At 35.7% G+C, this 110001-nt stretch overlaps 8 protein-coding genes and 1 pseudogene across 13 annotated transcripts in view; 7 read left to right on the top strand and 2 right to left on the bottom strand.

Annotated features, from left to right (window-relative positions):
- The window catches only part of LOC109075765 (protein Wiz-like), a 10756-nt gene extending 10222 nt beyond the window's left edge, over nucleotides 1–534 (top strand). For all 3 annotated transcript variants that reach the window (XM_042725480.1, XM_042725481.1, XM_042725479.1), the window contains exon 10: nucleotides 1–534. This exon is cut by the window's left edge and continues 707 nt beyond it. The gene's annotated coding sequence lies outside the window, so the exon portion shown is untranslated.
- Nucleotides 535–21350: 20816 nt separating this feature from the next.
- ptger1a (prostaglandin E receptor 1a (subtype EP1)) lies at nucleotides 21351–25799 on the top strand. Of its 2 annotated transcripts, XM_042725478.1 has the most exons (3): nucleotides 21351–21475; nucleotides 22928–23829; nucleotides 24838–25799. In XM_042725478.1, the coding sequence occupies exons 2-3, from the start codon at nucleotides 22978–22980 to the stop codon at nucleotides 25105–25107; spliced, it is 1122 nt and encodes a 373-aa protein (XP_042581412.1). In that variant the 5' UTR covers nucleotides 21351–21475; nucleotides 22928–22977; the 3' UTR covers nucleotides 25108–25799. The 2 variants fall into 2 exon arrangements, with proteins under 2 accessions (XP_042581412.1, XP_042581411.1); XM_042725477.1 differs by lacking the exon at nucleotides 21351–21475 and having other exon boundaries at nucleotides 22774–23829.
- A 492-nt stretch (nucleotides 25800–26291) lies between these two features.
- Nucleotides 26292–38967, top strand: ilf3a (interleukin enhancer binding factor 3a). Of its 3 annotated transcripts, none has more exons than XM_042725474.1 (19): nucleotides 26292–26401; nucleotides 26766–26937; nucleotides 27833–27950; nucleotides 28195–28391; nucleotides 28549–28714; nucleotides 30503–30650; nucleotides 31463–31554; nucleotides 31901–31996; nucleotides 32468–32579; nucleotides 32653–32750; nucleotides 33221–33320; nucleotides 33679–33756; nucleotides 33939–34126; nucleotides 34281–34415; nucleotides 34520–34645; nucleotides 36546–36689; nucleotides 36823–36919; nucleotides 37811–38128; nucleotides 38212–38967. In XM_042725474.1, exons 2-19 carry the CDS (start codon nucleotides 26783–26785, stop codon nucleotides 38349–38351), a joined length of 2508 nt encoding a protein of 835 aa, XP_042581408.1. In that variant the 5' UTR covers nucleotides 26292–26401; nucleotides 26766–26782; the 3' UTR covers nucleotides 38352–38967. The 3 variants fall into 3 exon arrangements, with proteins under 3 accessions (XP_042581408.1, XP_042581406.1, XP_042581407.1); XM_042725472.1 differs by having other exon boundaries at nucleotides 33936–34126; XM_042725473.1 differs by lacking the exon at nucleotides 26292–26401 and adding an exon at nucleotides 26411–26690 and having other exon boundaries at nucleotides 33936–34126.
- A 1902-nt stretch (nucleotides 38968–40869) lies between these two features.
- Nucleotides 40870–44309, top strand: acp5a (acid phosphatase 5a, tartrate resistant). Its single transcript, XM_042725476.1, is given in 6 exon segments — nucleotides 40870–40908; nucleotides 40910–40976; nucleotides 41101–41300; nucleotides 42099–42223; nucleotides 42401–42746; nucleotides 42819–44309. Coding segments are annotated over 6 exon segments (1020 nt in total). The 5' UTR covers nucleotides 40870–40884; the 3' UTR covers nucleotides 43077–44309.
- A 3039-nt stretch (nucleotides 44310–47348) lies between these two features.
- On the bottom strand, nucleotides 47349–49555 carry LOC109092269. The gene is made up of 2 exons (XM_019106024.2): nucleotides 49231–49555; nucleotides 47349–47907 (listed from the first exon to the last, which is right to left on the bottom strand). Exons 1-2 carry the CDS (start codon nucleotides 49448–49450, stop codon nucleotides 47507–47509), a joined length of 621 nt encoding a protein of 206 aa, XP_018961569.1. The 5' UTR covers nucleotides 49451–49555; the 3' UTR covers nucleotides 47349–47506.
- An 858-nt stretch (nucleotides 49556–50413) lies between these two features.
- LOC109091992 (glutaryl-CoA dehydrogenase, mitochondrial-like) lies at nucleotides 50414–56764 on the bottom strand. The gene is made up of 12 exons (XM_042725470.1): nucleotides 56612–56764; nucleotides 56155–56268; nucleotides 55826–55861; nucleotides 55589–55729; nucleotides 55211–55273; nucleotides 54875–55045; nucleotides 54504–54633; nucleotides 52999–53215; nucleotides 52706–52809; nucleotides 51533–51658; nucleotides 51168–51328; nucleotides 50414–50941 (listed from the first exon to the last, which is right to left on the bottom strand). Exons 2-12 carry the CDS (start codon nucleotides 56255–56257, stop codon nucleotides 50868–50870), a joined length of 1326 nt encoding a protein of 441 aa, XP_042581404.1. The 5' UTR covers nucleotides 56258–56268; nucleotides 56612–56764; the 3' UTR covers nucleotides 50414–50867.
- A 2034-nt stretch (nucleotides 56765–58798) lies between these two features.
- LOC109092260 (choline transporter-like protein 2) lies at nucleotides 58799–75295 on the top strand. The gene is made up of 22 exons (XM_042725471.1): nucleotides 58799–59008; nucleotides 66056–66104; nucleotides 66768–66841; nucleotides 66972–67056; nucleotides 67200–67284; nucleotides 67385–67498; nucleotides 67723–67783; nucleotides 67872–67995; nucleotides 68301–68384; nucleotides 68511–68623; nucleotides 68967–69098; nucleotides 69528–69627; nucleotides 69865–69957; nucleotides 70122–70206; nucleotides 70398–70660; nucleotides 70754–70848; nucleotides 71557–71660; nucleotides 71772–71845; nucleotides 71932–72002; nucleotides 72124–72212; nucleotides 72320–72404; nucleotides 73917–75295. Exons 1-22 carry the CDS (start codon nucleotides 58972–58974, stop codon nucleotides 74438–74440), a joined length of 2541 nt encoding a protein of 846 aa, XP_042581405.1. The 5' UTR covers nucleotides 58799–58971; the 3' UTR covers nucleotides 74441–75295.
- A 706-nt stretch (nucleotides 75296–76001) lies between these two features.
- On the top strand, nucleotides 76002–83509 carry LOC109092264 (outer dynein arm-docking complex subunit 3-like). The gene is made up of 13 exons (XM_042725220.1): nucleotides 76002–76029; nucleotides 76818–76927; nucleotides 77022–77099; nucleotides 78150–78320; nucleotides 78404–78505; nucleotides 78769–78894; nucleotides 79020–79142; nucleotides 79466–79615; nucleotides 80318–80478; nucleotides 80637–80793; nucleotides 81762–81911; nucleotides 82095–82179; nucleotides 83373–83509. Exons 1-13 carry the CDS (start codon nucleotides 76002–76004, stop codon nucleotides 83507–83509), a joined length of 1578 nt encoding a protein of 525 aa, XP_042581154.1.
- Nucleotides 83510–85189: 1680 nt separating this feature from the next.
- LOC122137583 lies at nucleotides 85190–101261 on the top strand (annotated as a pseudogene).
- The last annotated feature ends 8740 nt before the right edge of the window (nucleotides 101262–110001 follow it).

Here is a 110001-nt window from a genome sequence, read left to right as displayed (position 1 = left end):
TGTATTTTAATGATGTAGTTTTTTTTTTCCAGTCTTTTATTTTCATTTTAAGCAGATACCAGCACTACTTCTCTGCAGGTTTGTCAAGTGATTCCAGTATTAAATGAGACTTTAATATGTCTTGTTTTTACTATCACATTTTTGAGGAGCAGTTTTTTCCTATATTTTAACAGCGCAAGTTTAACTAGTCAACAGTGTGATTATTACATGTACTTGTGTATTTGTCTTTGTAAAACACTGTGCCAGTGTCTGGTTGGAGTAAAGGTTGTGTTATACTCCCAACAGCAGATATTAATAAAAACTTTCCAGAACGTATATGAAAATCGTGTATATTTCCATATACATTATTTCACGTGACATATGTGAGGTGTTTTCACTTGCTTTCAGGCTTTGAAAGGTTTTAATTCAATTTCAATTGAATCAAACTGTCAACAACAAGCTGTAGTCCTTACTCCTTACAAAGTAATAAACTGAGTATTGAGACAACTTTTCATACCTGCATTTGATAACTAATCAATAAAGATTTGGAATCTATTTACTGCTTTGTTGGTCTTTTATAGTCTAGAATGCAGAACATTTTCATGTCCCTCATCCTAAAAAGCACTGTTGAATCCTCAACACAATCAATTCAGCATATGATTTGTGTCTCCTGTATCAGAGACATAAGAAAGTGATATTCCCAGAGCTGCTCTCCCTTTCCACTTTTTTGTGGCTGTTTTTCACTCTTGAGGTCTGCTAATGCTATATTCCTGTGTAAATGAATCCTTCCTGTTTCAAGAGTAAGGTCTGCTTCCCACAGTGAGAAGTCAGTGTAAACCAGCTGTGCTGAGAGATGTTAATTACAGGACCTACAGCTGCATTTTCTTGCATGAAAATTGCAGGCTGATTGGGAGATGCTTGCAGCGAAGGAACTGCATGTTTTTGAAGGAGGTTCGGATAAAAATTTGCATTCACATGCCATGTTGCTGCATAAGAGTCCCAACTCCTGCTGCAGAAAACATCCCCCAAAGCATGACACTTCCTCCTCCTTTCACTGACTTCTTTACACACTCAGGGTTTGGTCTTTCCCCAGTTTGATGCCAAACAAAATGTTTCCCATCAGACCCAAATAAATTAAACTTGCTCTCATCACTAAAGTGAACTATAACATGCTCTTCAGCAAAGGTGAGCTTAGCCTTTTGATTCTTTCTGCTGATGAGAGGCTTGGTCACTGAAAAGTGGGCTTTCAGTCCAAATTCTCTTAAACATGCCGAGACACATCCTTACCATGTTCAGCACTGAACTGGCGAGCAATTCCAGCTGCAGTGCTGAACCAATTCCCCATTGAGAGTCTCCGCATTGTGCTATCTTCTCATACGTTTGTCTTTCTGGGGAATTAATTGAGTTAGTGTCATTGTTAACCTGTAATATTCGAGAAGTCACAGATTTGGAAATGACTAACTTCTCTTGCGATGGCTAAAAATTGTCATCCCTTTAGCTTTCATCTGGACAACCTCCTATTGCAGGGCCTTAGAGTGGCCCACCACAGGCCACAAATCGCAGGTTGTTCTCTAATTTTAATCTACACTGTATATTTATGGCCAAAAATGTAAGATAAAATTCTGATAGCTTTTAATGTAAATCCAGATTTCATGTGTACCACAAACTGAAGGTGGGCATTTTTATTGATAAAAAAGTACAAATTATCAATAAGATGATAAAAGATTCTTTACAACAGGTTTTTACGCAAAATTTTGATCATGTTGATCATTTAGAAGCCTCAGAAATTGTCAATATGTATATTCACCGTTTTGACTGTGCTATTTTTTTGCTGTATATTCTAATGACTTATACTAATGTAATATATTAATAGGATACAGTCATATTACTAGATAGATTTTGCATAGTGTGTAATGCTAAATATTTAGCTATAATGTAGTATTGTTGTCATTTTAAAATGGAAGACCATTTACCAAAATGTTAAAGTATCATACGTTCACTATATATAGTCCATGAGATTTTTGTGTCACTGCACTTTCTGTTTAGTCCCATTATACTGTGATATTTTCCCCGTTAAAATGACAGTTTAATTTTCCTGACATCATTTTTAATGAAACTTTGGACCTGAAGTGGGAAAATATGATTTCTGGAAAGTTCAGCGGTAACCTTTTCAATTTAAACGATTAAAAGAAATCTTAAAATTATCCAGCACAACTGTATCAGAATGACCCAAGTGCTTTCTTACCAGTGCAACAATGCAGTGTTTCTCTGCAAGAGCCCCTTATGTATAGAAATCAATGTGGGCTATACATCAAGAGGTGGCTGAACTGGGGTGTACAGCTTGATAGAAGACTGAAGAAGTGAAGCATCAGACCCTTGAGAATAGTGTTAGCCCAGAACAGATACAGGTAGCCAGCGAAAAGACCTCAGCATTAAAGACATTCAAGCAACAGCATTTTGGATGCATTCAAAGATAAATATTGCAGATGCTTGTGAGAAAAGAACTAGAGTTGAGCTGTGTCTCTATACTACAAAGGATATGAATATAGTCATGACCTGACCTTAAGGGATAGTTCACCCAAAAATCAAAAATCTGTGATCATTTATTCACTCTCAAGTTGCTCCAAACCTCTATAAATTTTTTTGTACTTCTGAACACAAAAGATATCTTGAAGAATATGGGTAACCAAACAGTTGCTGGTCCCCATTGACTTCCAGAAATTCATTGAAGAAAAAATAAAATAAAATTGAAGATGAGTAAATGATGACAGAATTTCCATTTTGGGGTGAAATATCCTTTTAAGCTATGTTAGGTCTTCAGTAAAAATCTGCAATTTGAATGAAATGTTTACAGACTTCATATTTGGAATCTTTAGAATCTTCTGTTTATTTTATATTCAAAAGACATTTATTTTGATTTTTCAAAGAACAACAGACTGGCTTAAAAAAGTCTAAGAGGCCTGAGAAAAGGGAATCTGGTTAAAACAGTGAGATGACAATATTCACTTCCAGTAAAGAGTCCAAGCCTTCTGCTCTATTTAAACGAGGCCTGTAATCCTTGATAGATGATTTATAAAGTTTAAGGTTTGGCAACTGAGAGCAGTTTCTCACACGACTTGTGGCTTTGCAATCAGAGCTCTCCGAGGAGCCATTTTTCAGTGCAGATGAACTCATGTTTTAGTATTCCATCTTCAGCTGCCTCACAATGTTCGACAAAAATGATGTCCACTTAAGAATAATTCACACAATTTATGTTTTAATACCTCATTCAATGGCTGTTCTTTTTGTCGTATTAAAAAAATAAACTGTATGATAACTTACATCAGCTTTGGCAGTCAAACCCACAGTGAAGAAATTACATCAGTAAGAGAACTGCAAAAAAAAAAAAAAGAAAATCTTAGCATTATTTTCTGGATTTACAGCTGGATTTATAGCTTCACAGAGAGTTCGTTTTACAAAAACCATGTATCTGATGATGTATGAAGATAAAATGCTTTCTAGCTGTTCTAATGCTTGTTCTGCTATTGGGAACAAAATGTTTTTTGCTGGGCTACTCTCTGCATCTTTGGTTTCCTCTGCTGATGACAGTGATTCTACATTTGGAGTGGACTCTCATATGACACGACTGGATCTATCCGGAGCAGACACTGCCAAAGCTCAGGTAAGAAGCCAGTTACATAATAGTGTTAATGAAGGGGACATAGTGAAACTCTCAGCTGTGTTATGAATCCTTACTTATGGCTCAGTCCAAACCTACACTAAAGTGAGTAGCTTTATAATTAGTATTTATTTAGTTATTTATAAAATCACAGGCCTTCTGAACAACATACTAAACATCCCAACTTCTGTCTGAACACACTATGGTAAGGTAAAAAATATTATTGGGAAATAATCTGCACACATTCAGCCTTAAATGTCATCTGCACGAAATAAATGCAAATACTCGAAAACTGAAATATTCACTAGTCATTACTAGAGATGTGAATTGGTGGGTTTTGTTAAATGTGAGCCAAAATCATCACAATTGAAAGAACCAAAGACTTAAACTGCTTCAGTCTGTGTGCATTGAATGTATATAATGCACGAGTTTCACAATTTGAGTTGAATTATTGAAATAAATGAACTTTTCCACGACATTCTAATTTATTGAGATGCACCTGTATATACTGTAGTATAGGAGTTTTCTCCTATAATGCCTGATGAGGTTAGAGAACACCTGACAAGAGATCAGAGACCATTCCTTCATCCAGAATCTCTCCAGACCCTTCAGATTCCCAGCTCCATGACAGTGCTTCTTCTCTTCAGTTCACCACACTCATTTTCTATAGGGTTCAGGTCAGGGAACTGGAAAGGCCATAGCAGAAGCTTGTTTTTTTGCCCACTGCCCAGTGACCCATTTTTGTGTTGTTTTTAAGGTTTGTTTTTAGATTATCGTCCGGTTGGAAGATCCAGACATGGCCCATTATAAGATTTCTAACAGAGTCAGTCACTTTCTGGATTTTTCATCTGTGTACATACTTTTTTTTATCCCTGCGTTCACCAAACCCATCTTGAGGGTTTGCTGCTAAAAAGCTCATTTTTTAGTTACATCTGACCATAGAAGCTAGTCCCATTTGAAGTTCCAGTCGTGTCTGACAACTGAATATGCTGGGGATTGTTTTACGGTGAAAGCATTTTGCTGCACATCAGAAATATGTTCTTTGGTTTTTCTCATTGTGATGGGTGATTAATTTAAAATTTGACCTTTTTTCCCCTCCTGTTTATATTTCTGTGAAACAGGAAGCCATGGCTGGATAATTTCATGTTCATAATCACCCTGGTGTGCTCAAAAATGTGAATATGAATGGAAATATATTTCAGATATACAGTATTTTACTCATAAGAATTTCTAGGTGTACCAGTAATTGTCCATTGTGTATTTGAGAAACAACATACATTCATAATGATATTTAAATTCTTATTCTCTAATGAAAGGTTAGATTTTTGTGAATTTTTTAAATAAAACATCAAAAGGATTAACAATGCAGATTTATTTTCACAGCCTTCTTTGATCATATTTACCAAGGGTACTAACAATTCTGACCACGTGTATATATATATATATATAAAGAAAAAAAGTCCAATATTTTTCAGTTTTTCAGTTGTTCCTCAATACGACCTTCGGATGCGGGCGACTGATGAATCCACAATGTCGCATAAATTTAGTGTGACACATGATTTACTAACAGTAATCAATTTATTCAGGCCAGCCCCACAAAACTGACCCTGAAAAGAGGAAGAATTGACAAAATCTCAAGAGAACTGTCAGGAGCCAAAATATTCAGATTAGCTAAATATTGATGCAGGAGAAAATTATAACTAAACAAAGGCGAGAAGTAAACATCAGTGTGTGAAATAAAACATTCTTAGTGAGTAATATTTTACCAGTGAGTGCATATAATTTCAAACCCATTTGTTAAATGTACCATTAATATCCTTAGGTGTAAAACTTTTTAATAATAAATTGAACCCACTGAATTTAACAGAACTCAGTAAGTCAATTGTTTTGAAACACTGACAAAAAAGAAAGATTCTGTCACATGTTTGAATGAGAGGAATGTTCTCAGCACATAATTCATGTGAGCACACGTAACAATATGAGGCTGAATATTAATAATAATGTCCTGGACAGCGAGTACACTGTCTGAATAAATTTCCAGATGATTCCTTGTTTGATGTTTGGCCTCTCTGACAGTCCAGCCACCGCATTGACTTACAGATGTGCTATTTTTAAAGCAGACTGATTCAATGACAAATCCAGGCAAAGAGATAGAGAGAGTCTGATTACTGGTAGTAGCTTCAGTCCAGATTAAAGTTAAAGAAATGACTATCACAAGCATGGTAAAAGTTTTATTTGTTTGTTCAAAATGTTAAGAAAGTGCAATGAACTCATTGCAGTAGATTTTAACTTTGGAACTTTGATTTGACTTACATTAAAGGAATAGTTCACCCAAAAATGAAAATTTGCTCACTTTCATACAATCCAAAATGTAGATGAGTTTGTTTCTTCACTGGAAAAGATTTGGAGAAATTTAACATTACATCCCTTGCTCAGCAATAGATCCTCTGCAGTGAATGGGTGCCGTCAGAAGGAGAGTCTAAACAGATGATAAGTAATCCACATGACTCCATCAATTAACATTTTGTGGGGTGGGATCAACAGTTTGAAGGGATACTCCACCCCAAAATGAAAATTTTGTCATTAATCACTTAACCCCGTATTGTTCCAAACCCGTATAAGCTCTGTTCGTCTTCGGAACACAATGTAAGATATTTTGGATGAAAACCGGGAGGCTTGTGACTGTCCCATAGACTGCCAAGTAAATAACAGTGTCAAGGTCCATAAAAGGAATGAAAGACATCGTCAGAACAGTCTCCTCTGTGTCTCTCCATATCACCGTTTGCTGCATATGCTCTTCTGTATCAGCCGCACCACAAGGATGCGCTGTTTCTACATGTATTTAGCTTTGATTTGAAAGAAATCAGCGCATCCTTGGTTTTCATCCAAAATATCTTAAATTGTGTTCTGAAGACGAACGAAGCTTTTACGGGTTTGGAACGACATGGGGGTAAGTGATTAATGACAAAATTTTCATTTTGGGGTGGAGTATCCCTTTTCTTACAGATGTAACTAGAAATTAATTACAACTGTAATTACATGTTAGTATTTTAAAATATAAGTACAATGTAAATAAAATATGTATGTGCACAATAAGTACATTGTACCTATTGATTCATTTAAATGCTAGTACGTAGTAGTTAAAGGCACTTAATATAAAGTGGGTCCCAAAACAGTTATTATACTACTTCAGAACTCATATATACACACGAGGAAGATAAATCTAATACTCTTTGGCATTCACAGCAGTTTATGGTCAGGGACAAACAGCTAGTTGTCTTTATCGCTCCCCAGTGTCTGACTCATTCATTGGTTGTGATTCATTTTTTCTGTATTTACATTCCCTTGCACTTACATTTACAGCGATTTGGAGAAATATAAGTGAATTTTAAAAGGGAAATAATTATTAAATATGTTTGTAATTAGCAGGTGCCATCTTGGTTGGTCTTTTGAGTTTATTTACTAGCAATAAACAAAACATCAAATAGCTTTTCCTTCAAAGCTATTTTCTGTTGAGTACAAAATCGTCATTTTAAAAAAACTCAACAACAAAGTGTGCTTTCTGAGAAGAACATTGTGATGAACAAATGGAATCTATGAGTGTTCATGTTCTGAATGATGAACCTCTAGACACTGTTGAAAGTCAATAACAATTCAGAGACGAGGATCTGGAGGCTTGTTTTGTTATGTTTCTCAAACGTTGCCTAATCTTCTCTCTTTCTCCAGTTTTTCCCCCCTCTCACTGATTGATTCTCACATTATCTGACTCCTCTCTTTCTGCAGATTCCACTAGTAGTTCTACAAAACATTCAAAACTCCATAAATTATTTTAAATGGATGGTCAGTTAAATTAACTGCCTGAAAATGTTAATTGCCATCCTTAGGAGGTCCAACAAAATATACTATTAGGTTTTTAATGTATGCATGCATTTATTTATACATTGCATTTATTTGTAATTTTTATAAACATCCAAAATAGACATTTTTTTAAATAAACATGCATCATGAAAAAATGCATTAAATGCAATAAAAAAATAACTATTGATGTGTTTAAAACTAAATATTTTCATAACAAATTAGTTGTTTTGAATGATATCTAAAACATCTTAACATATCGTATCATATCTAAATAATTTGTGCCTCTAATGCTTAAATAAATGAGTTCTTAACTGCCGCAGTTCTTCATTAATCAGTCATCTGCACTTTCTTTTTTTTCACATTTATTGTAATTCCAATAGACTTCAATCTCAGAGGAGACTAAGACCTTTGTGTTTTAAGGAGCACAGTCTGATCGTAACTGCAAACCCTTATGCGAAGAACTCACAATCTCTGTTAAATTCAGATGAGTTATGAGAATCTCTCATCATCTCACTTTTATTCAATGTCCCACATTGGAGATGTATGTCCACTTGTGATTAATAGCTCTGGACATGCTTTTCATTTCTCAGGAGTCTTCAAAGAACACAGAACCTCCGGAAAGATCAAATCCTTTGAGAATTACATTGTGTGTGCCAGAGACTAGAACTAATAGTGTTTTGTTCACAACATGATCACAACCTTTTCCAGATGCAAAACAGTGTAAGATTATAGATTGTAATGCCACATGTGTTAATTTGATTGGTTCTCAACACATATATTATCAATTGAATCCTAAAGTGGAATGTGTCATTTTTTAATGTTAAAATGCTTTCTCTTAATCTACGCCACAGATTTCCCCACTAGTCATTTACAAAACTCTACAAATTCTCAAACTTATGTTTTTGATTATTAACATGTATACTTATTATGGTTTCAGTTATCAGTAAGTGACTAGTAGACCTATTATTATTTCTGTTAAATACATATTACCATATCTAAATACATTCCCTCGAATTCTGCATCCCAACCACAAAACACAGCAAAACTTGCTTGACCAATGGTGTAATTGTGGGCGGGGTCATTGGTTTGTCTGACCAATAGAAGATGGAGGGGAGTGTTTGTGAAATTGTCTGAAAACAATCCATATTTGTGCAATTGTGATGTTAGTGACACAGAAATTATATGTTTCACCTTTTGAGTTCACATGATTAATGTTTTTTTTTATTTTCTTATTTGATCAGTAACCTAAAATCAGTAATCATGATATGATTTTTTTCCCTTGCCATTTGTGTCATAACCATTCTTTCATTTAAATCTGTTATCCTGAAACTTTCATATACAGGTTTAAATTAGATTTTGAATCACAGATTTGTGAGCAGTTCACACTAAATATTTCAATCTTCTGGAATGAATCTTTGTGTCATTTTCAGATCCAGACTGTTGGGAATGCAGTTCAAAGGAAAACCTACGTGTTAAACTTGGCAGAATAAAATATAGAGGAATTAAGCAGCTGCTGACTTTATGGATATGTAATCCATGTGAATGTGAACTCTGCTTTTGGTAGAGAAGATTAAAGCAGGAATTCATCGAGGTCAAGCAGGAAGAAAAACAACCCAGGTCATGGCAGTCAGTGGACACTATACCTCACGCCTGGAATTCTCACATATAAAGTCAATTAAAGAGTCAGCAGAGAGGCTTATTATTGCCTGAGCAATAAAACACTAGAGCTTCACCAAATAAATTCAGTTCGCAAGGACATTAAAAACATTGGGAGAGAATCATTAAAGGACTATGCAAGTTTCAGTGCAAGTTAAGCTCATTTGGCAACATTTGTGGCATAAATTTGATAACCAAAAATCGCAGTTGAAAAAGCAGTTGTCTGGGTGACAGTGAGTCACAATGAAAGTGAATGGGGTTAGTCCATAAATGTTACATTTATGCATTTGGCGGATGCTTTTATCCAAAGCTTCTGACATTGCATTCAAGGTCAATTCTTGGCATTAATTAAGGTAATAATTTTTGTTTCTCTGGGGAATCGAACCCATAACCTGGTAATTGCTAGAGCTGTTGTGCTCTACTGTTTGAGCTACAGGAAGGCAAAATGTTAACATAAAATATAAATATGTAAACAACATCTGTGTTAACATGATTTTAATGTCGGGTATAACATCTTTTTTTTTGGTCAGGTTTCTTCGCCATGACAACATGGGTGAAAATTATAAAACCCTAAAATAATTGTAAAAACCATACATTTCCACTCTAAGAAAAGCCTGTAAAAATATGGCCACAGATGTTTTACCTGTGTTTTGAATTTCACATTACATTGTGTTTGAAGTAAATGTTTAAAACTTTAACTGGTCATTTTCTGCCAAGATAGTATCTTTTTTTCAGTGTGTTTTAAGAGAAGAATTAACTGAATTTTTTGTATATGATTATAAGCATAACATTTCTGCTATTAAATCCTGCTCCAAAATTTGGCCCCACGCACATTCACTGCCTCACCACAGTCTCTCTCTCTCTCTCTCTCTCTCTCTCTCTCTATTTGAGAAACAAGTTTCCAAAAAAAAAAAAAAAAATCCTCCTTACAGCAGTGTGTTTTTGATAATGGATTATATGCACTCAGATTTTTCATTTGTATTTACAGTTCATCAGGGGGTTTTGACTAATGAAATACAAAATATCCATATCCTGAAAGCTGACAATATTAAATGGTAACACTAGAGGTCCTGTAATGGCTATTTAGGGAGTACATTTCCCAAATTACTAAAATCAGTTTATTCACAGTTTGAATTCTCTACAGCTGCAATTTGATATACCAGCAACAACAGAACCATAAAAACAGGAACTAATGCATGCATTTCCTCATAAGTTTTTTAGATACATATGAGAGGGACTTTAGCTTTAGTTGTTAATGTATAGTATTTTGCAGTTAATAGAAGTTTGAGATCTAACAATAAATGGCCTACCCCCTACTGTAAAGACCACAGACCACCTAGGGCCGCGGGCCCCACTGAAAGACCCCTGCTATAGAGAGGAGGCAGAACAAATAAAGTTTCATTTATTTATATTATTATGTAATACCACAGGGGGCTGAAACTCCAAAAAGGTCTTTCCAAGATTACTGGTAGCCACCCTTTCACACACATAACCTTCCAGATGTTTTCGGCTGTCATGTAGGGAAAATGTTAAAGACAGCTGGAAAAGGTCTCATCCATTGCAACATAATATTTGTTCTGTGTTTGAGGTATTTCAAAAGACAAGCCTCTATTCACAGCAAAAGCATCTGAAGTAAAATTTTTATTGATTGATTCTATTACAAACTGTTAGTCTTTGCATTAATAGTGGGGATTTTTCAGTTACTCTTTCTGCAGTTTACTGTACATCGGTACGTCACACTGATAAAAACAAACCCTAACAACTCAAACTGTTCTGTTTATACATGAAGCTCGAACTCTCCCACCATCTAGCTTTAAAATTTATCACAAGGACCATAAACAATAAAATTACTTCCTTGACCACTCTCCTCTAACAGACCTGTGGGAGTGTCTTTCGTGAAGGGAATCAGTATCTCACTTTTGTTTGGAATTGCACTTCAACGGCACAAAAACGCTGTTTAGAATTAATAACTAAATCATTCATTTAACTAAATTGTACGAAACAGATTTTTTTTAACACCTAACACTTTACCTGACCTTATCTGAAAATTTAACTATTTATGAGGTGGCAATTTTGTATGAACTTCTACAATGTGATTTGTACAGAACGTTTTTAGAAAAAAAAAATAAGCATGAAGATCCACCCCTAAACATTCATTGTGGCATAAGCAGATTATATAAAAATATACAAAATCAGTTCAAGCATCAAACATTATGATGGACTGGAAATTATTTCACTGATGGAATGCGTACCTGCTCCTGCGTACCTAACTAGTCTTCTACCACGCTACAAACCATCACGCTCCCTAAGGTCACAAAATGCTGGAATTCTGGTAGTACCTAGGATAGCAAAGTCCATTAAAGGAGGTAGAGCTTTTTCACATTTGGCTCCCAAACTCTGGAATAGCCTTCCTGATAATGTTCGGGGTTCAGACACACTCTCTCTGTTTAAATCTAAATTAAAAAACACATCTCTTTGGCCAAGCATTCAAATAATGCATCTCATAATTTTGGACTGCAGTTATAGCTGATCAAATGCACATTATTATTCTTTAGCTTGGGTTAACAGCAGCTACTCTAATTATGTCGCTATTTGTTTCTCTGTTTTGCCATGGGATTTACATCCTGTGGTAGCTAGGATTTACACAAGCTCCAGTCTGGATCCAGAACACCTGAGAAGAGATGATGCCAGCCCCTCAGAGGACCTCAGATGATGCTAACCCAGAGACAACATACAGAACTACCACATTTTGCTATAAGTTTGATTGCATAATTGCAGTTAATAGTGTTAATCGTCTGTTTGTTTACACTTTTATTGATTTCTGCCGTATGCACATAGACTGACAGTCATCACTGATAAGCTACTATTAAATATAGTAGAAACTTAATTTTCTGTAAAGTTGCTGTGCAGTGATTTGTCAAATACACTTGAATTGAATTGAATGGAGCAAAACAGACAAAATAACTGTCAACATTTTTCCTAAAATCTAAGTTATAAAATTTTTAACTATTGATACATATCATACAAATGTGCTAATAAATGGCTATTAAAACTCATCTTACATGATATTGTAAAGCATATAAGAAGGTTATTTAGTATCAGATTTATTATATCTTGGTCCACTCACCTACAAATCAAATTGTCTGAAAAGCAGAGATTATAAGGCATTATCTGTCGCTTTATTTTTCTTGCCTTCAATATATATGCAGTGCCTTGTTTTTCCACCAAGGAAAATTCAATATTTAGCCATGTGATCATAATCTCAGGAAGTGGCTTTTATTAACTCTCTGAAATCAGACGTCACATGTTTGGCCATGTTTGGCTATAATAACAAGCTAGATTTGTGGCTAAGAAACCTTACAAGGTGCTGTCTTTAGATAGTACACAGTAGAACACAGAATTATGCTTCTTAGTGTTGATTTTTTGTTTTGTTTTTTGTGGTGCACGTTGACATTTTATGTGAGCTCAAATTTACATAAAAGCATTTACAAATCATCATCAATTTATTAGACGACTATTTGTGTTTAGCGTTACCATGTTAATTCTGTAATCAAAGCGGAAATGTGTCTGACTCATGCTGACTGTATGGATGTTCCCCAGTATATGAATCTTCTTACACATCATTCCCAATGCAATTATGGTCATCTCACCACCCACCAAACATATGTTCAATTTTCAGCCCGTGACATTCTTACAAATTACAGCAAAACTAATGGACCAAGAGCTGTTATTGCGAGTGTTTAATGGACTGAGAGTTGTTATTGCAAGTTATTTATCACAAAGTGTAGAAACATTATACCCTCACACAATCATCCTTGCTCAGCTAGTATTTTATTACTACAGTTAATCACTATTTCTACTGAGTTATTTAGAAAATGCTATTCAGTTATAAAGCAGTACAGGATGTTTTCCGCAATCCTGTTTACTTTCTTAGGCAAATAGATTTCTTGTACAAGCCATTTTGAAGAACTCACAGGCAGATAAAACAGATGCCAACATGAAGGGAGAAATAACAAGCTTCAGTATTGCGAACTAAGCTTTTTCGGAAACATTAAATCAGCTGAAGTGACTGAACATATTGTGAGAAAAGTCCATTAATTGATCTGTGTCTAACACCTATGTACCATTTGGCAATGGAGACAATACTGAATCAATATTCCCAAGCAAGTGTGCACAGCAAAATGTATGCCTTAGAACGACAAGCCATTTTCTGCATATCTTAACACTTGATTACTAGAGGAGATGCATGTCTGTTGTTTGAGCTTTACAGTCTACTTTGCACTGCATCACTCACTGTTAAAGATATAGTTCACCCAAAAACATCTTGTAAAGGAGAAAGCAACATTTTGGATAGAGGACTTGTATTTTAGCCAGAAACAATGATTTGCAGTTAAAAAATATTTTAATGATGGATTTGTTTTTTACAAGCATGCAGCTTTTTGCTTCAAAAGACATTATGATGGACTGCAATCATGTGGTTTACTTGTGGATTATTATAATGCTTTTATCAGCTGTTTGGACTCACATTCTGACGGCACCCATTCACTGCAGAATGTTCTTGAGGGTGAGTGGCCTGAGGGTGAGTAAATCTTCAGCAAATTTTCCTTTTTTGGTGAACTATCTCTTTAATGGATGTGTATTTTGAAAACAATTAAAGGTAAAAGGTATACTCCACCCCAAAATGAAAATTTTGTCATTAATCACTTACCCCCATGTCATTCCAAACCCGTAAAATGCTCTTCTATATCAACCGCACCACAAGTATGCACTTTTTTCTTTCAAATCAAAGCTAAATACACATAGAAACAGCGAATCCTTGTGGCGCGGATGACACAGAAGAGCATACACAGCATAGGTGATATGGAGGACACAGAGAAGACCGCTGACAAAGAAATTGTTGAATAAAATCTTTATTTTTGTTTTCTTCACTTACAAAAAGTATTCTTGTTGCTTCATAACATTACGGTTGAACCACTGATGGCAGATGGACTATTCTGACGATGTCTTTCATACTTTTCTGGACCTTGACAGTGTACCTTACTTGGCAGTCTATGGGACAGTCACAAGCCTCCTGGTTTTCATCCAAAATATCTTAAATTGTGTTCCGAAGACAAACAAAGCTTTTCGAATGAAGCTTTTACGGGTTTGGAACGACATGGGGGTAAGTGATTAATGACAAAATTTTCAAACATAATTAAGTTTCAATTGATTTGCCATTGATAAAATAAAGCCTTCAGTTGTCTCATGTGGCCTTAAGCAAGACCTTCATATACGCAGGTCTTTGTCCTATTGACCCCCAGAGCCCCGAGGCTGACGAATACGTGAGATTCAGAAAGAATGATGCAGACTAGAATTTACTAATGAGTTCATTTGTGAATAATGTATGAAATTCATTTACAGAGCCCGCTGTTCAGATGAGTGCTAAATACAACAGTATATGAATGGCCAGCTTTTGTCAATAAACTCGTGGTTACACTACTTTTATCTCAACATAGGTGTTACTGAATGGGATCAGTGTGTTATTTGTCCCATTTATGATATGAAACTCATTCTTTCTGTCTGTCTGTCTCTATTTATATCTCTTTCTGCAATATCTAACCAACAATTTTAAACAGCTGCAGTAAATGTTGGAAGAAAATGGTCTGTTCTGTTCTCTTCTGAACATGATGTTCTTTTAGTGGCTTCCGGTTAAGTTAAGAAAATTCTTTCCCTGCATATTTCGCCTTTAATTACATGAAAACATTAGACTGACACTTTTTAGATCTTAATAAGATACAAATGACACATTACTGTTCTTATCATGTCTACGTACAATAAGAAATATTCATGGCAACCATTGAGGCCACTGTCAGAGCAATAATCTCGATAAAAACATTTAAAGTGAAACAGATTTCACTTCTACAGATTATAGAATCACTTTTAAGAATGTTATTTTTGTTGCCTGGTCAGTTGTAGCATTCTGTATTTAAAGGAATAGTTCACCAAAAAAAATAAAAAATGCTAAGGATTTACTCACCCCCAGTCTAGCCCAGTTGTACATGAGTTTATTTCTTCATCAAAACCAGATTTGGAGAAATTTAGCATTTTATTATTTGCTCACCATTGAATCCTCTGCAGTGAATGGGTGCCGTCAGAATGAGAGTCCAAACAGCTGATAAAACACATCACAATAATCCACAAGTAATCCACATGACTTCATCATTAAGACAGTTTTAACTTAAATTGCTTCCGGCTGAAATACAAGCCCTCTATCCATAGTAATGCCTTTGCCAGTGAAAAAGTTTTCTCATCTGAATCAGGAGAGATGTATGCACAGAAGCACTGTTCGTGCAAGTGAAAACAGTCCAAAACACTTCTAAACAAATATGTCTGTGGATTTTGATGTGAGAGGACAACAGGGGATGGACTTTATAATCACTGAAGGAAGACTTATCATGAATTATGGACTCAAACATTATTCAGGGCCCACTAAGGTCCCAGGCCCTGTGAAGCAGCCCTGTTGATTTCAAGTGACCAAGATTAGCCTTGTTGTAGTCCATGGGAACCTGTGGTTTCTCTCATACTTCTTGACCCCTCCGCACCACACCACATTGGCATTCTGTTTGGTGGGCCAGGCAGTAGAAGAGGGGGAGCGTTTTCAAAGCCTTGACATTTTTATGTGAATGTGGTGAACCACATTTGATTTGTGAAAGATTCATGGCTGGGTGGAATTTTGGGCTGCAGAACAAATGGTGGGTTTTGCATGTCTCTTGCTTTCAAACCGAAGATTCAGCCTGTGGCCATACAGAGGATGAAGGTTAAGAGCAGGAATTATTTCTAGCAAACTTCCTGACCTATTTACACAGAATTGATAGTTATTTTGTGTGATTCAGGCTTTAGTTTTGTAACATTTGAAGGATTAATTTGAAAGAAGCGCTTAATTATTTCTACTACTTTTAGAGCAATTATGTATTCTTTTTGTTTTTTAATGTTACTAGGACATTACTGAAATGATGGCACAATCATGCATCTAGTGTGCCATCACTGAACAGCTAGATTTGTCAAACTTGCAATAAATGCAAGATTCCAAGAATCCATCTGGCACCTAATTTCTTCCACATCTGCCTCGTAGAGAAGACACTTACTATTTGCCCTCATCTGTAAACCCTTTGCTAATTGGTTAAGGAAATAGCTTTACTTGTTTTCCTTACTGTGAATGTCACAGAGACAAATCAGTGGAAGACTCTGCCCTTTTAGCAATCATATTACTGAGACGCTTGAGCACTTTATTGAAACGAGGGAACAAAAACAGAACCTGTAGAGTCTGTGTCTGCAGTACTTCCACCCACAGCTCATTCCTTGCGTCTTGTTTCAGCTCCAGTGGGATCCTGTCCAAAATTTCTTGATCTAGAGCAAACAAATGAGCAATCAGTGAAAACCCGAAAGCAGAATGTAGCAAAACAAAATGAGCCTATTACAATGCAGACTACTACATAAAGCTTATAACTGCTGCTTGAGAACGGTTATGAATAACTGCCCGCTGATCAACAGAGTTCACATTCCAATCCACAGAGATCCACTTCTGGATCAGCATGTCCACGTTCATGCCAGGATAAATACCTGTTTTTATTCCTTGTGCCAGAGGGAAAAAATATGCATCTGGGTTGATTTGTAATGTCTGGCATGTAGCGAATAATGTTCCACCTCTTTGGAAAATTGCGAGCCACTGTCTTTTCCTGACTTGTGCCCTTTGATTGCTCTGGGGATAAAAAAAAAACCCTCTCTCTCCCCTCTCAAAAATTTTCTAAAAATATTTTCATTTCAGGCTGCAATTTTATCATGTTTATTATTAAGAAATTATCTTACCATTTGGCCTACATCCTCATTCCACAGTTGAACTTTATTGGAGTCAAACTTTATCAAAGATTATTCATTCTCAGCCAACTGACCATGTTAAAGATAATAATGTTGTTATACCTTATTCAACACGATTAACACAACACTAGAAGAACTAAAACTTAATAATAATAAAAACGTATTAATTAATATTAAAAGAGTTGTTCACCCAAAAATGAAACTTCTGTCGACATTTACTTTAACTGTATGGAAAAGAGCAGCTTGGACATTCTATAAATATCTCCATTTGTGTTACAAAAAAAAAAAATATTTTGTACTATTTTTTAAATATAACTTTTTTATTCAAGTTTTGATAGTGCCGGACATTAAGCCTGCATGTTTAGTCTGTATAACAAATGTTAAAAATGCAGATTATTATTAAAGGCTATTATGTGTTGTAATGTGTGACCGCAGACAAATGTAAAATTTTAATTCACAATATTTGCTGTTTTCTAAACAATAAAATAACCATGATTCCAACTTTTCCTTGAAATAAAAAATAAAAAAAATCCAATAAAAATAAAATGAATATGTATTTGAAACTTGCACAATGCCATATTTCTAAAACACATCTTTAAGCACATCCTTGATTTCCAACATTAACGCATTGTGTCTTGTAGTGCTTGATTGACTGGTGCCCTTTTCAGACAATATTCTCCCTCAGTTTGCAGATTCAGTTTTTCACAGTTGGACATGGGAAGAGCGGAAACAGAATGTGGTCTTTGCAAAATAAATAAAGAGGTAAAACTTTGCTCACTGTTAGACTTAGTCTCGGAGACTGAAATCAAAATCCAAATGGAATCCAAATGGCTATATTCACAAGATTATTAAATGAATGGGTGAATGGTGCTCTATATGGAAAATCCCTGCTGTAGAAAAGCACTCGACTTCTGGTTGACTTTTCTGAACACCACATCTTTGAAATGACAAAGAAAAAAATTACACACTTCATCTGTCCATGTTAAGGATCCAGTGTCAATAGTCTAATAATGAGCTTCTCAAAAGCTAAAACCCTGGCTGATGACATAATGAGAGAGACCTGGGTGGTTCAAAACTTCTCTAACTTGAGCTTATTGATGTGGCAGATATGTGACACTATTTTCCATTTTGACATCAATCGCTGTAAATATTTTTTCCTATCCAGTGTCCTCTCACTTGAAAGAGAAGATTAAAATTTTTTTACATGAAACCGCTATTTTTGTTTTAATTTGTCATATTTTTTTTCTTATCTGGGGCAAATGTTTCCACCTCAATCACTTCATTATACACTTTTCCATAAATTCAATGGTATTCAAGGAGTATGGGGTTAGTTCTGGGGTTTCCAATATAATACAAGGTTGTGTGTGTGTGTGTGTGTGTGTGTGTGTGTGTGTGTGTGTGTGTGTTGTGTGTGTGTGTGTTTTGTTTTGTTGTTCCAAGAAAAAAAGATCATAGTCATGGAACAAACATTGGCATTTTTTTTTCTTTTGTGCCTCATTGTACTGTACAATGATTACGCAGCACAAAACAATTATTGACATTTTTACAATTAAAACGCATGTGACAACTTGCCCCAAATTTATGAACAAATATCCTTGTTCTGAGAACATAGTTAAACTGACCAGTACAAATCTTGTTTAAATGTAATGTGGTTTAACTGTGGTCACTTGTTTACACAACAACTATAGCGACAAAGAGAATAATACTCAAAATTGTAGTTTAGGACAGAATGCACTAAAAATATATTGTAATTAAACAATAACTGAACTACGTTGTTGAACTTAGTGTTAAAGAGGAAGCACCCCTTTTCAAAAGTTTCCTTTTACTTCACATTACAATTCCTGTGCATGTCATATAGAGAGTTTTGATTTAGGCCTAATTAAACCATATTGTTGCTATAGGCCTATATCTTAAAGGGGTCATATGATGTTGCTAAAAAGAACATTATTTTGTGTATTTGGTGTAATGAAATGTGTTTATGCAGTTTAAGGTTCAAAAAACACATTATTTTCCACATAATGTACATTATTGTTTCTCCTCTATGCCCCGCCTTCTGAAACGCATCATTATTTACAAAGCTCATCAGTGTGAAAAGCAAGGTGTACGCTGATTGGCCAGCTATCCAGTGCTTTGTGATTGGCCGAATGCCTCAAGCTTGTGATGGAAATGTTACACCCCTTGTCACACTGTGATGCTGTGTCCCGGTCAGAACACCGGAAAGACAAGACAAAAACAACAAAACCTATTACAAACAAGCCATTTGTTGCATCCAGTGGGGACATACTTATGGATTATAATGACTTATAAACATAAAACCATGTCTGCATTTGTGATCAGAGAAATGACAAACAACAAGCTCTATACCAACGGTTCTCAATTCCAATCATCGTGCCCCCCAGCTCTGCATATTTTGCAGTCTCTCGTTTGTTAACACACCTGTTTCAGATAATCAGCTCGTTAGAAGTGAGCTCCGTCCATGAACTGTTCTCATTGACATGGTCCCTACACAGTGTTGATTGCTCCCTACTCCCTGAGCAGGGGAAATCTGTTGAAGTTTACCTCACTTCGGAACATTCATTCACGGATTTGCGCGGATTTGTCTTCACACACGGACAAGTGTAACATCATATACCTCTGTAAATAAATACAATTTAAATTCACGTCTCGCACACTTCAATGCACTTTGAATGGAACATATACGTTCGCTTCGAACTGGAATCATGGCAGAATATCCTTCGCAGGACACTTACGTTCGAATAGAACAAACGTCTGAAGCCAAAAGAGAAACATACAAAATATGCAGAGCAGGGGGGTGCAAGGACTAGAATTGAAAACCGCTGCTCTACACTGCTCAGAACTCACGTTTGAATCATCAGTGGCAAATCCTTTAACTCCTAAACTCCTCAAATCCTAAACGTACTTACAGACTGTGAGTCAGAACAGCCGGCATTGTACAGTCTTCCATAAAATGTGTTGCACACATCTAAATATTTGGGTTGAACTGTTCTGGAACAGTGTTGTAAATACAACTTATACTTATATAACAATACCACTGATTTCTAGCTGTGTCCTCTTTGGGAAGGCCAAACAAAGTATTTTCGCTTTCACATCTTCACAACATAGCACCTGCGGCAACAGCGAGAATCAAAGTTACGCTTTCGTTGCGTGAACATTTGGACGGCTTTATGGAAATCTTCCCACATTGTGACGTAGACATGTGGGGGCGTGTTTAAACGAGGCGTTTCGGGGGGGCGTGGACAAGTCTAAACTTTTATAAAGAATATCTCTTTGGGTTTGAGACTTTAGTCTTTGCAACTTTACAGATCTTATTTATTCACGAACAGCTTGTAACACTCCAAAGAGAAAGGAAAACTTGAAATCGCATCATATGACCCCTTTAAAGCAATTCAGTGCATATTAAAAATCCAGTCAATAAATACATAAGCTGTTCAGTCTTTGAGAAGAAATCGTTGCTTTAAACAGCCATGTCACCGCTGTGGACAAAATCACGATTTTTCTCTTGCCTTTTTTTAATTTCACCATGTAAAAATATTGCCGTTAGTCTGAATCCAAACCACAAGTGTGGAGCTACTCTAGTTTGCCAGGTTGGAAAAAAATTTAAGCAAACACAGACACCTGGTCTTCAATCTACAAAAATCTGGTTTAGTGGAACATTCGATAGTATGTTCAAGGTCAGACCCTAAGAGAGAGACAGGGAAAAACGAAATCGCAAATGCTGAATCAGGTAGGCCTATCTGTCTTTATCATAAGAATTACTGAATTAGTATTTAATGCATGACTACCTGTCACTAGCCTAAACTTACTGTATGGCAGTTGCGTTTTCTTAAAAATAAGACTTTAAATAACAGCACCGTGTTTATATCAGAGAAATGCAGCTCTCAAGCCGGTGGTAAGAGTGATTCACACTCACCTAAGAGCAGAGAGCTTCATCAGGGAGGGGTTATATAGTCACCCGCATGTTTCCGTCAGAAACACACTGTACTGAAGCGGCTGCTCTGAGCGCGCGCGTTCAGCCGGTGGAATGTACAGCCACTAAAAACTACGAACATATTAATCTGCATTTCGACATTTAAAACTACTTATTATCCTCTTATGGGGAACCATTTTTTAAACCTAGACGAACCTGCATTACCTTTTTCTTTTGGTAAAGATGACCAGGCGCTCGTATGGAATATATGGATATGACGATGCACCATTTTCCTTGTACATTCACCAGTTATAATACATAATTTCATTTTTAACTAATTTAAATTTTTTCTTTAGTTAAAAGTAACATTTACTTTTTGTTTATGAAATGATTTATTTTCTTTTGTTTACAAAATATTACCTAAAAAGTTTTTTTTTTTTTTTTTTTTAATTTTACGCAAGCAGGCAATCTTGTTTTCTTTTCTTTTCTTTTTTTTTTTTTTGACATGATGCTTTAATCCCAGTGGATATTCGTTAATGACGGTAAGCAGTTGTGTTGGTCTTGTCTTTACTGAGTTGTAAGTAGATGCTGTGTCAAAGGAACCCAGCTTTGTTGTAGCATGCCATTTATATCTTTTCTGGATCAGTGTTTTTAAATGCATCAATGCAACCAACTAAATATGACTCTCTATAAAATGACTCACTAGCATTCTTCAGGGGAGATGTTGACTCCAGGACGAAAGCATAACACTGAGGGGTCAAATGCAGGCGAATGAACCTTGAGGAATGTTTTTAAACGATTTGTGGCTGTCAGTAGCCTCTGTCAGAACATGTTTCTCTCATCTGTAATGTTTGGCGTGGCCCTGAATAGATCTTTTTTTTTTATAGATGACAATATGATTGTATGGCAAACAAATATATAAATGCAATTTATCATTCTGAAACAATATATAAAATAGTTGCACATGTTTGTATGTTTTAAAAGACTACGTGAAATTACTTTAATTGTCATTATACATTTCCTGTTTGTACAGGAAGTTTGGGTGGGGGTGCTTTTTAAAATGGTCAGTGAAATAAAAATATCCCAATAAATTTATAGTAAAATTAGCCAGCCATGGTTTCAGGAATTCGCCATAAAAAAAAAAAAAAAAAAAAAAAAAAAACAATAAAAAAATAAACACTTGCATAATTGTGCCTATTTTTTTTCAACTTATAACAATGTATTTCATTAAGTGATATAATGTTAATATATTAATTTAAACTCAGTCAAAATCAGCTTTATTTTTGCCTTAAAATACTGAACACCACCATAATAATACAGTTGGTATAGAAAAGCCACATGATGATTACTGTACACAAAAATAGTATAGAAAAAATTTTCACTCAGAAATTGCTGGTAAATTTCAAAAATGTTTACAAAGAAGCGGCAAGTAACACATTAAATTAAAAGTGAATTTTTGAAGCAGAAAGACCTAGTATTTTCTTGGCAAATGTACTCCAATAATCTTCTAAACATATTTTTTTCCTGTCCATAAAACAGAAAATGTAACATTTTAGTGTTTTTCTGTAAAAACATACAACCATTTTTGCTGCATTATAGTACTGCACATATAGCTACTGTTCACTGTATGTGGATGATCTGTAAAAATAAAAGACATACTACATTTACTGAAAGTTATCTTTTTCTTGACACATTAATTGATTGGCATAACAAAACATATTACATAAGAAATTGGTTAAAAAATGTTTATTTAAAAAATTATTAAAAGATGGCACTCGCTACATTAAACATGCTATGTGATGCGACATTCACACCAATACATTTTTTATATATATATTTATGCTCTGTTTTTCTACAAATGATTAAAACAATTCAGTAAGCATAAAAGAGAAAGTTGTACCTTTAAAATGCACTTAATGGCTACACTTGTTTTTGATTTCTTGGTGTCTTTCAAATGATCTGTTCTAAGACATAATTCTCCATCCTGTCAGCAGCTCTACATGAAGATGGGAGCCCCACAGCTAAACACTCCTCTGAGTTAGCCATGCATCACTGCAATTCATCAGGCGCTGCGCCACTCAGCCCATTTTCCAATGACAGTCAATGGGAAGGACAGCCGACCTCTCCATCACTTGCCGACTCCGAGAATGTCACCTCGGAGAGACCGATCCTGAGCGGCCCTATAGCTGCGATGCTCTCGATGACCCTAGGGATCCTGTCTAATATTGTGGCTTTATTCATCCTGGCAAACGCATACGCCCGCCTACGTCGACGATCCAAAGCATTTCTCCTGTTCGCCAGCTCTTTGGTGGCCACGGACTTTGTGGGGCATGTCATACCTGGTTCAATAGTAATGAGGCTGTATCTTTCTGGAGGTGTACCCTCTGAAGAATACAACCAGGCGGACCCATTATGTCAGTTTCTAGGAGGCAGCATGGTGTTTTTCGGACTGTGTCCACTCTTTCTTGGTTGCGCCATGGCAGCTGAGAGGTGTTTAGGGGTGACAAAGCCACTGCTCCATGCTTCGCTGGTTACAACCACAAGGACTAAGCTCTCACTTTCTGTTATTTGGTTAGCAGCTCTTTGCATTGCTCTTCTGCCCTGCTTTCAGCTGGGTTCATATACATACCAGTATCCTGGAACCTGGTGTTTCATTAAAGTGCTGGAGGACACAGAGAAGGCAGACGTGGCCTTTGTTATGTTGTTCTCAGGACTGGGGTTGACATCCCTTGCTGTTGCTTTGGTGTGTAACACCATAAGTGGACTGACGCTGGTGTTAGCGAGGATACGAAAGAAACCCTGTAACCGTAGATCAGCTAGATCCCATGATATTGAGATGGTGGTGCAACTTGTAGGCATAATGGTCACATCTTGTATCTGCTGGAGCCCTCTTCTGGTAAGTGTGAGCAGTGGGTTTAGTAGTCCCATCATGAAATTGAGCTCTATATATGCTGGCATAATATTAAAACCATAAAACCACTACAAACATGAAAATTGTGTTGAAAGAAATAAGTAAAGAAAGCTCACTAAAATAACATACTGTAGTTAAAATCAGTGAAAACCAAGCACAAAAATATAAATTATAGGTACAGTTCATTGAAATATGGCACATATGCGTATAGGAACATGTATATAAACTAAAGACTATATAGGAAGTAGATTTTTTAGTAGACAAGTTTGGTTCATTTATAGAGTAATTGACCACATTTTCACTCAGATTGTTTGCATTTTTATGTTGACAGTCTTTGAAATTGTTGCCCAGATATTCTTTAAAAAACGGGACAAGACTTAGGCAACAAAGTGCTTTTTCTGCCATGCAAATGTTCTTAAAACAAGAAGAAAAGAAAGCATCTCAAATAGCCACAAATTAATCATTTCTGTGACTTATTTTGTGCATTTCCAACAACTTGAGCACTTTTGAGGAAGGTTTGAATCTGTGGACAATGCAGTACTCCATATAAATAAAAAGTTGAAACAAATGAATAGAAGCCCATTTATGCCACAGAGTAAACAAAATTACAAAGCAAATTTCATTTCTATATATAAGCTGCAACTTTATATGTCACATTGTGATTTTATATTTATTTTATATTTCTTATTTTTAAATTTATCTTATGATTACTGATTTTTTTTTTCTCTCTGAGACAGAAACAGCTTTCAGTGTCTAAATTTTATTGTTATTATCATTATTTTTGTTTTAAATGAAGCACATAACTTAAGGTATCAAACTCAAGGTATAAATCTCAGCTTTTTTGGGCACAGTTCATAACAAAATGGAATAGAAAAGTATAAGTATATGAACTAGAAAGCACCTAATATTTAAATAGACTGGACTATGGATTTCTTAGACCTGGATATTTTGTCATAATCCTTATGGTGTTTTGTCTTTGTCTCTTAACTTTAGATTATTGGCCTAATTACAGTGAAACAGTCATACGAGGGCTCTATTGGAGATGACCTTGCCACCTATAAGACCCTAATGATAATGGGGGTGCGGATAGCATCCTGGAACCAGATACTGGACCCATGGGTCTATATTCTTCTTCGTCGTTCCGTCCTCCAAAAGATTTACTTAATTACCAAACGTCCAACGGACTTTAAGGAAAGCACTTTTCGCTGCTGGGAGATCCATTCCTTCCCCAGCTCTGAGAAGAATCCTGTCAGTAGAATCTGAATCTGAGTGTGCATCAATAACAACCGGAGGCCTACACAGTCAGCTCTACCACAGAGGATCTCACCGGACCCCTTTATTACAGCATGGACTGCACTCTCTATGTTAAGAATGTATTTATTTTAGCAAATTTGCACAAAGGTAAATAAAGCATGAGATGAACATTCCTATTACTTCCTGTAAAACACTAATAATAAGATTCTGGCTGAATACTTTCACGCCAGTTGAAACAGAGCACAGCAATTAGCTATTTGCTCTCTTGAGCCCTCAATACAGAAAATACACTGGTGTTAGTAATTGAAGCATTAATTCAGCCAGTGTTGTAGCTTTAGATCTGAGACAGTGTTTTTATGTGTCCCCCATGATGACGGCCCTGAGCATGAAAACCCGACATGACAGTAACAAGAGGCACAAAAAATATTTTAATCTTTGTTTTACCGAAAAGAAATGTTCACCTAATCAGATTTTGTACAGCATGATCATCAACCATATATTAACTGTGGTGAACATTATTTCCCCTCACAGAAGGGGAAGACAGTTTTCCTTTATGTTTGTCTTGCATATATGTTACTGTGCAAAAATGTGAATAATAATGTTCATATTGTTGTATAATTTATTTCTTGTGTTATCCCTCCAATTTTCTGGAGGCTTTTAATGTTGTTTTTTTAAATCGAAAAGCATTATAATAAAACAAAACAAGCATATTGTATTTGAATTTCACTTCTGTTGCTACCTAATTTGATGCATGAAGCTCATTAAACCAAGCTCTAACTTATAAACAAACAGAATATTCCAAAAGCCAGAATAATGATACCCAGTACTGTTAATGATCACTGGTTAATCATTTTAATTTGTTATTCAAGACCTATTCAGCATGTTGTAATGTACGAGGTAAGCTGTCATTAAGTAGTTTAATACAAGCTTTTTTGCTAAATGTAAACAGTTTTTGACACAAAACAGTTCAAAACTGCCAAAAATGGAACATAATAGCCTACCAGACCATTGTGTAGTACTTTAAACAAATTTAAATAATAATGTGACAACCTACCCCAAACAAAACATTAAAAATAATAAACATGAAAATCGACTGGATAATAGAAATGACCAATGAATTGTTCCTAAAGGGTGTGAATGCATTCTTTTTACAAGGTGTAAAAAATATTGTCCCTAATAAATGGAGTTGCTCATGTCTCCGCTAGGGGAGGCGAAATTTGAGTGCGCGTGCGCTGCGGGGTCAGTGCATGGCCCGGAAGCGGAGCTTTTTACGCTTCCATCCATTGAGTAAACTGAGTGAATGGTGAGTGCAACCACAAACAAATTTGTGTAGCTATGTAAACAAATACATGGACTGCAATTTTTTGTTGTACTTGCAGCTCGGCCGGTAAATATGAATCGTTGTTTTTGCGTAACGTAAATCGGTTAACGTATTCAAATGACTGTCCGTGAGCTTGCTAGCGTGCTTCGCCGATATCAGATGTTTCGTAAAGACGCGATAGATGCTTTATTTTACAGCTTTATGTAGTTTCAGTTTTAATAAGAAGTCCGCCGGGAACCATTGATTGAATGGCTTGTTAACTTGATAACACGTGAGTGTTTTGATGGGGTTTTCTGTTTGAATCCTTTATTTAGTATGAACGTTGTGCGACTTTCGTACGTTACAGGTGATTGTTTGAAGAAAATGGCTCAGATGGGGAATTTTCCGAGGCGGAGGGAAGGACCTCTTCCTCCTCGACCACCACCTGCTTGGGACGAGCAGCAGGCCTACGAGGAGCTGCTGTACTGGGATAATCTCATGCAGGAGGGTCACCGCCTCCACCCGCAGGACTACGACCGGTAAAACACCTCACACTTAAAACATCTGATGTTGGGAATGCTCTAAACAGGTCTCCCATGGCCATAAAGAAAATGTTATAACTGTGATTTCAAGGCTTGGAAAAATAAATGTTAAAATTATTAATGTTTTTATGTACATTTATTTTTATTATTATAGTGAATTGGGGAGAACAAGGCTAGAAATGTCTTTTTATGCTGGTTATATGATACATTTAACCAAGTTTCATGGATAAATGTCTTGGAAATGTAATGATTAAAAGATGAGGACCCCTCTTTAAATACAGTATTTTTGAGTGACTTTCTGTCATATGTTGGATAAGCTGCGGAGCCTAGACAAAAAGTAAATGTTGCATTATATCCAACTATATTACTGTATATTACAATAAAGGTTTTTTTTTTTTAGTGCTGGGCTAGCACGATTAATTACATCCAAAATAAATGTGTTTGTGTACATAATGTGAACTGTATATATTTATGTATATATAAAAACACACATGCATGTATATATTTAAGAAAAATATGTTTATTTTATATATATATACACACACACACACATTATACACATAATAAATATACACCGTACACATGCATATATTATATAAACAAAAACTTTTGGATGCGATTAATCATTGCCCAGCTCTATTTTTTTCATTGTAAATTATTTTTTAATCAAATTCAGTGTTTTACATTTCAATGGAACTTAAAAGATGTTATCAAAATTCTAAAAGGAATATATGCTTTAATGGCATGCTTCCCCCTCCATTTTTCCCCTCCTATTGTAATATGTACATTGTGGGCCAAATCAAAAGTCATCAAAGGCCAACTTTGGCCCACGGGCCCTGGTTTGGGCATGTCTGAAATATAAAGATGCAATGAAACTAAATTCTTGTTGCAGGTATGAAGAGTTGCGTTATTGGTATGACTGCTTGTGTTATGAAGAAGATCTCAGGCAGTACAACCAATACATTGTTGAGTACAGGAAGTGGGAGGAGGAGAATCTGCACCCAGAGGACGTATGTTACTCTGTTGTATATTACATTTACAATGCAAATTCATTCTTGTTCTCACGTTCTCTCTCTGGTTGGGGGGGGTTTATTTATTAGTTTTTTTTTTTGATTAAACTGCTAATATGTTTGTACCCATCATTGTTTGCTTAAAATAACAGAAGACCATGATGAGAACACAGAGGAAGTGTAAACAGCAAAGGCAGTGTTTTGAATCAGGTGTCATAAATTCAACACTTCTTTTACTCTACAGCTTCCGCCAATGAGGCCACCGCCTCAGCGAACGTTTGTGAATGAGGATCGCTATGTAAAGGCCAAGCACACAACTGTGTACCCATCAGCAGAGCAGCTGGATGCAGTGCAGAGCATGGTGTCTAATGTGGAGCGTGCCCTGAAGTCTGTCTCTGAGTGGTTAAATGAGAAAGAGAGTAGTGCCGCTGATGCTGTAAGGTATGGGTGTTGGATAGAGAAGTCAACTGCACTAATCTATTTAGATTTTTAAAACTGAGCATTTTGTTTTATGTTTAAGCAGTCACTTAGTAATTTATATTACAGTTTCGGTGGAAGTATCGCCTCATGCTCAGAGTCTGTGCTGTTCTCTCTGCAGTGCTTCATCTCAAAGTAAACTGCGTGGTGTTTTGAGAGTGGGCCTGGTTGCTAAAGGACTCCTGCTGAAAGATGAGCTGGAGTTAGAGTTGGTGCTGCTCTCCAGGGATGTGCCTACCAGTTCTCTGCTCAGGCTGATCTCTGGAAAACTCTCAGAATTCATAAAGGTTTTTCTCACCCTTTTTTATCATTAATTTGTATGATTATGGAAAGTTTTGATTAGGGATGCACTGAATGTTGTGCAACCGAAATTAACCGAATAAGCGAAAAGACTGAATAAATTTTCATTAAAATCATCACAAGCACCGACATCGAGAGACTGTTTAGTACTGCATCTCATGTCTCTGATGAGAAGAGGAAGGAGTGGTTGCTGCTGGTTATTGTATGATGATTGAAATTGTGAAATGGCCTCAAACGATTAGTAAATAAACTGTTTTGTTTTCTAATATACTCACGGATTGCATGTATGCAAACAAGCAAGGCTGCATTTATTTGTACAGTAAAAATACATAACTGATTCAAGAAGGGGGTCTCAAAAATTTCCCAAAATATTATTTTGCTAATTTATTAATTTTAAGTTAAATTGTGCTTTGTTGGTAGTGTATGCTAAAATGTTCAAAAAGGTTCAGTGTTAAGTAAATATTTTTTAAATTGTTTTGACTTTGATCTTTGAAAAATGTATTTTTTTCTTTGAAAATCTAGACAAAACTGTAAAGTACATATTTAATTTATGCAACGGTGGAAAAAAAAGGGGGGAAATATAAGGGGAACAAATGTGGAAAACCGTGTTCGGCCTTCGGCCCAGTGTTTCATTTTGTTTGGCTTCAGCCAAGAATTTTCATTTGAGTGCATGCCTAGTTTTGATACTTGATTTTCTCATTGATTGTGCTTCATTCATGAAACATAAGCATAATGCAAATGTATGCAAATGAAAACACCTGGATTGTTTTGCTAAATGTATGAAGCAGGAGAATTGCCATCTTTATGCCGAATGTATTTTAATGTAGTAAAAAGTTCAAGAGAGATGAGAACACTATAGTTTATTGATATTTGAAAGCATTATAAAATTGGCTAATGTTTCCAGTAAACAAATAGACTGCTGAAAAGTTAGGGTCAGTAAGGTTTTTTTTTTTTTTTTTTTTTTTTTTTTTTTTTAAGCAAGGATGCATTTAAATTGAACCAGGGGCAATAAGACATTTATAATATTGCAAAATATTTCAGATGTTTTGAACTTTGTTCATCAACAAAGCTTCCACAAAAATGTTATGTAGCACAACTGGAATGACCAGTTTCAATACTGATAGCGATAAGAAACTTGAGTGCTAAATCAGCATATTAGAATAATTTGAGGTATTATTTGACACTGAAACCTGGGGTAATAGACCTTAGTCAGGGTAGTGCAATATTACATTTTTGACAGAAATTACAACGAGGCTGTGAGGGACAGAAGTGCAGTGTTTATCAACATACAGATTGTTCTGCTGACACAACATCTTTCAGAAATAAAGCTTTTGGTGGACAAAAGCTTCATAACTATACTATGAAATTTATACAGTGTGTACACTGTAAAGACTGTCAGTCTGTCCCTAACAGCATAGTTTTCATATAAATTCGATATGGCATCTAACCTGACCTAAGGTCTATGAAATTCAGCTTTGCCATCATCACAGAAATATATTGCATTTTGAAATGTATCAAAATTTAACACTTATTTTAAACTGTAAAACATGTTTCACAGTATTACTGTGTAATGTATCAAATAAATGCAGCCTTGGTGAGAGACTTCTTTCAAAAACATTAGTTTTACCAACCTAAACTTTTGAATGCTGCTATATGTATAGAACCGTTTGTGTCCTCTTTGGATTTCAGTGCAAGACAGGTCATTATTTACCAGCCAGTATTAATGAAAAACTAAACTGACATGCAGTTTCTCCTCTTGCTTCTCTTTATGAAAGGATGTTACTGAGGAGAAATATGTCATCACTCCATCTATCCAAGATGCTGCTATTATTGTTACTAGCCCGACGGAGCCCAGTCTGAAACTGAGCATCCATCTGACCTCACCCGTGGTCAGGGAGCAGGTTGAAAAAGAGGCATCTGGAGGTATGATCTCACTCTTTTTCTTTTTCGGACCTAAAAGACCTTCAGTACATCGGAGGAGTGAAAATAAAAGTCCTGCTGCATCAAATGAGTGGTGGTTCCTTCTGAGCCAAATACTTGGTGCTTTCAGCATTTTAAATGTTGCAAGTATTGTCTTCGCTATTGTTCAGCATTTTACTGTTGATCGTTGAAATTTCCGAACGTCACCTCTAAAGCGATACGAAGGGTTTGCATTGCAGCAAAAATTAACCACTAGACTTATATTTTACGATGTGCTTGTTATTATGATTATTTTTTGTACAATGATAAGTTTATTTTTTAGCTGTTTCAGACCATTGCACTTAGCTTAGTTTATGTAACATTTGTTTTTGTGCTTAAGGAGTAATCTGTTCATCTAGAACAGATTTCACTTGTATTTTGCTGCAGTATTTACCCTGTACACAACCTATTTAATTTCAATTAAGGTTTTTTGCTTTTGTTGCCTGTGGTTGCAAATTGACTTTCTCAACCAAGCCTTCTAGTTTGTCAATTTTAGGGGCGCTGGACTTTTGACCAACTGGAAACTCTCTGTCTCGGAAGGGGGGGCGCAGTTGGCCTACAGAAGAGGAGGGTGAAATGTCTATAGAAGTAGAGTAATTTTAAAGAAGATAAATCACTGTTCAGACAGACTAAGCTTTGTGTTAGATCACTTCCCAGACAGTTCCCCCTCTTCCTCTTGCTTGTGGGCATGGGAACACTGCGTCTGCCCCCTGGCCAGATGACAGAACCCCCCTTGGTCAAACTGTACCTTGTCTTCTTACTCCATTCGTCACTAGAACCGTGCGCGGAAAGCTCTCCGCAGGACGCTCTGGACAGGCAGAAATGCCTGACTTCTCTGGCGTCTCTCCGCCAGGCCAAGTGGTTCCAGGTTTGCATCCCGTCTTTATTTGTCTAAAAGTCGACTTGTAACTTAATCTGACCTTTGACCTGGGGAAAATACATATTTGGACATTGAGCTTCTCTGTGAAATGCTTTTTAAGGCTGTTTGAATTTTGAAACGTGTATAAATGCTTTAAACTGAATTGCGCATAACCTGTTTCCGTTTAAATGTCAGATGTATCTTCCCCAGGTTGCAATTTGTTCGTTATTGGTCAGAACCTATAATTTGGCCAGATTGATGTGCTTCATACAAAACGTCCTCTAAAAAGCATCTAGAAGTTCTTTGAAGATGCATGGTAAAGTCTTGACGGGTTTGCTGTTTGTTGGGTTAACAGGCTAAAGTGTCCGGGCTTGAGTCGTGTGTCATCGTGATTCGGATCTTGCGGGACTTGTGTACCCGTGTTTCAACGTGGGCCCCTCTCAAAGGATGGGTGAGTCCAGCTCAAAAACAAGAGAAAATACATATATCTTTACAATTATACATTTACAAGTCTTTTTAGAGAAATATTTGTGTAGAAAGTTCGTGGGTGGAAAGGAAGAGGACAAGGGGTCGGCTTGACTGCTGACGATGTTTTATTAAATTCAACACTCTTAAATCAAAGTGGTGCTTCCTCACACCGGCATAAACGCAACGTTCAAATCACTTCCGCGTTCGTATTTTCCAGGTCAGGACTCATCAGCAGTCCTTCTCTCTCTCACCTACTCCTGTTTCTCCTGGCGTTATATACTCTCTCCACGCCAATTACTGAAACAAGAGACAGGTGTTGATTATTTCCTTCCAAACCACTCACTCACCGTTCGTCTCCTGATTCTCTCTCCCGCTGCAGACTTCGCTAAACCATGCCCCCCCTGCCACAATTTGTAAGTCACTTTTTTGTGTATATCTCTTTAATTCTCTATAGATTCTTGAGCTGCTCTGTCATAAGGCTATTTCAACCAGCGAGAGGCTGCTGGGACCTGGAGAGGCGTTCCGGAGAGTTCTGGAGTGTCTTGCATCAGGGATACTAATGGAAGGTAAAGACTGAAACAAAGCATTGTCTGTGTTTGGTGTTTTGAGTCATCTACTGAGCATGATTCCTCTCAACAGATGGTCCAGGCGTTTCTGATCCCTGTGAGCGAGACAGCACTGATGCTAGCGCCCATCTTACACCGCAACAGAGGGAAGACATTACCCAGAGTGCACAGGTTACTTGCATTCTAATACTTTAGTCTGACTTTATTCATTGCAGCATCATTGTGGAGCACAATGAAAAATTCATGAAGCTGTTTTCCATAAAATAACTGTCCATTGTGAATATGTATTTTCAAAGCTGAAAAAAGAAAAGTGACAGAAGAGAAAAAAATATAAATTTATTATTTGCACTCATGTTTTTAAATATGCAGAAAAAATGAGATATCAGTAAATCTGTTGTAATCAGTGTACAGTGTTTTCTTTTTCTTTCTGTTCCTCACACAAAGCTCTTTTAAACACTGCGGTGAAAACTATGAACTCTCTTTGTGAACATTTCTCTTTTTTTAATGATGGATACTAAAAAATACTGTAACATGAGAGTAAATAACTAAGGCCAGATAAGATGGTTATTACAGTTGATGTAACTTGGAAAAAAACATTTAGTTATTTGACATTTAATTTGTTGCTTTCCTCTCACCTCTAGTTTGCCTTAAGACTGTCAGCTTTTGGGCAGCTGTACAAAGTTCTTGGAATGGACCGCCTCAATTCCAAAGCTGCTAGAATGCTCAGCGAACAAAACAGAGGTACCAAAGTGACTCTTTCTAGTGTTCAAAAACAGTTTAACCTGTTTTCCTCTCATAAAATAAGTAGACCATGTTTACTTTTGTAACCTTTAAGCTTCTATATGTAAATGACAGCTATTAGGATTGCTTAACCTGTATGAAAACTACTGCTGTAGTTGATATTGTCATTTTCTAAGCTTGATCCAGTTGCTAAACACTGAATAGGCATTGATGTTGGACTGGATAGAGACCTTTGCATTTTGAATGCTAATATGTCTACATAGTATTATGTTCGGTTTTATTTCATAAGAGCAAAGAAAACCATGTTAACATATTATCATGCCACATTTCTTCCTTTCACTTCATTAAATTGTGGTAGCTGATATTCCAGTAAAGAGGCCAAGGGAAGTTTATGATGCAGGGGATCTTGAAATGAGGCCAAAGTTTCCAAGAAAAGGTATGCATCACAATTTCATACAGTTTTTCATCATCCTCTTATGTTATCCTGCACCAATTTTATATTCATTGTGTATTAGAAAAATACAGCATACCTCATTTAGTGAAATATGTGTTATATACAAAGCCAGCCATATTTCTTTTTCTTTCTTTTTTTTCATAAAACCTGTTTTCTCCTAGCAGAAAGGCGTGAACCAGCAAATGCCCTGATGAAGCTGAACCAGCTGCGGCCTGGAACCCTCTACAAACTGGCATCACAGACTGGGCCTGAACATGAGCCTCAGTTCACAATGGCTGTAGAGGTGGATGGGGTAACTTATGAGGCTACAGGCCCCTCCAAACGCAGCGCCAAGCTTCATGTTGCTCAGAAAGTGAGTCAGCTGACAGTCTTAATTTTGAAAGAAACTTTGCATTCTAGATGCCACATATGCAGGGAACATTTTCCAGGGTTGTTGTCTTTAATAAGTGTGAAATAATCATTGTGTGAATTTCAGTTGTTGTCTATGCCATGTCCACAACATGCAGGTTCTGCAAGCATTAGGTGTTCCCTTGCCGTCAGAGACCAAGCCTGCGGATGAAATTAAGAGCCAGTCTGTTGCCGCGCCTGCGGTCACCAGGTCAGATGAAACCACTCCTACGGGGTCTGATGACGGCAATGAGGTTAGCATCCAAAGATTGCTCCTCCTTGAATAGCTTTGGGGTTTGATGCCTTTGTAGACTGTAGGAAATTGCTTTGGCGTGATTGGTTCCACTTCATCTTGCAGGGTGGCCCCATCCTCACCAAACATGGCAAGAATCCCGTCATGGAGCTCAACGAGAAGCGGAGAAGTCTGAAATATGAACTGACCTCTGTCAAGGGACGCTTCAACGACAAGACCTTCACCATTGAGGTTAGACATGTTGACTAAAGCTAGTGTCCTTGCACTTGAAATGTCACAATGAAAGTTCATGCAAATGTTCCCCGTCACAGGGATGCCAGTATCATTCTCAGCTGGAGTTCTTTAACACTGTTCTGAGTTGTACTGTGGCATGGGCATGAGTGACATCAAATCGATGATGACATTTTTCAGTTTCTGCTTTGAACATTTCATTTTTGGTTTTCTGATGTTTTATGAAGACGTATAGGGTGGCACCTGGTGAGGAAGCAGTGGTACACTGCATAGTGACTGAGTCCAAAGCCCCTTTCACACTGAGATTCCGGATAATACACGGGTAATGTGTCCCGGCAATCGCTCCCGGGTCGCTAGATTTTGCCCCTTTCACACTGCCAGTGATTTCCCGGAATCTGTGCGTGCGTTCACACACAACCTGTAAAGGTCTCGTAATGACACGTGACATCAGGGTGTGACGTGTAATGTATGAGTCGAAAACGCTGGGCACGTTAACTTTCACTTAAGCTGGTGAATTTTCTGGGAACAACGTGCAGTGTGAAAGGGGCTCAACAAAAATGTTTCACTGTTTTCACAAAAATATTAAGCAACTGTTTTCAACATGGTTAAGAAATGTTCCTTAAGCAGAAAATCAGCATATTGGAATGATTTCTAAGAATTGTGCCACTGAAGACTGAAAATCCAAGAACGGAAAATTTTGGATTAATCGGCCAATTATTGTAAAATCAAAATACAGAATTTTCTTAGTCTTTTTATATGTGATGTATGCCTGTGACAAGGGTCAATAGAGAGGCTACAGGAGTCCTAAAAATGTGAAGCCCCAGGTGCAAATTGTGTAACCCAAAATTGCGTAGAATAACCAGGAATAAAATTCAAACAGAAACATTTTTTCATTTTGTTTTTGTTTGCAGCTGCTTACAAACAGAAAAAGCTATCAACATATGTACACACACTTAATTATTTTCAAAAGAAATAATAACACAAGAAACTATCATCCAAAATATTAGCATTAATTCATCAACAGTTGATTATCACCATTTGCTCATTATAAACGTATAGTAATCCGTTATTGAAACGGACCTTCTTTCTTTTCTCTAGGAACCTGGTCAAAGTCAACATGAGCAACTCAACAGTAAATGATGGTTATATGAATAAATTGTTTCAATAATATCCATGTTTCATGCGTCTTTTTTGAGCATACTACATTATTAGAGGTACACTGTGATGTTCTTGGCTCTCTTTTGACACCTGTGGTTCAAACATAAAACTGAGTTTTTGTGTGGAGGAACATTTTAAAACTCTACTGAATATAATTGTTTGAGGTTCAGCTATGGTTTCAACAGATCTGACTAGCTATCACATCATCACTGATAGTAAGGAAAATATCCTACAAGGTGTATATCCTGAAAATATCGTCTGAGCAAGTAAGTAGCATATCTGCCAACACAATAGCCTGAACTTTGATGTAAATATACAAGGACAAATAATAAAAGCCTGAAGTTTCCAAGCAATCAATGAACCCGACAGCTCTGTATAAGATTTATTGAGGACATCAGTAATGCTACCCATTCTTACCAAACATATTCAACATATGAAAGTGTAGGTTATGTTCAATTTGCTCATATTCCTTAAATTCAATCAAAAAAATTTAAAAAAAATAATAAAAATATTGCACACACTTTTGCATTAAAAATTGGAAAAAGTGTACTGCAGCAACAACACCAATATTGTCTATCTTCATGTTCCTGTGAGTCATACAAATTTAACCTGCGTCATATGGAGCAACTGTTTTTTTTCTGTTGCCCTCAATCCTGTTACTGTTGTATTTGCTTCAAATATACTACTTTATTGTTCTCATGTGCATGTGCTTTTTTTTCTTTTTCTTTTTTTTTTCTTTCAGGTGGAAGTTGATGGGCAGAAATTCCAGGGCTCTGGATCAAATAAGAAATTAGCCAAAGCCAACGCAGCACTTGCAGCATTAGAACAGCTTTTTCCAGAAGGTTCTCCTGCAGACCCACTCAAGAAAAAGAAATTCCCTTCTATGGTAAAGGCAACTGTTATTCTGGATCTTCCCTTGGCATCTTTCTTTTCTAATTTTGTTTTCTCCTTTGGTCTGAAGTTTAATATCGTTTTGTTCTGTGGTCTAAAAAGTTTTGTTTTTCTTCTTTTTTCTTTAGGGCTATGGTATGGCTGGAGTATCTTACAATGCAGGCAATCGAGGTAGAGGAAGAGGCAGAGGTAGAGGGAGAGGATTCAACACTAGCAAGTTTGCAGGTAAACTAACATCATGAAAGGCATCTTTCTTATCAGTTTCCAAAAATAGCTCATTTAGCATCTTGTTTTGATTTCCTTTCTTTGATTATTACTTGAACGCTGAGGATGCAGAAAAAATGCTTCTACATGCACAAAGTGCGTGCTCATTGGGCAAGGGCAAAAATATTTTTTTGAATGCTAATGTTTAATACTTACTCCTATTTAAAATACTTGTTTATGATTTTCAGGCGGTAGAAAAATCTATTTGAGAAACCCTCTTTTAGTATATCATTTCCATATATCTGTACAGTTCAAAAGTTTGGGTCAATAAGTGTTTTTTAATTAATTTTTTGTTTTGTTTTTGTTTTGGGTTTTTTTTTAACCACTTGTCAGCAAAGATTTCCATTTTTAATCAAATGCTGTTCTTTTGAACTTTCTATTTAGCAGAGACTCCTGTAAAAAAAAAAAAGATATTAAGCAGAAAAACTGTTTTTAATACTGATAATAAATGTTTTTTGAATGAGCACCAAGTAATCATTTTAGAATAATCTCTATTTTCTAATAAGAAAAAAAACTTTTTCAATCAAATTAAAAACAAACACACACACACACACACACACACACACACACACTGAACATTTTAAATTATAATATTTAAAAATATTGTTTTACTGTATTTAATTAAAAAATGCATACTTGGTGAGCTTCCTTTTTTTTTTTTTACAAAAAAATAGATGTTTGAATTGTTGTTTGTACCTCTGCAGATAAGCTCCACTAGAGCTTATTTGCAGAGGTAAATCTAGGTTACAAAGACATTTGTTAACTATTATCCAAAAAGAAATGCATGTTACCTATTTTTCTAATGTGGATGTCACCTTAACTTTTAATCTCTATATATGTTTGTCTTTCCAGGCTCCAGCACTACTGCTGGATTGACCCCAGCCCAGAATGTTACCAACTCCAGCACACCTATGAATCCACAGGAAGCCCCCTCCACCGTCAGCGCAGCCACCTACCAGGCTGTCCCACCGCCAGTGACTGGCTATTATAATCAGTACACCCAATCCTATTCACAATTCAAAAAGCCCGTTGATCAGGGCCAGAATCAGACTCAAACTCCAACCCAGAGCAAAACAACAAATCAACAACCTCTTGTTGGACCAGACTATGGCTACGGATATCAAGGGCCTGGCATGGGAATGGGAGGACCACCTGATTTCAATTATGCAGGTGAGTTTGAATGCTTTGAATGCTGTGTACTAGTAATTTGTTTAAAGCCACAACTATCTGAAACTCTGGTATTTTTTTAATAGCATACAGTGGACCACCTGGCACAGCAACGTTCGGGCCACCTGGAACAACAAATCAGAGCTATAACTTCACCCAGAGCGCCTACCCCAACCTGGGCGGCTACAGCAGTGGAGCCAATAGCACAGACTACACATATAGATAAACATAACAAGTTTGGTCTCCATGCTTAGTAATGTACGGATGCTCATTCAAACAATTGAGAAGTCATTTCTGTAATTCTATAGCCTACAGTGTCCTCTGAGTTGAAACATTTGCTCTAGTCTAAAGCTTTTGAGATTTTATACTATTTTGTGTTAATTTTGCCATTTGAACTGCACCTCAGTAACAGAATTAGCATGGTTTTGATTCAGCACTAGTTTCAGGAAATAATGCATCAGGATGGAAGTTGCTTTCTGCGTGTGCCTAAATGGTTGGTGTGACTCAAATGGAAATTGTCTCACGTAACTGTTTTCTCCCAAAGGTATTTTTATGATCATCCTCTTGTTTTGCTTCTAAATTTTTAGCTGTTATGTTTTTGTTTCATTTTTTGACAAATAAACGCAGACTTTGGTGTTTACTTCTCTGAAACCACTTCAGTTGTTTCTTGTTTGGATTTTTAAGAGGTTTGATTTGCGTTACTCAGTTTAATCTTGGTATCGTCTTTTATGTAGCTATTTGCTGTTAAATAGGCCAGTGCAGAGGTTTTGTGTTTTCTGGGGTGGATGTTAAATGTCATATCTTTGACCTGTGCAGAAATAAACATTTTTTTCTATTTTTAATTGCTTTCCTGATTCATTTGATTGAAATAACTTACGACTATAAAACACACTTTATCATATTTAATGTGCAAAAGGCCTCTAAATTATTAACATTATCAAAGCTTTGCTGAAAAACCTGTTGTATACAATCTAAAACATGCCTTCTGTCATCTGATTGATTTATTTATATATTATTATTATTATTATTTTCAACAAGTAAAAGGCATTTCCGTATAATTGTAAAATATGTCCACCTTTAGGTTGTGGTACATTTGACTTTGCTGTTAAATCTTTGCTGTGTAGAATAACTTACAGAATAGCGTTTATATTGTTAGTAAAATTTCAAGATGAATGCTTACTGGACTGAAGCAACTTAGGTTTACTTGATTATCCATAAGTTTGCATATTAAAATGTGAATATCATAGGCTTTTGAGGAACATTTACTTGTACATCTCAGTCATCCTTGTACTGTAATGCATTGTTTTGCACCAAATTTGCACTTTTTTTTTTTTTTTTAAATAGAAGGTGTTTGTATGAGCTACATATTTTCAATGTAAAATGATACTGTATGACCCATAAAAGCCTGATGTATTGGATATTATATTAAGAAAAGCATAAATATATATGTTAGTTTTGAAAATACAAGTAATAGTGTAACAGTCACTTTTTTATTTTTAACTTGCACTGAACAATAAATTTGTACAGCCCTTTCTAATTAACAGATTCTGATATTCCAGTCATTCTGGACAGTTATTAATACTGTAGAACAAAATGACATTCTAGAGAATTCTGTGCTTTCAACTTTGTGGCAGCACTTGTGGAGGGCTCTGTTCTATTCCAGCACGACAATGCTTCTGTGCACAAAGCAGAATCCATACAAAAATTATTTACTGAGTCTGGCATGGAGTAACTTGACTGACCTCCACAAAACCTGAACCCCAATGATCACCTTTAGCATGAATTTGAAGGTCTGTGCCAGACCTCACTGATGCTCTCAGTTTTCTCAAATCTCAACACTGACATGAACTAAAAGTCACAAACCTGATTTCTTAATGACTGAAATGTTAATACATCTATCATTTGATATGATTTAACAGCATTTAGGGTCTGTAGTTGTTTTACAGACATCTAAACAGAGGCAGAACAGAAAAACAGAAGAGAAAGTAAAAAGGTGGAACGTTAGTCTTACCAGGAGTGTTTGAAACAAATGCACTTAATCACATGCTTCTGTGGTCATTGAGTAGGAAGATGCTTTGCCTGCATGCTTTGGTCACATGCTCACACCCATCCCTGTATGGGACCTAATATATAGTGGATGAGAGGAAACAGCATCCAGAAGAGGGATCACTCACACAAGGATACTTAAAAGACTAAGCCACTCATTCATCGTGAGTCTTTTTATCTGTTTTTTTTTTAAATAATTATAATGTCACAGTTTCAGTTATTTTAATCAGGGGATTTTTGAAACACTTCCTCATTTTCCATTGAATTATAGGCTACCATTGAAATGGCACTTTAAAACTATCACTATCATTGGGAAATTGTGAGTATGTATATATATATGTGTATGCCAGTGTATGCATACTAGCATAATACAGAAATAGTATGAGTACTATGCTAGTATACTTTTCAGAATTCAGCTGCAGTGTTTCTACCATCCCATTGGTTAAGTTGATTAATTGGGTAAAAGAAATCAGCTGTTACTGAAATCATGGCATGGCTTATTGATGATCAGAATGATATAAAGATAGAGCCAATGTTGTAGATGGGTATGAGGTGTAGAGAGAGGGTCTTCAAAGAGCAAAAGCTGCTGGTGTAGGTGTTTTCAGTGTCATGAGATCACTTGAATTTGATGCTTCAATGTAGTTTCAGTTCTTTTTGGTTTTATGCTTGTGAGAGAAGTGGGTTGTTAATGTTGTTTCTGTCTTTTTGCGCAGATGCGGTCACCACTAATGCTGGTGTTTTTTAACTGCTCTTCCTGGGGTCCTCTGCTGCCAATCCTCATTCATTGACCTGGAATCTAAAGGAAGTGAGTTAGCATTGATGCGTGTTAGATGCTGGAGAAACTTATTGGTTGTATTCCATGCCTCAGTATTTATGGATATGTTATCTTTTGAATGCTTGTATCTCTGCTCTTTGCTTGCTTTCATCAGGTAACAAGTCATCTATCAGATTCCTGGTTTTGGGGGACTGGGGTGGTCTGCCATATCCTCCTTATATTACCCCCATAGAGAAGGCTACTGCCCGCATGATGGCCAAAACTGCTTCACAGATGGGCGCGGACTTCATTTTAGCACTTGGTGACAACTTCTACTATAAGGGCGTCACTGATGTCAATGACCCTAGATTCCAGGTTTGGTTTCTGGAAATTAGATCCCTTGAGTCTTTTAAATGCAGGGTTTTAGCTACATCTTCGTTGATTAGCCTGAATCCTGTTATGATTTAGGTCTACTGCTGAAATGTCAAATGTGACTCTGCAGAAAGGGTATGGCCTGTTCTATTTGTGCTTGACATAGAAAGTGCAAATTGGTGTTAAATGTTTTATACAAGCTGTCTTGTGTATTATTGGTTAGTCTAGGGGTCCTGGTCCTGGTCCTGGAGGGCCAATATCCTGCAGAGTTTAGTTTCAACCAGCTCCAACACACTTGCTTGAATTTCGTTGCATTACAAATGGGATATCGCCCTATGAAGGGCACTTCGGAGTGAAAACCATCATGGCTGCCATACTGAAGGGTCGTTTCAAACTTAAGTGTTCAAAACTGGCCACTTCAAAGGGCCCTTGGAATGAAGGATTTCAAAGGGTACAACTGAGACACTTTGGGCTCCCATGATCCTTTGCGCAGATTCTTTGCATGACGACAGCACCTCTGTGTGGGCACATGATGATGCAGAAGGGCACTTCAAGAAGTGTTTTGTCCCTTCCAGCTCTCATTCCGAAGGGTAAACCCTTTGAAGGGATTAGGACATAGGGATGAGCCCTTCTGAATGGAATGCAGGCCTTGTCTTGTAAAACCTTGATTACTTTGGTTCCGGTGTTTTAATTAGGGTTTGAGCTGAACTCTGCAGGACACTGTGGCACTCCAGGAACAGGTTTGGACTCCCCTAGTCTCCTTCACCTAATGTAGACCGTGGTCCTTTCATTCTTTTGTAGGTCACATTTGAAGACGTCTACACTCAGGATTCTCTTAATATCCCGTGGTACGTCATTGCTGGCAATCATGACCATGTAGGAAACGTCCTTGCTCAAATTGAGTACAGCCAAAAGTCAAAGAGATGGTACGTTAGCCAATGTGTCTAGGCCTCCATGTCTAATTGAGATTGGTTTCCTGGTTCTTAAGCTCATTTGCAACTTGATTCGTCTGTCAGTGCAGCTGTGCCCAGTGTGTAGACTTGGCTGATACCCCTGTTCTTTTCTAAAAAGGATTGGTTTTTAACGTTATTTCCATCTTTAAGGAACTTCCCCTACTATTATTATGAGATGAACTTCCGCATTCCTCAAACGGACAGTACTCTGACCATCATCATGCTGGACACGGTGTTGCTGTGTGGAAACTCCGATGACTTCCTTGACCAGCAGCCCAAAGCGCCCCGCAGTGGTGTTCAGGCCAACAGACAGCTGTTGTGGCTTCAGGAACGCTTGGCAATGTCTAAGGCTGATTATCTCCTGGTGGCTGGCCATTATCCGGTATGGTCCATATCTGCGCATGGGCCAACCGACTGTCTACTAAAGAAATTGAGACCACTGCTTAAGAAGTACAAGGCTACTGCTTACCTGTGTGGTCATGATCACAATCTACAAGTAGGTCTTCAAGTCTTTTGATAAGGTTCAGTTTGGTCAGATTTGTATTTCACTTCTCTTTGCTGTTTTCAGTACATCAAGGAGTCTGGTATCGGTTATGTGGTCAGTGGAGCTGGTAACTTCATGGATCCTGACATGCGGCACCGCAACAAGGTTCCTCAAGGCTCTTCACTGTTCTTCAGTGGTGATGCTGGCACCTTGGGTGGCTTTGCCCATGTGGAGGTTAACAAGAAAGAGATGGCCGTTACTTTTATCCAGGCTAGAGGAACCTCTCTTTACAGGGCTGTTCTTAAAAAACGTGATCTCTTCAGAGTGTATGACCATGTTTGAGACTTATCCAGTTTTAATGTTACTTTGGGTCACATTAAATGTGACCATGTTGACCCAGGTCTTTTAGAAAAGGAGGGGGGGGGGTAAATGCACTCTTCAAATCCTTAACTATTTAGATGAGTTTTAAATGGTTTAACCAATAAATGTTTAAGCTATATTTTGAGAACCTGTAAGTGATTATTAAATGACTCCTTTTTAAACTACTTTTGTCTAAGTCTGCTTCTCAGTGGTTCACAACTGGACTTGATGCTTGTTGCAATGACTGACCCTTTGCAGGGAGTTTGACTAATCCTAACACTGAATCTGGCATTTGTCTGACAAACCAAACGGGGAGTACATTAATGTCAGTGCACCTGAACTGGAAAAATAGTTTTTTGCTCTTTACACTGAGACCAGATACCTTCTGATGCGTCCATGCTGTAACTCGGGGCTCCCCAGACTTGATCCTGGAGGGCTGATGTCCTGCAGAGTTTAGCTCCAACTTGCCTCAACACACCTGCCTGTAAGTTTCAAGTATACCTAGCAAGACCTTGATTAGCTAGTTCAGGTGTGTTTAGAGTTGGAGTAAGACATCGGCCCTCCAAGACCAACTTCTGTGACTCCTGCTGTAACTAAGGGATGATCAGTTCATGTCCTGCTTTAACAGATGCTCTACAGTAATCTCACAACACCCTGATGAGCTACAAAACTGTTGTTAAAACTTCTGATACAGTTTGAAAGCTGAGATGGTTTCATACCAGAAGTAGTCTTCTCTCTTGTCATCCAATTTGGTGTCTGACCTCGCTCTAATTCTGTTAAAACCATGGCTAGTGCTTATGACTCATTTGTTTAACTATGGCTTTTTGTCAGCCATAATGCCTTTTAATGTATTAATTGTCTTCTGATATTAGTGTTTCAGAAATTGGTGTGTGAAAGGAAACAAGGTGCTTTAAACGTGGGACACCTAATACTGCAGTGGCCTGTAATGGGGGCATTTTGTTTGTTATAGGCTCTTCAATGCACAAACAGCTCGTTACAACACCCGATTCTCGTTTCTCCGGCAGTTCCCAGTACTAACTGACTTGACTGTATCTGGAACCACTCTGAAACCAATGCTGACCCAATGTTCCTGTAGCATGAGCCCGACAAAACCAGAGCTGGACACATGTTGACCACATTAATGGTAGTCTGTGACCAAGTCCTTTTCCCTTGATTAAATATTAACAAATGTAATACTCTACTTCCCCCTTTTGAGCCTGACTAATTTAAAATAAACCTACAGGTCATGTCAACTTTTATTATGGCAATACTTGAACAGGATGTTTGTTTTATATGCTGTTTTTCACATATCTGCTATTATTTTTAAATGTGCATAGATGTTTGAAATTCAAAACCACTCAAACTACTATTAAGCCCTAACAGATGTTGAAATATATATATTACAGTAACGGTGCTTAAAGAATGGTGTGAACGTAAGCTTCATGATCTAATCTGAGGAATCCCAGCCATCACATGATATCATTGGCGGTCAGGATGCAGGCCCTAATCCTTTCTGCACATGCTGTGTCTTGGTCCTCAGTTCAATCTGGTCTAATCTAAATGATTTCCTAATCCCTGATTTAAATTAGCAAACCCACGGAGTTCCTTACTGTGTGTGGGGCCTTTTAATTTTGCTTTCATGTAAAGCCTCGCAAGAGGTATGAAAGGAAAACACAGTTTGGTGCATGTAAGGTATGTTTCCACTCCTACAAAAAAAAAAAAAACATTTTTACATTATTTATTTTCTAAATTTCTTTCCAAACTATGTCAGCTCTTCCCATGTGACTCTTAAAGCATTCATGATGTCTACATTGGCCTACTTTTCAGTTCTTCAAAAAATGTGTATAGCTTTTTGTTCTGTTATACCAAACTGCCATTGCTATCTTGTAGAAGGATTTGAACTGTAGAGGACGACCAGGTAAGTTTGCAGTTTTATGTGGATCTTTAGTATTAGTGTAATGCTAAGCCTTCTCTACCCACCTGCAGCGTGATTTTTTTGCCTGTGGCATTAAAGTGTGAACTACTACCGGTATCTAACAGGTTTATTTGTTCTATTTACAGTTCTCAAATCATTATATTGCTTTAATTATAATCACCAACCCCCACTTATGTTACATTAAATTCCTCTATTCTTTGACTACAAAGAAAACATTTTGCACAGATTGTTTGTTTCATAAAGTTTGATTGATTAACAATGGGAAAATAAAATTTTAATTATTAGAGCATAATTAATATGATTGCAAGTTTCATAAATGTGGTTTAGTAATAAGTCAGCACAAGTTATCTAAACAGGTGTACAGATGAGGTCACCAGCACTCAGATGTCATTTAAGTCCAAAGATTAACAAGTACAGCATGTTTATACAGAAATCTGTCATAAATGTGTAAAATAACTTGAAAGCTACAAGAGGAAACCATATCATAGACAACCTTTTTTTTTATCCAATACTGTAGATATATATATATAATATAAGAGGGGGAGATTTGCCATATCTGTCACTGGTTTCCACTCAGGTTTAACTCACAGCGCAAAAAGAGGAGTCTAATCTGATAATAACATCCTTACTAAACTCTTTAACTCTTGCTCTTGATCAGCTAGTCAGTTAAGCTGATCCTCTAATGGTGCAATACATAGCAACACATTCAGCACACCTTAAACACAACTGAAACACACACACACGGTCCAAAATGAACTTTTTGCCACACCTTGAATTGTGAAAATTGTTAAAATATTAATTTAATAATAACAACACATTTTGGTTTCCAGAAAGAACCATTTAGTGATCAGTTTCTTAAAGAACTATTTCAATTATCTAAATAACCTTTTGAGCAATGGAAAGGTTCAAAGAATGTTCTTGGTGGAACCATAGATGCCAAAAAAGAACCTTTATTTTTAAAACTGAGATTAATAAAATATTTTACTGGCCATGAAGCCATATGTTTCATTATTTTATTAAAAAATTTTTTTTTTAATATTAATATATTAAAATCTCTTATCCATTTTTACCTATTTGATGTTTGCAAGTGTTCAATTTGGAACCTGAACACCTACACAGTATATACATATGAGAAAAAAATAACAATTGATTTTATAAAACAGCCACTGGTTAATAAACTTTGACAATAACACTTTGGATTTTAAATCCAATCCAGTTTAACTGGCCTACAAAAATAGCCACAGGTTTAGTTTTACTTCTGCGCAAATCCATAAACAGCAAAAAAAAAATATGCTGGTTATCCTGTGTTGAACTGAATCTGCTCTGAGGATGTATTTTGGCTTCAGGAGAAGGCTGCTCCTGAATTGGCACAATCCTACAGACATGATCATGTAGTCTCTTGCTTTGTCCCTATATTACCGGGCAAACACCTCCAGGTAATGCGGCTTGGACTTACATGGCTCTCTTCTTATTGAGGTCATTTAGGGTCAACAGCACTTATTTTGAGGACAGGCCACTCATTCTCATGGTCCACAAGTTGAGGCCCAGCTTTTGCAGTCAAATAGAAAAGTTTAGGGTACTGTGGTAAATACAGACAACACCTTCATTGGCCATTGATCAAAGAAGCCAAAAGATTCTTAATTCGATTTTTTTTTCTATATAAAGAAAGGAACTTAAAACTTAAAGGAATAGTTCACTAAAAAACGAAATGCTTAAAATTTACTCACCCTTAGGCCAAACAAGATGTAGATGAGTTTGACTTGCTCACCAATGCAAGTGAATGGTTACCGTCAGAATGAACGTCCAAACAGCTGACAAAAAAAATCAAAGCAATTCACAAGTAGTCCACACGACTTCAGTCCATCCATTAACATCCTTAAAGTCTTGTGTGTTTGTAAGAAACAAATCCATCATAAAGGCATTACATTTAATCGTCACTTCTGAAGTCCATAATCCATAATAATGCTCCCTCCAGTGAAAAAGTCCATCCTCTGTTGTCCTCTCACATCAAAATCCACTGATATATTTGTTTAGAACTGTTTTTGATGGTATAAATGCTTCATCTGTGTATAATTCTCTCCTAATTCAGACGAGATCCCCGGAGAAAACAATATTATAGATAGAGGACATATTTTAGCTGGTTTGAAGTTAAAAACATCTTGATGATAGATTTATTTCTTACAAACATGCAACTTTTCAATCACTAGATGTTAATTGATGGACTGGAGTGGTGTGGATTACTTGTGGATTATTGTGATGTTTTTATCAGCTGTTCTCATTCTGACGGCACCCATTCACTGCAGAGGATCCACTGGTGAGCAAGCGATGAAATGGTAAATTTCTCCAAATCTTTTCTGATGAAGAAAAACTTTTTACATCTTGGATGTCCTGAGGGTGAGTCAATTTTCATTTTGGGGGGAACTATTCCTTTAAGAAGTCGTGGACTACTGTCTAGTGTGAGCCATTGTTCGGTGGTTCAAACTTTATCAGTCCCATCTCTCCTCTCATGGAATGACACGTGTGAGAAAGTGGAACTATGTCCTGTAATTTTAGGTGAAGGAAAGACGTAGGCCTCTTGTGGTGTCTTGTTGGGGCTCTTGTTATCCTCCAGCTGTATTTGGGGCAGTGCGGGGCTGTTGAGCATACTGTGAGAAGCAGGAGAGGGGAAGAAGTGAGGAATAAAAGGGAGAGCAGCCAGAAGAGGACTGTTCTGGGGGCTGTGCTCCGGTGAGAGGGGGATGACCACGTCGTCCTGATCCCAAACGTGGAAGGCGTTTGGGTGGGAGTGTGTGAGACCCTGTGGCATGTGTGTGGAACCGTCATCACCTGGCTCACTGTTGCCCTTTAAGATCTCCTCATCTGGACCTAAAGCCCAATCTGAACACACACAGAAAATATAAGGATGACAGCAATTAGTGTGAAAGAAAATTTTAAAAACATAAAAAAATCATGACAAAAATTGAGGCATATTAAAGTGCCATAAATTTTTTTTTTCAGTGTGATATTTTCATAACACAATCTCCTCAATTTCTCATTACTGTAAAGTATGCAGATTTTGTTGTTGCTGTTTTTTTTTATTAATCTCAGTGTCATTATCATTAATTCAGTAATACAGTATTTTATAAATAGTATACAGAATAACAGTGAAAAGATACAATTTCTTATTTAAATATGAATTTAAATAAGCTTAAAAAGATTTTTAAAAAGAGCCATCTTATATCATCATTATTTTTACACTTTTTTGCAAACTGTGAGGAAAAGGTGCCTACGTTATCACGAAAATAACATCACAATGCAAAGATTTCAATGGTCCTAAAATAAGCTTCATTTTCTTAGGAAAAGAGAAAATAAATAAATTAAATCAATAAATAAAAACTAAATAAAATACACAGAAAAATAACAGAAAAAAATTATGATAAAAATTTAGCCATATTATAGCGGCGTTAAGTTTTTTTCTGTGTGATATTTTCATAACAAACATATTTTCTTCACATTCTGATTACTGTAGTGTCCAGATTTTGTTGTTGTTGTTGTTTTATTGATCTCAGTGTCATGGTATATCATCTCTCTCTCTCTCTCTCTCTCTCTCTCTCTCTCTCTCTATATATATATATATATATATATATTAGTAATGCAGTAATACAGTAAGCTTCATTTTATTTATATATATACACACACAAACACACACACACACACACACACGCACAAACTAAAATATGTATTTTACTATACTACATCCTGTCTCTTCTCAATAAGTGACATATAAATTAAGTAATTGTTTTTCATTATTCATTGCATTATACTATAAAGACAAATGCTATCTGCAAAAATATGATGCAAATTATTTTCTCAATCTTTATTAATTTGATGCTTTTGTGGTCCAAATATTTTTTGCTGAATTTTGAACCGCATTGTATAATTTATATAGGCTAATCTTTTGAGGAAGTAAGTAAAGAAAGATTTTTTATTTTTTAATTTTTTTTTTTTTTGTGTGCCCACTATATAACTACTACTGAACAGCTACTCTTTGAATTGTTATTTATGTGCCCACTATATAAACCTTCATACTGAACAGTTACTTTTTGTGGGCACTGAATCGATCAGCATACACTTCTGGAAACACCAAGACCATGAAACTCTACCAGCTGAACCTGCTAACTTGATCGACTACCTTCACAAAGCAACTCTCGGTACATTTACCCAAGATGTCATGCGCGAGGTCTTTAATTAAATGTCCCACAATGGCATAAGCGACAGCGACCACCACCACCGCGGCCATCATCAGGTAGAGCAGGGCTCTGGGGAGCTGGATGAGATCTCTGGCTGGAGGTCTGTAGTCTCTGTACAGCGGAGACTCATAGACGGCGAACTGGTTCCCAGAGACAGACACGTTCAGACTCTTCATATTCACGGGGTTCATTCTGCCTGTAATTTCACAAAAAACTCCTGTATTTCACTTCCAAAATGTGTTTTGCTTGTCCTCCAGGTATTTTATCCCAAGTAACCAGCGACTATTTGTCGAGTCGGTGAGTAGAATCGGTGCATAATGTCATTTGAAAAAAAAAAAAATGTCAAAGTTTAATTCCTTAAAACAAACAACTGCACTCATTCAAAGATGAGATTTTAAAAGCAGCCATGTTTCAGTTCAGATGGGCAGATGGCCTGTGCTGTAAGTGATGAGGTTTGAAGATCTCACACCATCGGCCGGTCGTGATCTTTTCTCGGACAGTGACGCGTCATCGCTGAAATCTCATCAAGGCGCGCGCACGGATCATTCAAGGTCAACCAGAAACTGCTCTAAATGTTTTATGCATTTCTAACAATTAACTCATTTTTACTTTTCTAATATTCTTGTAAATATTTTTTGCTAATGATCTGTTAAATACCAGTATTATTTTTTATATATAATTTATATACTAGCTATTGTAGCTTTTTAATAAGTATTTGGATTTTTTTTAATTCTTCTATTTTGTTTTAATTTTGAGTTAGTTTTAGAAATTTAGTTTTTATTATTATTATTATTTTTACTATAATAACCCTGTGAAATACTATGTAGGCTAATGTAGAATTATTAGTTATAAAAAAATATATATATATTTTTGAGGAAATGTAGCTTTTTAAGAGTTTGGGTAGCAGAAATACTTATTTTCTCTAATGATCTGGCAGATACTATATAGCCTGATGTTGAATTATTAGTAATTAAATATTGTTTAATAAATATTGTCTCATGTAGAACAGTGTTTCCCAACCTATTATTAAAATGGACATCATTATAACAACTATTAATGTTTAACTGTTAGGTAACACATACATACCCACAATGCATATAAATGACAATAAACAAATTAGATTTGATTCCGAATTAATGCATAGAATCACAAGATACTGATATTTCATTTATTTTCAGGACTCAATAAATACAACACAATTTACAAGAGAAGAGATCGACAATGATCAGCGAGTCTAAAGTGCGAGCAGGATGTCTGGCACCCTTGACTAAAAACCTGTTTTCAACAGTATTTTGAAACCACTATGAATTGTCTTTCATTATTAAGTTCTTATGATCATTGTACCAATGAATAATGTGGATCAATGACTTTCAATAATTAACTTTACCACAAGATCATTCACTGTTTCATAATGCAACTGTCTTTGTAGCGTGACATTTTAATTCATGTCGATCCAGTACCCCAGAGAGAAGATCCCGTCGAAGATTTGTCCGTACAGATTTAAGACCCATTTACAAACCGAAAGATTTGAGACCACACAGAGGCACTTATGGATGGATGTCAAGTAAATATTTCCCATTACAACCTCGTTCAGTGAGAAATATGGGTTTATTTTCCAACAGTAAAAGACTGGAGTCCAGTGATGGCTCTGCCCAAGATCAAAGCATGGATGTCATGAGTGCCTGTGAAAAGGAAGAAAATTATTTTATTAAAATTTGCATGATTCAAATTAAAATAAAAATCTCTACATCAGTGTTTAAACAGGAATTGTTATCATTGCATTAGTGCACAACATGAAAAAACTACATTCTTGATTGTGCAAAACTTATATACCCCTATACTGACCTCTGCTGGCCAAAAGTGTGGCTTTCAAATAAAATGAAAAACATTTTTTCCTTCTCCTTGTACCTTCATATGTGTTGACGGCCTCTAGGTTCAAGACATGGCGTATGATGTGGTATTCGTCTGCTATGCCGTTTCCTCCCAGCATGTCTCTGGCCTGCCGGGCGATGTCCAGGGCTTTCCCACACGAGTTTCGTTTCAGCATGGAGATCATCTCTGGATTGTATTTTGGAGAAATACATTAACAAATTCAATGAGCCGCAGGATTCTTTGACAATGAGACAGCTGGGGTTTAATCTGAAAAGGCTCATGGGTATTCAGGGCACCGGATTGTAATAATAACATTTCTGTAAGCTCTGGACTCCTTCAAATGTTTTGCTTAAACACACTGAACTAATATCTAAGACTGAGACTCTTTGGTAATGACTCACTTCTTTTGGTCGATGAGTCTGCCCAGCTGTAAACAGGACTGCAGGCCGATTGTAATCTCTGTCAGCATGTCTGCCATCTTCTTCTGTATCAGCTGGTTTCTGGCCAGAGGGACCCCGAACTGGATTCTATATAGAAAAATAATTTACATATAAGTAGGTGAAATTAAAAGTAAAACTAAAGGTAACGTAGTCGCATGTTACACGTACTTAGTATTAATAACAGTAAATTATCCAACCAAAACCTAACCTTATCGTAAGTAGTTAATTAATATTACTCAGTACTGTAATCAATGTAATGACACTTGTATAATTTTCATATTTTTTACATTTGATATTTCATTGTGATTTTTAAATGTGACTTTTGTGTTAATTTACTAAAAAGCACTAATTGGTCACTTTGTCTTTATTATTATCATTTTTTTGTGCTTATTTTGGAGTAAACTATTTGTATGTACTTTATAATAAATGTTTTATTCAAATGAAGTCTTTTTCATGGTAGGCAAAAAAAAAAAACAGCTTTTAAAAACCAAATGCAAAAATATCATTTATCTTTAATCTGGGTTATTACAGTTAAAAAAATGTGCTAAAAAAATTACTATTTTATTATTATTATTATAACTAACTTAAACAAATATTTTTTGGCTAGTTGCCAAGTAAACATTTCTCATTTTCATATAGTTTATCTTGATGTACTAAAATAACTAAAACTGAAAAAAAAAAAAAGAATGAATCTAGACATATATATATTTATATATATATATAAAAAAAATACTTTACAAAACCACACAACAAAATTACTATAACAAAAAAAAGGAAAAAAAAGAAAACAAATTCAAAACAAGCATAAAAACTATAATAGTATCTCAGGGATACCCTGAATATCATCGAAAGTTGGAAAAGTACTGAGATACAATTTTTTAGTTACATTGCCTGGCCCTATTATGACATACATGTCAATATTTTTTATTAGGAAGATTAATTATTATGCATACATGGAATATTTTCTATTAATTTGTCACACTTTAGAACTATTCAAATTAAATGCAATAAAGGTCATCAACTGGTAACTTGTTAAAATACCTCAAATAAACACTTTTCCTTACACAAAAACCAACTAGTACTTATATATGCGTGTTAAATGTTAAACTGATCACCTGATGCTAAACCGCTCACCTGTCCAGAGTGTACTGGCGGGCAGCGTGGAAACAAAATTCTGCAGCACCCAGAGCGCCCCACGCGATGCCGTAACGGGCGTTATTCAGGCAGCCAAAGGGACCCTACAGAAATCAACACGTTTAATCAAATATCAAAAGAGTTAAGAATCATTTTAGTGGGCATGTTACCTTTTTCCAGTTCATTTCAGTGATTCTATCAGTTATCTGTGTTGGTATGAGATTTAGGCAGGTGTTCGGAAGTGTGATCAGGAGTACTAGTGATGCATTAATGACGGTGACAAACATACTCACAGCAAGACCAGACACATGGGGCAGCAGGTTTTCCTCTGGCACTTCAACCTCGTCCATTAGGATCATCCCGGTGGCTGAGGCCCTGAGGGAGAACTTGCCCTCTATCTTTGGGGTGCTCAGGCCATTCATTCCTCTCTCCAGGACAAACCCTCTCACTCTGCCATCCTCACATTTGGCCCACACCACACAGATATCAGCGTATGGGGAGTTGGTGATCCTGCTCAGAGATAAAAAAAAAATAAAAAATAAAAAAGAAGTGTTTGTGTAAGTGCTTATCATAACTCATCTGTGCTGTGTTCAAGATTTATGTGTACAATTATATTATAGCTGTGATTTTAGTTCTTTTTTGTGCTTTCAATTTAGCCAAAATAATGATACATTGGACCAAGTTTAAAAAATAAATATTGCCTAATTTGTATTAGTATTTTATTTTTTAATTTTTTAACGTATTTGGTTTGATCAAACATTGATTAATCAAATATATTGCCTTTCCCAAACACAAAAACATTCAAACAAGCTAAAAAGATTTTTTATTTGATACTTATTATATTTTCCTTAGACATAAGCCAAAAAAAAGTATAATAATAATAAAAATAATAATTCACAATATCAAAAGTTAAATGAGCTAAAATAAGAATTTTCATGTAATATAAAACATTTTGTTAGTCAATGGTTAATGTGGTTAACTTAAAAAAAAAATAAATGCATCATATTTTGTAATGTGCTAAATAAATAAATAAAAATAAACAATACAATACAATAAATCCAACAATCATTTCTGAAGTCAGTAAAGTGAGTATGTGTTCTGCACATCAACACAAGTGAAAGGTGTCAAGTGAAAATACTAAAACAATTTTTATTTGAACTTTTTTCTCTATGGGGAGTGTTATTTGATTATAGAATAACTGAACAGTTTTTTGATTAGTTCAATATAAAAATATATTTAAAGTTAATTGCATAGTCGTTTCTCTTTTTTCAGTATAGTTTGTTATATTGTTCCAGTGTAATTTTTTTTTTCTTTTTTGCTGTGCTACTGTGGCTTTAGATAAAAGCATCTGCTAAATGAATAAATGTAACTGTAAATGAACTGAAAATCTGCTCAGACAGAAACATCTCTGACGTCAACCCAGATTCACATTGTATACTTAAGTAAACAGATGGTTAGCAGATTTCAGTGTCCTCCTAAACCAGCAAGGGACAAACACCACGTAGAGGGTAAAGTTACGAAATCTAAATATGGACGTAGGTACACGGCCCTTACATAAGAAACCCACCAATGAACTGACCTTCACATAAAATGATACATGATTTCAACATATTAATAAAAACTATAAAGCACATTAATGATATTAAAATAGAACTTAGCTGACTTGATAACACAAAGAAATCTATGACATGCATTTGTTCCTTTTTAATGAAAAGGCCTATTTCTGACATTATATATTAATTATTGAGCGAGCCAAGGCCAGACTCTTGGCTAAACCAAACTATTCAGGGTCACTGACCATGTTTTTGCCCCACTGATGGTATATGTCCTGCTGGAGGGGTTGTATTTGGCTTTGGTCTCCATGCCACCAGGGTCACTGCCATGGTTTGGTTCTGTAAGTCCAAAACAGCCCAGAATCTCTCCACGAGCTGGGAAGAATGACACACACATAACATGGGGCACTTCATAAATGTGAAGACATTTTGAATGAATTTCCATGACTTTTCCAGTAATTACTGAATAATTGGAATGTGCAAAATTTCTAATTAAATTACTGTTTAAAAAACAAATGACTGATATTAATTTTAAAATGACTGATTTTCCACGGGGATTTTGAGCTATGCAAATATTTTCACAGCAGTTCAATGCACTGACATGCAGTTTACTAACCCAGCTTAGGCAGGTATTTCTGTTTCTGTGCTTCTGTTCCATATGCGTTGATAGGGTGCATGACTAGTGAGGACTGGACACTCATAACTGAACGGTAGCCACTGTCCACTCTCTCCACCTCCCTGGCGATCAGACCGTACGCCACGTAACTGGTGCCCGCACAGCCATATCCTCAACACAAAGGATCCAAATACATTATACATTCAGAGTCATGGACAACAGAGTCATCAGAGTCACCTGGAAGCTGTATATAAGAGATATGATGTTTAATGAGACTGTGGTTTTCCTGAGGATGATTCCTGTACAGTCTCATTATCTTATACAGTCTGAGTTTACCTTGAATCGTAGGCCCAAGGACACCAAGCTCTCCCATCTCGTTTAAAATCTCTCGATGGAAATCTGCAAGTTCAAAGCCACAGATTCAAATTTCAAGGCTCTTCTTATCAAGACATTATAATACAGAGACAATCAACCTTTATAAATGAAATAAAATAAAACCTGAGGTAAGAATTAAAGGGATAGTTCACCCAAAAACAAACATTCTGTCATCATTTAGGATAGTTTGAAGAATGCAAAACACTATGGAAGTCAATGGCTACCATCAACTCTCTGTTTACTCACATTCTTCAAAATAGCTTTCTTTGTGTTCAACACTATCGCTTTAATCATGCAGTTTTAATTAATACATCAGATGTGACTAGTTGTTCCACTTACGTTCATTCCTGTTGGCCATGAGGATACGGGGCATGAGCTTCTCCTGGCAGTATGTGCGGAAACTGTCTCTGATCATGATCTCCTCCTCTGTGAGCAGTCCTTCCAGATCCAACGCATCACGCCAGTTAAACTGCACCTTAGCTAGAAATCAAAAACCTTCTTAGTTTCAGCTCAAATACAGTACATGATGTCGAAATCAAACATCACAATTGGAAAATATTAAAGAAATATATTTACGGGTTTTCGCTGCTTTTTTCGCTTGCTCCTCTGTCTCTGATAGACAAGAACATTTGAGATTTAGTTACCAAGCCTTAACACGGAACCACATGGATTCTAAAACTTGATGCAATTTGATCAACTTTTAATGTGAATGTAAAATGAGTTTAGTTTACGGAGATATATACTGATGATCATGCAGTACATTTACACATCGCCATCTGATTATTAGTTTGAAAAGTGAAATAATGTGCCATAAAATCTTTCCTGATTCGTCTATTTTTGTTGTCCTCAGGACTGATATGATGATTCAAAGTTATGGTTATGTTATGGTGAATTAGTGATCTAACCGTATGCAGCAGGGGCTGAAGTGCCCTGGGCTCTTGACACAGAGATCAGAGAACATCTCTGTGAGTTCACCAGCAGGCGTGATAAAGCTCTTCTCAATGCCATTGTATTCAAACCTGAAAAAAAAAAAATATATTACATTTTATTACATTATAACAGTATCTACACAAGTTTATTTCACAGTCACTTTAATTTTTAAGATTTCCTGTGGTGACGTAAATTGCTTCCTGTTTGGTGGTGTTACTTTTTTTTACAGTATTTTCTGATGAATTACTGTCTAGTCCACGCATGGTTACACAACTGGAATTACACAACGTATCACACCATCCCAGACACATTCACAGATTTCAAAATCTATATAATCTGTATTTCAGATGTATATTTTAAACGTGTAGTTGTGAACAGTTCTGTTCGCCATGCAGTCATACTGGAAAATGTATTTAAAACATACTAACGTACCTCCAGCGCCTTCGATCAGATGATTTCCCTGTCTACTGTAATACTATTTATATTCAGAGCAGAGCTGGTGAACGTGTCACATGCACATATTGGAAGCTCGAATCCTCCATCTTTTGTGAGGTATGTTTCATAATGCCTTGTGTAACTGCCACAATAAATATGTAACATTGTTTTTTTTTTATCATTTTAAAACGTCACTAATCATTTTATACTACATAATTACATACACCAATTATTATATAAAATAAAAATGGCTAATATCGAATTTTGACATTTTTAATTTTAAATTTAAATTAAGTTTGTTTGATCATGCCACATTCAAAATGGCTGACGGCAACGTCTGAAATCCTGTGGCATGTCGGAGGCGTTTTCCGGAACCGCGCGCTCTGATTGGATGATCAGAACAGGCGTGTGCGCGGAGAGGAATTTTTAAGGTGCTTTGCTCTGTTGTAACATAAAATGACTGCTGGGTAATTTCTGTTATGAATATATTTTCATGTCGTGCACGTGCATAATTACAGGTGGCTATATATATATAAAAAACCCAAAACATACATGAGATAGATGCATAATATTTTCTTGCAATTTTGCAAGATCCCGTTGTTTTTAATTTACTTTAACGTTACAGAGTGACATAGGTCTTCGCAACTAAAATGAAGATAAAGGTGTTTTGTCTGTGTGTGACGATGTGTGTTGTTTCAGCCTGAAATTGCATTGCCTGAAATCCAAATTAGGCTACATTTGAAACTTCTGAAAACGGGTATTTTTTATTGTTTATGTTTTAATTAATCAGCACATTAATCAGAGCGTATTTTATAATTATGGATTTTTTTATTGAAAGCGCAATGTCATAGAAATAAATAAATTATTAATTAATCACTCCTACTACAAACTAGTGTTCTTTTATATCCACCTGGGGGCGACATACTTTTTCAAATAGTCGGGGTTGTAGCGTTGTTGGACCTAAATAAATGAAAAAAAAAAAAATGTTCCATGCTTGTGCACTTTACAATTATGTATGATATTTATCCTGCTAAGGAATTTCTGAGATTAAGTTGTAACATTTGTCAATTCTGTAATGATGTAAAAACTATTGAACACTTAATTCTTCATTGTAATTTGGTTAATTCATTTTGGACTGAAGTAGGTAATTGAATAAAACAGAGAAAGAGTATCTATTTTTCCATCTAGCTATTACTTGGGACATGGAGAAATTTGGAGTACATCTGGAGGACAAAGGTCTAGACATTGTTGTAAGTTGTTTACTTATACTAAAATACTTTATTCACAAATGTAAAGATTTGTATGTATATAGAGGTCTTAAAAATTATGAGAAGTGATAAGGCCAAGAAATTATTTGATTTGTTTAATCAGTGTGATTTTGTTTTGTTTATGGTTGAATTAATGAATGTATTTTATTTTAATTTATTTCTTGTAGGCATTTTGTTTCTCTGTTATAGTAAGATTCATATGAATGCCTCAATCTGTGAGGACTTAAAGTTGTAATTATGTTAGCCTATATTGTTCTGTTAATGTTGAGAAAAAAAAAGCTCCATGCTTTACATAATTTTATGTATTTATTTTTAAACAAAATTTTAAAATGCTCTTAAAATTTAAACTTAATAGTCTTACATTTTTATTTATCATCCTTTCTGTAGTTATATAAACAATCTTTAATGGGTAATTAAAACGGTTTTGTAACAAAGGAGATGGGACCAAGAAATTGCACAACTTTGTCACCTGGTGTGAAACTTGATCCTGTTTATTACATTATTCATGACAATCAGAGAGTATCAGATTTGGTAAGTATTGTTAAAAATTACATTCAATTAATATTTCTAGGAACCGTCCTTTTAATCCGCCAAATTCTCTTTCTCACGCCAAAATTCTTTGTTAGAAACAAATGTTGCATTCTAACAAAATGTATCATTATCATACAGAAACGCTGAATGTATAGCCTAGATCTTTATTTAGAGTAAGTTAATCTTTAAAAACTTGTTAATGGTGAAACGAATGAGTATTGTATCAACTATGTGTTGTTTTTGCAATTTTATTTTTCATCTAGAATAATCAAAACTGATTCCTTCATACGCTGGCGATTTTCAGCGAAGGAGCGTTTATGTTTCATTGGCTGTGACGGCTGTCTGTCATTATTTCCTGTCCTCTCATTGGTGGGTTCAGCTCTCACACCCTCTTCTCGTAAAAGCGAAACAGCGTACTGTAGAATGCGCTGCTGTTTGCGACACACTTCCACTGTCGAGCAGCGGAGTTACTGAGGACCAATTCCTCACAAGATTAGGGAACTGCGATACTGTTCAAGATTTAAGTGACTGCCACAAGCGCGTATCCTTTGTTTTCAAATGGAGCCGGAGGAGAAAAATCCAGAGTCCAGATATGGTAAGACATTTTCATTTGGGTTCCTCCTTCTGAAAGTGGTGGGGATGGTCCTCTGATGGAAACTATGACTAATGCGTGGGGCGTGGGTCTCGGGCATTTTGATGAAGAATAACAGTAATGTAGACTTGCACACTGGTGCTCGACATAAATCATGCGTGGATGTATTGAAGCAGTGCATTAGACCGGTGTGTGTGTGTGTGTGAGAGAGAGAGAGAGAGAGGATACAGTAGTGCGGATGTAATCAAGAAAACAATAGGCGTGGGCTTAAACACATGGCTGGCGTAATTACTCCCAGGGTAATAATTACTGCGATCAACACATGGTTGTTTTATGCGCCCTAATAAGTGAACGTGACTATAACTGCGTCTCTCATTGTCTGCCATTACACACGCATTATAAATGGAGATTTCATCAGTGTTGTCTGTTAATGTTTGTGTAACAGACTAAATGTCTATATGGACATTTTTTTGTGGATTGCCTCACTTTAAAATAAACTAATACACTTAAGTGGAAATATAAAAAGGTATGTAAAAAAGAGAGTGTTTTATTAACTAAATGCAATACTTGTTCAAGTTATTCAGAAAAGGCAAATACTGTACTTTAAAATTAATTTAAATTTTACAAGACCTTGCATGCTTGAATAATCTGCATGATGTTTGCCAGTAAACCATAGTAACCACATGTAAAACTCAGAAAGGTTTTCCATTACCATGCTAACAGAAGTGTGGTTTCTGTAAAACCAGACTGAAACAACAGGTAGCATCTATAAAAGAAAGGAAGCTATTTTAATATAATTTATATTGTTATAGTTTTATTAATATTTTAAATTAGTGTTTTATTTTTATATTTTCCATGTTGATATTTATTGTAGTTAAAATTGTGAGTTGTGTTTTTTTTTAAATAATTTTTATTGTATTTATTTCTTTTATATATAGAGATTTTGTCATTTATAAGAATTTTTTAAATATTTTATTTCAGATAAAAATATCTTCTTTTTTTTCTCAGGTAAAGTTTAATTTAGCATATTTCAAGAAATGAAAATGTTTTTTTTAATGGTTTTAATTAACTATAATATCCCTGCAACATTTAGGCCGAAAATAAGTGAATTCCCTTACTTGCCTTTACTTAGTGTAAATCTAAATGTCCACTAAAATATTATAGTTATAAATTATATTATATAATATAATATTATAGACAACATAGTAGAGAGACAGAAACCATCAGTTCTTTATGTCAAATAACTCACACTGAAAGTGACTTATATAGGGAGTAAAGTAACACATTAATGTCCTATTTTTCATTATGATTTAGGAAATAATTAATTTCCACCAGTGTGTAATATTGCTGGGATTATTTATAGCTTCAGTGTGGTTTCCATCCAAAGATGATTCTTGCTTAATGACACTGGAGGTGCAGATTTGATTATTTTGGGTCAGAAAATGAGGCTTGAAAATAGGCCTGGTTCAGTGGTTTGCTTCTCTACTCAAAGGGTTAAAGACATCAATACTCCTTGACTGCTTCATCATCTTAAAGATCCTCTTTTAAAAATGTCACTAAAAATGAAAAAGCCTGATGAAGCAGTACATGCCTAAACTAGATTAAGCTAGCCTATTCTCCCGTTTCCTCTAGAGCCCCAGTCTCATTCCTGAACTTCATTCGAAGGTTTTCTGAAGTTCTGCTTTGGAGAACAAGTTGTAACGTGCTTTTAAAGAGTCTGGGCAGGAGTGAAGTATACTCACATGCTCAGATGACATTTTGTCATCATCTTCTGGATTGCAATACAGTCTCTTAACCACATGAACACCAGAGATCATTAAAGTAAATCTCTGACTAAGACGATGGGAAGTGCCTCCTCATGATGTGTATGTAGAGACTGGAACTTTTCTAAGGCTTGTTCGTGAATGACAATGATACACTTCTCTCCAGTTGCCTAGCAATCTCACAACATTTCAATGCCCTTATAACTACAAAGGCATCTCAAATATCCGTGCCCCTTATTGTCTGGAGATCACGTGACTTTGCAGGTGGAAAAGGTCAGTTTGAAACAGGGGCCAAAGTGTGTGATTAGAATCAAGCTGTAGGTTGCCTTCTGGCCATACGTCTGATCAGATCAAGCTTGAGAATAATGCACGATCTGTAGAAAAGACAGAGCAAACTGATAACACACAACCATGCCTTTCCACATAAACAACAGCTGTGCACTACAGATTGGCTTTATTAAAATAGCACTCTTTTTTTGGCGCTTAAAATGTCAATCTGATCGCTTGAATTGCAGTTTCCCCCCAGATACCCTGATGCTGTCGAGCACTGCTTTGAACATCACAGATGTCACTGATCTAACTTGCATGGAATGGAAGGGTTTATTTGTTGGACATTTCAACAATTGTCTACATGTCATTAAAATAAACAACTGACCATCAGTGTCACCATAAATCCTCTATGCTTGTCAAAATTACCCAGAAATAACCTAGCTTTATAGAACTCGATTTCAATTTGAATGAATTGAAGGAAATGCATTCATATTTACACCGTGCCCTAACCAGACACGCCGCCGCAACACACGATAAAATGCATTTTTTCCATGTCAATGTGACCTTTGTAGCAATACTGAAGGCGAAAATGGATAGTTTTCCTCAGATTTTGGAAATAAATTGAAGGAAACATAAATGTTTAAACTGTGGAGTCAATGTGAACCAACAAGTGTGTTCCATGACAAAGATTGCATCAGTCACTTTTAATCATTTTAAAATGATTTAATATTTAGGCCTATGAATTATGCTGCCTTTATGTGCTATTGGAATTAATGTAAAATATGAATTTACTGGGAAAATTGGAAATTAATGGCTAAAGTCAGATTTACAACTGGAAAACTTGATTTTGATACACAAGGTTCTGAGTTGGGTAGGCCATAACCATTAAACATGGCGGAAATGGGAATCATTGCTTTTATTATTGTCCTACAACATCAAAATAACTTTCTCTTGTCATTACAGTCATGTATATTTATGTAATTCAATAATCATTTGATGCATATTCTATGTATTTTACTCCGTAAAAACAACATTTATTTGACTGAAATTCTGAATCGTCAGCAAGATGATTATAGCTAGATCTAAGACTATCGCTACATTTTATTCAAAATCATCGTTGTTTGAATATCTTCAATACATTTAGGTTTTACAGTTTTTCTTGACTGCTTTAAACATGTTTCTTGAAATTATGCCTCTTTTTTTGCGAAACTCTAAACACAAATCCATAACTTCTAACTCAATTCCCCAAACTTCATATTCAGGTCAAAACGAAACTCTCCACTCAAAACAACTCAATCTTGCTAAAAAAAAAAAACTTTGCTCTCAGACATCACACACAAACCCTCAAAAACACACCACAGTCTTACACACTGATGAGATCAATTCAAAACAATACTACAAAAAAAAAAAAAAAAAACACGGTACTAATAAGTGTTGCTTGTGGTACTCCCCAAGTGTTTTATTCCTGAAGAGTACAGTACAAATACAGCAAACAGCAACAAAAAGCATCCTGTCTTTGGTCTGGGACAGGCTAAAGAACCTCTTCAACATCACAGGCTATATTGGCCCTGGCCAAGCAGCAGGGAAAAAAAATCCTCTTGCATGCCTGATCCAACCCTGGCACGCTTCTAAAATACATGAGACTGTTTGTCTTCCTGCCCTTGACCTTCCTCTTCCATGTTGTCATCCTCCTCCTCCTTCTTCTCCTCCTCATCTTCCTCCTTCTCCTCTATCTCTCCGTATTCCCTCACCAGCTCCTACACTTCCTCTTCCTTCATTTCTTTCTCCATTCCAAAAGTACAAATGTACACATTTTTGTATGTGGAATATTAATTGAAAAAGACTGGGTATGATTCACAGTTACACTTTTATTAGTGGTCTGACCAAAAAAACACATTGCAACGTCATTGTGAAATAGAAAAGAAAAAGAATTATGGTCACAAAGGCGAAAATAAAAATGAGAAAGTCCATTGTCCGAATTTGTAACTCTTTCTTTTACACTGGAAGCTTCTGTCGTCAAGTCAAATTCCTTGTGTGTGTAAACATACTTGATAATAAAGCTCTTGTGATTCTGATTCTGATTCTTGTGTTGTCCTCTGTCTATATATGCTTTCCAATTGAAGGTTCATGAGATGTACCTTTGAGCTATTTCAGAAAACTGGTTTGTCATTGGTTGATCTATATTCACTTCATTATTGAAAATCAAGATTCACTTGAACAATTCATGGCAAATTTATAAAAAGTATAATAGAAATGGGTAGAAAATATTCTTGATATTTTTTGACAACTAGATCAACAATTTTGCATTGACCGCAATGACTTATACGATGAACTAATAACTTGAGGTTTTGAGGGGCACAGAGAACTATATAATACATTTTGAGCAACATGTTGAACAAGTCATTTTGAGAATTTAATTTCTGATCTGAGAAATGCACCAAAGCCACTGAGAAAACCTGTACGCTGACTTTGGCCCTTTTATCTTCATTGAAGGTTCTGATTGATGTGTGATAAAATTTGACTCCTAGTGTTTCCAGCTGGGTAATTGTGTGCTAATTGAGCTCAAACTTTGCAGACTTGAGTGACCAATATTCAATGTTAGTGATTTCTAAATGACCACACGGTGAAAATGCTGAGAAATGTGTAGAGTTTTGCTGACTCATGTGTCAAAGCAGGGGAATAGGGTTTATAGTTTAGGGAAATGGGTGTGCTTTTTTAAAAATGGCATTATGGTTTTGAAATATTTGTTCAAAAGCCTGGTTATAATGTTTTCGCAATCGAGAAAAACTGTAAAAAGATTTCCTTTAGAAATAGGCAAGAATAAATCTGGTGTCCACGATGATTCCTATTCTTTTTGTCAACAAAGCACTTGAACACAACAAACTCATTATTGCGATATATCATTATATAAATATTTCCTTCTGATTGGCTGTTTCCTTCTGATTTAAACACATCCTGTTAGTACATCATAAAATAAAAACGATTAAAAACAACAACATTGTAAGGGTTAGTACAAGATGTAGCTGACTTTGTTTCTTCAGTAGAACACAAACCAAGATTTTTAACACAAACCGTTGCAGTCTATCACTCTTATAATGGAAGTGGATGGGAATCACGGCTAAAACATACAATAAAACAAAAAAAAAAAAACATACACAAACAAAACCAAATTAAACCCTGCGGCTCGTGACGATACATTGATGTGTAAAGACACAAAACGATCAGTCTGTGCAAGAAACTGAACAGTATTTCCTGTTTTTTTACCTCTGATTCACGTAATGTCCAAACTGTTAGAACTCGCCTGAGCACGTTCTCAGCAGCAGACAGCCAGTGATGCGTTTTCTTCTTGCTTTATGGCGGATCGCAGACTTATAAGTGCATTATCTCTTTTGTGTATTTACACATCAATGTATCGTCACGAGCCGCAGGTTTTAATATGGTTTTGTGTGTGTATGTTTTTTTTTTTAGTTTTATTGTATGTTTTAGCCATGATTCCCATCCACTTACATTATACGACTGATAGACTGCAACGGTTTGAGCTAAAAATCTTGGTTTGTGTTCTACTGAAGAAAAAAAGTCGCCTACATCAAATTTTCATTTTTGGGTGAACTATCTCTTTAAGGTCAAGGAAGTGCATTTTCTGAGAATAACAGTCAAGACATATTACTTAGGATGCAAACCATTACTAGTTTCCTGTTTCAAAACACAGGAAGTTGTGTAGACACTGTCTGTCGATTACTGTAAACATTAAGAATGAAAATACTGAAAAGAGGGTCAAACGGGAAGTGGTTCGTATCATGGGAAACAAGTATTAAGAAGATATGCTTAATATGCTTACTTTTAAATGCATTAGATATTTTGAGCATAATTTGTGTCTTTTTATATTACTACTAATGATTTATTTTGTTGAAAGAGAACTGGTTAACTTTGAGTAGCGTGAATACCACATGAATAGGTTATTAGACAGATTGTGTCAGGTTAGCAGGATGTGAAGAGCGTCAGAGAGAGATGCTGGACAATGTTGACTGTAGCTGATTGGAAAGCTCAGGTCATTAGGGAGCTGTTTGTGGATGGCTAAGAGCGTCTGCTTCACTGATGATTGCTCTAAATGGATGGCACCTCAATAAAATAAACTTTCAATAGCACACACACACACACTGCACACTTGTTACGAGCCAAGGCCTGCATTGGTTACTAGTGTTGTGTAATGTAGTGTCTCAAGGGGCTTTAAGGCGGCAACAAAATGTAGCTATCTCAGCCAAAGGGCCAATAACAGGAAAGACTGTTACTAATACATTTATAAGTATCCAAAATATTCAGATACTGTTTTGGACCATATATAAGCAAATAAGTAGACTCCTTAAATCAATCCAACAAAAAGGAAAAACATAAATAAATAAATGGAATTGTTTAGAGCAGCATGCTTCGGTAAAGGGTCTTGACTACAAGAATTTCATAACATTTACTTCAGCTACTACAGGATGCACTTCCACGGCCCAACCTGCTTCCCGAAATAGACACTGCAGCTTTGCCAAATTCACACTTGGCCCGAGTTTAGTGAAAGTGAGGCCTTGCACACATGACTGAAGAGTTCACAAACACATGCCAAATCTTCAGCTCAGTTAGACAAATACGCCACAGCATCGTCTGAATGTTCCTGATAGTTCAGCTTTCTAGCTAACGCTCGACCCACGTAGGACCGAAGGATGTTTCAGAGTCATGTGACGTGTAAATACTTTCATTGTATGAAAGGGCGGTGCTGATGGTAGAAATGGGTCAGTAGAAATTGCTATACTGTGTATACCGTGGTAGATATATATTTGTGCTATTATCTGTTGACAGAACTGCTTCACAATGTCACTACATGAGATTTTTTCACAGAATTTTCCTCTAAAATAACTACATTTTGACGCATTATATACTGTTCCCATGATAAATAGAAATAAACTGATTACATTTATTTCTGGACATGCCCACAAATGACGTAAATAAACACACTATTTCAATGTCTTCACAGGTGATCCAAGGAAATTTGACCCCACATTTAAAGGCCCAATTTATAACAGGTGAGACAACCTTGATAAGCCAGATCTAATGTTTAGAAACTATTTACATATACGTATCTGAGATCAGTGTTATTTTAATGTCATTTATTATACTATTATAGTTTACATGTATTTTCACTTTAATTTTGAAGTACTTGTATTTTTGCCATTTATTATTATATTATTATATTATCTGTTTTTATTTTAATTTTAAAGTTTTAGTATTTTTTGCCATTTTATAAGGTATTTTATATGTCTATATAGTATTTATAATTTTTTTATTTATAAAATTTTGTTAAAATTTGTAAATTTTGTTTATTCAGTATTCAACTTCACTTATTTTAGGAGTTCAACTTAAACTAAATGAAAATGAGAAGTATTGCAAGTAACTGAAATACATTATATATATATATATATATAGTTATGTCAAGTAGCTTTTTATATATGTGTGTGTATATATATATATATATATACAATTTATATATTTATATATATATATAAATTGCAGGTTAAATTGATTTTATGTTCAAGTAATGACTTTTTATGGTTTTAAAAAAAGTTTTAATTAAGGATAAGAACCCTGTCTGAGACATGTAATTGCAGTGATTTAAACTTTTATTTTAACATTCACCTCACAAGATTTGTGTTGTAGCACTGAGTGTGTGTGCTTTTTTTGGTGAACAGGGGCTGCACAGACATTCTCTGTTGTATCCTGTTCATGTTGGCCTTGCTGGGCTACTTTGCAGTTGGCATTCTGGGTAAATTTCAGTCTATTCACTTGCACATTTTTTATGCATATGTAGATGGGCAGAAAGCATTAAACCGTGTCCATTTCAGAGGACAAGTTATTGTCTTTCCACACTGACAATGCTGTATCTTTTGTTCCAGCATGGTCTCAGGGTGACCCTCGGAAAGTGATTTACCCGACAGACAGTAAGGGTCAGTTTTGTGGACAGGTCGGCTCCCCACTTGAGTGAGTAAAGCTGTTTCTTTGAACTGTGTTTCACTTTGCCATAACATGACTTTAAATGCAGTTCTGTGGTTACATTGTGAAATAGGTTCTTACTCAGATGTTTCTCAGACATGACTGTTCTTTTTTCCTGTCTGAATAATCAGGAAGAAGCCCCTGCTGTTCTACTTCAACATCTTGAAGTGTGCCAGTCCTCTGGTCCTGCTGGAGTTACAGTGTCCCACAACACAGGTTTGACACAGTCTCGGTTAACCTCTCTTATGCAGCACCTTATGTGTCACACACATTTGCAATACAGAATATTACAGTTGTTTTTATGTTCATTTGACAGATCTGTGTGGAGAGATGTCCTGATAAATTCATGACTTTAGTGAAAGCGTTAGGAAATAAAGATGATAGGGAATACTACAAGCAATTCTGCAAGGAGGGAGTAGACATGACCAAGGTGAGTTCTGGACAGGAAAGAACACATTTAGAAGATATCCTGATAAAAATGATTACAGTAAATAGCATTTTGATCATAGTGCCCACCCCTGGTTTTTGTACAGTGGTTTAAGGTTTCGGATAGCAACCATAAAAAGAACCATTTGTACAGCAGCTGAGAAAACACATACATTTCCAGGTCCTTGAGCAACATGCTTCACAGGGAAATGTCTTTCTGTTTTCCAGGGAGCTCCTGAGATCCTGAAGAATGGCTTGTGCCCTTCACTACTCACACCTAGCAAGAATTGTAAGCCTTTAAATCTTACAAAACTTGTTTCATCACATAAATTACAGTTCTGTTGCATTAAAATGATGAAATTCACTCTGTGTTTCAGTCACACGGAGATGCTTGCCCGCTCTAGAGAGCTCGAAAGGTGTAGTTACGGTTGGCAACAAAACTACATTCACATACGATAGAGACCAAAGTATAAATGCAACAGATCTCCTTGAAGCCTCAAAGTTAGTAATATTATTATTATTTGTATTTAATCAGTGCTTTTTTTAGTGTAATTAATATACAATTATAGATTTTACTAATATTTTGAATTAGTATATGTATTTTCAGTTTAATTTTAGTTAAGGTTTTAGTCATTTTGTTGTCCTTTGAATTTTTCATATATGTCTGTATACTTTTTAATAATTTGTATTAATTTAACTAGCTTTAAATTTCAGTTAAAGATATAATTTAGAATATTCTGTGGTTAAATTGAAATATAATCATATTGATTTAAATGATATTTAATGCATGTTCATATTTTTTGCAGGAAATCCAATGTTGTGGTTGAGGCCCGGGCGGTAGCCATGAGGATCTTCGAGGACTATACTCAGTCCTGGCACTGGATACTCCTGTAAGCATGTGATATTCTAGGCTCATTTTATTTCCTCTCCATTCAGTGTTTGGTTATGGCAGTCTGATTTAGTGTTAGTGAGTTGTAGTGTTCACTACTGTGTGAACTCTGTGCGGTCTTTTTCAGCGGCTTGGTGATCGCCATGCTGGTCAGCCTGATCTTTGTTCTTCTCTTGCGCTTTCTGGCTGGAGTCATGGTCTGGGTTATGATCTTCATGGTCGTCCTTGTTATTGGATACGGTAATGGTTCTTGTCTTGTCTACAGCTCTCAAATAACATTATATTTCTCATACATGTTTATGCTAATTACCAAACACTGTGTCTACTTTTTCTGTTTAACCTTAACACATTTATACTAATACTCTAAAATCAAGAGAAAATTCAAGAAATTGCCTGCGCCTGGACATTTTAGTTATTAATTGTAACTCTCATCATCATCATCATCATTGATCATTTTCATCATAAGATTTCCATTACTGTATTGTAGTAATGTCATAATTTACTGTATTACAGAAAAATAGTGCAATATCACAAAGAATCTGTATATATTTCATCTCTGTTTATCTCCTCTCATTCTCTTCAGGTATTTTCCATTGCTACATGCAGTACGCCAGTCTGAAAGGAATAGCCGGTTCTGATGTCACTATCAGGGATCTAGGTCTACTCACAGACTTTTCTGTGTACTTACAGATTCAGCAGACCTGGCTTGCCTTCAGTGAGTTTTTATATCAGTTATCTCAATTATTTGCAATACAAAAATTAATGCACGACCATTCAAAAGTTTAAGATAAGTACGTTTTTTAAATGTTTTTGTAATAAGGCTGCATGTATTTGATCAAAACTACATTAAAAACAGTAATATTCTGAAATATCACTACAATTTAAATACATATTAAAATGTCATTTATTTTTCAGCATCATTACTCTGGTCCTCAGTGTCACATGATCCTTTAGAAATCCTTTTTTTTTTCACTTTTGATTCATTTTATGCATCATTTTAACTGGCCCCAAACTTTTGAATGGTAGTGTGTACATACATTAAATACATAAAAAATGTTACATTAAATCTTTACACAATATGTACTTTGTCACCTTTAATTTTCATTACATTCTACTGTGCCCTGTCCTCCTTTATCACACACAGTGATTATCCTGTGTATTGTGGAAGTAGTCATCATCCTTCTCCTCATCTTCCTCAGGAAAAGGCTCCGCATTGCTATCGCTCTCATCAAAGAGGCCAGCAAGTCAGTCTACTTTCTTTCTTCCTATAGAGCAAACTGTGTTTTTAGACTTGTTGCTGGCGTTGTTTGGTTTCATATTCCATATTACTGCTTTCTTTAGGTACTCTAATAGCATTAGCAGTTAAACAGCAGCGCTATCCTCAGTGTGATGGATTAACTGTGGCTTAAAGTCATGAAATAATTATTAGGATAACTGGGAGTGTTAGACAGGAAGTCCTAATAACCACATCTATTTTTCAGGGCCATCGGTCATGTGATGTCATCACTGTTCTACCCCCTGCTGACCTTTGCCCTGCTGTCTTTACACATCACACACTGCCACAACACCTCTGTATACCAAAAAAAAAAAAACAAAAACACAACAAAAAAAAAAAAAAATAATCACCAATAACATCAGTTCTTCGCTGTTGGTAATTTGCTGTTAAACACTGTAGTTTGAAATGTTGATAACGTGAGTTTGGTCTCATGGAAATGTGATATCCTTAACTATTGATTAGGTTTTTGTCAACCTCCAATGAGCCAGTATACAAGGTTTCCAATACAACCGAATGCATGTATTCCACAAACACCTGCAACCCGGAGGTTAGTGTCTTTTTATGCTAATTCTGCATAAAATCTTTCTAGATAAACATCATGTTGGCTATTTATTGGCAGTTTTGTTGAATTATGTTGAACAGTAGTATATGTCTTACTTGTTATAGCATATTTTGCAGAACAATGCTTGATAAATGCATATATTTCATAAAGTTGCATTGATTTGATTCTCTCCACAGACTTTCAACAGCTCAAATATCACCACTGAATGTCCTGGTGCTGAGTGTCTGTTTGCGTTTTATGGAGGAGAGACGTTATACCACAAGTACCTGATTCTGTTCCAGTTCTATAATTTATTCCTCTTCTTCTGGTGTGCCAACTTCGTGACAGCATTGGGCCAGGTCACACTGGCAGGGGCCTTTGCCTCCTACTACTGGGCATTCAAAAAGCCTGACGACATCCCAGCTTTCCCTATCTTCAACTCTTTGGGACGGGCCCTCAGGTGCGTGACGAAAAAAATAGTTGCCAGGTTTTAGCACTTTTTTGCAAAAATCTTTCTTTTTTGTATGCTCTATATCGCACACTTATTTTTCAGGTATCACACTGGCTCTCTGGCATTTGGCTCCCTCATTCTTGCCATCGTTCAGATCATCAGGGTCATATTGGAGTATCTGGATCAGAAGCTGAAAGGTCTCACTACTTCAGTGTTTTCATTCTTCTTCTTTTAGACCCCTTCAACTTTTAGCACAATGTTTGCATTTTGAGCAAACATTGGTCTTTCTTACCCTCATGTTGATTACAATCAGTATGATTTTCTTCTACGGCACATCAAGGAGATGTTAAAGAATAAAAGCATATAGTGACAGGAGCTTTCAAGCTCAGAAAAGCATAATAAAACAATGCTGAAAAATGTGTTGTGATTTATTGTGGTTAGGAAAAAGAAAGAGCTAATGAGGTTGGGCATCAGTTTTTTTCTTTTAGGTGCTTGCCAGCCACTAGTCAATTTATGATTTTGTTGTTCGGAAAAGAGCAACTTAGAAAATCACATTTTGTGTTTCACTTTAAGAAAGTCAGTTATACAGGTTTGGACAACTTTCAATTTTGGGTGTTTTTTTTTTAATGCTATAAAGTCAGTAAGAAATTCAAAAACAAAGAAACGTAGACTCATAGAAAACAGGAAGTATCATGTATCAGATCAACCACAGTTCTTTTAATTATCTTACAATGGCTTTTGAGCTTGATTCTATTTCACTTTTGGCAAATATTACATGCTGACTGACTGACAACCAAAAAGTCTAAAATACATCAAAGAAATAACTGTGGGAAGTAATTATGGAATATTTAATCCATTGATTTCTACCTGTTACGTGCATTTGAATCTTGATTCACTTCCTTCAGGTGCCCAAAATAAATGTGCAAAATTCCTACTCAGCTGCTTAAAGTGCTGCTTCTGGTGTCTGGAGAAATTCATCAAGTTTCTGAACAGAAACGCCTATATTATGGTACATTTTCATTTCCCTTTTGATAATTTTTTAATCTTTTGTCGATTGTTTCTGGCATCAGTAGTGCACACTTTATGTTGTAAGTGCTCAAAAACATTTGTTTTTTGTCAGGTGGCGATATATGGTAAAAATTTCTGTACGTCTGCCAAGGATGCATTCTTTCTTCTGATGAGGAACATTATCCGGTGAGTGTTAAATTAATCTACAAATTTAAGACAGTGTTTTGTGTGAATAAACACAACAAACAGTCAAAATTGATTTGTTTTTCTAGTGTGGCTGTTCTTGACAAAGTGACAGACTTCCTCCTATTTTTGGGCAAACTCCTCATCGTTGGAATTGTGGGTGAGTGATTTGGTCAGATATCACGTGAATCCGGAGGTTATTTGAGTAGGACTGACTTCTCACATTCCAGTACACTAATGTAAAACAGCACGCACTAACTGTTTCTTCTTTCCCTTTTCAGGAATTTGTTCTTTCTTCTTTTTCACGGGCAAGATTAAAATGGTGGAGGTCGCTGCTCCATCCCTTAATTATTACTGGGTGCCTATCCTGGTGAGCGATCTTGAGTTTTATCAGTCCTGCAATACCAGATTTTCCATTTGCAAGATCAAAATTTCCATTTTGCAGGTTGTGATAACTTCCTCTCCCTTCATTTGCAGACTGTGGTGATTGGCGCCTATCTAATTGCTCATGGCTTTTTTAGTGTATACGCCATGTGTGTGGACACACTCTTCCTCTGTTTCTGTAAGTGCCAAGCAGCTTTATTTATTTCACGAGATAAAACGTAATGAAAAAAACCTAAGTTGGCAATTTGTTGGCTGAGTAACAAAACAAGAGTTCTGATAATAGCAGCTGTTGTGTTAGATTTTTATTGGGTGTTCACAGATGTTCAACTTTTATTGCTCAACTTCAACAGCTAAGCACATATGCAGCACTCAAACAGCATTCTTTCCTTTCCTTTAAATGTTGTTCTTTTCTGAAATGCAATAGGAAGCAACAGTGACCACTGGATTCCACATTCATTTTCTCTATATTCTTAAAAAAATAAAAAAAAAATAGAGTGCCAATAGAGTTTGAAACCTTGAACCACACCAACCAGCTCTGAGACACATTGCAATATTACAAACAAAGTAAATACATGAAGTATTCAGTCTTTTCAGTTTGTGTATGAGTGAATGAACTATTCATCCAATGAAGCTTTGTAAAAGATGGCAACTGATTCAGAAAAGACAGTCTGATATGAAATTATCAATAAATATAAAATATCATATGTGACCCTGGAGCACAAAACCAGTCATAAGTAGCACGGGTATATTTGTAGCAATAGCCAACAATACACTGTATGGGTCAAAATTATCCATTTTTCTTTTATGCCAAAAATCATCACGATATAAAGAAAAGATTACGTTCCATGAAGATTTTCCTACCATAAATATATCAAAACTTAATTTTTGATTAGTAATATGCATTGCTAAGAACTAAGTTTTTAGACAACTTTAAAGGCGATTTTACATTTACATGTACACGTGATTTTCGCAATATTTAGATTTTTTTGGACCCTCAGATTCCAAATTATCAAATAGTTGTATCTCTGCCAAATATTGTCCTATCCTAGCAAATCATATATCAATGAAAAGCTTATTTATTCAATCTCAATTTCAAAAAATGGCTTCTTATGACTGGTTTATTGGTCCAGTGTCACATTTATGTCATATACCAGATCATATATACCATGCATATAAGTTATATACCATACCATACCATCATATAACCATATACCATGCATAAGTTTTTTTAGAGTGTAGAAAAAAAAAAGATTTTGTTATCCACACTGATTCATAGGAGTGGGCAATCACTGCTCATTCCCATTTCCATGGTAACCTGAGTTTTTTTCAGGACATAGGTAATGTAATTCTCAATGGGCTATTAAACACGTTTTTTGAAATCACATTTATGGCTTCTACAGAAGCACATATCATTGTTTCCTCAGAACTTATGGTTTGACTTTAAGACATTTCTGTATGGAGAAAATGACTGGGATTTTACTTGTGGGGCTCACTGCTGACATATCTGCATATCACAAATGCTTACAGGGGCTTTCGGCTTGCTTCATGTCTAACCATTTCCTTCTTTCTCTCTCTTTTTCTCTCTTCAACATGATTTTGTCCAATCATGTCCTTGTGCTCCTTTCTGCTACGTGCTTTGTCAAAACACTAACATTTCAAAATAACCATCACACGCAAACAAAAAACTCAGGCGAAGATCTGGAGAGAAATGACGGTTCCTCCGACAAACCGTTTTTCATGTCCCCCGACCTGCACCAGATTTTGTCAACTGAAAAAAGCACAGAGGAGATGAAAGCAGCAGAAGTGCCCGTCGTACAGGTGCAAGCCGAGGAGGAAGTCCCGCTGCAGGAGAATGGAGAGGTGCAGCTTAAAGAGCAGGGCGTCCTCAAGCAGGAGCAGGAAGAAGAGACGCCACTAAACCAGGAAACGCACATTGAAGAGCCACCTCAAGAAACACAGCCTCCAGAGGCACCCGCAGCCGAAGAGGAGAAACCCGAAGAGCAGGTTACAACCCAAGAGCCTGAACCGCCACAAGTGACCCCACAACAAAACGGACCCCAAGAGGTGGACGCTGAGGACAAGGAGGAGCAGGTGGCCCAACCTCAAGCAGAACCACCACAGGCCGAGAGCCAACAAGAACAGGAACCAGAGGAACCGAAGCCTCAAGAAAACGGACCTCAAGAGAGCGAGACCCTGCTCACCCCTCAGGAGTAGCTGGACAACTGAAGGTGGAGTCAAAAACGTTTCAGAGAAGCCTACTGATTTGGAAACTGGTGCACTTTGGTGGCTTTGAGAAGCCATTAGTATACATTGGAAAGTACCTCCTTCATTCACGTCATAATGTTTACTCAATCAATCAATTCTGAGAACTGTCTCTTAATTAATAATCACTGGTCATAATGAATGGCATGACACAAAATTGTACTCTAAGTATGAGCTGCTTGATTGACAACTGGTTATGTGGACCTAAACCCTATTAGATATGCCTACATAGCACTTGTAGAATGTGACTGTGTTTGTGTTTTATGTAGAACGTTTTAATGTAAGGACATATAAAAGTGTAATGTAGGTGCTTGACTTGTGCCTAAATATCGTTACTTATCAATGTCTTAATCATATTGAAGTATGCAAAAAGATTTTGCAGCATCGCTATGTTTACAGCAACAACAACAACAACATCTGTTTACAGTGATACCAGCCAAGACCAAACAATCTCATTTTGTAAGAATTTGTGCAAATGTATTTGAAAATTGTATTAATTTTATGCCTAATTTTATCATTTAATGATGCAGATGAACAAACATTTTAAAAAAGTGCCACCGAAAGCAAATCAACTTAAAAACGAAACAATCAAAGGAAGAAAAAAGAAAATAAGTAACACCCTTCTGTTTTGGTCTGCTGTGACTAGTTAAGTGTATTGACAGATTGCAACCTTTTCAATGCCTGATATTTGTCACTGTTTGCCACTCTGTTGCCTCTTTTTCTACCTCTGTGCTTCACTTTTCTCAATATTTGCATGTTGGTAATGTGAAATCCCAGTGCTTTAATAAATCAAACTCTCTCTTTGTTGAGATCTCAAGCCTTTTTTGCATTCAAGGCGCTGCTGCTATTATTGCCCTTTATACTTTTTGGCACATGTTTCATGTTAAGTTCATGCTATTTTTTGTCTCAACCTAAATTATTCCAACAGTGGAGGATCTGGAACGCAATGATGGCACAGCGGACAGACCATACTTCATGCCAGAGAGACTGCTGTCCATCCTCAAGAAGTCCAATGAGGGGGGAAAAACAGTGGACTAAGGAAAGAAGGAAAGATTTATGGACAAACAAAGAAGTGTAGGGACAGAAAAATAGAAATACTTGCCATACTTGTACTGATTTTATAGCTCGGGCACCAGTGAGTATTACCAGTCATTACAGCCAAAAGTGTTACATATTTTTGTTACCGTTGTTTTTGCTTATTACATGGGTTTGTATTTGTATATATTATCCTTTATTAGACTAGGCACGACTGTCCTAATATATTTTTCAGTTTCCTTTGAATGTCTATGTTACTGAACTACTTTAACTGCATTAGGCCTATTCTCGTGATGACAGTGTTAATGATAACCATTTTTATACCTGACAGCATTTGAATATAATGAAATTTCATTTTGATATGTTTCTGCAGTGTTTTTCTATGCGTCCATTTGACGTGGCCATTTTTGTGTTACTACTTGTATTGTTTGAGGCGATATGGGGAGAACTAATAAATATTAATTAGGTCAAGAACGTAATGTCGTATTATTTTCCGGGGCGTAAAGGTACGTAACTTAATATTCATGAGACGACGATACCTTGTTCAGTTACTAGGCAACCAGTTGAAAACACAAACGAGGCCGCTGTGGGAGAGGCTATAGTGGGGAAAGAAATCCATCTATAAACACCAATGTAATAAATGTTCATAAAAATGCTCGCCATGTCTGTCTCAGAGGACATCGAGCTCCCTACCCATGATGAAACCAAAGAAAAACCAAACAAAAAATCAACTTCTTATTAAGTATTTAACCTGGATTTCACCGTTTAAGCTAAAGCAGTTAAATTTCGGAAGTAACGTTAATGTTTCCATTGTTTTATTATTATATTTATTATTTATTCTCGTCGATGCAAGCTGTCAACTTGGAGTTATTGAATAAGTGAAGAGTTCAGATGCAAAGGCCTCTCTGTGTCGTCTGAAATTTTCTTCTAAAATTAGCTTCTTTTTTTAATCAGGCTCCTATGTTTAGGTTCAGTAATTTTACTGTAATGACAATGTATAGGTCCTTTTCTATGCAATTAAAGTGAAATAACTGAACAGAAATATAGGAGCCTGATAAAAATGCTAATTTCAGAAGAAAATGTCAGACGGCAGAGAGAGGCTTTTGCATCTGAACTCTTCAAGTGGTTTTGCAACGGTTTAATACATTTGTATTAATTTTAAATGAAACAAAGAGCTCAATAAAATAGTTTGCAGTAATTTAATGTTGCATGACATTACACTCAACTTTGCATTTTGCTCGATTGTTTTTCACACACCCGCACCGCTGTTTTTTCAGTAACCATTGTCCACTAGATGGAGACAATTCGATAGCGCATATCGAAAACTCGCAGTCTGCCAAGAACAGAGAAATTATCTTGCAGCTGAGACTCGAGAATGCAAAACTGCACAAGAAACAGCTTGAGGTCATAAAACACATAAGTAATATTAAAATTAAGCCATTATTTAAAGTATAAGTTATACATATGTATTAATGCATCTATTGGTCATGGTGTCCAGGGAGATGAACAAGTTATCAAGGATGTTTTTCAAGGTCATGGGATGGAGAAAGAATCTTTCAGGAACATGTCTGTGAAGGTGAGGTTAAATGTTTTTTTTTTACTGGAAGGAATAGTTCACCCAAAAATGAAAACGTATGCATTATCCAAGGTTGTTTCTTCATCAGAACCAATGGATGTGAATGGGTGCCGTCAGAACAAGACTCCAAACAGCAGATAAAAACATCACAATAATCCACAAGTAATTCATATGACTCCAGTCTAAAGTAAAAAGCTTTGTGTTTGTGATAAATGTATCAAGACATTTTTAACTTCAAACTCCTTCTTCTGGCTAAAATACACGAGTCTTCTATCTATAATATTGCTTTCTCCAGCCAAAAAAAAAAAAAAGTGTGTCGTCTGAATCAGGAAAGAAATATTCAAAGATCAAGCACCATTTAAAAGAAAATAAAAATTAAGAAAAAGAAAAAAACATTCCAAAGCAGGTGTTGGCAGATGTTTGATGTGATAAGACTTTTTCACTGGAGTTATTATGGATTATGGACTCATATTTTGGCCAGATGTGACAGTTTAAATGTAAAATACCTTAATGATAAATTTGTTTCTTTCAAACACACAGCTTTAGGTGTAACTGATGGACTGGAGTCATGTTGATTACTTGTGAATGATGGCACTCTCATTCTGACGGCACCCATTCACTGGTGAGCGAGTGATGTACTGTAATGCTAAATTTCTATCTTGGATTGCCTGAAGGTAAGTACATTTTAAGCACATTTTCATTTTTGGTTGAGACATTTCTTTACAGAAATCAATGTGTGGATGATTCAATAAGTACTTTTAAAAAAATCAAATTACAGATATGTGGAAGATTTCTGAAAAAATACCTGAATGTTTCGGACAGTACATTTCTTGCTACAAATAAAAAGTGAAATAAAAAATAAAACATATACATTGAATGTTTTGTACACTGTATCTATTCCAGTTATTTACTACAAATAAAAAAAAATATATAAATAACAAAAAAAAAATTAGATAAATAGCTCATAGTTATAATCACCTGCATATAATTTGTGATCCAGAAAGTTGTTTTAGACTCTCCTCACTATTGACAGAGATCTTTGTTGTGCAGGCAGCTCAGACGGTGCTGGAGAAACAGGTGTGTGATAAAATGAAGAAGCAGAATGCTATGAAACACACCTCTCAGACACAGAGGCAGCATTTAGAGGACTTGAAGCTCCTCATATTGAAGCCACAGAACAGTAGCCCTCTGCCTGACACCCAGAAAGGAGAGGAGGAAAAGGTAAAAAAAAAATATATTTTTGAACGTTGATGAACCTTAAAAAAAATATTTGTCCAAGATATTATTGTGTACCTGTTGTATAGAAACTGCGCATTCTGGAAAACAGTTTGGAGAAATCACAGCTGAAATACCATGAAGCAGTGCACATAACGCAAGGATACCGCAAGCTGAAGGAGCACCTACAGGTATCAGAGCAGCTAAACACACGGCACAATAAACCCACAATGTTGTGTGTAAAGCATGATACCTCATAAAGGTAATGGGAAAAAAGAAACCAATTATTTATGCAATTATTTAAATATGGTACAATATCATTGACTGTTTTTACTGTACTTTTGATCAAATAAATGCAGCCTTGGTTAGCATAAGAGATTTGCAAAAATATCTTACCATTCCCATTGACGTTTCTAATGGACATTTCTAATTATACTGTGTTCTGTTTCTTCAGGAAGAGAGTCTTACATTTCAACCTCAGCTGGACAAGATGGAGACAGAGGTCTATTGGCAGACACAAGTGCTCAGAGACCTACAGGTCATGAACAACAACGTTCTCCTGTTCAAGGATGCAGCCAAGGTAAAGACAAAGCATTTAACGAATAATTGAAAAATTTAATGAGATAATAAAGCATATATGTTAGTATGCCAAAGTAAAGGTCATCAAAATATGATGCTGATTGTAATGTATGTGTGTGTTTTCAGGCTGAGCTGCAGATTCAGGAGGAGCAGGTGTACAGAGAGCGCAGAGAAAGAGAGAAAATCCTCTCCCACTACAAAAAGCAGGCAGAGGAGAGGATGGCTCAGTCAGAGAGGATGAAGAGAAGAGTGAGCATTGCAATTATATCTACAGCAACTATAATACAACTAGCAATGCAATACTCTAATAACATAAAAATATGTGTTACACTCAAAGCACTTCTCATGTGAAGTGCACAGCAATTGATTTAAATAGGGCTTGGTGATAGCATGTTGCTAAGCTCACAAGCCAAATACTGGGTAAAATAGACTTTTAAATACTTACAAGTTTATATCTTTATCAACATTTATTTCTGCATTCTCCGTTTGGCTAAAAGTAAGTCTCTTAGATTGTTTTTCTCAAGTTTAACCAACTGTCTCTCCTTTATTCCCCTTCCATCTGACACATCCAGCCCCAGTGGGTGTCCATGAACCCTGATGAGCTGAGCAGTGAGGCCCCGCGCACTCCCACCACAGTAGGAGGAGAAGAAGAAGAATCCATCTCTACTTTTGAGGAAGCTTTCCAGCACGTCAAAGAGGCCACTGGAGTCACAGACTCACAGGTGAGGGCAGACAGCATTAACCCCTACTGTAGCACTTTTGATATACAAACTTATCAACATGATCAAAACTTTTATTATATTTATAGTAATATTTTACAATGAACACTTACCGGATGGATGCAACTTAGGTTAACTTCCATACAGCACTTTTTTTTTTTTTTTATTTTTTTATTTTTTTTTTTAGAAAAATCATGTTAAAATGTGAGTAACAAATATGACCCATCAAGCTTGTATTGCATTATGCTTTAAAACTAAAGAGCTTTCATCATAAAACTAAGCATTTGAATAACATCTTACTAAGACATATCACTGGGAGAAATTGACTGAAAGCTAATATTTATATCTTTTTATGTTAGTAGTCTGTTATAACGATCTCATGGATTTACTGTACATTACGAGCTAAGTATCAGGAATGCACTAAATTGCCTCTAAATAAAACTGAGGTGTTTTTCCTCCTTAAATATGACCTCCATATTCTCACTATATCATACTGTGAGCCATAACAGCCTGATGTATCAAATATGATACACAGAAAAAACATCAACAAACTTATTTAATATTTTGTCTAAAGTTTTAATAAACTTCTATTTTTTTTTATTATTATTTTATAAGACAGACTTTTTTTATGTATATAGATTCTTTATGTTCAGGTAAGAAGTTCTTGTGTTGAGCAATGTTTATTCATGATATCTCTTATAACAGGAAATAGTGGACAGGTTTATCTCTCAGGGAGAGACACAGGAACATTTGGAGAAGATGAAGGCAGAAAATGAGAGAATGCTGCTTGAACTGAAGGAAGAGAGGAATATGTCACATACTCAGTATCAGGATGTAAAATACTCACGAGAAACTGAATTCTCAAGGTGAGAGCAGACATTGTGTATGTTGTAGGAATACTGCAGTATCACCTGACACGCTCTGTTATTGTGACTGGTCTCTAAGCATTACGTTTTCTCAGTGGCATGATATAATAACTTTATTGTGATTGGTTAGCTCTCTAATTGTCTTTTTGATTGTTCAGTGTCCGACAGATGCTGCAGGACTGTGAGCATGACCTGCAGCAGGAGCAGCAGCAACGTGATGCAGCTAAAGAAGGCCTGGAGAGACTCACACATACACTAAACACTTTTAAAGCAGGAGTGCAGCAGCTCAGTGACAAACTACAGCCCATACCCCTGGTACAAATGAATTCTGTCAAATACGATAAACATGCTCTACAAACCACACCTTTTAATAGAAGGTTTCTAAGAGTTTCCTAGAACTTAAATGGGTCATAACTTCTTTGTAAACTTGATTTTCTTCCCTGAGGTCCATTTATAATGTTAGTCAAGGTTTCTTACATCAATAACAGTTTCATTTATTTGTAATTTATTTGAACAAAACCACCCTCTCCGACCCTTAAATAGAAACAGGCTGTTAGCGAAAGTACATTTAAGTACTCTGTTATGAGTAGTAATACTATATACAGTTGCAGTTTAACGAATGTATTTTAATTCTGGTATAGGACTTCTAAATGTTACAGTATGTTTATTAGTACATCATACTGGTATGTACACTACCATTCAAATGTTTTGGGTTGGTAAGATTTTTTAAAATGTTTTTTTTTGAAGGTCTCTTATGCCCACAACGGCTGCATTTTTAGATCAAAAACACAGTAAAACAATAATATTGTTAGATATATACGTGTAATTTAAAATAACCATTTTCTAATTTTAATATATTTAAAAATGTAATTTATTCCTGTCACACAAAGCTAAATTTTCACCAGCCACTACTTTAGTCTTCAGTGTCACACGATCCTTTAGAAATCATTCTAATATGTTGATGATTTGGTGCTCAAAAACCTTTTCTTATTATCAGAGTTAAAAACAGTTATTATTTGATGAATAGAAAATTTAAAAGCACAGAATTTGTTTATGTGTTTGTATATAATATTTTGTTTCACTTTTGATCATTTTAATGTATCCTTGTGTAATTAAAGTCTTAATTTATTTAAAATTAAAAAAAAAAAAAAGAAATCTGCCCCCAAAATTGAGAGGTGTAATGTATTAGAATTATTCATTAAAAGCGACCATAGATGTTTTTCTGTGGTTTGTGATTTGTGAGTTACATATATACATAAAGTATTTTCCATGGTTTTTGGCAGATGAAGGATCCATCACTACAGCTGCCTTTAGATTCAGAAGAACACATGCTGCTGCTGATGTCTGAGGCTGACCAGAAACTGAAGCTGCTAAAGGAGGAACTACAGGACAAAGATCTGGCAACCATCATGAAGGAGATGGAGGAAGAAGAGGTGAGGAACACTAACTAATCACGTTGGTGTACTTATATTTTGGCTTGTTGAAGATGTGTCACTGGTGAAACATAATTATTATTTTACTTTAACGGTTTTGTTTACTATAGGAATATATGGCATATTTTATTTTTTGCAATCTATAAAATAACCTGTACTGTTGATTTTTAATCTCCCCTGCAGTTCCATGCCAGAATAGCAGGGAAACTACCACAGAACAACACTCGCATTCAGCTGCCCGAGACCCAGAAACAGGACTTTTTTGATGGTGAGACACTACCTCATATATCCATGGCATCCCATTTCAGACACATAAGAAAAAAAATCATGCTTTGGTAAATCATAATGAAATAAAAAGTCATAAATATGACATAAAAAAATCTAAATTATGAAATACTAAGTAATTATAAGATAAAAAGACAAAAACAGATCAATATAAAGATAAATTATATAGATAAATTGTTGAAAATATTATATGTTGACTTTTGTCATAGACGACTTTATATCATAATTTCAACATTTTGCCATAGCTATGATTTTTATCTCATAATTTTGGCTTGTCATAATTTCTACTTTTTGACATATAACTTAAGGCAATTTTTACTTTTTGTCATAATTTCAACTGTATATGTCATAATTGTGTTTTTTTTTTTTTAATTTTGTAGTTTCAACTGATTTTTTTAACTCATAATTTTGTCTTTTCATGTAATTTCATAAACTAGGATTTACCAAAGCATATGGAATGGATTTCAGTACATCTCATATGATTCTGAATGAAAATGTACATTTTTTTTGGGGGGGGGGGGGGGGGGGAAGTGAAGTCGATATACTCAATATACTCAATATAAGAAAAAAGAAAACCTTATTTATTGATTTTTACTATTAATAAATAAAAAAAAATACTTTTAAAAATATTTAAGATCACATGTATTCAAAGAGTAAGGAAAATAAAATATTTTAAAAACCATATAAAAAAAACATGACAACAGAATATGTCTTATAAAAACCATATAACACCAACATGACAACAGAAAAACCAACACGTATACAAAGATTACATACCTCTACAAACTTAACAGACTGTTTGCGTTTTAAGCTTGTTTCAATGCTGTTTCTTTATCTTAGACGCTCTTATTTGCACCAGTGATCACTGGTTTGTGAACCTGGAAAGTTCTTGAGCAGGCATGGCCATGTGTTTTTTTGCTCTGGTTTCACAGTTCAAAAGCTCCCTCTTATCAAGATGTTCACCTGTGCTCTTTTGATCTAGTACTTTCTTCTGTCTGTACACTGTATGGTACTTAGAAGCTCACCCTCCTGGTGTACACAGTGTTGGTGGATTTGTTAAGATGTTAGGAGTCAGATAAACTTCATGTGTGATTGCTGTTGATCCATACATATAAGAACAATAACAGAACTGATAGGTTTAACAGAGAAAGGTAACACATCTTTTTCTGTCAACAGATGAGGAGGACAGCGGCGTTGATGACGGTGATGTCACCAACCGTGTGACACTCAAGCACCAGTCGCAGTCAATCATTGAAAAAAAACACACCAGGAGGAAAAGACTACGCATCAAAAAGAGGAAAGGCCAACTCTGATCTGATCCAGTCAATGGAAGACATGATCAGCCATAACACAACACATTTCCTGGAAGCTTTATCTCCATTCCATAGGTCTGTACATTCATGCTTAAGAAAATAAATGAATTATTGACCTGATTAGTTTGATTCCAATAAATGTATGTGAAACCTGGTGAAGATAACAGGTGCGTTCGAATGGGATTATTATCATTAATTTTCTTGTAGCATGTTATGCAGAATGACATTCCCTTGTACAGGTTCACTGTCTATATCATTTACCTTCCTGACCTTGTTATATAAGACTCTTAAGGCACTGAAGCAGATAATAGTGTAAACGGCTGAGCTGTACACAGAGCGTGTGAGAGAGGGTGTGTGTGTGTGTTTCATAAGGCATAGCTGACATTAGCACTGAAACATGCACTTAGAGATAATATAGTTATAACCTATGGTCCTTTCTGTCCATGCCATGGTTTTATCATCCCCATTGTGTCTCTGTTTCTGGCTTATCAACATTAATGAATCACAACTGTAAATGCAGCTATTTATTAAGAACTGAAATCACTGCTGAGAAAAGAGTTTATTTCTGATTTGGCTGTAAGTCAGTTTGGTTTTCTGTTCTCTCTACCATAAATAAGTAAGTAAATCAATAAGATTACATAATATATAAAACGTTGCAGAGGAATCACAGGCTAGTTACTGTAATGAGGTCATTTATAATTGTCACATATTCATGAGTTTTTGAGTTCTTGTCAATAAGAAATATCTCAGCGCCATCCCCATGGTTGTGATTCAGTATATGAATACATTGTTTTGTAATAGTCTGAATCATACACTTAATGAGCAACTCTGACATTTTCTCTGCTATTTCATAACATCTTACCTGTGCAGTCTGGCACCGGGCGAGGTTCACGTGCAGGCACAACAACCGCAGGATTTTACTTCGTATGAGCGTCAAACTTTTACCAAATTCCTTTGCCAAATTTAAAAACACAGTGCGTTTTGGTATTAGGACGCGCTCCTGTGTTCGAAAATAAGTTAAAAGGAGGAGGCGATATGGATTGGAAATCTGAAAAAGGAGGCCTGTTTCTTTGTTTTACTACGGTGAGGTCTGCGTGTGTTTGAAGTGTAACGTCGCTATTTAAAGGGTTTCAGGGTTTCTGCTATCACTCGGGCAAATATTTGATGGGCATAAGACAATGTTTTGTCAATTATTATTAAGTGTTGTTCAGAGAAAATCTTAAAGTTTTAATAGAAACACCCAAGGTCTATGCAATTCTCTTTTGGAGTAATCACCCATCTTTTACTTCTCTGTGTTTTTGGTATTTCATTTATTAATCGTTTTATATGCTTCACATTGTGCCGTTTTACCAGTTTATTCACTGTTCTTACAGACAAACACACACAAGAACATGAGCTGTTCTATCACTGCTAATTATATTCAACAAAAGTGCACTGAGTGGAATAAACAGAACTGAAAGCCCATTAGTTTGTGTAACAAACAGATTATTGTGTGTGTTTGTCAGCATGGACAGAATCAGATGGACGGAAGAGAAATGCAGGGTTACTAGAGTTTAGATGCTAAAGACATCAGACAGTGTTCAGTTTTCTGCATCAGATCATGAAGGATCATTCTGGAAGGTCATGGCATCCCCTCTCCTGGTTTTAGCAGAGTCCAAACAGCTGATCCACTACTGACCTCTGATCCACTACGAACAGACACTGGATAAGGAGCATCATCAACAGTGAGTAGCTCATTCTGTGTTTCACTAAAGTTCATGCTGCTTTATAAAGTCTCTCAAATTCCAAACAATTAATTCTGTTATTTTTAATGGAAAAAAATTACATATATGAATGTTAACAATATCCAATATTATATGATTATATTATTTATATAAAGAAAATATATTAGGACAACTACTTTACAGTTATATAGTGCATTTATCTACATAATGCTGTTAGTCTACAATAAATTATAAAATAAAACTGCTTAATACTAAAAACTTAGAAACCTTAAGATCTGACATACAAGATTAGAGAGATAAAACCTTTGCAGTGTTTTTCCTCAGTCTTAATCCCTATTCTCCTTTAGTTTATAATCAAAGAAATTACTTTAAATAAAACGTTAAATGAAATAAAATATTTTTAAAAACTTTATATTTTGTCTATAGTTGAGCTTGCCAGGGTAACATTTCTTATTATATTTTATTTAAATTGATGTACTAAAATAACTAAAACTAAAATAAAATTAATAAAAACCAAATAGACCTATATATAAAAATAAAAAGTAATAAAAATCAGACAAATGCACAACAAAGTTACAAAAAACTTTAAAAATTAAATGGAAAATATAAAAATCAAAACAAAAATAAAATCATCAAAATATTAATAAAATTTACAATAGTATCTCAGTGATACAAAATAACACTGCTGAATGCACATTAAAGTTTTATAATATGACTGACATGTGTCTGCTGATCTTGGAGGAATAAAATTAAATTAAACTTTAAGAATAAAAACGTTTTGAGTACAGTCTCTCCTAGGAAGTCGACTTCCTAGATTTATTACAGGTAATTTTGCTGAATTACTTAATTTTACCTAAATTTACTGTTTTTTTTTTTATTAAATTTGTAAAAATTTCAATGTTACATCATAAAATGAATAAGAAATATGTGTGTGTATGTATTGATTTATTTTTTATAGTTATTTAACTATTGGTTAGCCAAATAACATTCATAACATGGGGAAGTCATGGCCTAATGGTTAGAGAGTTTGACTCCTAACTCTAAGGTTGTGGGTTCGAGTCTCTGGCCGGCAATACCACGACTGAGGTGCCCTTGAGCAAGGCACCGAACCCCCAACTGCTCCCCGGGCACCGCAGCATAAATGGCTGCCCACTGCTCCGTGTGTTTGTGTGTTCACACTGCTGTGTGTGTGCACTTTGGATGGGATAAATGCAGAGCACGAATTCTGAGTATGGGTCATGTCACTTTTTTTTTCACATTCCTGACATGAATCTTCTGCTCTTGGAGGAAGCTGGTGTATAATTTGGGTGGAGGATGAGGTCCTCTCTGGTGGTGTCTGGTGGAGAGAAGGGTCTGCGAGCACGATTTGGACGAATAAGGCATCTGCTGTGCCAGACTGGGCATCATGTGGATGTGCAGATGGACGAGGAGCCCGGCGTTTGGCTCAGGAGCTTCCATCTGCTGGACCTTGAGGAATGCAGTGAGGTCAGTGTTGATGATGATCTGTTGACAATTATATTTGCATTTATTCATTTAGTATGCTCTTTAATGCAAAGCAGCTGACAAATAAGCTGTATAAGGATCCAGAGCTAGCTAGAATTGAGCTTGGACAGAACAAGAGTAAAGCAGCAAAAAGTATATTTATCCCTTCTAAACCTCTGATGTTCCTCTGATATTTGTTGATTGCAATAAGTTAATTCATGCATCCACTTTTGTTGAATTTACACTACTGTTCAAACTTTTTTTAAACTTTATGATTTAATTTTTTTAAGAAATGAATACCTTTATTAAGCAAGAAGACATTAAATTGATCAAAAGTGACTGTGAAGCATTTATAATGTTACAAAAGATTTAAGTTAATCTTGATCAAATGTATCACTGTTTCCACAAAAATAGTAAGCAGCACAACTGTTTGTAACACTGCTAATAATAAGAAATGTTTCTTGAGCAAATCAACATATAAGAAAGATCTCTGAAAGATCGTGACACTGAAGACTAGAGTAATGGCTGCTGAAAATTTCAAATTTATAACAAATTTACATAGAAAACAGATATTTTAAATTGTAATAATATTTATAAATATTGCTGTTTTACTCTATTTTGATCAAATAAATGTCTTTAAAAATTAATCATTAATTAAAATCTTACTGACCCCCCAAAAAATCTGAGCATAAGTGTATGTTTTCATAAATAAAACTAAAAGGAAAAGGTGGTTTTGGTGTCACATTACACCCGCATGGTTAAAAAATTGTTTAAATGTTTAAAATGTATCTACTAGCATAGGTATTACCTGACAAGAATGTTACTAAGCACATCAATAATGAAAAATGTTTTAACATAGCAGGCATGTACATTTTTTAAGCTATTCTACCTGGCATTAAAACTATGTTGCACCAGTGAATTTGACGTTGAAATGAAGTGTTTAAATGTAACTGCACACACATCAGCATGTGACCTCTGTCTTAGTAATGAGTGGTATTGTTATGGATATGCTTAAATACTTTTATCGTGATGATCGTGGTCTCTCAATAACAGCTCTGTAGTGTGCGTCACCTATTGTTATGTTGTAGTGTCTCAGTGAGCGTGGGGTGGCCTGCTTGGATGCCATTGCACATTCACAGATCTACGTCAGAGAGAACAGAAAGACCTTAATGAACTATACCCAGAAACCAACAAACCGCTGATTGTATCATTCAGAGTGTGTGTGTGTGTGTGTGTGTGTATGGGCTTTGTAAATAGGCATTTCATACAATTTTCACCATTATTCATTGAAGGGTCTGCATAGTGGCATCTGAGTCATTTGTACTTTTCCTGGATTAAATGGGCTGCACTTTATTTGCCAGTGGATCAGTACAATGTGATTTAAACCTTGACATAAACAATGAAAGATCATGATGTGAAACTAATAATGAAATATTTAAGATTCCGCATTATTTTGCATGATAGGCACTAATTAAAAAAAAAAAAAGACATGGAAATACATTTGGACAAACAGTCAGATTTCCTTTACTTCCTTTGATTGTTAAACTGATCATATAAAAACTGTGTTGCTTGCTAAATGAAAGTATTTCACTTAGGTCTTCAGACGTTTGGACTGCTTTATAACTAACAAAGAGAAAAAATGTAAATGATCAATTGTATGTTTGAATGAGTTGTTTATAAATTAGATGCTGTGTTTTAATTGTGTATACATTTAGTTCAGTGTCTAGTCTTGTACTTTGCCCAAATTCTCATACCAGGAAATTACATGGTAAAATAAAAGTATTTCAATCATAATCTTAATTTTCAATTTAAAAAATGAAGTAATGTGGATTTCCATACTTTTCACACTTGACATTATGAATCCTACTATGCCCTAAGGCTTAGATTATGAATATTAATTCAGCAATGCGAAGTAGGCGTTATCACGCAACGTGAATTAATATCATAAATCAAGCCTTCAACATAGTACGATGAGGCGCCGCCGGAACTTTCTAATTAATATTAATGAGCGCGCCCCGTACGTCATACTAGACGTAATTGTATACGTATAGAGACCAACCCACTGCAGTTTAAAGCGCTTGACAGGTGCGCTGTGTGCTACATCGACAGCCAAAACACAGATATAATCAGAAAGATAATCGATTTCATTTCCCTTTCGACCACTTTATATTTGATGACAATAAAGCTAGTACTGTATGAAAATGTACAGTAAGTTGACTTTATCGTCACTGGAGTTTTTAATTAAACCTGACTTCGCAAAGTTATTCATTTCTAGCAGCTCCAAGGAATATAGTTTACAACGTGTTTTGCTGCGCTAATGGAAAGTCCTTAATTATTACACTGCTTGATCAGACGGTTTGAGGACAAAGAGAGCCTGAAAACATGGGAAAATGGGAGTTCACTATGGTAAGTCGCGTGTTTAATTAATAATTTCAATAAAGGACATTAATTTTGTTTAATGTTATTTTACAGGTTAGAATGACTAAAGAAAATTTGACTTTGCAAACGCAATTTGTTGTAACTTCTACAGTGTGTCGCGCGGCGCACGGTGTTAATTGTTTCTCTTCATTTTAATACCAGATAAAATGCATTATTTCCTGTTCTTTCTTTTTCGGATATCCCAGTACTGTCACAAAAAACTCAATGGGTTTACAATTAGTCGTGATATTGGCTTTAGGAAAGCGTTTAATCAGCTGCTGGCCAGAGGTGTTCCATGTAATGCGTGCTGAGGGGAGGGTGTGGTGCACTCTTCCCTCGAGTCAGGAGTCTCACAATAGAGCTGATTCTGTGTTTGTTCTCAGACCCCCTGTAGATATTTACAGTGTCCCTGTTTCACATTTGACCTGTGATATTCTTTCAGCTTTCCCTCCCCCAATCATTCCCTGTGTTTTGTTCCATGGCATGGTTTTAGAGGAGACACAGGGCTTTGGCTTGGAAAGCTCTCTGTTTTGCTTGACTGGTGAGTTTCTGGAAAGAATGCACTTGTGATTTTCGCAGCAGTAGATTTGTTAGAGGAATAGACTGCACTTGATTTACTTAGAAGCACAACCTTTTCCACAACCTGTGTGCTTTGCATATTATGTATGTTCATTGAGCTTTTGGCACAGAGCAGTGATACTTTTCAGGCTTAGAACAAAACAGGGCGCAGCAGTGATTGACTTGACAGCTTACATATTTCACATGTCACACGTGTATTCCATACAGCAGCATATTTTCTGGGGGTTGTGCTATGCTAATAGGTCCCGCTTTAAATAAGGGAAATTATCTGAATAAATAAATAAAATACATTTATGTGATGGAGACAATGATGGTGTGATGGTTGACATAGTTGTAAATCCTATCAAAAATGATTAAATTATATACAAAAATCGATAACAATATCCTACATGTCACATTTAAGGTCTAATTTTTAATATTCACCTCTTCCCTTTGTCAGGACATATTAGAAGTGTTATATATATATATCTATATATATATATTATATATATATATATATATATATGAAACAATGTATCTTTCTTAGTTAATATACACTATTGTTTAAAAGTTTAGGGTCAGTAGGTTTTTATGTTCAAAGAAGTCTTTTGTACTTAAGGATCAAGAATACAGTATTTACAGTTATTACAGTTTAAAACAGCTGTATATTCAAATAATGTATATTATGACAGGCACGGCAAGATGTTTTAGGTTGGGGGTGCTGTATGTGCGGGGGGTGGGGGGAACAATAGATGCTAATTACACTAAGTGAAAATAGCAGTGTGTTTTTTAGTGATCTATTTATATGTTAAAATTAGATTCTATTTATATGTTAAAATAGCAGGATATTCTGCTAATTACTTATTGTAAATAGTGGCAATTATCTGCACCACAGCATTGTTATACATTATAAAACAGTGTGCAATAACAACTTATTGAGTGTAAATTTTTATTTTAATTAAAATTATTAAATGGATGCCACCTTATTGGGACAAAAGCCCTCCCTACACCTACCTTAATATCATAATATAAAATCAGTTTGGTTGATGTTTTTGAATTTATGTTCTGAGGATAGGTGATTTATAGCTAATACACATTTTTTATTATTAAAAAAATCAAATTAATGTTGGTGTTGAAACATTCTAGTTGAATTCTATGATTGATTTCATTTTCAAATTTTTTTTATAATGGCATATAAATCAGTTGGTCGTCTTGTGTTTCATGAATCCGTGCAGATGACACCATTATGCGAATAGGTCCTCAAGCCAGTTGTTATGATCTCATCTAATTATTGGTCCCATCTGAATTAGTCAACAACACTACCGTTTTGTGCCTGGAAGAGAAAACACTGGACTTAATTTACTCCAGTTGTGTTACACAGTCTGTCTTTGTTTAAAATCATCAGGGTTTTTTTTTTTTTTGTCGCCCACATTCGTGTATTCATTTGTGGGATATGGTATTTGCTATGCACATAATCATGGCTTCATTTACCACCAAAGAGGATTTTTATAAAAGACAGTACTGAGTATTTTTGGCTGTCAACCTAGTTAGGGTTTGCCACCATGAAACACGTTAAATGATTTCTCCTTCTTTCCTTAAAATGAAAATGCCCTTCTTGTGTGCGCATCATTAAACAGTGGTGGTATTATTTTAATACGTAAAAATGTTTGGTGTATTTGCTTATAACTTGTAATAACAACTCTATAATTGTACAAGATTTTGTTGAAAAAAGCAAAATCCTCTGCTAAAAAGAAAAATGTTATGTACAATGTATTGTCTTCTCAGCCTGGTGAAGATAAAATGTATTCACTCCTCCTGACTAGTTAATTTGGATTGAACTATTTGCCTGTATTTTTCCAAAGAGCTCCTGTTTTGTATATTTCTTCCTGGACAGGTGAAAATTTTAGGTCAGTGTCTTTTCTAAAATAAACGCTGCAGTATCAGGACTGCAAATTAGAAATCTTTTTGATGACACTATTGTTTGCTTTATTAGCGTTGCAGTAGGCATCATATCAAGCTTAATGATAGGTCAAGGTGTGTATATGTCTGATGATCTGTTTGTGCAGGACCCGGGTGCAGGAGTGGGGAGAAGGAGGGATGGAAGACGGGGCCATTTATGGCATCACTCCTTCACAGAGAACCCATCCAGCCCCCACCTGATGCCGCTGAGACCTCTTCTTCTGCCTTCGGCTTCATGCAGTACCGCACACAGAACAGAAGTCCGCAGGCTAAAAGCAGCCACTCTGGAGCGTCTTGTCACAGAATTGGTGAACCCGAGTGCCCTGACCCAGACTACATGCAAATCTTCCTCTCCACCCTAACAGAGCCTTTACCTGCACAAATGCTCTCATAGAACTCCTGTTTCAAGGTTAGCATAAATGCTCATTTTAAAGAGTATAATTGCTGTCTCAGAGGATTATAGGGACATTGAACTAACATGAACATTACTGTCTGGTGCTATTATGATTAAAAAAACCCTAACCGAATCAGTATTCAGCAAGGACACTTAAAAATTGATCAAAAGTGTCCAGTAAAGACATTTTATTAAGAAAATGTTACAAAAGAAGTTATAGCTAATACAATTTTTGTTATTATGAACGTTCTGGTTCATCAGAGAATCCTGAAAAAAAGTCATGTTTCCACAAAAATATTAAAGCACCAATCACAGCATATTAGAATGATTCCTGAAGGATCATAAGACACTAAATACTGGAGTAATGATGCTGAAAATTCAGCTTTGCATTAAAGTAATAAATTATATTTTAAAATGTATTAACATAGAAAACAGTAATTTTAAATTGTAATATTTCACAATATTATGGTTTTAACTAGCACATTTTATTTTTTTTATTTTTATTGTTTACATTATTTGTAGCACATTCATTCATAAACAGTTGACTATATTTTTTTTATTATATATATATATATATATATATATATAGCATAGAGATAGGTATTTTTTCTACCCAAACAATAATTCATTTTTTCATATGAAAATCAAAAATAGTTTTTTTTTTTGTACAGTAAAAGTGAACAGCAGTTAGGACTGTCATGCTCCAATAAGAACCATAAACTATATTATTCCACATTTGTGTTCCTTCAAATACCATATAATTCTAGGGCGGAATTAACCAAAATTTAGGTCCCATGTTGCTTGATATAAAACTGTAGCTAAACTTATTGTGCGTCAGTGAGAGTTATAACCCATATGGGCTGTTTCCAAAACCTGAATGGAGGAAGGATGACATCAAGTTACCTCCGAATTTAATGTTTTCATAACTCTCCATCATACCCTCATCCGGTGATATACTACAAAACCTGTGCCTTAACTGTTGGTAGAACGGAATAAAAATATGTCAAATTTTGAATGTTCTTTGTCACGTTAGAAGCATGACGTTGTGTGCATTGCAGGCCTGTCAGTTTTTCCTTTGGAGGTACTCTTCATAAGTCATTTGACTTGACTTCCATTTCGAGACACAACTGTCCCTCTCGGATGTATTGTATATATGAGGTAATTTACACAGTATACATTCCCCTACAAGGCTCAGGGACGGTGAATAATCAAATGAGGGTTGGTGAAGCCCAAATTACTAAATTCAGTATGAGGCAGAGTGATTTCCCAGATGCACCTTTGATTACTGTGGGATTTGTGACATATCGCAAATAAATGTGCAAGGATATCGCACCCAATACAAAGCAATGACGCGTGGAATGGAGGAGGACACCTCAAATGTAAAACAGGTTTCACTTTGACTTGTCTCACGTCAGAGGTGCTTTTGTTGAACCATGAGAGTCCTTGTGTTTTGTTGACATAAATAAAGGTAATAGACCTTGAAAGAGCACTTGTTTGTTTGAAAATTGTTGTGTGTTTATAAATCTAAAGCTTCTTTTGGAAGAGTTTTTAGGAATATTAACTTTAGACTGACGTTATTTGTCTCTGTAGAGAGGACATGGTCACCAATCTCGGACAACCAGTGTCTGCGTTAGAAGGTGAGTTGAATCCATGTGTTTAGGAATGTCTTGGAATAGTTTGGATTTCTGACTTTATCAGTATATTCTGGGATCAAATGTATGTTACAATAATGAACCTTAAATTGAAACGGTGGTTGTGTACCAGTGCAATCATTATCTATTATTAGTAAAGTTAACTGGTTACTCATCTTGATTATTCATTCAAATTCTCAGAGCTGCGTTAATTAGTCTGAAAGAATGCTGACAAAGTGTGTTGTGTGTGTGTGTGGCAGGTTCTCTGCCTCGTCTGATCCGGCTATGGTTAGACGAGTATCCAAGAGGACCTTCGGGATTATCTCCAGGCTCACCAGGCTCTTCTTCTGCTCTGTATCCATCTGCGTCATCGCCTCTGTTTTCAGACGTCTGGTTTCATCAAGCCGATGCACTTCTAAAAAAAATTCACGACGGAAGGCAAGTCTAAAAATATAGCTAATTTAAACATTAATGTGCACACACCAAAAAAAATCAATGCTAAACAAACTTCTTATGACTCAACAGACGGGCACACAGATGCATCAGCAGAAACCAGCACAACTGCTGTAGACGAATCAGGCAACTGAAGACGCCACGAACAGACAGGACATAGAAGAGACGGGGGATGTACTGGCCTTCCCTGCACAAGACATTTGCTGAGCAGCTCACGTTATTAGATGCTCTGTAGGTTGTCAAGGTTTGTACATACTGAACGGCTAGTTTTTATTTCAAGACCCTACTTCTTATTCATCTGCTTATGTTTCATTTGTCTCAGGAGGAGCTCTTTGCAAAGTGGTTCCATTTCAGACTGCCTTGGCTGCATGTTGGTCTCAAAGGGACAAGAAAGAGAATCGAAATCTAGCGCCTACAGTCCGTGCCACCATTGCCCCCGAGTTCAATGCTGTGTCACTAACTGCGTTATCACCAATCTCTTGCTGTGCCCTTCCGTCTCCACATCCCCCTTCCGGTTCCCCATCCTGCACTCGCAGCACGCCCCTACACGACAGGGCAAAAGATTATTGAGAAGAGGAAAGTGGGATCTCTGTGGCTCAGGTGCGTATAAGAACTGAAACATACTAGGCAAGTATGAAGTCGGAAATGATGTCAAGATTGCAATCTTGTGCCAGGGTTGCCAGGCTTCACTTGTGCACAACAAAAAACTGCCCAATTGCTACCCAAAAGGATACTAGCCCAATCGCGTTTCGAGGGGTTAGTCCCCCGATTAAAATAGGCATTCTGGGGGATAAAATACACCGTTTTTTGGCAGGGTTCCCCTGGTAAATGAGCTTTTAGGGGCTTAATATCCGTTATTGGGGTCGTTTTCAACCCACGGCAACAGTGGCTACGTTAACATGCAACCAAATAATCCGTTGTAATTGGATTGTTGGCTCAATCGGACTGAAAAGCCTTCATGTAAACACCTTAATCGAGCGGGACTGAAAGATTCGAATCGGATTGAAGGGGGTGGTTATTATGCTTTTCTAATACGATTGAGAGTGCCATGTTTGGGCGAATGGGGAGGGCACACGGGCATTTTTACTTACTAACTGCGTGATAAATATGAGCAGCACGGCACAGCGGTTTATATGTATATTTATCCACAAATGGATAAATATTAATTCTTCTGTTAAAAACAAAAAGAGAAACCGTGTCAGAGAGTGGTTATTATGTGCAAACAGTGAGAAACTATATTTGTGCAGTTGTGGCGCACCCTGAACGATAAAAAAAAAATCTATATTACCCAATTTGAACCAAGCTTGTGACATTAACCCCATCCCTTTATTTAGCGTTCATGTAAACACTACATTCAGATTAATAAATCGGAATTAATTCAGTCCGATTGAACCAAAAATTGGGCATGTAAACGTAGCCAGGGTTAAAAGTAGCCCGATTGACGTGGCAAACACTGACTCTGCAGTTCTCAGCACGGCCACAAGGAGCACTATAATTAGACATTATGAGGAAACACTCTCAGAGCAACATTTTGCAAACAAATTTGCTGAGCAAGTTAAGATATTTAAGCTGTTGACGAGTTTAAGTCTAACCACTTGAATTTTTAATGATACTGACATTTAAAGAGATCATTACTCTGTGTTGGTGCATATTTGATCCAAAAAGGATAAAAGAGTTAGATATATTTTTAGTATTATTTTAAGCTGATTTGTTCTTTTTATTATCATTTATGTTACAGGAGTGCCCATCAGTTGAGAAACTTCTCCTCTCTAAGATGCCATCTTTATCTGCTCTTCAGTCTAATGCTGTTTACCGGCTAAAGAAAACTTGGGCGGCATCAGCAGGTAGTGTCTTCTGATCCTTACACGAAGAGTTGCTAAACCTGTAGTGCAATGTTTTAGTTGCGCATATTAAATTGCACACAACACATAGTATTACATTTAAATGGATAAATGGGGTAATTTCAGGGAGAAGAGTTTGGCTGCCTTTGATCACCTCTGCGACACATTTCCTGATGAGAACTTTGTTCTGGTCAATCGAGATATTCTTGTAGAGGTAATTTTCACAGAGAAAAATACAGTAAAATAGTAACATTGTAAAATGTCTATTTGAAATATATTTAAAAAGGCTAATTTGGTGAGATGTTATGAAATGGAATTCTTTGATTAACAAAGTTCAAAATAAAAGCAATTTGTATCGGAAACATTTTAATCATAAGAAACACATTATAAATGTTTTTAACTGTCACGTTTGATCAATGTAAAAAATACAATATTTCTTAAAAAAACAATTACATTTATGGAAAAAAACTTCCATCAATATTTGGCCCAGCCAATGTGCAAACAAATCCCTCTAATGATTTAACATCAATGTGTTAGAGCTGATAGCAGTGTTGAATCTCTGATAATAAAATGACATCATCTCATACTGGCTGCTTTTATTAATATGCCCTTTTTACTATCTTTAAAGATGCTACCAGGCAACAGTTCAATATTTTCCAACCCCGTTTTTCCCTCTAGCTCACATGCAAAGAGTAAAATCAGTAGAGCAAAATGAATATGAGGTTAATGCAAGAGTTATCTTGTTTTGGCAAAGAAAACCATTATGGAGGCACAACATCCCATAATGTTCTGGCAGTGTTCAGTGTATACAACAAAACATTCATTGTTGTTATCTGTGCTGGCTTTTAATAATCTAATCCCACTCCTCGTTTGACCGCACTCTTTAATCATGCTTCTATTAAGTAATGTACTTATCTTGAATGTGGCATTTTTTCTTTGGGGTGTGGAAGATTGATTTTGAATGTTTTCTAAAGTGATTTATGTACCCAATGTTTCGCTAAGCCAAGTGTTGCAGTGGATCTATACGCTTCGGGTTTTAATCATATGCTTATCTAGAATCGTTTGTCACTTTGTTTGCCATTTCAGTATGCCAAATGTCCTGCTATCGATTTTTTTTGTGATTGATTTAGGAAGGAAATTCCAGGCAGTGATGTCAGACCCTCAAAACCGCTCCAAAGTCTCTCAGACCCAGTCCTACATGCTGAGAACATGGTAGATAATCAATAGCAATGTTTTCATACAAACAACGCCCTGCTGAAAGTAGTGCATTTGATCCTATTTAAGGCAACTGGCCTAAGTTGCTGTTTAAAAATATTTATAAATCTAATGTTATTCTGGGAAATGAACGTAATTCTTTTTTGTGGAAGTAGGCATTTGCCAACGGCAAATTTTTACTGGGCTGCTCTAGTTGGACTCAAGTAATTTCATTTACGATATGAAAATCTGTCTCAATGTGAATCTGCCAACTCATTCATTGAAAACACCCAAAAAGGGTATTACCACAATGCTAGCTGACACAGTATGACTTAACAGGATGCATCAACAGCATGTTCCTCTAACTGAAACCTATTTATACTCAGCATATAATAACTCTTAGCTGTTGGAAAAGATGTGTTTGCTTAAAACCGAGGAAGCTTTTAATTGAAGCATGTGTGCAGATTTGTTTAAGTTAAAATGTACACTTTTTTCCCTGAAGTTTGGCTTCAGTATAATTTATTTATTTTTATTTTAAAGAAATGAATGCTTTTATTCAGCAAGGATGAAATTAATTGGACCGCAAGTGACGGTTAAAAAACTTTCGACACAATATAAAAAAAATTTCATTTGGTTTCAACTAAATGCTATTCTTTTGCCGATTCCTTTTAATCATAGAAACACACATTGATAAGAATAAAAATAGAATTCGAATATTTTAATAATTTCTGATGAATCAATGTTGACACTGAAGATGGGATTAATTATACTGAAAATTCAAATTTCAATGTCACACAAGGTAACAAATTGACAAATATGTAAAAAGTGGGAAACCAGGTTCTTTTTAAATTGTAATACCAGTTCACAATATTACTGATTTTACGAAATGTTTTATAGTAATGCGTGCCTGTTGTAAGCATACGAGACAAAAAACATTAAAATATTTTGACGTTTTACTGTATTTTTTGCCTGAACACGTTTTGTTTTTTTCTGGCAGACGCACCCCTCCAGCGGTGAGGTGCCATACCTGGGGCACTTACCTTACTGTTCTCACCATGTTGGACACAGCACCTAAGTTATTAATGTAGTAGAGGTGAGATTTTTTTCTGACACATTAATTCAGCTAGATATATCTAGATCCATCCATACATTACATACACACACACACACATAATATATATCCTATAGTTATATATATAGCTATCTATTAGGTATCTTATAGTATTTTTCTTTATGTTTATAAAAACTTCTCTTCTTTGTGCTCACAGGGGGGATCTCATCAACTTTGAGAAGCGTAAGAACAGTAAGTACAATCATCCTACATATTGTTTCCAGTGGAAAAAGCTAGGTTTTTATAACAATTCTATTGTGTCAAGAGTGCTGATGTGTGTGTTTCTCATTTTTCCTTTTCAGTGTTCATTAGTTTGAGCTTCTGGTCTCAGATCAAGCACACTGCAGGCCTCATGTGCTCACTACAACCTCCAGTCACATCCTCACTAAAATCAGTTCCTGGATCAGACAGCGGCCTACCTGCTTTTCTGCTCAGAAGAGGTTAGGCCAGCATATGCTGCTTTATTCCATTGCTCAGTGATTTTTTCTGCTCATTAGCAAGCGTTGGTTTGAGATCAAGACTGGACTTGCATTCAAGGCTTTGCGGTAACTTTAAGCAAGAGTCCAGCAGGCTACAGAGTATTCAGAGTGAAGCGCAGAGCCTGTTAGATCTGTATTTTGTCAAATCCATTAGCTATGGACGTAGATAATGTCAAGGGAGCTGCTGGAGCAACCGGATGACCCTTGTCCCAGGCTCTCCCAACCCCTGGAGCGCACCAACCGGCTCATCCACCAAGAAACTGATCTCGTGATGTGGTTTGAGGATGCACGTGTTGCGGCACGTGTCAGTGCTGAGTGGAACCAAGCACTTCTCTAAAAGCATGTTTTTCTGTGATGCATATTTCTCTTCTGCTCTATGCAGATTGCTGTCTGGCAGTGAGAACTCAAAGAAGACTTTTGCTGATCAGATCAGTGTATCGTCCTCTGGCTCCAGTGGCTCAGAGATGGAAGATCTCAGCAGCCCCAAACCTCTCACCACTTAGATACAAAGTACAGGTAACAAAACTGCAGACTTTTGTTATTTATTACCTCATATACTCTATAGATGCTACAATATTTAGTTTTTTACTGTAAGTGTAGGCTGTCAGTCGTCAAATTTAAAACACTTATTCAAATTAATTATGATGTGCTGAATCCATCAGAAGAACATAATGACTTATATTTCATAGTACTAAAGTAGTAAAACTACTGAAATAAAGCTAAATAGAAATATTTTAAAATTAATGAACTTAATTTAATTTAATTAATTAAAATTACTAAAACTTAAATTAAAATGAAAACTGAAATATAAAAATAAAAGTTAATTAAAAATATTGAATAAATTACTATAATAGTATTATAAAAATACTGGTACACTGTGGCAGACAGATATTAGGACTGATAGGTATAATATTATCTCAAAACCATATTTTGACTGTTCGTTTAGACTGAGGCTTTAGGTTAGGTAACACCGATTCAGGTCGTTTGTGACTTTTTTGGTTTCGCCTAACTTTGCTCAGTCACACCAAAGTAGTTTAAAGTTTGCACGGTCTTAAAAACAGAGCTTCAGTGAAGTTGACACAGAACCACATGTGTAGTAGATAATGCCGCCAGCGCATGTGATTGTTTTACATACGACGCATCATTAACCAAGTATTCTCGCTTGCAATCTGTGTTGCTGAACACCTAAAAGAAATATACTTATGAAAGAACGAGCTATCTGGTACATATTAATTAGTGGTCAGTTGCACCTAAATTAAATGTGAAAAACCTGTGACTGTGGCTCATCACAGACCTCTTACAGATTTTGTTGGGGTAAAACAGTCTTTCTCATTCCCTCCTTCACAGTATGTATCCTGTCAGGACATCTCAGTCGACACCGCTACCTCCTCTCTGGACTCCGCCCCCGCTCTTTTTCGTAGATTGCCTATCAGGCGGATATGTCTGTCCTGAAACCCTGACAGCCCCTCCCCTACCTCATCTACCTCATCTTCATCATCATCCTCTCCCTCTCTCACGCATCCCATGTACCAACAAGGCAGGTCGCTGATTTCTTGTATCGTCAGAGTCAGTGTGGGAATTTGGCAACAATGGAAACGTTTATAAAAAGTATTTGGTAAGTTGGCTTAATATTTGGTTGATTTCTGCAGTGTCCATGCTTCTCATCTTTTCTTGATTAGGTATTTATTTATTGACATATTTAATAGTGGCAACAAGTTGATGGCTTATGAAGTACGTCGTAGTTGTTTAACCCCAAAAGCAAATCTAAAGTCTTGAAAAACTTTATCATTCTCTTTATTTTGTAGATGAAATACCAGTCAGAGACGTCAGACAAGACAGCTCAGGTGATCAGAGAGCTCTGGAGAAAAGACAACTTGGAAGAGATGAGCTGCCCAAGAATTTTAGTCTCACACAAGGGCTTTCCAGTGACAAAGGTGAAGCTTCTGATTTTTGTTTCAACACTGAAACTCAAAAAACTATTTAGTACAATTTATATACTATCGAAGTATTCATTAATATTGATATTAGATTTTATTTTGGTTTATTTTGCTCCTCATGTGCCGTTGACCTTTTTACTTAATGAATATAAAAATATTTCGATTTTAAAATTTTTTTTTTTTTCATTTTTAGTCATTTAATACTCTTTATTTCACATAGTTGCAACAATTTTCATGCATTTTATTTGTATTTTTCATTAAGATTATATATTAATTCAGCTTTTATTTAAATTAACAAAAGATATGTTTTAGGTTATTAGGTGTAAGCACAAATAGAATATATATATTTTTTTTTTTTTTTTAAGTATGTATTTAGCACTCAATAAATCACTGTCATGTTTTTATATCAGAGTTGCTGATCCCAGACAAAGCCAACGTGTTCTATGCCATGTGCACCGCTGCCAACTTTGACTTTGTGCTTCGCCAGCGTTACAAAAATCTCGGCAGAGCGCCTGGCTCATCCGGAGTCATGGAGCAGTTCGGAGGTCCGCAAGTAACAGAACCTCGATGACAACTCACAGCATAGTGGAATAATACATGAAAAACTTTAAAGTGAACAAAGACTATATAACCACATGGATGACTGTGATGAGCGGGTGACTACTGGATGTCGAAGCTCAGATAAATTTAAAAAACAGACTGATGGATGCATCACTGAGCTCTGAAGCATCCTGGAGTCACAAGTTATGACAACATCTCACTCAGTAATGTCTCATTGACAAATAACAAGGAAACTGTAGCACAGCTGCCACAATAACAGTTCTGATTTAAAACCAGTTAAAACTGGAGGAAAGAAAGACTCATTTGAAATGAAGACCTAGAGAAGTTGCAATAATTGGCCACATCTGCTGCCAGTTTATTCAGAGGTTTTGCCCTTGAAATGGGAGGTCACACATATACCTGAGATTTACTGAGGAACATCTGTCTGTAGGTGGATGAACACAAGTATGGCTTACAAATGCAAGCTTTTATGTAGCTAATATTCAGCGATAGGTAAAAAGTGAAATTTATATTATATTTAGGTTTGGTTTTCTAAGTGACATAATAAAAAAATGTTTATATAATATATTTTATTTAGTTTTAATACATTTTTAATAAAGATCACATTATTTTAATGTTTTGATGCATTTCAGTTTTAGAGTATTTAATTTAACTTTTATGTGTGCTAATTCATCTCTTTTTTGTTGTTCTGTGTTCTGTATAGTGCTGTTTTTTTTTCTTTCAGCTCTTTCTTTTAATTTTTTTAGCTGTATTTATGTGCAATAATCTCAAACCTATAAGCTGTTTCTTAATGTTTTAAGACTTTTGGCAACTGTGCCGAATCTTTGTCTGAATGAAGGATGCTTGCACTTCTTTATCACTTGTTTTTCTCAAGTTGAATATGTTAATTTGTATTTCTGGTAGTGTCAAATGAAGTAACTCATCCATATTGGATATCTTGTGACTTTCTGAGCAAATGCAATTTGGAGAACTGAAGAGCACTGGGTGCACTAGATGAATCTCACCGACTGTGTATGTGTTTTGTGAAAGTTAAAGTAAGTTAGATCCTGAAGGATGTGAAATGTAAGTGCTTGGTGTGTGTGAAATAGTTTGCTGCTAAATAGTGGAGCAGGTGTAGTGTTCCTTGGAAGCTACAGCAAGTGTTTTTGGCAAATTGGAGGGAACCTGAATCAGCATTAAAAGCACACTTTTGCTGTTTGCACAGAAAGCCACAATTCCTGACTGAAATGTGTCTGTCTTTGTGTCATTAAAATGTTAATTTGGCACTTCTTGTTGTCTGTTTTGCATTCTTTGATTTAAAATAATACATCACTTTTTGATTGTTTAAAATATGCTCCCAAAATATGTTTTTTAAACTACATTTCAGAAGTTCTAGTTGCTATATATTTTTTTTTTTTGTAAATATATAATTTTTAAATAGAAATAAGTTTTTTAAATATATCTAATGCTATCTTTACACTGATTAAATGTTAAATTTATCTTAAACATAAAAGTCTAAATAAAGAAACAACATTATGGATGGAAATGCAGATTGAGAAGGAATTCCTTAACATGCATTTATCTTGTTACTATTCACCCTCTCCATTTCTTAAAAAAGTGTTGTGTACATAAAAAAAAGAAACTAAATAAAATGAATAAACTATAAAAGTCCTGTGGGCCAGTGAACATTAAACATGCATGTATATAATTATATTATATAGTGTGTATTCCTGAATTTGTCTTATAAAAGGTTGATCTGTGAGAAGATAAGACAACACTTTAAGTTATTAACAGTTACATACAAGTCTTATGTGGACTGTTTATTCATATACTTTTTATCCTACCTTTTTCAGATTATATAAAAACATTTGAACCCAATCTTAATTTATCTCTAACTTGAATTGTGAAATTAAAATGAAAACTCTTCTATTCTAGGAACACTCTAGAAGGCCGAAAAAATCTCACCAGTCAAATTCAGTCAAATATAATTTTAATGGTTATCTTAGTAATATGCAAACATAAAATGTAAAATAAAAAAGGTATGATCAATAAGACATTAAAACACATTTCTACAATAAAAAAAAAAAAAAAAACTAATAAATTTTTTTTTTTTTTAAAATAAGTTAAGTTCATGTTTTTAAGTCATTTTAATTTAATTTATATTGACATTACCTGTACAGCTTAGTTGACTACTTACAGTGGAGAAATTTCAACAGTGTTAGAGGTGCAATAACAAACCTTCTGAATCATAACCTAAAAAGCATCACAAAAATTAGCTTTGTGAGTTCTTGTTTTTTTTCTGGTAATGATTTCTGTACTGTCTAATAATTGGTGACTGTTACTCAAAAGACTACAAGAATAAACCTATAGGAAAAAGGAGAAATCTTTACATCACTTGAATGAGTTTGAAGAACATATATAGAGTAAAAAGGGGTAACATTGTGGTATATAATTTTGACCTTTTAGACCATACATCAATGTCATCTGATCAATATAATATCACACTTTATTAAACAAGTCGCTTTATTAAACATTTATTGTCAGTTATTATGAAAGAGCTACATATATATAACCACTGGCTTAGCCTATATGAAATTTTACTTGTCAGATTCAGTGACCCTAGCCAGCTGCAATCATAAGTATTTCTAAGGAACAGCAGGAACTGTAGATCTCCAGCATCACTGGGTAATTACAGGAACTAGCAATAAGAATAAAGATAAGAGCTTAATTTATCAGATAATCAGAATATGTTATACAAGAGTTAAAACATCACATAAAGAAACCATTCTTAGTAGATTAACACATTAGCAGACAACAGCAGCAGCATTTGTGTTTCCTTTCTTTTTATAAGCATTTAGATGCTCGTGACAACATCTGGCTTGTTTTCTTTATTCTTAAGACACAAAACATGTTTTACAGTCTCCTCTGACGCTGATCATTCGGCTCACTGATCTAAAGCGTGCGCGCTCCCGCGCGAACATTTGCTGAACAGCGACCCCTGGGCACAGTTTTCGGCACAACACCTGGACATATCTAACGTATTTTAGAAACCCCTTATGTGACTTGTTGTCTTTAAATAGAATTTGAAACAGGAGTTAAACCACAAAGCCACCATAACTTTTATTTTAAAAAAGTATTTATTTAAACTTCTTAGTTAGGCTACAAATAGTACACAGTCATCGTTTTAAGGTGCTGCCTGTGGTCAGGATGGACCAGTTCCAACTGTTTATGATTAAAGTTGTTTTTAATCACTTTACAACTATTCATGCTGAGGGGAATTAATTTCTGTATGTGTATGCGGTCTCATTGCAAACAGTTCACTTGGTTATCCAGTAGAGGGAAGCAGAGTTTCATGCGTAAAGTAATTACACTATTTATTAATTTTTTCCCCATGTTGTCAGGCATCATCGGTCTGGCATTCATTTTTGGATCATGAAAACCAAAATAAACGTTTTACAGTACCTCATGACTACTTCCTAAAACATCTAAATCAATTATTCCAAAAACGTAGCTCTGTGTAAATGAGAGACCCCAAATGAGAAAACAAGACTCCGTTTTCCATGACACACATACATACGCAATGTCAAACTGAGAATTCAGATCAATCTTGAAAATTAATGTTTAAAATTAATCCTGATGTTATTTCAAACCTGTATGACTTATTTCTTCCAAGCAAAACAAATGAAAAAAGCATCCTCAGTCCTTTGTGTGCTTCTTAATTTTTTTTTTATTTTACAAAAAAGTGGATCATGGAACACACAAAAAAGAGATATTAAGCAAGACATTCACGCTGTGCTTTTCCACAAAATGAATGGTGAACAGTAAATAAAGATTAAATACCAAAAAATAATGGAAACATCTTGACTTTTACACTATATTCCAAGTCTTAAGAAATTAATACCATCAGCTTTAGCTATCAAATCTCATTCAGATGGATGATTTCATATTTATAACTGGAGTGAGTCATAATGGTCAACTAAGCGATTAGTCATCCAGTCTTCAGCATCCAAGGTTTTTTACTTGTTTATCTACATCTTTTTCTATTTTTAATTTTATATACTTTAATTTAACAGACTTCATTGGTTTTTCTCTTTTTTCTCTTTTTTTTTTTTTGGTTCATTACAGGTTAAATGTGTGAAAATGTATGCAAAATTTTTTTATGTATATATATGTGTGTGTGTGTGCGTGTGTGTGTGTGTGTGTTTTTTATTAACCATTTTTATTTTTTATTTTTTTACACATCTGAATTATCCAATCCAGATGCAAAGATAAATAGTAATGTATTTGAGTGGGATCCATTAAACTGGAATAGTTGAATCATAACATAGGCAAATTTTCACATGTGGGTTTTTTTGTGTTTAAGAAACCCAACCATATCCCTCTCCGGCACATGCTGTCTCCTTTACAGGCGTTGCTTCTTCACGTGATATTTTTCCCCGTCTCTCCCTCCCTGCTTGACCCAGTAACCCAAACAGAAACAAGGAATATGCTCTACCACTGCCATGTCCTGATGCTGTTGATTAACCTACTTAAATTATCCCATCTCTCCGGTGTCTCGCCTGGACACAGTACAGCAACTAATTGGAAACACACTGCTTAGATACTTCTTAGAACTGTTCTATTTTAACTCCGCACCAGAAGGCTTTTGAAACGAATTGCAAATGGAAGAAAAAGACATCTTACAAAGTGCAAAAGAAGGTGTGTGAGATTCTAAACTTTTATGAAAGTGAGTCATGAGTCATTTAGACTCATATTTTCAATTTGCTCATATGCTGTTGTCATACATGATGATGTCAGTATAAAAAATAAATACCGCGATGTTGGAAAGCACTCGCCACACGGTCAAGTGCGGTTAGTTTACAGTTCCAGCCTGTTTAAAAGCCTCGTTGTTCTAAGTGAGCGTGTAATTGTGTGTTGACTTCTGTTACCTTTTAGTTTTGCAGACTATTCCTCGCCTGACTCACCCTCACACAGAGCGTCTGGCCTCATGTGAGCCCACGGTCACATGTTCGCACCTCCCAGGTGTTTGGATTGGAGCGAAAAGAGCAGGACGGTTCGGGCTGTGGGCGGGAAGCGCTGGAGAGGATGAGAAGAAGATGTGGGCATGGGTGAAAGAGTGCTGTTGTAAACAGACTTCTTTTGTTGTTGCTGTGATTCAGAGAGCTTCCTCCCTACAGCTGCCGGCCACTGCAGGCCCTTGCTGTGTTTAGTGGGTTTGTTTGGCTGTAGATGTGAAGCTCTGTTACCAATTATCATGATTCCCTGAGTCACTTGTGAGACAGTCGCCCTTAAAGAAATGCCTTATTTGGCCTGGTCTGAGTGAGTTTGAGTGAAAAGGCGTGCAGAGGACAAGCATAGTGTGGGACAAGATGGTCTCTGAAAAATATAGACCACTGAACTCGCAGGAAATTTAGAAGCCATGTGAATATTTAGATTAATTGATTTTACATTTCTATTATTTGTTAACTTGTATTTCCATAGTATGTACCCAGCTAACAAAAAATGTTTTCCTAAAACTTTCATTTACCAATTTGTAACCACTATGCGAATGTTACGTGTTTTCTGTCATTTCATCTATGTTGGAATATGTGTGTTATGGTTGAAAGTGCCTTTGCTCTTAAGAAGCAGCTTACATTTGTAGAATGCTTCTGCAAATCAACATCGTGTCTTGAAGATTAGAGCATTTTTCAGTTAGCATGTGCATGTCTGCAAGTATGTAGGTCAAGACTGAGCCGTATAAGGCACTGATGTTGTGCTGGGCTGTAGAAGGGGATCTGACAGGTTGTCGGCTGCAGGTAACTGGACAGAAGGAGGAGACAGATTCTTATCTAATGGATAATCGGGTTAATGTGCTTGTGGCAGTACTGACCTTCTAGTATACTGTATGTGACTAACACTGTCTAGTTCCAAGGGTAAAAGTGACCTTGGAGAGATTAAAATAGGTGTTTGGATTATGGGGAGCTAGAGGGTCTGGAGACCCCCTTGTTCCAGTTATAGCCCTTTAAGTTATCTTTAAAATGCAGGCCAAGGGGGGCTGCTCTATTCAGAGAGTCATTTAGAATTATTACAGCAGGAGGTCGACACCACCATGATGCTGGACTGTGATCAGAGGTTTTGTAGTTAACCACAAAGTTGACAGTGTTGGGGGTAATGCATTACAAGTAACTTGAGTTACATAGTTAGATTACTTTTTTCAAGTAACTAAGTAAAGTAGTGCCACGAGAATATCTGAGTCACTTTTTCAAATACGTAATGTAAGTTACCTTGTTTTCCCATTTTTTTACTGACACCTCTTCTGTACCTGTATTGAGAAAAATTTGGACTGAGGTGCAGATTAAAGGGCTTTTACAGTTGCCGAAAATATAACTTTGGGGTTTTCGTTATTGATAATAAATTAGAAAAAAGTAGCACAAAAGTAAAGTAATGCATTACTTTAAGTTGCTGCTTTTATTTACAAACTAGTGCATTTTTTTTTAAAATAACAAATACAGTAAAATCATTAATATTGTGACAGTTTAAAGGATTTTTCTATTTTATATATTTTAAAATGTAATTTATTCCTGTGATGCAAATCTGAATTTTCAGCATATTCTTAAGTGTCACATGATCTTTCAGGTAATCATTTTATTATGCCGATTCACCAAAAAAGCTATTTTCAGCCACATAAAAATTCTCATCAAATGTTATAATATATTTAATGAATAAACTGAGTGAATAATAAAAATAAAATAGACTGTTTTATAGGCATCAAAATATTATAATGTAGAGAAAAATGGATATTCATTTTGAGACTTGCTAAAGATTACGTTAACTAGTGTTTTTGAATTATTGCTATTTTTAAATACCTTTAACCATTAGATGACAAAAAGGGTTAATCTAATTATAAAAACAAGATATGAACAATTAAATATCCAGAATGAAATAATCCTTTAGCATTTTGGAACTCTTTTTAGAATGAGTTGTATGTGAATAATATAGTCCATCTGTGAGAAAGAGGTTTCATAATTAATTCTGTGAAATAATTGTGATCATAGAGATAAGTCAGGAGGATAGTGGTCTGGACTTCATAGAGCTCAAGTGTTGCTCTATTAATATGAAGTGTCCTTGTAAGTGGAATATTGATGCAGGAACTGTGAGTACACAATGCTTCACACATTATGGATGTATTGATTTATGATTGTAGAATAATGTCTTTTTAATGAAGTGCTTTCATTAGAGCAGTTGGAACATATTTTGTTGCCTTTCACATTTAAGCAAAGTAACACAATCTGCCTACAAACCTTATGCTCCTCGGCCTCACACTGAAGGCAGCTGTTCCATCTATGCACATTTTCCCCAGAACATATGTCAGTCATGTTCTCACATAAGCAGATGCGTGCCTGTAAACAACCTCTCTCTCTTCCTCCATAGCCGCTCTTTCCCTTGTACGCACAGAGTGTGGCAATACCCTGAGCGCGCTCGCATTGCATAACTCTGGGCTGACTCATTACACTAGTGGCCTAATTCATCCTTCGCATTTAATGGATGAGCAGAATTCTAGTCCTCACTTACACTTCTGCCCCACTTTCTTTGACTTTTTCAAAGTGTAGTCTCAATCACGCACTTTGTTTACAATTCCAGCCTCTTTGCTTTCTTTATTTCAGCACTGAGACATTCTTTTATCCTTTCTTTTATGGGTGTTATAATCTTGGCCTTGCTTAGATGATCTGATGTTGGTGTGCATGACATAATAAAGAGCTGCTATTGAGCTTTTACTGCTGCTGATTATGTACTAAGCATAAATGTGTAAAAGGACACTTATGCAGTCGCAGTTTGTCAAAGTTAGGTGTGCATTTACAACCTCTTACAATTAATTTCATTAAAACAAGGTTAAAGCAGTACATTAACTGTACATAATGCTAAAATCAACAGTTTTCTAATAAGTTGTTTTTAATTAATAAGAAATTAGTTAAAAGTGGGTGCTATATTTACACTAGACATTACCTTGAAAGTCACCTCTGATAACGATTTTCTACTCTTGGTTGTAATGTAGAAATGTGTACTTTCTGTAAAGCTGCTTTAAAATGATACTTATTGTGAAAAAATCTGTACAAATAAACATGAATTCAATTTAAATATATATCTCATGCTCAATATTAGACACTGATAGACATCTGTTCCTTCAAAAATAACAATTTTAGTTGTCATTGTACACTGCAAAAATGAAAATGTGCAGTTGTTAGCTTAAGGATTTTATTTCTATCTGATTTAACCCTTCAAAATGATTTCTGTTTCTTGTTACTTACTTACTGAATTTAATCATTTAAAATACTTCACCCAAAAATTCAAGTTTGCTGAAATTCAACCTATCATTCTGACGGCACCCATTCACTGCAGAGGATCCACTGGTGAGCAAGTGATGGAATGCATGAAACAAAATGTTTTGTAAAATAAAAAAATTAAATGAAAAATGTTAATACATTTAATTTAGCTTGAGAGTTCAAATACTTTTATGGGTCACTGTCTATAAAATTTTGAAAGAGCACTACAGATTTCCTTGGCTTTTATTTGTCATGAATCAAAACCCCTCCATTAGAGCAGACAGTCATGCTGTTAATATCAAGCAGTAAAGTACAAAGGGAAGGAATTTAGCTCTCGGTGAGGCTCCTTTGACTCACTGTTGCAGGTAATCTGGAGCTGCACACAGTGGGTGATGTGTCACTATGATAGGAATATTTCTCAATAGGGCATCCGTCAATATAATTTCATTCTTTGTTTGGGAAGATTTGGGT

This window comes from Cyprinus carpio, chromosome B6, assembly GCF_018340385.1.
Source record: "Cyprinus carpio isolate SPL01 chromosome B6, ASM1834038v1, whole genome shotgun sequence".
NCBI classification, from domain to species: domain Eukaryota; kingdom Metazoa; phylum Chordata; class Actinopteri; order Cypriniformes; family Cyprinidae; genus Cyprinus; species Cyprinus carpio.
Note: the sequence above shows the minus strand (reverse complement) of the source record. Positions and strands in the feature narration are given on the sequence as shown.

What these genes read in the sequence shown, in the direction of transcription:
- ptger1a (XM_042725478.1), top strand. Translation starts at nt 22,978, where the DNA reads ATGCATCACTGCAATTCATCAGGCGCTGCGCCACTCAGCCCATTTTCC. An exon ending in TCTGCTGGAGCCCTCTTCTG is followed by an intron (nt 23,830 to 24,837) that starts GTAAGTGTGAGC and finishes TCTTAACTTTAG; the next exon opens with ATTATTGGCCTAATTACAGT.
- ilf3a (XM_042725472.1), top strand. Translation starts at nt 26,783, where the DNA reads ATGGCTCAGATGGGGAATTTTCCGAGGCGGAGGGAAGGACCTCTTCCT. An exon ending in CACCCGCAGGACTACGACCG is followed by an intron (nt 26,938 to 27,832) that starts GTAAAACACCTC and finishes TTCTTGTTGCAG; the next exon opens with GTATGAAGAGTTGCGTTATT. An exon ending in GGTCTGATGACGGCAATGAG is followed by an intron (nt 34,416 to 34,519) that starts GTTAGCATCCAA and finishes TTCATCTTGCAG; the next exon opens with GGTGGCCCCATCCTCACCAA.
- LOC109092269 (XM_019106024.2), bottom strand. Translation starts at nt 49,450, where the DNA reads ATGAACCCCGTGAATATGAAGAGTCTGAACGTGTCTGTCTCTGGGAAC. An exon ending in CCTCGCGCATGACATCTTGG is followed by an intron (nt 47,908 to 49,230) that starts GTAAATGTACCG and finishes GTGTGTGTTCAG; the next exon opens with ATTGGGCTTTAGGTCCAGAT.
- LOC109091992 (XM_042725470.1), bottom strand. Translation starts at nt 56,257, where the DNA reads ATGGCATTGAGAAGAGCTTTATCACGCCTGCTGGTGAACTCACAGAGA. An exon ending in GAAAAAAGCAGCGAAAACCC is followed by an intron (nt 55,730 to 55,825) that starts GTAAATATATTT and finishes TTTGATTTCTAG; the next exon opens with CTAAGGTGCAGTTTAACTGG. An exon ending in CATGGCCAACAGGAATGAAC is followed by an intron (nt 55,274 to 55,588) that starts GTAAGTGGAACA and finishes TTGAACTTGCAG; the next exon opens with ATTTCCATCGAGAGATTTTA.
- LOC109092260 (XM_042725471.1), top strand. Translation starts at nt 58,972, where the DNA reads ATGGAGCCGGAGGAGAAAAATCCAGAGTCCAGATATG. An exon ending in TACAGTGTCCCACAACACAG is followed by an intron (nt 67,285 to 67,384) that starts GTTTGACACAGT and finishes TTCATTTGACAG; the next exon opens with ATCTGTGTGGAGAGATGTCC. An exon ending in CACACTCTTCCTCTGTTTCT is followed by an intron (nt 72,405 to 73,916) that starts GTAAGTGCCAAG and finishes CAAAAAACTCAG; the next exon opens with GCGAAGATCTGGAGAGAAAT.
- LOC109092264 (XM_042725220.1), top strand. Translation starts at nt 76,002, where the DNA reads ATGTCGTATTATTTTCCGGGGCGTAAAG. An exon ending in TTATTTTCCGGGGCGTAAAG is followed by an intron (nt 76,030 to 76,817) that starts GTACGTAACTTA and finishes ATTGTCCACTAG; the next exon opens with ATGGAGACAATTCGATAGCG. An exon ending in TGCACAAGAAACAGCTTGAG is followed by an intron (nt 76,928 to 77,021) that starts GTCATAAAACAC and finishes CATGGTGTCCAG; the next exon opens with GGAGATGAACAAGTTATCAA.